Genomic DNA, 144,179 nt, shown 5'->3' on the forward strand with positions numbered 1-144,179 from the left:
TTTACTTGCTACACATGTTCACTGGCATGGCCTTATATTTTTGTCATTTCACGACACAAAATTCTGCACAAACCCTCTAACCCTGCTTCAAGAGTCAGAGCTTTTAGGATCCTGTGTGAGAAAGAAGGCATTAATGCTAATACAGATGGATTATTTAAGACCTGTCAGGTCACTTGGTGTCAGTGTTTCTAATATTTTTCTCCGTTTTCTTTCATAGCAAGGATGTACTGCTTAAAATAAAGGCATAACACTTCTTTGCATCTAAAATACACTGGAAATTAAGCATTTTCAGCCCTGATTAGTACTTGGATGGGAGACTACCAATGAATACCAGGTGCTTTAGGCTGTATTTCAAAGGCGAGGTTTGGCAAAATCACATCTACAAGGGCAAAGCAGTTCCTTGCTTAAGAAAACACTATGAATTTCAAGGGGTCACCATAAATTGACACACACACTGACACTATAAATATAACCCAGGACTCTCTTCTCTTTCCCCTCCAGGATATCAGATGCACCCATGATCTGTCAGACATCAATCTATCAGTAATTTTATTACGGAGCATACATGGACCAGCACAAAAGGGAACAGAAACAATTTTTACCCTGAGTTAAAATTTTGACAGTGGCATAAAATACAAAATGGCATAAAATACAATAAACATATACGGTAAAATTTAACAAAGTAGGATAAAAATCAGATTGACAAAAAACACAAAATTTACACCCAGTAGTACCAACTTCCAGAGCCTTCAGAACAGTCCAGCCAGAGAGAGGAGAAGGAGAGGAGCTGCTTGGCAGCCATTTTGAGACCGTGTGCTTGAGACCGTGTGCTCGTTGCTGAAGGGGAGGAGCTTCTGTGAGTCACATCTGTGAGTCACAAGGGGGCGGAGCTAGCAGACTAGCTTTATATACCAACTTCCAGAGCCGTGCGCCGAATTTTAGTTTTCTTTAACTCAACAACTCTGCTCAAGTGGCATCAGGTTAGAATCAGATATTGAAACAGAACCTTCGCTTTAAGTGTAAGATAGCAGCCAGTACATTCCTTTAAAGAAGTATTCCTACTAGATTGACTGTTATACTCATTACTAAAGACTTTGCAGTATGGACAACGAGGGATCTGCTGCAGTCACCTGCAACTCTTGTGGGATGTTTCTCTTCTTGCCTACAGAAGTGGAGAACTTCACATGCACCAAGTGCAAGTTGGTAGCACTCTTGGAGGAGAAAGTGCAGCAGCTGGAGTCCAGAGTAGCTACACTTCAGCATATTAGGGAACAAGAGGATTTCCTGGACACAATAGAACTAACCATCTTGGATGAGTACCACGCAGAGGAAGATGCTAGGGTGGAAGAGGTCACTTGCCAAACAGGAGGCAGACAGCCGGAGGAATGTCACAAAGAGAAGTAAGCCAAGAAGGAATTGTTCGGGGAGCTTGCAGCTAGAGAATCGATTCCAAGCTCTTTCCCTTATCAAGGAGGATGAAGAAGAGCAGCATGGACAGACTTCAGGGACGGAGCAGGGGAGCCCGAGAGTCCCACCCGAGGGAACAGTCGCTGCTAAGCCTCGGAGGAGGCGTGTGGTCGTAGTGGGGGACTCCTTGCTGAGGGGTACAGAAGCAGTGATTTGTAGGCCTGACAAGATGTCTCGAGAGGTGTGTTGTCTTCCAGGTGCAAAGATCCGTGATGTGACAGAGAGGCTGACAAGACTGGTCAAGCCTACTGACCAATACCCCTTCCTTTTGGTCCACGTGGGAACTAATGATACTGCAAGACACAGCATTCAGAACATCAAAAGGGATTACGAGGCGCTTGGTAGGAAGCTGAAAGGAATGGATGTACAGGTTGTCATCTCGTCTCTTCTGCCAGTTGAAGGGCATGGTCCAGGAAGGGAGAGGAAAATAGCAGATGTGAACAACTGGCTTCGCAGATGGTGCCGCCGAGAAGGATTTGGATTCTTCGATCATGGGCTGCGGATCCATGAGGAGGGACTTCTTGCAACAGACGGGTTGCATCTCACGCCAGTTGGAAGAAATGTTTTTGCCAACAGTCTCAAGAACTTGATCAGGAGAGCTTTAAACTGAGTTCCGAGGGGAAGGGAGACAATATTAAGGAAGGCGAAAGGGATGGCGAAAATAGTCAAACTGACATAGAGGAAACAAGGCAAACAGTGCAAGGACCCAGCAGTGGGAGGCAAAAAAACTTGCACAGGCAGCAAGTAAAAGGGAACCATGGTCTGCGATGTCTCTACACTAATGCACAGAGCATGGGAAATAAGCAAGATGAACTCGAACTCCTAGTACAGCAAAGCAAATATGATATAATAGGCATCACTGAAACCTGGTGGGATGAGTCTCATGATTGGAATGTGGAAATAGAGGGGTATAACCTTATTAAGAGAAATAGGCCAAACAGGAAAGGAATAGCACTATATGTCAGAGATATTTATACCAGTGAAGAGATCCAGGACATCAATCCTGGAAGCCAGGTGGAGAGCATCTGGATAAGAATTAAAGGGGAGGGAAACAACAAGGATGTTACGGTGGGAGTCTACTACAGACCCCCAAGTCAGACTGAGGAATTGGATGATATCTTTCTAGAACAGATGACCACACAGTCAGAAAAGAGAGATGTAGTAGTGATGGGCGACTTCAACTATCCTGATATTTGCTGGAAGTCAAACTCAGCAAAATCCTCAAGGCGTAGCAAATTCCTCACTTGCCTGGAAGACAATTTCATGGTCCAAAAGGTGGAAGAGGCAACAAGGGGGTCAGCTATTTTAGATCTGATCCTAACCAACAAGGATGACTTGGTTAATGGGGTGCAAGTAGTGGGATCATTAGGTGGAAGTGACCATGTTCTCCTGGAGTTTGTAATACAGTGGAAAGGAGAAGCCAGGCATAGTCAGACACGCATCCTAGACTTTAGGAGAGCGGATTTCAGTAAACTTAGAGAAGTATTGAGGGCGATTCCATGGTCAGAAATACTAAAAGATAAAGGAGTTCAGGATGGATGGGAGTTTCTCAAAAGAGAGATACTGAAGGCACAATTTCAAACAGTTCCAGTGAGAAAGAAAAACGGGAGGTGTCTCAAGAAACCAGGATGGATGACTAACGAACTTTCAACTGAGCTGAGTTTGAAACGGAACATGTATAAGAAATGGAAAAAGGGGGAAATCACAAAAAAGGAATTCAAAGAAATAGCAGGCATGTGTAGGGGTAAAGTCAGAAAAGCTAAAGCGCAGAATGAACTCAGGCTTGCTAGAGAGGTTAAGAACAATAAAAAGGGCTTTTTTGGATATGTCCGCAGCAAGAGGAAGAAGAAGGAAATGGTAGGGCCACTGCGTGGAGAAGATGGCAAAATGCTAACAGGAGATAGAGAAAAGGCAGAATTACTCAACACCTTCTTTGCCTCAGTCTTCTCAGAAAAGGCAAAGGGTGCTCAACCTGAGGATAATGGAGCAGAGGACAGAATAGGGGAATTTCAGCACAGAATAAGTAAAGAGATAGTAGAGGAACACCTTGTTAACCTAAATGAATTTAAGTCTCCGGGACCAGATGAACTCCATCCAAGGGTATTAAAAGAACTGGCAAAAGTAATATCGGAGCCATTGGCAATCATATTTGAAAACTCCTGGAGAACAGGAGAGATCCCAACAGACTTGAGGAGGGCAAACGTTGTCCCCATCTTCAAAAAGGGGAAAAAAGAGGATCCCAACAATTATCGTCCAGTTAGTCTGACATCAGTTCTAGGAAAGATTCTGGAGCAGATCATTAAACAGAGAGTTTGTGAACATCTAGAAGGCAATGCCATAATCACAAAAAGTCAACATGGGTTTCAGAGAAACAAGTCATGCCAGACAAACCTAATCTCTTTCTTTGATAAAATTACCAGCTTGGTAGATGAAGGGAATGCTGTGGATATAGTATATCTTGATTTCACTAAGGCCTTTGACAAGGTTTCCCATGACATTCTTGCAAACAAGCTTGTAAAATGTGGGCTAGACAAAGGAACTGTTAAATGGATCTGTAATTGGTTGACCGGCCGAACCCAAAGGGTGCTCAACAATGGCTCCTTTTCCTCCTGGAGAGAAGTGACCAGTGGGGTCCCACAGGGCTCTGTCCTGGGCCCAGTGTTATTCAACATCTTTATCAATGACCTGGATGACAGAATTGGGAGCATACTTATCAAATTTGCAGATGACACCAAATTAGGGGGAATAGCTAATACCCCAGAGGACAGGATCAAGATTCAAAATGACCTGAATAGACTAGAAAGCTGGGCCAAAGCTAACAAAATGAAATTCAACACAGAGAAATGTAAGGTATTGCACTTAGGGCGGAAAAATAAAATGCACAGATATAGGATGGGTGACACCTGGCTGAATGAAACTACATGTGAAAGGGATCTAGGAGTCCAAGTAGACCACAAGTTGAACATGAGTGAACAGTGCAATGCGGCAGCTAAAACGGTTGATGTGATATTAGGCTGCATCAATAGAAGTATAGTGTCTAGATCAAGAGAAGTAATAGTGCCACTGTATTCTGCTCTGGTCAGGCCCCACCTAGAATATTGTGTCCAGTTCTGGGCACCACAATTCAGAAAGGACATTGAGAAACTGGAGCGTGTCCAAAGGAGGGCGACAAAAATGGTGAAGGGTCTGGAAACCATGCCCTATGAGGAACGACTTAGGGAGCTGGGGATGTTTAGCCTGGAGAAAAGAAGGTTAAGAGGTGATATGATAGCCCTGTTTAAATATTTGAAAGGATGTCATATTGAGGAGGGAGCAAGCTTGTTTTCTGCTGCTCCAGAGAACGGGACCCGGAACAATGGATGCAAGCTCCAGGAAAAGAGATTCCACCTCAACATTAGGAGGAACTTCCTGACAGTAAGGGCTGTTCGACAGTGGAATGCACTCCCTCGGAGGGTGATAGAGTCTCCTTCCTTGGAGGTCTTTAAACAGAGGCTGGATGGCCATCTGTCAGGGATGCTTTGAATTGGATTTCCTGCATGGCAGGGGGTTGGACTGGATGGCCCTAGTGGTCTCTTCCAACTCTACGATTCTATGATTCTATGATTCTAATAATAAAAAATTAGAAGAGTAAGTCAGAATTCCAGCAACTGACAGCAATGCTATTTGCCTGGCTGTTTTTGTCAATTGACCTCACCTATTCACATAGAAGCACACAGTTTGTCATATTCTCAACCTTTTGCTCCTCCACTTTCTTGCCAGCTATGAGTTGGATATGTGCAGGTTTGGACTTTCCACCATCTGCTAGTGCCCATGAAATTACTTCAAGATATGCTTTGTAGTCTCCATAATATCTGAATAAGGACACTTATATATCAAAAACTGATTTTACTGGAAAATGGAAGAAACGTGTGTCCCTTTTTCCTCCAGACCTTAGTATGTCTTAATGGTGAGAAGCTCCATAAAGACAGTGTTGCTATAGCAAACACAAAACTAAACAAGAATATAAAAAAATGTAGGAAAATGGTCAACTTGTTTAAAAACAGGGTCACCAAAAGTGAATGTGTGGGTCTATATCTGATTCATAGACTGAGCTACAGATGAGAAAGTCTCTAGTTCAAATCTCGCCTTTGCCAAAGTGGTGTAAGAATCACAGGGTGTTCAGCCCTGATTCGAAAGAGTAATTTATCTGAACCAACATTTCCTAGAAAAGGGGTAGAACTATGGCAGTTGGACCATACAAGAAACGTATGTACAGATGCGTCAGTAGACGTTATCATTAGAACAGCCGCAGGGCTGGGCCAGCAATAGGAAAGCAGATCACAAACAAGTCTCAGATCACTGTTATCTGCCAGGAAAAGAGCCAGACAGAGCAAAATGGCCGATCTGCACATATGCTGCCCAGGAAGGAAAGTGCTGGACAGGTTTGTATTTTTCTTTTGTTTTAAAAGCAGCACTACTAAGAGTGGTGGTCCATGGACTGGTGGTGCTCTGCAAGCTGCCAGTTCCTGTAGAGCTTCCAGGAGGAAAAGTATCGTAGGCAATGGGTACAAATATGGTACCAATCCTTTGCACATTGGGTGGGGGGGGGGGGAATCAGTCTCCTACATCAGATCTTGTAACAAAAATCCAAGAGCTAAAGCACACCCCATCAAATTTGTAGATGGGCATGCCAGCTGCATTTTGTATGCTCCATATAGTTTTGCAAGTACAAAAGCTATATGAAAGACTGAGGCCCCATTCACACGACAGAAATAACCCAGTGTGAAACTGGGTTATTTCAGCGAGATGCACACTGGCCCCAAATGCACCTGGCACTGTTTGGGGGTGGTGGTGGAGAAACTCACTCAATGCAGTATATTCAACACCAGGTCCCTTACCACGTCTTTTGTAAAGATCCGGAGCCATCCAGATATTTGCTAGTGTGAGTACACTACCAAATTGATCTGGATCACAATAGGATCGTTTCCAGAAATGGAAGCGCCTTCATTTTTAATTGACCCAGTGTATGCATGAATGTCGATCAGAGTTTAAATGCCACCGAGGGAGGACCAGAGTTTGGGAAACACTGCTCTAGGTACTCCAGTGTGACTCTATAGCCAAATTTCCAGCAGACATCACCCTGGAAGACCTAGAGAGGACATATTAACTAAATCCGCGAATAATCAAACCCTTAACTGTATATGTGTTTATTAAAGGGAGCTAAGAAAATGTTGCTCATCTCTGTCCATTTTTAAACAATGAACACATTTCCCCTCTATAGAAAATTCCATTTTCAGATGATACGGGAAGCCAAAGGCAGCAGGAGTGCCAGCTTTACATTTCAGCATGTTCTGTGTTTACGGATACATTTTATGTACAGAAAAAGAGAGATGGTTGAGATCCCCACCTAATTTTAAGCCCTGCTAGGGCTCATGAGAAGACCCCTGGCTGCTAGGCCTGGACTACCTCTATATAGCCTCTGGACATTAGAGGCCCAGGCCAAGAATCAGCTGTTAGGTGAACTTCAGCTGTTCTGCAAAGCTTTTCAGAGGAGATTGTCAAATGGAGGATATGGATGGGAACGAAGCAGATTGCTCCCATCCTTATGCCATCCTTATAACACGAAAGATTATCACACGTCGCGTTTGTGCCGTCATCCTGTCAATGAAGTAGTTAACAGAAACATCCGTTATTGAAAAATGACAGGCTATTTCCACTTCATTGACAGGATAATGATGGATAAGCATGACGTTATTTAATAATCTGCAAAATCGTGCAATAAGGATGGCATAAGGATGGGATAACGACAGAATAAGTGCGACATCATCTGATAATCTGCACAATTGTGTGATAAGGATCCCATTGGGATAATGACAGAATAAGCGTGATGTCGTCTGATAATCTGCACGATCATGCAATAAGGACACCATAAGGATGGTATAATGACAGAATAAATGTGATGTCTGATAATCTTTGCACGATCGTACATTAAAGACAGGTGCAATCCGCTCCACTCCCATCCTTTTCCCCATGTGATAATCTCCAGAGTCTGGACTCTTGAATTTCCCCCTCATGGAAAGAACAAAGGGGTGTCCTCCTTTTCCAGGACAATTGAACTTTTTGTCTAGGATGAATTTCAAACCATCCTCCATTTTGAGCATGGCTCAGAAGAATGAACTGATATTTTTATGAGTGTTTTAGCTCTTATTTGGTAGTGTCTCCATTCTTCTTGAATGTTGTACAGATTAAGGTGCCTTGTTGTCCTCGGTGGATAATATATGGTCAGTCTGATGTTGACCATTTTTCTAGCACTTTATGGAGGTGCCATGCCCTTGGTCACCAAAAAGGGACCCAAGGCGACTCATAAGATAAAAACATTACTTAAACATCACAATGTTTTTTTTAAAAAAAATTAAAGCCATCTAGTTAAAATAGTGTAAAATCTTGCTAAGAAAATCCCATGATAGGCCTGGTTACGGTTGAGATAAGTCAGCAACAACCTGAAGGCACACAACAACAGTGTGATGCGGCAGCTGAAAAGGCCAATGCAATTTTAGCCTGCATGAATACTGTATAGTATCTAGATCAGGGAAATAATAGTGCCTCAGGGAAAGTAATCTCTTCTCTATGCTAAACATACCCAGCTCCCAAAGTCTCTCCTCATAGCGTTTTATGGTTTCCAGACCCTTCACCATTTTGCCTACCCTCCTCTGGACACTTTCTAGTTTCTCCATATCCTTTTTGAATTGTGGTGCCCAGAACTGGACACAGTATTATTCCAGGCGAGGCTTGACCAATGCAGAATAGAGTGGCACTATTACTTCCCTTGATCTAGACACTATACTTCTATTGATGCAGCCTAGAATTGCATTGGCTTTTTTAGCTGCTGCATCACACTGTTGGCTCATGTTCCACTTGTGGTCTACTAGGACTCTTAAATCCCTTTCACATGTAGTCTCGTTTAGTCAGATGTCCCCCATCCTATATTTATGCATTTCATTTGTTATGCCTAAGTGCAGTACATTACATTTCTCCCTGTTGAAATTCATTGGGGGTTTTTTTTTTGGCCCAGTTTTGTAATCTGTTAAGGTCATTTTGAACTTTGATCCTCTCTTCTGGAGTGTTGACTGCCCCTCCTAATTTGGCGTCATCTGCAAATTTCATAAGCATGCCCTCTATAGATAGCTCAAAAGCCTTCACATTTTCTGGTGCTTTGATTGATTCTAATAAATATATTGCTGTGGATTAGCAAGGCTTTCCTTGTTTTTAGATGTTGTGAGAATATTTATATAGCACCGCTGTCTATTTCATTTCAGCAGCCTAAAATTTTCAGTGGAAAGGAACAGTTGGACCAAATTAAAGAATGACTAAATTTGCTGGACTGTACCTTTTGTTTTTGAGTTCCTAGTCCCTCTTGGCTTTGTCTTCTACTTGTATTTTGTATCTTTCAACATAAGTACAGATTCCTGAGGTCAGTCTTTCTCCAAAGGAAAAAGAAAATCACCTTCTGAGTGTGTGAGGCTGACATTAGGGCAGTAACCATTTATAGGGCAAACATATTGTATGCATGAAAAAATCAGCAATAGGGCTACAGCTGATGCAGCTGACAAGTATTGATCTAATAGGACCTGCTGCAATGAAGAAACAGTACTATTTGGCCTTGGTTCATGACATTGTTCCTGTCACAATGAATTAATAGAAACAAATGCTAAGCTTTTTTGTTTCCAAGCCTCCTCCTCCTCCTCTTGGCCATTGTGACCATTAAACAAAGATAAAACCGCTCAGATCCGGAAAATATTCAGGTCAAGCGTATCTTTTTTGCATTTCTATTTATGTAAGCTAATGTAGACTCTCTGGGAGGAGGCATTAAATGCAAAATCAAAAATGTTAAAGGCAGCTACTGTAGGCTACCTTTCCAAGGGCGACGTCTTTGCTACCCACTCAAGAACTACAGTTGTCCCTCCATATTCGCTAGGGTTAGGGGAACAAGACCCCCGTGAATATGGAAAAACCGCAAATAACTAAAACACTGTTTTTAACTGAGAGGACACTTCTCTAGTAATCTCTAGGTCCTCCAGTGCAACTCTGTGGTCAACGTCCGACAGACACTGACCATAGAATGGGACTGGAGTAGCTACAAATGGTCTTTCAGTGCAACTTTTAGTTAAAGTTGACCACAGAGTTGCACTGGAGGACCTAGACCAGTGATGGCGAACCTATGGCACAGGTGCCAGAGGTGGCACTCAGAGCCCTCTCTGTGGGCACACATGCTGTCGCCCTAGCACAGAGTTTGCCAGAGTTTCTTACTAGAAAGGAAGAGGGACATGGCACTTTGCCATAAATAAGTGGGGTCTGGGTTGCAGTTTGGGCATTTGGTTTGTAAAAGGTTCACCATCACTGACCTAGACAGTCCTAGAGAGAACATATTAATGAAATCCGTGAATAATCAAATCCGCAAACATCAAAGCCGCAAATATGGAGGGATGACTGTGTTTCTTTTTTTCTAAGGGAACAAGCCCACATTGAAGGGACTACACAATGTGATACGTGCTGAAGAACTTCAGTAACTAATTCCAATGAAAGCTGGGAACAGAGTGCTGAACCTATGTAAATAAGGTGACTCATTGGCTCAGTATTTAACAACTAATAATTCAGTGGAGTCTAAAGTTGTATGGTTATAAAGTAAAACACTGGAGATGGGGTGGCACTGAGTGTTTAAGGAGATTGCATGGAGTAACTTTTTAAAGTATTCTGCTTTCATGAGGACATCTCAGTCTCCTTGTTAAAAAGAGAAAAATGGGGACAGAATAGATAGATAGAAATCAGGTACTCTCCCACATGACAGGAGACAAGTATAAACATACATGTGACAGACAGCTTGAATAAAAGATCACCTCCTAACATTTAGAACCAACGTAGACCTGAGTGGTGTGTATAAATAAATAGAATCTATTTTTATTTAAAGTTGTCAGTAGGAGCAAGAACCATTATGTTTTGCCCATTGGGACACATAACAATTAGGGAAGAGCATTTTAAGCAGCAGAAAAAACTACCCCCAAACATGCAGCCTGTCCCTAGCAGTGCTGAGATTCTGTTTAAATTCATGTATCACTAAAGGGTTTATTCTGGGGGGGAGGGGGGGAGGAAGACACAATGGCCCACAGACTGGAGATGCTCAATATATATTCAAATCCCAAAGAAAGGAGACAACAAATGTACAGGACTGTAGCATTAATTCCCCATGTGAAAATAAAGTGATCCTCAAAATTCTACAAAAAGACTTTTACAGTATATGGAATGAATAATGCCATATGTCCAAGCTGGGTTCAGAAAAAGAAGAGGCACTAGGGATCATATTGCAAACATAATAGAGTGTATCAAAGAATTAAAAAAAAAATCAGCCTGTGCTTTATAGACTAGAGTAAAGCCTTTAATTATATAAATCATAAAAGCTATGAATCACTCTTAAAGAAATGACATCACATTTGATTGTCCTGATACATAACCTTTACTCACAATACGGAGAAGTGGAATGGTTTCCAATTGGCAAGGGGGTCAGGCAAGGCTGCATTTTATCACCCTGTTTGTTTAACTTGTATGATGAACATATTATATGTAAACCATGATTAGATTTGGTGCAAGGAGGCATGAAAATTGGAGGAAGGAACATCAACAATCAAAGATACGCAGATGACACCATATTATTAGCAGAAAATAGCAAAGACTTGCAATGATTACTGAAGAAAGTGCAAAGGCAGATTTAAAGTTGGGCATTAAGAAAGCAAACATGATGATCACAGATGATTTACATAACTGTAAAGTAGGCAATGAAGACAGTGAAATCATTCAAGATTTTCCATACCTTGGCTCAGTCATTAATCAGAATGGAGACTGCAGTCAAGAAATCAGAAGAAGACTATTACTTGGAAGGGCAGCTATGAGAAACTAGACAAGATCCTAAAGTGTAAAGATATATCGCTGAATACTAAATTTAGGATAGTTCATGCCATCATATTTCCACTATCTATATAAGGGTTGTAAAAGCTGGACTGTGAAGAAAGCTGATAGGAAGAAAATCAATTCATTTCAGATATAGTGCTGGAGAGGAGTGCTGAGTATACTGCTAAAAAGACAAAGAAATGGGTTCTACACCAAATCACACCTCAATTCTTCTTAGAAGCAAAGATGACTCAATTGGGTCTGCCATACTTAGAGCATATCATGAAAAGACATGACTCACTAGAATAGACAATAATGCTTACTATGGTGGAAGGCCGTAAGAAAAGAGAAAGACTGCATTCCAGATGCACAGACTCAAGCAAGGAAGCCAAAGCCCTGAATTTGCAAGATCTGAGCAGGGCTGTTGAGAATCAGGTGACCTGGAAATTATTCATAGGGTTGCCATAAATTGAAGCCAACTTGAAGGTAGCTAACAACAACAACAAGAGCTGTCATAATTTTTTTGTATACCAACTTAAACTTTTTTACTTGCAGAATTTAGTCCAATTTCATACAAGTGTGATTGGTCACAGAATTGTTGGTCTCATCAAAATACTATTAATACACAATTACAAAGATGGAAAGATAACAGTACTTACTTTAATTTTCTATTTCTTTTTCCCTTTCTCATCTGTTTGTTTTAAGAAATAATTCTTTTTTTGATTAAAGCCCCTATTAAAGCCGCCTTGGTTCCCTTTTTGGGATAAAAATAAAACAAAATATTGCTAACTACACAAAATCCTACTTTCTCCTGCACTTTTATTTTCTTACTGTACTAAATGAGTCCAGCTGCAAATTAAAATAATGCCTGCACAACCTACTGCTATGCAGGCTTTTCAACATTGCAGAGGAGTATCTTTAGCTGTCATTACACCTGGAGTGACCTTAAGGGTAACTTTTAATAGATCAGGAAATGGAGTTGAATTTATGATCTTGGATTTAATCAGCACTCCTTGCACTTTTACCCAGTTCACTTTTTTTTTGCATGCATTTTTCATAGAATTGCAAGAGAATGCTTAATACTAGCTCAGTCTGCTAGTCAATGTAATTTGGTATTGTCTAAAAAACAATGTATACAACAACTGTAGGTTTGAATTTCAAATGAAGGCCTAATGCAAACTGACTAGGTCTTCCAGATATCTCAGTTTTTGGAAGCTGGTATTAGGACAGAAGGGACTGTGTACAGCTATAGTTTTCCCTGCATTGTAAGTATCATGTCAGCAGGAAGATTTTGGATAATGGCACAAGGGAAAACTTAGATTTCCTCTCCCACAGTGCGCCAGCCCATTTCAAACTAGAAGCCCCTGCATCTGCTTTGAACAAAAAGAAAAAGACACTGAGAAATCCACTCTTGCACTTAGCACTTCATGTTTAGTATGGCCCTTATAGTATGCTGAGCAGGGCAGGTACAACAATAACAGTTCATTAATCAAGAGCCGATGGTGATACTATGACCTCGATTTCATTCTGAACGTTTGCCAGCTCTCCACTTGTTTACCTTTGCAACCGTCTCTAGGCCTTCATCAGCCAACATAATTGAACAAATGACCTCCCAAGTTACCTCTGCCTTCTGCCACCCAAAAGAGTTGGCAGGTTTTCTCTTTCACTCCGCAACACGTTTATATAATTTAGGCAGGCAAGCGGGCACTGGGGGCAATGCATGTCAGCAGAGAGAAATATAAAGTACTGCACTGCACTTAGGCAGAAAAAAATTGAAATGCATAGATATAGGATGGCTTAACACCTGGCCTAACAAGACCAGTTGTGAAAGGGGTCTAGGAGTCTTAGTAGACCACAAGTTGAACATGAGTCAACTGTGTGGTGCAGCAGCTAAAAAGGCCAATGCAATTCAGTTTAAATATTTGAAAGGATGTCATGCTAAAGATGGAGCAAGGTTGTTTTCTGCTGTTCCAGAGAATAGGACTCATAGCAATGGGTTGAAACTACAGAAAAAGAGAGTCCACCTCAACATTAGGAAGAACCTCCTGACAGTTAGAGCTGTTTGACAGTGGAACACACTTAAGGTTGCCATATCCCGGGTTCTGCCAGGACATTCACGGTTTTTAGCCATTTGTGGATGTCCCGGTCTGGGTTTGGAGTCAGTCCCAGCTCCAGCTCCACCAGTGCCTCCTAAGTCTTGCTACACTTTTAGTGCAGCAGCGGCAGCATGTGGGGCCTATCTGCCTTGCTAGGCCTCGCTGGGCTCAAGACTGGGCCTACACTGCCACCTGCTGGCCCGCATGGGGCCTCAACTGGTTGGCTGGGTTCCTGGACGGAGGCCACAGTGGCAAGGCCTCTCCTCCACTGTCTCTCGGGGCTCAGCTGTCGGGCTGAGGCCTTACCCCCGCGGCCTTCATCCTTGGGGTCCAGCCGGCCAGCTGAGGCCCCATGCGGCAAAGGCTGGGCTATGGGAGGGAGGCCGCCACGGCAAGGCCTCTCATCAGCCACCGCCTCTGCCTCCCAGGGCCTCAGCTAACCAGCTGGACCCCCGGAGGGAGGCTGCCACAGCAAGGCCTCTCCTTATTACCTTCCTCATTTTATAACTTCATTTTACTTGCTATCATTAGATATAGCGGACAGATTGCTTCGATCACTGCTTCTCTCAAGCTATAAGGTGTGAGAGACAGGCAATATTTTCCCCCCAACGTGCCAATAACTTGCACTAAATTTCGGTCCATTGGATACAGTTACAGCCAGCCCTCCTTATCCACAGATTCAACCATCTGCAGCTTGAAAATGTTCAATATATATAAATTCCCAAAAAAATTTCCATCTTATATAAGGGACACCATTATACTATGTCCTTGTACAGTGCGCCCGCATCATATGCTGCCACCGCCGCTGCCACCATGAACACGAGCCCCATTACAAGTACAAAAAGAGCATATGCACTTTTTGTTTTACGTGGGGGGGGGGGGGTGTTCCGGAATGGATCCCCTGCATAAAACAAGGGCACATTGTATGTAATAGGACTTGAGCATCCACTAATTTTGCTATCCATAGTGGCATCTTGGAACCAAACTCCAGCACATGCCAAGGACCCAATATATTTCTTTCTTTGTTGGAAACTTGCTAGGGACCAGTAGCTGAGGTGCTGTCAGAAGACCATCCCTTTGAGGAACGTTGTTCTAGATCAATGCTATTGAAAGTGATGGGCTGTGAATCTGAGGTGGTCCTCAAGCCATTGGCTCCACATCCCTGGCACTTTGGGGGAAAACATACTTGCTGATCTCCCGCTTGAGAAAGATCCCAGAGGACAATTCTAGACCTAGAGCAGATAAATAAGGAGGGCATGATCTGTGAAAAGTCAACTCACCCATCAACAGGAAAGCAAAATGTAGCAATGGCAGAAGGATTCTTCCTTGACAGAAGCACATGCTCTCTTGCACCTGGTATCTTTCCATCCGATGGCTACTAATTCTTGGATTCCCTTGGTCCACAATCCCTGGCTGTTTGGCACAGATGATAGTTTGCTGTCAGCCAGATCTCAAGGAACTTGCACTTGTGAAGGACCTGAAGAAACTTGTGGAGAGCTCCAAACAATGATGATGTGGGGATTTTTTTAAAAAAACCTTTATTTCTGACTCACTCTTCCCATCCTCTGCCCTTGCTTCCTCTTTTTAAAAAAGACATTATTTTCATTTTTTAAACCTCCTTGTCCTTTAAGCAGGAGGGTGCTTTTGCTGGACACATTAACCTCCTTGTGGTTTTTCCTATAGCCAACTACCTGACTCTTCTATGAACAGTTGTTTCCTCTTGTTTGTTTCCCCGGCTAGAATCTATCACCTTTTAAACTGTGCAGTCTGTTCAGTTTGTTGGTATCTGAAATCCCAAAACTGATAGGGAGAGTATGTTATAGGAAAAGGTGAATTGTACTGGGATATTTTTCAAGCATGTGTCCTGCTTTATATAGTCCACTATTTTGAATGTGGGCGAAGATATATTGCACACCAATAGCAGTTTGATATCAGTGTGTCTGTTGTGGCTATGCCCTATGAAATCCTGGGATTTTTAGTTTAGTGATGGACTTAAAATTCCTTACAACAGAGTTCTAGTTTAGAATGTATGTGAAATCCCAAACTTCCCCCTGAGATGCATCTACACTGCAAAATTAATGCAGTTTGACACTGCTTTAACTACCATGGATCAATGCTAAGGAATTTTGGGATTTGTAGTTTTGTGAGCTGTTTAGCCTTCTCTGTCAGAGAGTGCCGGTGCCGCAACAAATCCCAGGATTTCATAGGATGGAGCAATGTTGTTCTCTCTGAACTGAACTCAAGAGCAGTACCACAACTGTATTTTTAAAGACAAAAATGAAGAAACAAAAGAGAAAGAAACAGAACTATTTTCAAGGTTCTGATTTTTATTAATTTTGCATTATGGTTGTTATATCTATTTGTCAGATTCAGTTTGGCAAGTTTTAAAATTATAAGTTTATTTTGATGCCTATGAATCTCCCAAACAGCCTAACAGGTGACCCCTGCCGGATGCCCAGAGGAAGGCGAAAAACCTCCAGGATCTCCAGCCAATCTGCCCTGGAGGAAAATTCCTTCCCGACCCCAAAAGTGGCGGTCAGTGCTACCCTGGGCATGTCGACAAGAGCCTTCCTTATACAAGCAAATGGCGAAGCTCCCTCCATCCATCTCTCCGCGTAGAAGACTTGCTGGCATCTTCCAGGCTCCATCATCATCATCAAGGAAAAGCCATCCTGTTTGGACAGAGTGATGTTTCTTCTAAATTTTATTTTAAATTCAGTCTAGAAAATGATGACATTGGAAAAGGCAAAGACTTCTCATATTCTGGATCCATCAACAATCAGAATGGAGATTGCATTTAAGGAATCAGAAGAAGACTAGGACTGGGAAAAGCAGCTATGAAAGAACCAGATAAGATCATAAAATGCAAAGCCATAACACTGAACACTAAAGAAAGCATCATCCATACTGTTGTATTTCCCATCACCATCTATAGATGTGTGAGATGGACAGTGAAGAGAGCTGACAGAAAGAAAATCAGCTCATTTGAGATGTTGTTCTGGAGAGGAGTGCTGAGGACACCGTGGATGGTCAGGAAGACATGGATATAGGAATAGATCAAGTCTGAATTCTCCCTAGAAGCCAGAACAGACAAAGTAAGGCTGTCGTATTTTGGTCACATTGTGAAAAGGCACAGCTCACTAGAGAAGGCAATAATGCTTGGAATGGTAGAAGATAAGAGGAAAAGAGGTGGACCACATACCAGATAGATAAACTCAGTTAAGGAGGCTACAGCTCAAAGCCTGAAAAAGGATGCAGAATGGTTGAGGATGGAGGCGCTTGTAGATTGTTTCACCCATGGTTACCCTGAGTCAATAACAATATACATTAATTTTTCAAACATCCTAACAGGTGGACGCTGCTGGATGCCCAGAGGAAGGTGAAAAACCTCCAGGATCTCTGGCCAATCTGCCCTGGAGGAAAATTCCTTCCCGACCCCTAAAGTGGCGGCCAGTGCTACCCTGGGCATGTCAGCAAGGACCACAGACCACCTACCTGCCAACTCTTGCTCAAGCCAAACGCATTCCTTCTTACCTTAAGGCTCAACGAATAAGCCTTTTTCTGCATCCACATGGTTCATTTCTGGAGATCACTTACCTTGTGACAGTCTCCTTGAAGTTAAATTCTGTTGAGTTATGTTCTCAGTTATTCTTAAATGTTCTGGAGTCACAGGTTTCATTCTTGTATATCACTTACCTTCTGATAGTTTCTTTGAAGTTAACGTCTCCTGAGATGTTTGTATGAATTAATGAGCTTTCTCGATGGCCTCTCCTCATTGATCTGCAGAAACCTTTTAAACAGCAATGAAAACAATTTGTTACATGGCGTCTATAGTGTATGAAAAGGAAAGGGTGAGATTGCAAATGGTTTCCAGAAATTTTAAAACCAAAACTTTTGCTTCACCTTTTTGTACATGATGGGATGCTGTGTTCACATATTCTCAGCTTTCTTGTATAGCGGAGCTTCAGTCCTTCTGTTGTCATCCAAGTCTGCAAGACGGAGGAGAAGGAGCATCAATGCACAGCTGTTGGGTTGCAGGGGGGAAAAATGGAGGAAGGGAGTGGGACCAGAAATGAAGTGCAGAATACTCACCTGGAGAACTGAATCCCCCTGGAAAGCTGTCGTCTTTGGGATTAAGGAAAACTCATGTTTTTGGGAGCTAAATTCCCTCCCTGGACACAAAGCCAAACCAACTGGTGCATCTGAGGGAGCATAGCTTCAGCCGTTTGTATCTACCAGCCATAAAGAGGGAAGGGTCTCTGCAGCTTTCACTTGGAGTCATCTCTTGTGTTATGCAGACAAGCAAGCAAACCAAGCTTCATTGCTGGTTTGGAAGAAGTGAGTCCAAAGGAAAGGAGATGTGATGTGGAGGTCACAATGGCATTAAGTAAGAAGGAAAACAGTTTGGAGGAAAGTTGGAAATGTGTGCTTACTGGCATGCAGTTCAGTCAAGGCTAGGCTGGTGGTTTCTGTTCCAAATCATTATGATGTATTTTCCTTTATGAAATTTTCATAAATCTGGGGGGGGGGGGATTCTAGTCATTTTCTGCTAGGTTTGTGGAGTCCCATCTCCAACATATCAGCAGCTATGAAATGTTTCGTGTCCTAGAACATCTTTTCAAGTGCTATTAACACTGGAAAGAGGAGAAACTCTAAAAACGAAACAACACCACCCACCAAATGGTTTGAGCTCATGTGAATTCGCATATTTCAGTGTTTGGGAAAACGCAGCACTGTTGTCTGCTTGACTTTGCCATCTTGATGTCATCTTCCTTGTTTGCTAGATGGGGCATAGTGACAAATCCTGCATGGCTTTTGCATGGGATCAGTCCAAAGAAAGAGGCTTTAGGTGTGAGGGAGGAATACTCACCTGTGTCTTAATGGAATTTCCCTTCAGCTACTTTGTTTCACTGAATGGAGCAGAGCTCTTGAACCTTTCCTGTTGGAAGGTGATTGCATGGAGGAGAACACTGAGTAAGAGATGCTGCCAAAGGCTTCCTTTTCTTTCTCCCTTCTTCTTTCTTCATCAGCACAATGTGGACTATGGATGTGAACCTCATGCCAGATGGAAACTTAGGAGGCCTGGGTTGAGGAGGAGGTTATTTTTTCTGAGTCTTTCTTCTTTAGCTACAACTTTGCTTAGCAATGTATTCATCCTTTGCATTCTTTTGAAGATTGCACTGGATGCTGCAAAGCAAAGAAAGCATAGACGATGAAGTTTATTTCAGTCTTACAAGCAAAAGTGACTACAAGGGAAAGAGGTGGAGAAACAGGAAGGAGGAGGTGTAAGAATACTTCAGTGGGTTTTTTAAAGGCTCTTCGATGCCTTTTAGGACTTGGCTGCTTCTCTCTTCCCCTAGACTTGCTGATGCATTTCATCCATGAACATAAGCTGTCACCATATTCCTCAAGGTGTTGGTCCATGAGTTTTTGCTTTCCTCTGAGACGTTGTCATTCATTCTTTAATGTTTTGCATCCACAGCATGCATTTCTGGAAATCACTCATCTTGTGACTGTTTCTTTGAAGTTAACTTCTGTTAAGATGTTGCCCATCGTTCTCAAATGTTCTGCATTCACAGGGTTCATTTCTGCACATGACTTCCATTGTGATCGTGTCCTTTGAAGATGATGTCTGCCAAGGTGTTTGCATGAATTCACAGATTTTCACGATGACCTTGTGAATGACAAAACATTAATGGCTGTTGAATGGGATTGACCCAATAAAGGGGACTTTAGGAGGGGGGGAGGAATACTCACCTGGACTTTCCCTTTGGCTACTTTGTCTCATTGGAAGGAGCAGGACTCTTGAACATTTCTTGTTGTTGGGCAATTGCATGGAGAAGAGATGAGAGGAAGAGATCCTGCCGGCTATTTCCTTCAAGTCTTCCTTCCACAGCTACAACTTTACTTAGGATTGTCTTCATCCTTTCAATTCTTGTGAAGATCTAACTGAATGCTACAAAGTGAAGAAAGGAAAGATGACTGAGTTTACCTCAGGCTTACAAGCAAAAGTGACTACAAGAGAAAGAGAAGAAGTCAAGGAGGAGGAGGTGTAAGAATACCTCAGTGGGTTTTTTAAAGGCTCTTTGTTGTCTTTCAGGCTCGGTTGGTCCTGTCTTCTCCTAGACATCTTGCTGATGAATTTTGTCAGTGAAAACTGCAATATAGGTTTCTACTGTTTTCCTTCAGGCGTAGATCCAAAGGCTTCCTCTGAAACATATTAGAAGCTCCTCGATGTTCTTGCTTCAAAAAGCATCATTCCTCCACAGGTCATATCTGGCTGAAGGCATTGTAGTGTTGTTTATGTGTCCATAATGAGGATTCATCCTGGATTATTTTCATAGTGTGAATGGGGCCTCAGACTTGACAGAAGTACTTAGCCCCTTCCTGTTTCTTCGGTGGCAATCTAAGTTCATCACAGAAGTGGTCCATTTTGAAGGACACGTAGAAGGCTATGGTTGAATATTGGCTGAGCACTACCTTCACATTTCCCATCATTCTGAAGATCAAACAACTACAAAAAATTTCTGCAAAGGAAGGAAATGAACTTCACCAAAAGCTTGTACTCTAAACCATCAGAATTGGAAGGGAGTGAAGTGGAAAGAGAGACAGGCCAGAATACCTCAAAGAATTTTATCCAGTTGAGGCTGAGCCGCTCAGGTCTTCTGCTGGCTGTCTTGTTGATGTCTCCTCACTGCTAAAAATGCAATGCAAGCTGTTACTCATAGTCCTCCAGGTATAGATCCAAAGGTTTTTGGCCTTCCTCTGAAATATATCAGCAGCTTTTAAATGCTGAGTGGTCAGGAAGCTCATTCCTGCAAATCTCTTACCTGGGGACAATCCCTTTGATGGGATTCTGGATCGATTTAACCCACACCCTTCTCCTTCTTCTCAATAATAAATTCATTAGAAAAAAATTCATGTCCACTACTTACAATTCACAAAAAGAGAATGTTTGGGCTGGAAACGGTTTCATTCAGATGCTCCCAGCTTTCTCTGATATTGGACTGACTCGCCTATTGACATCACCAACCTTTGGCAAATATGGTGGAGCATCATTCTCAAGATGGCAAAGAAAAATGGCAAAGAAACTGGAGCAAGGCATGTCAGACAGTGAAATTGAGGAATAAATACTCACCTGGTGAATGATTCCTTTGAGTACCAAAAGCCTTTGAATATTAAGGATTCACTCTTAAAACCATTGAGCACTAGAACTTTGGGGACCAAGAAGCCTTGGTTCCATTCCAATCCTCCCAGTTGACCAGCATTCAGAGTTGAAACAGTCACTGGATAAGAAGCTTCCAGCCATTGGCTTCCCCGTCTCTTTAAATCTATGAGCAGCTTCACCACGATCTGCCTTTTCTTCTCAGGTCTTTTTCTACCAACATGGCCTTGTCAGTTACTGCCATCTTCTCCAGTTGCCCTTTTTCTTTCCTTTTACCTATTCTGATTTTATTCTTTGCCCCCTTCATTCTGATTAGCTTATTGTTCTTATTTCTGGTCCTTCCCTTCCTTCCTTCCTTCCTTCCTTCCTTCCTTCCTTCCTTCCTTCCCTTTTCAGTCTTCTTCTCGTTCTTTCCTTCTTCTTTATTCATCTTCTCACTATTCTAAATTGGCATGATGAGGCCTCTTTGCATTTCAATCTCTTTCCACCTGATACTATCATACTATGGGGCCATTCAGACTACCTTTTAACCTGGTTCAGGATTCGAAATTTGCACATGAAGTTCATATTGGGCCCGATTCTGTCACAATCCATGTCAAGGCTTGCACAAGGAAATGCCCCTTACCACGGGTTATCGGGAATCAGGCTAAAATCCGTCTTTTCCCAAAAGACCCGGTTCTGCGAAATATGAACTTGCCCTCGATCACGATCGGGGCAAATTCAGGGAGGGATTAGGGTCGGAGGGCAGGAAGAGGTCAGAGCATTCCCTCCCCTCATCCAAGGGGAGGGGGAGGAGGAGGAGGAAAGAGCCGAAGGACTGGAGGCTGAGAGGAGGCAAAAGGGGAAATCAGGGTGACTTTTGGGCTGCAAAGGGCTGTAAGAGGGAGGGGGAGTGGAGAAAGTGATGGAGGAGGAGGAGGAGGAGGAGGAGGAGGAGGAGGAGGAGGAGGAGGAGGAGGAGGAAGCCCTGGGAAGAAGGGAGCCATGGAGGGCATTCTCTAATGGAGCAGGAGGAGGATGATGAAGGAGCCAGGGCAGCTTGGGAGGGGAGAGTCGGAAGGAAAGAGGAGGAGGAGGATTGCCCAGGGAAATAGGGCTGTGGGGCTAAGCCGGCGGATGTAGGGAAATCCAGCTGCAGCAGAAGGAGCCTCTTTTATTTCTGACAATTTATGTGCATGGTTTTTTGGGTGACATGTCGGTGTGCTTGCTTGTGATACTGTGCTACTTTCATTTCCTCTTGCTCCTGGATTATTATTATTATTATTAGTGTTATATGCGGATGCTACAGTCAGAATGCCTGCACTGCATTTCCCTTTTATTCCCAATTGATTCCATGGGTCAGTTGGAACTGACAGGTCACTCTCTCTCAGCCTCAGTGGAAGGCAATGGCAAAGCTCCTCTGAAGAGAATGTAGCAGGAGGAAAAGGGTCAGTTCAGTTCAGGTCAAAGGCTGGCCACGAACGGAGCTCCCATCAGGCACCTTCCCCCCGTTTTTTTATTTTTTTAAATTATTTTTGACAAAATATGTGCATGTGGTTTTTTTTTTCTTGAGGCAAATATAGATAGATAGAACATGGCTAGCTGCTTGTTCACTTTCCCTTCTATTTGCTGGCTTCCAGCAAAGGGGAAATGTTGCAAAGGGCTAGACTGTTTTTCCTTTGCAAATCAATGCTGTAATTCGAATGTTACATTTGTTGCTCTTGTCAATTAGGCAATTGGCAAAATGATACATGCTTTTGCAAGGAATTCAGGGGGTAGCCCTGAATTGCTTTTAATAGCAAAAAAGAATGCAAGGCAATCACATCCTTTTCTGGCATTTCCGAGGTGAGGGATTTATTATTATTATTATTACATGTGTATGAGGCATTCTGGGGTGGCAAGGAGTGGGGGATACAGGATGCATTAACTTGCATTTGGGGGTTGAAAATGGGGCCAGGGGCAGATCATAACCTGCACTGACCCAAATGCCCCCCCCCCCACACACACACACACAAAGAGATTTTAAATTTTGACAAAATGTACGCACTTTGGGGCATTTTGTGCATGGCTCTTTAAAAAAAAGGAGGGAGGGAATCACACTTCCGATGCCCCTGCAAACGTCACCTATGACGATTGCTTGATTGACAGCAGGTGCCTTCAAGTTAAACCCGATAAGGCATTTGGGTTAAAATGCCCCTCAAATCTAGTGGGCACTCACTAACGGAGAGATTCAGGGGAGGGGCATCCGGATCTACCCAGTTCCACCCATGTTAACTGGGCCAGTGGAAATGGGGCCTCTGTCCCAGGCTTCATCTACACTGAAGAATTAATGTACTTTAAGTGCTATGAAGCAATGGTAAAGGATTCTGGGGTTTCTAGTTTGTTGTGACAGCAGGCTACAAATACCAGGTGCCACAGCAAGCTGCAAATCTCAGAATTCCATAGCAGTGAGCCATGGCATTTAAAGAGATGTTAAACTGTATTAATTCTGCCGTGCAGATGCAGCTCCTGAGAGGCGTCTGAAACAGCAGCTTTTTTGAAGGGCAGGGACGACAATTGTTGAGGTCTCCAATAATAATAATAATAATAATAATAAACTGTTTATTTCTATACCGCTTTTCCTTGAGATCAAAGCGGTTCACATCTGGTAAAAATATGACATATGTCATAATACAATATAAAAGCAGTTATAACATTCAATAGCAATTACAACAATTCAATAAAATTATCTAAAAATGACAAATTAAAATAGTCAAAACTATAAACTATCAAAGTATCTTAATCTAATTGGGGAATACGTTCTCTAAAGAGAGTCGGGAGGGTATGCTTACTGGAAGAGATAGGTTTTCAGTGCCTTCTTAAAGGCTTCCAGTGTACCGCTAAGACGAATCTCTTCCGGGAGTGCGTTCCAAAGAGTAGGCGCTATCGCTGTGTAAGCTCTTTGATGGGTTGTTGCCAGTCTCACCTTAGGGTGTTTGAGTAGCAATTTTCCCGTTGTTCTAAGAGTGCGGGGCAGATTGTGTAGGGAGAGGCGTTCCCTCAAGTAACTCAGGCCCAAACCATGTAGGGCTTTAAAGGTAATAACCAACACTTTGTATTGGGCCCAGAAGCAGATTGGCAGCCAGTGAAGAGATTTTAACACGGGGGTTATATGATCCGACCTAGATGTACCCGTGACCAGTCTGGCTGCAGCATTTTGAACCAACTGAAGCTTCCGAACCTCGTACAAAGGTAGCCCCATGTAGAGCGCATTACAGAAGTCCAAACGAGAGGTTACCAGTGCATGTACTACAGTTTATAGGTCTTTTCCAACTTGTGGTACAGTCAACCCTTCTTATACACGGATTTTTTATACATGGATTCAAGCATACACGGTTTGAAAATGTTCCAAAAAAGTATAAATTTCAAATATCAAACCTTGATTTTCCTTTTTTTTAAAATAAGGGACACCATTTTGCTATGTCATTATATTTAATGGGACTTGAGCATACACGGATTTTGTTATACACGGGGGATCTTGGAACCAAACCCCAGCATATAACAAGGATCCACTGTATACCAAATATACATATATATTTCCATCGAGCTCATTCTTCAACTAATAAAACCCCATTAGGGAGGATCTCAGAAGCAGTGCTAGATTTGGAATCCTCTTTGGGTTTTCTGTTTGGACTTCTCCCGCTGTTTTCCACAACCCCCTGTTTTACTTTCATCTTCCTTTCTAGGATTTGGCCTACTCTTGGATGCGTCAGATGCTCTTGACCCTGCCAGGGCTGACCGAAGAGATGTTGTTGCCTGAAGCAAAACACCAAATGCCACCCTCCACACCTGGAAGTGAAGGTGGCCAGCTAGTGATGGCATTTGGGCACCCGAGTCAGAAAATCTCACCAAAAAACCACCACCCCTCTTCTTTCCTAGAAGGAAAACTGGAAAAATCGATCCAGTACAAAGACATGAAATACTCAACCATTGGCAGCCCCATTCGTGGTCCTTCTTGCTCAGCTGCTAACTGCCGCTCCCTGCTGGAACCTTAACTGCCACAGAACAAGATGTGCATCATAATGGAAGTTGTGGTGCATCATCCATACCTTGTTTAGGCCACACTGGGATTGGCTATGAGCATCCTTCAAGTGTCCCTTGGGATGGTGGGCATATGTTGGCATATCTTGAAAAGAGATAGACAAATAATAATAATAATAATAATAATAATAATAATAATTTATTTGTTTATTTATTTATTTATTTATATTTCCTGCCTCTCCCTGCAGATCGAGGTGTGATTACATCCAATAAAATAAATACAAAATACAAATACAAAGATACAATCAATAAAATACTGACAAATCTTCTGTCTAGTACATAACCTTAAAACATAGCCAGGCTATCGGTGTTAGCCATGTAGCAAAGTATAGCAACATCCAAAATCCACAAAACAATGTACAGTGGGGCCCTTGTTATCCAATGGGGATTGGTTCCAGGACCCCCTGTGGATACTAAAATCTATGGATGTTCAAGTCCCATTCGATACAATAGCCGAGCAAAATGGTGTCCCTTGCATAAAATGGCAAAATCAAGATCTGTTTTGGGGAATTTATACTTTTCTGGAATGTTTTCAAACGGTGCATGCTTGAATCCCTGGATAAGGATGACTTTGTGATCAGAGCCCTTCCCAGCATGTGTCAGGTTCTCTCAAGCAAAGACATACCTGTACTTTACATATCACAAATATTGTAGCAATAAAATTAAAAGAGGAAAAGGGATCCCACTGACCTGCTATTTGTTGATAAGAGAGACCCAGAAGGAAAGCAATCAGATGGACCTTCTTCAGGTCAACCATGGCTGGTGTCTTTTTGAAGCTGGGACCTTCTATTTCTCTCTCTTTCTTCTCTCTTTTCTTCTAGGTTGAAGCTGGTAAGTGTGGCTCTCAGGCAAAATTCTGCTTTAATATACTGTCTGGTGTTTCCTTCCCCCTGCCATCTGAAATTCCTGAGAATATCCCACAGATATCCCACCCACTGGTGGAATATTTCAGGGGGAAATGGCAAAATGTCACCAAATGTCACTTTCAACGAAACAAGAAGATATGTCCCACTTCAAACCACCTTTAATTTTAATGTTCTTCTTATTTTACTGTAATCTTTTAATTTTCTATGGTCACTGTATCTTTTATTCGCTATATTATGATGTGGGGGGTTGGAGGAGGAGGGGATTTATTTTTTAAATGAGAATCTTATTTATCTGTTGAGGGTACTTTGGTTTTGTGTTCCTACATGGCAGGAGGTTAGACTGAATGACCTTTGTGGTCTCTTCCAGCTCTATAAAATCTGGTGCCTGAAGCAGCTGCTTGGTTGTCTCTCTGGCCTGGCAGACCTCTCTGGCCATAGGCATCTAAATGCTGCCAGTCCTTACATCACTCACTTCTGAAAAGGAAAGGTAAAAAGGAAGGAGAATGTCATGTATGGTGTCCTATCATATGCCCTATCCAGTTCTCATTCTACCCCAGATACACAACTATTCAGATGCAAGATGTTGATAGATTCTCTGAGCCCTCAGGGGCAGAGGGGAGGGAGATCAAAGACTGGAAAGCATGGGGAGAGATTGCAGGTGTGAACTGTTTTGGCAATATCATAACAGTTTAAATCTGAGGTGATATTTGAGGTGATCGTTTTCTGGACAAGTAAAATATAGGCAGATTTAGATGGGTGGCCATCAGTGGCAAAGAGACCACAGAGAGATTAGAAACTGCACAAGCAGGGATTAGCACTATACAGGATGACCAAACACGCCCTCCTTTTCCAGGACACGTCCTCCATTTCAACCTCCTGTTCAGGGGGAATTCCAAAATGTCCTCCATTTTGAGCATGACGAAGAAGCATGAATTTACATTTATATCAGTGTTGTTGGCTTTTATCTTGTAATACCCTAGATTTTTTATGTCCTACATTTTGCAATGCCTCGTCCTGCTTGACATCTGGTCACCCTGGCATTAAAGACTGCAAGGAAAGAGGGAACAATTGGCTAATTATTGTTGTTAACCCCCCTCTCTGTTGATCTCGACCCATGGAGACATCTCCAAGACTCCCTATCCTCAACTGCTCTGCTTAAGTCCTGTAAACCCGCACCTGTGACCCGCTTAATAGAGTCCATCCATCTAGCATGTGGCCTTCATCTCTTTCTAGTTCACTCCACCTTTCCTAGCATTATTGTCTTTTCCAATAAGTTGTGCCTTCTCATGATGCCAAAGTACTACAGCCTCAACTTTATCATCTTTGCTTCCAGGGAGAGATCAGGCTTGATCTGTTCTAGGACCCATTTGTTTGTCTTCTTGGCCATCTATGGTATCTCATGCCACATCTCATAAATTGGGGACAACACGGGCTTTCCATCCACAGATACTTAAATCTGTGGGCTGCAAGTTCGTGAATGCTGAGGTCCCATTGTACTATGATTTGGATGATTCTAACTTTAGTGCTCATTTGTATATCTTTACTTTTTAAGGATCTTTTCTAGTTCTTTCATAGTTGCCCTTCCTAGTTTTAGTCTTCTTTTGATTTCTTGACTCAGTCTCCATTCTGATAAGTGTTTGATCCAAATTACAGAAACTCTTTTACTATTTCAATTTCCTTGTTGTCTAGGTAGAAAGTATGTAGGTCATAAGTGGTCATTATTTCGGCAATATCATGAGCATCTGTTAAAATCTGAAGTGATATTTGAAGTGATCATTTTCTGGACAAGTAAAATATGGACAGATTTAGATGGGCAGCCATCTAAAAGAGACCACTGAGAGATCAGAAACAGCACAAGCAGGGATTCTTGTTATAGCCTGCAAGGAAGGAGGAAACAACTGGCTAATCTTTAGCCCTAAAGCAAAGCCTCAAAGATACTAGGGCCCAAAATATGCACCTTGCAAGGCACAAAACACTGCTTTTGAACAGTGAACATTTTTGGGATGACTCACTCCTGCCCAGATTGGGGGATAGAAGCAATGAAACCAGCATGCCCAAGACCAATTGCCTTTAGCTACACACTTTTCGGCAGAACAGCAAGCCCTGCTGCCAGTGTTTTTTGTGGGTTTTTCAGGCTGTGTGCCCATGTTCTAGAAGAGTTTATTCCTGACGTTTCGCCTGCATCTGTGGCTGGCATCTTCAGAGAATGCTGCCAGTCTCTTGTGACATCGCAACAGCGAGTAGAGAAAATACGGCCAATATGGAACACGCTGCAAAGCCGAGCCCAGCTGTTTGCTTGTTTGTTTTGAAGTGGCCTTGTGTAGCTTGGAATATACTGTCTATGCCCCTGTCATTGTGATGCAACCTTTCGCAAAGAGCCACCCGCTCTTGTTCGATTGATAAAGGGCCCGATCAATTCTTTCCACTTTCAGGATAATTTGTGTTGTGTATGTGTGCTTATTTGGCCAGCTGGTAGCTAACAAGAGGCAGCTTAGTGTGTGTTTACAGTCAAGAAAGCCTAGCAAACGGCAAGCAAAGCCCAAGTGGTGTGGCATTTACTGTCAACATAGTAGGAGACAGAAAGGAGAGATAAGGAGCAGAGATCGTGGACTGCAACCCCAAAAACGTGTAAAAATAGCCGCACACTTGCAGAGAGGAGGACTGGGAGGAAGTGGAATACTTTGCTAACTATCTGGGCTGAACAAACAATATTTATGGCAGTCGGGGAATTCTGAACCTTTAAATACAGCTGGGGAAATGCTCTGATTTAAAACAAAGATTATAGCTTTCTAAATGTCTCTATTAATTTACGTTAGGGTTCAAATTTAGGAAGCAGTAGAGAAATACAACCCGTCCAAGAAAATGTGGGAAGGAAATTGGGAATGGATTTAGATAAGTGGGGTCAAAAGTTAAAATGCAGGACCAAAGGAAGAATTCCATTCATTCTTCTCCTTTTGCAGGGAAAGCAACTATTTTTGAGGGAGAGGTGAAAATACTGGGATTGTTGTCCCTGCAGCAACATCAGGAGGCTTTCCTTGGAGAAGTGCAGAAGACAGTTCCTACTATGAAGCAACTCACAGAAGAAGCTATAGAGCAGTACATCCACAATAAGGTAAGGACATCGCTTTACTGTTGTATGTAAATCCAGAATCTGGAACTGGATTTTGTTTTCAAACTTTCAAGATGGGAATCTTCAGATTATTGCCTCACTTGTTCTAGGGATGGGCAAAGTGAAGCCTTGGAGCCACAAGTGTCCTCAAGGCATTTTTGTGGCTCTTGACTAGGCTGACCATACGTACCATTTTAAACGGGACAGTACTGGGGTTTTCCCCCCCCATATTTCCAGACCATCTTGTTGTTTTAATATAAATGTCCATTTTGTCCCATTTTTCAAGAAAAATGCCCTGTTATGTTTCAAAAAAGGTTGGAAGGCCCCTGTTTGAAACTGTGATTGTCAAAACACCAAACTAACAAAAATCCCACAAAATTATATCAAGGAGTGTGAGTCATTTTTATGATAACATGTTGAAAGACCAACATTTGCGGCATGAAACGACTTCATCGGAGAAGTTGTTGTTGCTGTTATTATCATTATATTTATTTGTATCCAGTTCTTTTCCCAGAACTGGGACCTAGAGCAGTTGACAATATTAAAAAAATATAGTTTAAAGCATAGAAAATTGGTACTTTAAAGTAGAATTAAATTTTTACAGTATTATTCATGGGATGATCGTAGTGAAATATAGCCCCCCTCAAGGTCTACCTAAATTTTTGTGTGAGTTTTGTTACTGAAGAATAATGGTTAGCTCAGTATGTTCATGTAATTAAACTTTTGTTTTCGTCTTACTTTTTAATGAATACCAAACTTTTCATAACCCCTTTCCGTTTTTGCCATCCCAGTGTCCTGTTTTTGTCTCAAGGAAATATGGTGGTCAGCCCACCCTTGACTTCTCCAAGCACCCAAACCTGCTAATTTTCTGGGACCCAAAAAAAGTCAGTTCTCTCTCCTAAAAAGACTTCAGAAGCAGCAACCTATGTTTAAACAGGGTAGAGCAATGGTACTCATACTTTTTGCCCTTGCGACCCCCTTTGCATCTGCATGTGGACATCACACCCTCTACTCCATGTAGTAATGTTGGCGCATGGTATCTGTTGGGGTTTGGTTCCAGGTCCCCTGTGGGTACCAGAATCTGTGGATGCTCAAGCCCCATTTGATAAAATTGAGGTAAAACTGTGTCCCTTTATATAAAACAGCAAAATCAAGGTTTGCTTTATGGAATTTATATATTTTTTAAAATATTTGCAAGCTGTGGATGGAAGAATCTGTGGATAAGGAGGTCCCAACTAAATATGAACAAAAATATTTTGTTCATTTAGTGTAAGTATTTTGCACATTCATGTACAGTCAGCCCCCGCCCCCCCAAAAAACGGAAACTCGACGATATTCAAGTGCCATTGTGGGTCCGCACCGCAAGCACACAGCAAGCACACACCTCATTTAGTCCCCCTCCGTTTGCCCCCTGCAGATACGCGAGGGGCACAGATTTCAAATCCATTTTAACATAAGGAAACAATAATGTTCAAATCAGATTTAAGTTAATTCAATATTTAACTCCTTGCATGTGTCAATTTTACATATAAAAAGTTTGTGAATGGGGGGGAGGAGGGACCAGGGCCTCTGATTCTCATGCCCTCCCTCAACAATTCTTGTGCATACACCCCAAGGGTCCCACCTCACAGTCTGAGAAACATTGGGCTAGAGGAAGTCCTTGCTCTGTTCAAGGTGGCGGGGGGGATAATTCCTATTCCTCAAAAACAGAAGGGGACCTTTGGCCATTTCATTGCTTATGTCGTGAGGGTTGGTTGTCCATGTGCACCTGGAGAGTGCCAAACCAGAAAACTGGCCCCGGGACCTTGTGAAATTGCCCACCCCACTATATGGAGACCTTTTACATACAATAAAGAGTCTTGTGTCATCTTAGAGACAACGGCTGCATCCATACTGCAGGGATAATCCAGTTTGACACCATTTTAACTGTCATGTCGCAGTGCTATTTAATTATGGGAACTGTGGAATTATGGTACCAGAGCGCTCTGACATAGGCTGCATCCACACTGCAGAAATAATCCAGTTTGACACTGCTTTTACTGCCATGGCTCAATGCTATGGAATCCTAGGATTTGTAGTTTTTTGGGGGACCAGAGCTCTGACAGAGAAGGCTAAATATCTCACAAAACTATAATCTCCAGTATTTCGTTGCATGGAGCCCTGGTGATGTGAAACTGGATTATTTCTGCAGTGTGGATGCAGCCTGATCCATTTTCTTTGGTCTGTGCTTTTGGGATTTGTAGCATGATTCCTCAGACGGAGTCTGTGTGCGTTGTATACACAAGAATGTGAAATGTAATAGAAACTCAAGACATATTGCATGGTGATGATCTTAATAGTTGTTTACAGTCATCTAATAATCATTAGTAGGTGACCAGTGCATTCAAGCACAGATAAACAGATTTAACACACATATGATGAAGAAAATTCCATGCACTAATAAAGTATATGAGGAGCAACATTAAAAACGATTAAAAAGAAATGCAACAGGTACAAGTAGGGACTATATCCTAAGCATGTGTCATATTCTTGCTCAGTGTTTTCCTTTGGATCCTTTCTTTTTTAATCTGTTTTGTTCAAGGAAGAACACCTTTAAGTCAATATTGTCCCTCTTGGACTTTTGGAATATTGCCATTCCAGATATCAGATTTCATTGTTGGAGTTGGTTTTGGTGGTGTTACATGCCTTCAAGTCATTTCTGACTTATGACAACCCTAAGGCGAACCTGTCATGGGGTTTTCTTGGCATGTTTCTTCAGAGGGGGTTTGCCTTTGCTCTCTGAGGCTGAGAGAATGTGACTTGACCAAGGTCACCCAGTGGGTTTCATGGCTGAGCCGCAATTCAAAATCAAGTCTCCAGAGTCCTAGTCCAGTGCTCAAACCATTACACCACACTGGCATTCATTACAGAATAACATTTAGAGCTTCCTAAGGTTTTCTATACTGGGCCCAGTTGTAAAAAGTTTCACACGCTAGGTCACATATTGAATGGCTTAAGTTTTTGGAAAGGTCAGTAAAATCTAATTCATGAGCTGCAGAAGTCTCGCTCTTAAGTTAGATCTCTACCAAAACTATAAGGAACAAATGCAAGGAATGGTGACTTTGGGCTTCCTTTAACCAAATTTCAATGTAGATGCTTTTATGGTATTGTCATTAGGAAAATCTTTCCATGTTGGTTTGTATTTTGAGTATATTGTAGAGAGTCTGCTGTATCTTGTAGCATGCAAGCTTGATTCATTGTGTTCGTGGAAATACCAGTAAAGGACAGTATATCTTTCAGGTAACCTACATCCACACTGCAGAAGTAATCAAGTTTGACACCACTTTAACTGACATGGTTCGATGCTATGGAATTCTGCAAATTGAAATTCCCAGAATTCTACAGCATTGAGTGGTATCAAACTGTTATTTCTGCTGTGCAAATGCAGCCTTAAATGATCTAACTAGAGTAAACTGAACACAGGCTAAAATAATAGAGATTATCATTTAGTTAACAGAAGCAAGAAGAAATAGTTCTGATAAGCTGAATAACCAAAGGTTTTAATGTAGTAGTAGCTTTTGAGAACTACAGACCAGAGTAGTTTGAGAGGGTAAGGTACATAACCTGAAAGGTAGAGAAAAACAGATGCAGAAGCAGACGATTTAGTTATTGGTTTTCACAAATGTTCAAACATTGCAAGAAAGCCATAAGCCTGTCCCGATATGAAGCAGAAGATAAATGAAAACAAAATCCAGTCAATGATGGCAAGATCAATATGAGTGTGGCCTACTTCTAGCTTGCATCCTCTTGTAATGAACAGGCATGAAACGTTCAGCAATGAAATCACAATGTAAATAACCGCTAAAAGCGACAATTATTTTATCCAGCATGCTTCTCTATTATATGTTGAGGAAACTAGGGCTCTAACTGCATTGACAAGGACCATTTTGTTTACTTTTTGGTTTGACAACTCTCTCTCCCTTGACTTGGTTTTTGGACATGAGACAAAATTATTTTGAAGGCAAAAGTTTGGCAACAGTTGGCACTTTGATTTTTCCAAGAAGACCTATTCTGAATGCTTGAATAGGGGAAAATTCAAAATGTCTGCCACCACTTTTAAATATGCCTGCTTCTTTGGCATCTCAGTTGAGGCTGCTGGGACACTGGGCAGCAAATGAATATCTACAGCAATGATTCCCAAACTTTAGTCTGTCTTCCAGATAATTTGGACTTCAGCTTCCAGAATCCCTGATTTTTGGCCAAGTAGGCCGGGGCTTTCGGAAGTTGGATCCCAAAACACCTAGAAGACTAAAGTTTGGAAATCACTGGTTTACAAATTGAATCTTCTTTATCCAAAATGCTTGGAATTCAGTAGTGTATTGAATTTTGGATTTTTATTTTATTTTTTAAAATATTTGCTTATATATAATGAGATACCTTGGAGATGGGACCCAAATCTAAACGTGAAATTCATTTATTTTTGTATACACCTTATACACTTAGCCAGGATGTAATTTTATACATAATATTTTAAATAATTTTGTGCATGAAACAAAGTTTGGATACACTGAACCAGGGGTAGGCAACCTTTTTGAGCCAGGGGCCGGGTTGCTGTCCCTCAGACAACTGGGGGGCCGAAGCCGGGGGGTGAAGCTTCCACCCTCCGGGGGTGGAGCCTCCACCCTCTGGGGCAGAGCTGCATGCCAGGGCGGAGCTTCCACTATCCAGGGGTGGAGCCACATGTCAGGGGCGGAGTTTCCACCCTCCGGGGGCGGAGCCGCATAATAATAATAATAATATTTGCAAGAAGCTACTAGGCAATGCCATAACACAGGAAAAATGCATGCACACTGTCTCAACCCAGAAAAGAGCAAGCAAGTCCATGTGGGGGGATTTTGCAAAGAGAATACCAAAGGATAACAACAACAATAATAATAGCAATATCTGCAAGAATGGAAGCGACTAGGCAAGGCCACAAAACAGCAAAAAATGCATGCCACTGGCTCAACCCACAAAAGAGCAAGCAAGTCCATGTGGGGGGATTTTGCAAAGAGAATACCAAAGGATAACAACAACAACAATAATAGCAATATTTGCAACATGGAAGCGACTAGGCAAGGCCACAAAACAGCAAAAAATGCATGCCACTGTCTCAAACCACTTTCTTTCTCTCCCTTCCTCCCTCCCTCTCACTCCCACCCTCCCTCTCTCTCTCTCTCTTCTCCCCTCCCTCCCTCTCTCTCCTCTCCCTCCCACCCTTTCTCTCTCTCTCTCTCCTCCTCTCCCACCCTTTCTCTCTCTCCTTCCCTCCCTCCCTCCCTCCCTCCCTCCCTCCCTCCCTCCCTCCCTCCCACTCTCCCACCCTTTCTCTCTCTCTCTCTCTCTCTCCCTCCTTCCCTCCCTCCCTCTCTCTTCTCTCCCTCCCACCCTCTCTCTCTCTCCTCCTCCCCTCCCTCCCTCCCTCCCTCCTCCTCCTTCCCCCCCGCCCCTCCATTTATAGGAGGGAGGAGGGAGGGCGGAGCCAGGAAGGAGGTGGGCAGCACCAGGAGGGAGGTGGGCGGCGTCCATTGGAAGGCCCGGTGCGGCTGCTGGAGCCCCGATTCAGGGCTCCAGAGGCCGCATTGGGCCTCCCAGAGGCCCGGTGCGGCTCCTGGAGCCCTGTTTTAGGGCTCCGGAGGCCACATCGGGCCTCCTAATGTGCTCCGCCATTTTGCCCTTCAAAATGGCGGCGAAGTCTCACGCGACCTTTATGGTCGCGCGAGACTTCGCTGCCATTTTGAAGGGCAAAATGGCAGCCGGAGCAGCCAAAATCGGCGCCGATTTCGGCGGCAGGAGGGACTGGGGGCCGGCGGAAAGGCGCCCGCGGGCCGCATCCGGCCCAGAGGCCGGAGGTTGCCAACCCCTGCACTGAACCATCAGAAAGAAGAGGTGCCACTAACTCAGCCACCTATGTGGACAATTTTGGATTTTGGAATATTCCAGATTTGGGAATTTCAGACAAGGAGTATTCAGCCTGTACAGGAAAACATATATACCGCCAGAGTGGACACACTGTTCCACTGAATTTAAATTAATTTAAATTGTGCAGTATGACCTCTAGAAAAGGTATGTGATGAAAGGGGGATTGCCACAGTGTCCATAGAAAACTACTTTTGAAGCTGAGCTAAGAGGGAAAGTGTGTGTGGAGAGGTATATTTGGATTTCTTTTTTAAAAAATTAAATTTAAAAACCAACAGATATATACTTTCTCCAAAAGCAGATCTAACATTTGAAAGCACATCTCATGCTGGTCATGTTTGTGAGCTGATATAATAGATTAACAATACAGTTGTATTAGCATCTGTTAATATCTAACCAGACATAAACCCATTCATTTCATTTGGATTTATTTCTTAGTAAACATGCTGAGGGATCATCAAAATGATTCAGTGAAAAAATTAAATTTAAAAAACAACTAGAAGCTGCAAATAGGCCATTTTGCCCAAACCACTATTGGATTAATTTCACCTTTTTAATTTATTCTATTTGTTTATTATATTTCATTCATTTCTTGGCTGCCTTTCAAGATCATCTTTGAATCGCTCTTTTCTTCCCAGCCTTAAATCAAGTAGCACAGTAGTACATCTGTGAGTTTCAGTTCAGAAATATGGTGTTTATGACACTGAGGTTTTTGCAGCTCAGATCCAGGGTGACTCCTGGTTCAGCTATGTGAATTCACATTATAATGTGAATGTTTTATCACACCTGGTTGCCCTTCTGTTGCCCTTCTGAATTGAGGGGGAATCGAATCCAAGGCAAGTCACGTGATGCGGATTCAAGCAAAGCGGAATGAGTGCAAATTGTATTACCGCACCGGTGGGATTCAATGATTTGAATCGACACCCTTGTGCAAGCTTACTGGGGGTCTGAACGCATCGTGACCTCGTATGTTTCCGGGGTGAAAAGGGGCGCAAGTTCTTGTTCCCTGTATTGCATAATTGCGTGATTGCGTGAATATTTGCCTTGTGAATATTTCTGTGTCTTCTTCATTCCCCTTGTTTATTTTCCCTTCCATTTCAGCAATTTCAACACACACAGATAGATAGATAGATAGATAGATAGATAGATAGATAGATAGCAGACAAACAGTCAGACAGACATAACTATATATTCACATTCATGCACATACACACATATATACATTCCCAAAAAATGAATTGCCTTGAAAGTTGTTCTGAAAGTGAAAGGACCACTGAAAGGAAATGGGGGGAAGTTGCAGCGACGCATCATGGGAAATTTGCAACCTAGGGGGTTTGCGATGGTGTACCAGAGCAGAAGCAAAGTTGCATTCCACACCAGACCAATTCGGAGTGAAATCGAAGTGAGCTTGAAAGCAAATTCTGTGAATTCACTTTTTTCCGAATTCATCAAAATGAGGAGTCACTTTGGATTCACTGCGGAAGCCCCACGGAAGGAGCTCCCATAGAAAGGAATCACGGCTGATAAAACATTCACATTATAACATGAATTCGCATCGTTGGACCCGCAGTCACGTCGGATCTGAGCTGCAAAAAGCTGCAAAAACCTCCGTGTGATAAGGCGCTATGTCACATTTAAAGTGTTTATATTCTAACTGGATTTACAACAGCACTTAGTCTTTTGGTAGGAGATTAAGATGAAGTCAAGAGATAAAGGCTTGTTGCACAGAAACTGAGAAGGTATGCCCTGAGTAGAACTGGGCTGGATCCACACCAGCAAAATATTTTATCTCTAGTTGGCATTAGAGTACAGTTAGCCCTCCACATTTGCAGCTTTGACTTTTGCTGAATTGATTATTCACAGATTTAATGAATACATTATCTCTAGGAATCTCTAGGTCCTCCAGTGCAATTCTGTTGTTAACGTCTTTTAGAAGTTGACAGTAGAGTCACACTGGAGGACCTAGAGGTTCTTAGTAAGAACATTTTCCTAGGCATTTTTATTTCCTCCAGTGCGGTTGTATGGTCAATTTCCATAGACCATAGACTAAAGTTGACCATAGAGTTGCGCTGAAGGACCTAGAGATTACTAGAGAGGTGTTCTCTGAGGTTAAAAAACAGTATTTTATTTTATTTGTCGGTTTTCCAATTTCACAGGGGTCCTATGCCTATGGATTTTCCCGTGACTGAAAAGCAGCACTAGAATTCCTCTTTATTCATGGGATAATGGTGGGATAATCACAATGTCATGTGACATCTTGTGATAATAATCGCATTATTATGTGATATTGATGGTAGGATCCTGGTATGCTCCTTTCTTTTTTGCTGGTGTCCCCAAGCAAATGTTGAGGGCCCACTGTATTTTGCCGAGATTTCACCCCATTGATGCTGCACTGATTCATAATAATCTGGGCTCCACTTACATTGATAGCCATACATTTTCCCTTCCTGAATTCATATCAGTACAAAGGCATTCCTATCATTCACTGAATCGGATTATTTTGGGTTCACATCCTGGCATGCATCTCCATTATAAACCAAAAGCCTTTCTTGTTTTCATGTCATTGCCCACCTGCACTCTGATCACGTGGCCCAAATCTGCACTTTCATTAGATCAGGGGTAGGCAACCTTTTTGAGCTGGGGGCCGGGTTGCTGTCCCTCAGACAACTGGGGGGCCGAACTCAAAATGGCGCCCGGAGCGGCGCGGAAGCTGCGGCAGGGGTGGCAATCGGCAGCAGGCCCGGGCTGGGGCCGGTCCCAAGACCTCGCCGGGCCGGATCTCGCCTGTGGGCCGTAGGTTGCCGACCCCTGCATTAGATGGTTTCCTTACCCAGAAAAATTAAATGCCATTCCATTCAGTTTGTGCCATGACATTTAAAGTTCCCCATATAATCTTTCCTTAAGACTAACAGTATTTTTAAAAAGAAAACTATCTACTGTTGCTTTTTATGGGCAGTCTGGATTTTAACACCTTGAGACACCCATTTTCGATAGAGACTTCCACCTCAACCCTCCTCTCCCATGCTTGCAGGACTGGAAGCAAGCAAAGGAGGTAACCTTCTGTGGTGGGAATGGTCAAGGGACCACCTAGCCAGATAACCTCCCATGAACATAGAAATAGCATGTACATTTTTATTCCACTTATCAGTGAACTCAGCACTTTCTAAGCAATTTACAGGTCAAAGGCTTCACAATAGATCAGCACAGAGATTAACATGTAAATCATTTCCTCTCAACCATGGGTCACACAGTTGATCCCACTCATTCCCATGCCAGCATTCGCTGAAGATGCCAGCCACAGATGCTGGCGAAACATCAGGAATAAACTCTTCCAGAACATGCCCACGTAGCCCAAGCCCCCTACAAAAACTATGGTTTACAGCCTGTAAGCCGATTGCCGCCAACAACCTGGGTACTCATTTTACTGACGTACGAAAGGATGGAAGGCTGAGTCAATCTTGGAGCCTTGGGATCGAACTCACAATGTTGTGGCTGTAGTATTGGCATGTAACCACTGCACCACCATCGTGCCCTGTTCTGCCCTCCAACCACTGCATCTCCATCCTTCCCCAATCCCTATTCGGAACAGAGGGTACATGTCCAAAAAACCCTGTTTTTTCCAAGAAAATCTGGAGTAAACAGGACTTTTTAAAATAGCAACAACAACACCAAGATGCAGATTCACTTTGAAAGCAGTCGTATGTCATGTGTTCCAACAGCACTTGAACCAAGGTGGGTTGGCTAGTGTGGATCCAGCTTTAGTCACAGAATTTGTAACTGCTAAACTACATAGTTCTCTCATAACCAAATCACAGTGAAATTCATTTGGGCCCTGTGAAAACATTATTTTGCATGCTAGTTTTGAACTTGAGCCATCAGTGTTTTGTGTACAAAGGGACGGGTAATTATGTCTTGTTTTCTTTCTTCAAGAAATGTGATATTTTGCATTTTGGGAGTAGTCTGCTCCTTCCTACTCCTATTTTTAATCCTCTTGGAGATTCTGCATATGATCTTGAAAATTTACAGTTTACTGTTGATTTCCATATGTTTGGGAAAGCAAGTAAAAGATTTTTTATTGGGGAAGATAAATGTCTATAGCTCCCCCTTCCCATTAAGTGATAAATTTCTCCAACGTTGTACCCCATCAAAATCATGGCAGATTCTAGAGATAATTGACAAGTTTAAGATTTTGCCAAATGAATAGCAGTTGTCTCTTTCTTCATCCTTTTTATGCCCCTTGGTTAAGCGAACAAAAGTAATAGAAAGAACCTTCAAAAGATATAGACATCTTAATTTCTTGGCATTGCATCGTAACATCCTGCAACTATTTGAATGTGAACATTGGGGACTAGGGGAGGAATTTACTGTGCTCACTGGTAAACTGCATTGTTTACTGGCACCACTCAAAGGACATATGTAGACTTTACACAGATTATCAGAGAACATAGTAAGTCAATTCTTTTAATGGAGACTTCATGCTCAGAAAGCTTGTGATGTGTTTAAGCATTGCCACCAGGAATTTCTGTCCCTTTCCTAGGCTCCACTATATTATTTTTTGTTGTTTGTGCAGCTTTTTACGTTAATTATCAGTTAATATTGTCATCAGCGGGCATATTTGGCAGCTAGCCAGATAATTCTTCTTGCCATTGATATTTTTAGCCATGTAGGCACATGCATGCACATGCCACAATTCACATACATTCCAGGAGGTCTCTGGTTTAGTACCTGCACGTCTCTCACCTATGGCATGAAGACTGGAGCTGTTGCAAGAGAGTAATAGGACTGTTGGATTATGTCTGCAGGTGGATGTCAGGCACCGAGTGGTATCCAAAACCGTGGATGAAGTGCAGAAAATTATACACCGGCTAACCACAGATATTAGCAACAAGGACTCCCGTTTTCAGGGGATCTCCAACTCCGGCATTCATAATGAGAACATGAAGGTAAGGGCATAGGTTCTTTGCCATGGCATGTGTTCAGTGCGTGACTGAGTCAGCTATTTTACAGTATCATAATAACTTTTGTTATCATTATTATTAGCAACTTTGTTTTATATCCTGTTTTTCCACTAAAGCCAAGCCTCAAGGTGATGGACAGGTTGCTCACCTGTAACGGTATTTCTTCGAGTGGTCATCTGCGAATACATACAAATGGGTTGTACTGCGCCTGCGCAGTGCCTTCGGAAACTTCTGGAATCACTAGGCAAAGTACTCTTTGCAACATATAGAAACTTTTTGGCGGTAACTCCGCCCATCCCTTATAAAGCCCCTGGTTTCCCGCTCTTTCCCCAGTTCCGCAATTTTCCGCCAAGTAGGCGATAAGGGTGAGCCAATATAGAGCAGGACACTGAGGGGAGGATGGGCGGGATTTGTATGTATTCGCAGATGACCACTCGAAGAAATACCGTTACAGGTGAGCAACCTGTCCTTCTTCTTCGTGGTCTCTGCGAATCATACAAATGGGTTGAGACTAGCAAGCTAAGGTTTGTGGAGGAGGGAGTGTCATGTCACCTGCGGCTCCATACACTGTTATTACATCTCAATAAAGTGAAAGAAAGAAACCAACACAAGGCGGTGGTCCAAGTGGTGTTCTTATTATTATGACCATAATTAGAGGTTAAGAACCAAACCAGAGCTCCATGAACTCAAACCAATAGGTCCAAGGGCTCAGACACCTTGCAGTTAGAGAAAAACTTAACTTGGTATGAAGTGATGCAATAAAATAGAACATAATGCACCCCATTCCCTAGTCAGTGTAAGCCAGACAATAAGACAGCCCTCCCAAAGGCTGCATCCCTTCTGGCCCTGGTATCCAACCTGTAGTGCTTGATAAAGGTAAGAGGTTGAGACCATACTGCAGCCTTGCAGATGTCCTCCAGGGACACACCTGACAGAAAGGCAGAGGATGCTGCAACTGCCCTTGTGGAGTGAGAACGAACCCTAATTGGTAAAGGTTTACCTAAAAGCTCATAGGATAAACAAATGGTGCTAGACACCCACTTAGAGAGTCTCTGAGCCGACACAGGTAGTCCCTTCTTGGACCCCGAATAGCACTGGAACAGTCTTTCGGAGCGGCTAGACTCTCTAGTCCTGTCAAGGTAAAAAGCCAGGGCTCTACGAACGTCCAGGGTGTGTAGGGTCCGTTCGGCATCGGTAGTCGGGTTCGGGGCCAGGGTCGGGAGAATAATGTCCTGGCACATGTGGAACATAGAAACAACCTTGGGTAGGAAGGTAATGTCTGTTCTGAGGACTACCTTGTCCCGGTGAAACCTCAGGTATGGTTGGTCTCGTCGGAGGGCACAAAGCTCGCCCGCACGGCGGGCAGAGGTGATGGCCACCAGGAAAGCCGTTTTCCAGGTCAGAAGTCTGATGTCCGTGGTGGCTAAAGGTTCAAAGGGTCTAGATTGCAAAGTTCCCAGTACCGCATCCAGGCTCCAGGCCGGGGGTGGTGGAGAAGCCTGCGGATGGAGGTTGTTGCATCCCTTAAGAAAACTCTTTACCAAGGGGTCCTTGAAAAAGGAGGGCCTCCCATCGAATTGGAAAAAAGAACAGATGGCCGACAAGTAGCACTTGACAGAGGTGAGGCAGAGGCCTGAATCGATCAGAGACATCAAAAAGTCCAAGACCACCGGTGTCGTGACTTGGGTTGGAGACAGTTGTCTGTCGGCCAGGAACCGAAGGAACTTGCTCCATTTTAGGGCATAGGACTTCCGAGTAGCTGGCTTGTGAGCAGCTAGGATGACTCTGCGTATGGGAGCCGGTAGTTGAGTTAGGGATGGATCCTCCATGCCACCAGGGGAAGGGTGTCGATGTCTGGGTGCCGAACCCGACCCTCTTGAACTGTGAGAAGATCCGGTCTGTGTTCGATCCGGAGAAAATTGGACCGAGAGAGGTGGAGGAGGCAAGGGAACCAAGGTTGTCCCGGCCACCATGGGGTGATCAGGATGGCGTTGGTACCATCCGATGTCATCTTGGAGACTGTCCTGGTGATCAGCGGGAAGGGGGGAAAGGCGTAAATCATAACCCCCGACCACTGGAACCCGAACGCGTCCCCGAGGGAGTGTTCGTTCGGCGTCCGGGAGCAGAACTGGGGACAATGGGTGTTGTGGACAGTCGCGAACAAGTCTATTTGTGGAGTTCCCCATCGACTGAAGAGGTCGAGCACCGTGTCGGGATGCAGTCTCCATTCGTGGCATTGAGACGGAGATCTGCTGAGAAGATCCGCCAGGTCGTTCTGGATGCCCGGCAGGTGCACTGCCTGGAGGAGAATGTTCCGATCTATGCACCAGTCCCAAACCTCGAGAGTGATGTCGAGGAGGGTGCGCGATCTGGTTCCTCCCTGTTTGTTCAGGTAATACATAACGGTGGTGTTGTCTGTCCTGAGCTGAACAACCTTGTTGGACAGGGAGGACTCGAACACCCTGAGAGCCTTTTGTACTGCCACTAGCTCTAGGGCATTGATGTGAAGCATCTTCTCGTCCCGGGACCACTGGCCCTTGGCCCACAGGTCCAAGGTATGGGCTCCCCATCCGTCTTCCGAAGCATCGGTGGTCAACACCACCTCCGGTTGGGGTTGCAAAAAAGGCATGCCGGCGCAAACGTTCCGGGAGTCGAGCCACCAATGGAGGGAGCGGACGACCGGCCTCGGGATCGTGAGGCGACGAGATGGATGGTCTGTCTCCGGATCGAAGACGGACAGGAACCAGGACTGAAGGGGCCGGGACCGAAGTCTTGCCCACGGCGTGACAAAGGTTGTCGATGCCATATGTCCTAGGGCTACCTGGACGTCCCTGGCGACGACCCTTCTTCGGCCGACACACCTGCCTATAGCCCGGGCGAGAGTTTGGAAGCGGTCGGAGGGCAAGGATGCTACACAAGTGTTTGAGTCGAGGGTCGAGCCGATGAACCTTATGCGCTTGGTGGGCAGTAGTTGGGACTTCTCGAGGTTTACGACCAGTCCTAGGTTGTGTAGGAGCTCTAGAGTTTCGGCAATGTGACGACTGAGCTCTTGGTTTGAAGGTGCTACAATTAGCCAATCGTCCAGGTATGGAAAAACTCTGATGCCGCGGCGATGCAGGTGGGATATTACAGGCGCCATGCATTTGGTGAAAACTCGAGGAGCTGTGGACAGGCCGAACGGGAGGACGTTGTATTTGTAAGCGTCGGTTCCGACGGCGAAGGCTAGGAACCTGCGGTGGCTCTCGCGGATGCTCACGTGGAAGTAGGCGTCCTTCAAGTCGATCGTCGCAAACCACAAGCCCTGGTATAACAAAGGCAAGATAGAGGCAAGTGTTACCATACGGAAACGTCTGTAAGACATGTAAGCATTCAGGGCTCTCAAGTCTAGAATGGGTCTGATACCACCATCAGTTTTCGGGACCGTAAAATAACGGGAGAAAAAACATCTAGGAATGTCTCTGGCGTCGACCGGAGAGATGGCGCCTTTGGCTAGAAGGGTGCGTACTTCGTCGAGAAGGGTGTCCGAGGGTAGGGTGGAAAGGAAAACTCCAGTTGGAGGGAGTTCTTCGAATTCAAGGGCGTAACCCCTACGGACGATGGTGAGTGCCCAAGAATCGGTGGAGATTGAAGCCCAGACGGTGGAAAATGGCCTCAGTCTATCCAGAAAGGCAGGGAAGGAGGGAGCGACGGAGTACGCGGCGTCCCCTCAGTTTCTCTTCTTAGTTTGTTCGGGGTCCTGTCTTCTGTAGTTCTTTTTGTATTTAGAACCAGAGCGACGGCCCGAGGAAGAAGAGGATTGCGAGGGGTAGCGCTGCCTGGGCTGGTCCTGGCGTTGGAATGGACGGTCCTGCTGATAGGGCCTCTGGCCCTGGCCATACCACTGACGGACGCCCGTAAAGCGTTTACGGGAAGTTTGAGGGGAGGCCGACATACCGTGTTTCTTGGCTGCGGTTCTCATCCTGTACTTGAAGTTTAACTTCTCATCCGTCTCACGGTGGAAGAGGCCGTCTTCGTCGAAGGACATGTCCTCGATGGTGGAGCGGGCGTTTTGGTTCAAGTTGGAGGACCTCAACCATGCATGTCTCCGAAGGGCGATAGCTGCCGCCATGGATCTTGCAGCGCAATCAGTGGAATGTCTGGCCGATGTAATAATCCAGCTTCCAATTGAATGTGCCTCGTCTCGGACCTCAGAGAGGATCCCCTGGGAGTCGTCCGGAAGGTCCGGGATGAGGGGGGAGATCTTCTCCATAAGCCATTGTATGTATGCGCCCATACACGCGTTGTAATTGGCTACCCTCATCCCCAGAGCCGAAGAGAAGTAGGCCTTCTTGGCGAGGGCATCAATCTTTTTGGCCTCTCTGTCCGAAGGCATCAGGGAAGCTTTCGGCGTGGAGGTACGCTGGGAACCCTCCACGATGGCCGAGTTCTGGCGCGGATGTTCCAACAGCCATGTCGGGTGTGGAGCCACTCTATACAGGGATTCAATCTTCCTGTTACTAGCAGCTGTCGATGCGGGGGCTGCCCACGAGCGTCTGGCTAGCTTCTCCAAGGAGGGGAGGAGAGGGATGGCGGGCGGTGTGGGAAGCTTGCCGTGGATTCTCCTCTCAATGGGATCTGAGGCCTCATCCTCCGCCTGGGAAAATTGGATGTCCAGAGCATTCCCCATCTTGATCACATGCTCGGCAAACGTGCGTACGTCGTCCGAAGGGGACACTGCACCCGGCTGGGCAAATTCTTGATTAGACGGCCGATAGTCGTCGTCTGACGAGGCCTCCGAGTCGTCCCTGGGATGGTAGCGAGCCTGGGAGGATGTCTCCTGTCTCAAGTCAAGATCAACGACCTCGAGGTCGGTGGCTGCAGAGATGTGGCTAGGCGGAGCTGTAGTGGCGCGAGAAGGCCTGGAGGATGCACGTGGTCTGGATCTCTCGACAGGTGCACCGAAACGGGACTTGATGGAATCATGGGAGACTGCCATGTAGTAAGTGTTAGTCTCCTCGTCATAAAAATAGTCGGGCTCCGAGGGACGTGGAGGAGATGGTGAGGCGACCCGGTGTACCAAGGCACGGTGGACCACCGACGTGGGCATCGGGGTGGGAGAGCGCCTGACGTCTCTCGGGCTGGCAGGTGAGGCTGGCTCGGAGATGTCCATAATGATGTCCTCCGGGGCATGGCGGAATGTCGAAAGAGGCCGTGACCCAGATGGGGAAGAACTCCGACGCCCGGGATGGGTGTCGATGGCCTCGGGAGCCGAGAGGGTTCTTGCCGCGGAGCGGGGGTCAGAAGGCCTCCGGTCGACCTCCGATGTCTCTCGGGGGGCCTCCTTGCGTCTCGACCCATCCGAATCCCGTTTTTCGGAGCGGTGGCGCTTGGCGGCCGAGTGTCCTCCCTCCGGGGACCTCGTACGGGATTTCTTGGAGGCCGAAGGCGCCTGTGGCACGGTGGCCTGGGCCTTGGCAGGGCCTGGAGACTTCACAGCCTTGGCGGCAGAGGCTTGAGAGACAGAGGACTTCGAGGCAGAACCCTTATGGGAGCTCGAATCCTTGTCTGAAGCGCGGCTCTCCTTCGAGCCCTTCTTGCGCTTCTCCTGCTTGTCCTTCTTCGAGGATCGAGGGGCGCCTTCCACCGGGGCCTCAGTCTCCGGAGCATCCAGGGAGGCTCGGGGCGCAGCTGAAGAAGAGGCACCGACCTCCCCAGGCATCCCAGCTTCGGCGGGCACAAGCTGGGCCGGAGTCTCAGGCAGGGTCGGCAGTGGGTTGGCAGCCGTGGACGAAGAAGGCAGGGACATAGTGCCCGCGGTGAAGACCTTCGTATAGATAGCGGCCTTCAGCCTAGTCTCCCTATTTTTCCTGGCCTGAGGTGTTAGGGATTTACACAAGGCACAGGATGAGGGAATATGTGCCTCGCCCAGACAAAGAAGACAAGCGGAGTGGGGGTCTTGACCGGGAATCTTACCCCCGCAAACAGAACATTTCTTGAAGGGGACCGATGGCATGGTCCGCATAAAACTCGTGGTCAGACAGTCCGATGGTCAAAGCCGGTCCGGGAAGATTGCCAAATCAGAAGGAACGGGCAGAAGCGGAGTCCAAGTCAAAGCCAAATGGTCAGTTGAGGTCAAGCAAAGAGTGGTCAATAACAGTCCGAGGTCAGGTCCGTGATTCCTACACTGAGATTTTCAAGAGCGAAGTTCCCTAAGCAGCTAACGCGGCGGAAAAAAGGAACTGGGGAAAGAGCGGGAAACCAGGGGCTTTATAAGGGATGGGCGGAGTTACCGCCAAAAAGTTTCTATATGTTGCAAAGAGTACTTTGCCTAGTGATTCCAGAAGTTTCCGAAGGCACTGCGCAGGCGCAGTACAACCCATTTGTATGATTCGCAGAGACCACGAAGAAGAATTATAGATTCTTTAAAATACAGTATAGTTAAAAACATACACCAGATCAACACTAAAAGAGAAGCTATTGAGAGCATTGTTGTTGATACTGTTGTATGCCTTCAAGTTGTTTATGACTTATGACAACCCGAAAGTGACCTATCACATGGTTTTCTTATCAAGATTAATTCAGAGATGGTTTGCCTCTGTCTTCATCTGAGGCTGAGAGAGTGTGACTTGCCTAAGGCAACCCAGTGGGTTTTCATGGTCAAGTGCCACCCTGGTCTCCAGAGTCATAGTCCAACACTCATACCCCACTGGCTCTGTATTAGCAACATTGAAATAGTTTAATACATTTAAGGCACATGTCACTGGGCCAGATCAACTGTCTATAGAAATGGGTGCAGCAGGAACATTAGAACTTGCCCAATTTGTGAAAGGCACAAATCAGGTCACAAGCCAGAAATCAGGGCAATCCAAAGACAGAGGAACAGTTCTGTATCACACAAAGTAGATAAAAACTCATGAATGTCCACCCATTGAAGCACTAGAAGTGGACCTAGGGGCAGTACAGATCACCCCTTTCAGGGTGGTCTGTAGGTGTCCGTTTTTGGCCCGCAGCATTGACGTAGCAACTAAACCACCCGGCAATGCTGTGGACCAAAAAAGGAGCCACCTACAACAGCTCCTTTTTGGGATGTCGTAAGGGATGCATCACAGCCTTTGTGATGTCTCTTCCTTTGCATGATGTGAGGGCATATCCTGGTCCACTGCATCACCCACACACATCATGCACGTCATGCACATGTCCCTCGTGTGGGCGGGGCGGTGCTGTAATCGTGCTGCCCGCACGTAGTAAGGCTTGGGACCATGCGGTTGGTGTGCGGTCCTAAGCCCTACTATTGCCGCCAGGACGTCATGTCCTGGTGGTCTGTACTGGGCCTAAGATTTCATATTTAAAAGCCCATCCCCAGCCATGCAGAAATACATAATCAAAGCATTCCCAACAGATGGACATCTAGCCATCCATCTTAATCGAGCAGCTAAAGAATCTTTCCTTTGTTTGTTTATGTGGAATGGTATTTTTATAGCCTGCCATTTTTCTGCAAAGAGTTCGAGGTGGTGTCATGATTATTACCTTTAATAACATTACTATTAACCCCAGTTGGGAAGAGTTCAGCATAGAGAGATGGAGCCATGGATGTCTTGATATCATCTTTATCACATGCACCAGTATTCAAAGGGACAGTCATATTCCTGTCTGGGTCAGTAGACAAAGGGATCTTGTAGCACTTCTTCAGATCCATGTTGGATCTGATGAAGTAGGCCGTGAGACTGGGAATGGTATAAACAGAAGAAGAGATCACTTAAATCAGATCAGAAGAACCAGTCAGTTCCCTATTGGAAGCCTATAGGCAGGATATGAGTGCAACAGCCTTCTCCTGCTCATGCTTGCCACCATACTGTCCCTGGGACCAGAGATAATGCAGTATCCATCAGAACTAGTAGATGTTCTGAATTTGCGCTGTCTCCTTTCAAAGCCATCTAAAATAGCAGATCACTGTATGTAGTGGCAGTAGATTCTACAGTTTAACTCTGGACTTTCCTTTTAACTATCCTGAATGACCATATAGTATTAGTGTGTGGGTGGGGGAAGGTTCCTTTTTCTACCTATCAACTTTTGCTATGCTTTGAGTAAATATAGAGGCCAGGGTTTACATATAGATAAGAGGGTTTTGCTGAGGATCAGGTAAGCAGCACACTACACAAGAAGAGTGCTGACAGTCATGTCAATGGAATTGCCCTTCTCTATTCTTACATATTTGAAGGGATGTCATACTGAGGATGGAGCAAGTTTGTTTTCTGTTGCTCCAGACAATAAGAACTGGAACAATGGATTCAAACTATAGAAAAAGAGATTCCACCTTAATATTAGGACGAACTTCCTGATAGTGAGAGCTGTTCGACTGTTGAACATACTCCCTCGGAGGGTTTTGGAATCTCCTTCTTTAGTGGTTTTTAAATAGAGGCTGGATGGCCATCTGTCAGGGGTGCTTGGATTATGTGTTCCTGCATGGCAGGAGGTTGGACTGGATGGCCCTTGTGGTCTTTTCCAACTGTATGATTCTATGATTTTCTATTCGTCAATATGAGTAGCAAAAGAACCTAGGTCGGTATGGGTAGCAGGATCTGGGTAGCAGAAGAACCTAAATATAAGGGCTGTATTTTGAAGTCCACCGTTGCACTCCACATCCCCGGTTTGAACTTTAATTAGTTTGGCACTGACCAGTTGCATTGAAAGCCCTTGTTGCAATGCCACTTGAGATGTCATGTATCTTGTTGCATTTTACCTGGGGGCTGCTGTCTGTGGGAGTGGGGAAGTCTAAATGAAGTCCCTCAGCATCTCAAGAACATCCCCTCCAAACTTACAGGATGAGTAAGGATTATTGACTATTGACTAGTGGACTATTGGAGACTAAAGAATACTGGTGTATCGCTGTCTCTACTTCCCAGCTATTAAATGGTTTTCACTTCAATTCCAAACTGCCATTTCCAGAATGAAACCTTGCAGGAGCTATCTTACAATAACATTTTAGCAAATAGAAGAGGATTGTGAGATGTCAGGGTATGAAGTATGAATTGCTTTTTAGCCACAGCCATGTGTAGGATGCAGAGGTAACGGTATTGTGTCTGTTCTCCATCTCCACTGACCTTTTTCTTGTTCACCTGGCCAGCAGACAGATGGAGCAGGGAGAAGAGGCGGGAAAGACTGGCTTGGGAGGTATAGTTCACACTTAAGCAGCAAGTACCTTGATTCAGTGTTCTCCTTGTTTCCAGAATTTGGCTTGGACAGGATTGTTCAGTGTATGCTTCTCTATTCTTTAGGATGGTTTGAAGAAGTCTTATCTTCAGGTTATAAGGCTCGCATCTTCTTGGCTCTCCCTCTGATTAGAAATTTGCATTAACACTAACTGCTTATTTAACCTGCCAACTAACCACTTTTCTGTCTCTGTTGTGTCTCTTGTATTGGTTTTTACCTCTCTCAGGATCAGCCAGCCTTACTGGCCAAGTGGTCAGCTCTGCTTCAGGGGAAGCGCCCCTTCCATTCATCCATCCAGGTACAAACACCTCGCATGGATTCTGTCCCAGTTCCCTCACATCTGTTTCTACCCCATGATTTCCAACATCCATTAGATGTCCTTACTGACATGTCATTCACCTAAGCATTCTTGAAATGTATTTTGAGAGCAGAAATTTGAGTTACTGTAAACTGCATACTATGTCTAATTCATAACGTGCAGCTCAAAACTACTTTCTTTATTTACTCATAAGTAACTGCACAGACAAGGTAATTTTATTACAGTATCTGTCTTTTATTGTCTTTTGTCCTCTGGTCTATTGTCTTTTGTTTCTAGTTCTCCAGAATGGCCTCTGCCTGCATTGGAATCGCTTAAAACCATCTTAACTGATGACATCTCAGACAAAATGTCACTTTAACATCCTCACCTATATGATTTTTAAGATCTTGGCATGATTAAGAAGCCATTTAAGCTTCGAAAACTTGCATAATGCATTTTATGTTTTGGATTTGGCCCCCCAAAAATATCACTGCTTGTGCATTATGGGTTTTCTTGCATGTGCCTGAGATGTGGGGGACTTTAAAAGGAGAGAAGAATTCCACTGGTGCCAGTGGAGGAAAGATTTAGAAGAAACCAAGAGATGAAGCTTTAAATGTGTTCTACCTATGCTCAGTGAACCTTATCCATTGATACTTCTGATTTGCTTACTCCCCTGAGGTTTACACAGTTGTAATACTGCTGTGCAACATGATCACTATCATGGGAGTCATCTCTGTACTTCTGCATGGAACGGTTTTCTGAGTTTCCCGCCAGCAAACAATGACTTGAAAATAGGGCTCACAGGCTTTATTGGTAATATTTTTAAAATGTAGATTAGAATCAAACTGTTCCAGCTCTTTGATGCATTCCTGAAAGATACTGCTGAAGGGCCAGCTATGAACAGGCCCTGAGTTTTTTGTTTTTGTTTTGTGCCTTCAGGTTGCATGGAAATCCTAAGGCAAGCCTGTCTTGGGATTTCCTTGGCAAGATTTGGTCGGAGGGGGTTTGCTTTTGCCTTCCTCTGATACACAGAGTGTGACTTGCCCATGATCACCAGGCAGGTTTTCATGGCTCAGAAAGGATTCAAACTCTGGCCTCTGTGAGAGTCCTAGACTGAATCCACACTAGCAAAAAGCAAAACAAAACACATACTCACCTCGATTCTGGTGCTGTTGGAACAAATGAGATAAGACTGCTTTCACACTGAAAACACTTCATTTAGGCTTTAACGTTATTTAGAAAATCTCACTTTTTACTGTGCAGGTTCCAGGAAAATAAATATTTTTCCTGTTTCCTGTTTTTGTTTTTGCAATGTGTGCCCTACCAGATTGGTTTAACATTTGGGGGGGGGGGGGGTAGCTGGGGATAGAACAGATGGGTGGGCAACAGCCTCCATCCAGCAATTGTTTTGCCATTTTTTGCTCTTTTGCAGTGAATCCACATGTATACATACACATGAGTGAATAAATCAAGCCTACAGAAAGCAGAGAAAGAAAGAAAGAAAGAAAGAAAGAACCCGAACAGACAGGCCAAAATAAAGCTGCTTTGGGTCATTTTGGAGGTATGCTGTTTAAATGACACACACGTCTTAAGAGGCCAGAAGCTGCATCAAAGCTGTGCTCCAGTCTTTAGGACTGGAGCATGAGTTTGGCACAGCTTCCGGCCTCTTAGGATGCATGCAGCATTTAAACAGCATACCTCCAAAGTGATCCAAAGCAGCTTTATTTTGGCCTGTCTGTTTGGGCCCAAAGAAAGAAAGAGCTTGCTTTCCCTGCTTCTGAAAGTCCTGGTTACTGGAAGCTCTTTGAAAGGTGACAGGAGGCGGGGGGACAGAAAGCAGAGGAAGGTAGGAGAAGCAGCACAAGCCGAACATCATACCAAGGAGAAGGAGTTTGTTCTGTTGACATCAATTTTAATTCAGTTAAAGATTTGGAATGCAAAGGGAAGCGAGAGAAGAAACTTTTTCTTTCTTTCTCCTTCTCTTAGGGGCCGTCTGTGTTGGGAGAAATTTAAGGTTCCTTCACTTACTCACTGGGGCACAAAGGGAGGAAGGGGCTTGGGTTGGGAAGCCATCCAAAGAGAGTGGAAGGCGAATGGTAAGCTTGACAGAAAAATAGGAAAGGCTGTTGGTTGATAGGTTTATGCATGCTCGGAAGGGGGAAAAGTGCATGGGAAGAAACACTCTTTTGATTTGAATTCAGTCAGGGGAAATGTGTGGCTAGTAACAGAATTTGAGTCTGGGTTTTTAAGAGTCATTTTGGCATAAATGGGATGAAGACTGGGCAAAAGACTGCACACTGGATTATTCTGCTAGAATGGATTCACCCCTAGTCCAACATTGAAGGCACCACATGAAGGCTCTGGTAACAGCTATGGGTTACTTGTCAGAAATGGGAGCTGGGGGTGCTACAAAAGTGTTTCTTTGAACTACCTCTCTTTCTTCTCCCATGGTCATCATCTCTCCTAATGTTTTCTTTTAATGGTGTCACTTATTAAATACCAAGACCTGGTTTGCATTTTGATCCACACCTTAGAAGCAGCAACATTAATCTAATGATGTGCAAGGAATTCAGTTTTGACGACTTATGATGGAATATGCTGCTAAATTTATGTTTGACAATGTCACTCATCTGTGTGGAACTTCTTCAGTGTTCATCCTACTTCTGAACATCTTGACAAGTGGAAAAAGAAGAGAATAAACCTTTAATCCCAAAGGCCATGTTGTATTTAAAATGCAACAAAATTCAACAACTGTTTACCTTTTGAGGTGGATCAAGACCATGTATTGGACTTTAAAAAGAAGTCCTAGAGTCAAGGGTATAGTATGGATGGATAGTGTTATCTTTTTATGGAATACTAAATACAGTTCCTGTGCTACAGTCTTTTCCCTTTTGGTGAAATTCAATGTCCTTCTAATTTATCATCTATTTCTGGGAGTGCTACGGAAAGTTAAGGTGTGTTTGCATAAATTAAATAATGGTTATTATGATTGGGATACAGCTCTGTTAGGGAAATTACATAGATTCTTGAGGATGGAATGGAAAGCATTAGTTTAAGATATTTCTACCTTGGGTTTTAGGTCTGACCTTCACATAGCAGCTTGCAATAAATTCTTTTTTAAAACAAAAGAAGTATAATAAAAACATAGGTGGGAGCAGCAATATGATCAATGATTCACGTGTTTTGGAAAGGGAGGACTCTTTAGAAGAGACAAGTTTTTCTGGGAGGCAGTGGCATCACTGGGGTGCGGGGGTGTGGAGCACACCGGTTGACACATTAAGCAGTGAGACCACTGCCTCTCAAACATCTGCCTTTGGGCAGAAACGTGCTGTAGCATTCACCTATGTCCCTGTAAAACACTGAAGAGTCAATGTGGGGTGAGCCTTAGTGGTAGGAGAAAGGAGAGGCCCCAGTTTTTAAATTTAATTTTTTTTTAATTTTTATTAAAATAAATAAAATTTTAAAAATCTTTTAAAAAATCACATTTCACCAAATTTTCACTTCAGCCACACGAAACTATGTCAGCCACATGAAATACATGTAAACGCATTTAGGCTCTGCACATGGTATTGCAATAAAAGTATAGTTTTAATTTTGCTAGCTGTTTATGTCACAACTATTACTATTACATTCAGTAATATATAAGAATTATTATATGGTGTGGTAAGGGAGGTCAGTGGAGGGGAGGAATGACACCATGACTTACTGAACTGGGTGACGCCAAACCTAGTGATGCCACTGGTGAGACGAGAGGCTTAGTATGTAGGCAGCACTAAAGAGTTCCTGTCCCTAGCACCTACCAGTCTGTTTGATCTTAGCAGTTAGAAATGTTAGCAAGACTGCTAAGTTCCTACCAGGTTCACATGTACCTCCAGATGTTTTAGAATACATCACATACAGGCAAGCTCCAGTCAGCATGGCCAACAGTCATAGATAGTGGAAGTTTATATTCCAAAATACAATATGCAGAAGATAGGACAAAGCTGGTGCAAGCAGTCCTTCAAATAGCCGGATCCTAGACCATTCAGGGTTTTCAGTGTTCGGTTAATACAAGCACTTCAAATTCATTCTGAAAATGAATGGGCAACTAATGCAAAATTGTTGCGATAGGACCAAATCATCTAGACCCCACAAGCATTTTGGAAGCTATATTTTACACCTGTTGAAATTTCCAGACTATTGTTAAAGGCAGTGTTAAATAAAGAGCATGTGTGCAAATAGTCTGGGATAAAATGAGTATGTGTGTAACTGGATCAGACTGCAGGCAGTTAATCAGCCTGAGCTGCTAAAAGGCATTCATAGTAGCCCCATTTTGTCCGCATAGATAATCCAGGGCCCATAAGTACCTCTCAACTGCATGTCTGTTTTTTAGGGAAATCGCCACATCTTGAGGTTTTTTCCAGCCAGACTTCTCTGGATTTAGTTTCAGTTTATTTGCCCTCATTGGTTTCATGTCAATGCATCTCTAAAGATGCCAGCCACAGATGCTGGCAAATCGTCAGGAATAAACTCTTATAGAACATGGCCACATAGCCCCGAAAACCCCACAAAAAACTATGGATGCCAGCCATGAAAGCCTTCGACTATACTCAAGTCACTGTAAAACGAAATTCCAAAGCCAAACTGTGTGATCAGTTTGTCTGTTAAGCCTATTTAAATGTGTATGTAGCTGTTATATTATTCTGCTTGACTAAACCCTGCCTTTGTCTGTGGCTAAAGGAAGTGGTTCAGTGTTGGTGTCATGCCACTACATGCCTGGGATTGCACTGAACTGTGAGCCAGGAGATCCCTAGCTCAAATTTCAGTTCTGAGCTCTCTTGGGTGGCCTTGTTTTCTCACTTTAACTTGCATGGTCAGGCCACACACAGACAATAATACTGGTTTACTTGCAGGGTGGCTGTGTGGAATTATGTATGTAAAGTACATTCAGTCATGGCATGTATTATATTGGGGTGGACAAGCTGAGTAGATCTGCAGGCCAATTTTCTGCCTCTAGGACCCTTTGGAGCACTGAGTGCCAAAAATGTCAAAACCTAGATGTGGCTGGAAGTACCCTTCTGGTTTTGAAAAGTTTGAAATAGTGCACAGTGTGCTGCATCCTATTAAAAATAGTTTCCGGGAGAGGTAAGTTACTCTTTTTTGCTAGTCCAGGTAGTTGGGAGCCACACACAGGCTAAGGCAACATTTTGTCTACCTTTAACCTACTATATATATTCAACTATGAGTCAACCTCACGTATAAGCTGAGGTCAGGTTTTGGGGCCAAAATTATGGATTTTGCCATGACCCATGGATAGGTTGAGGGTAAAACTTGGAGGCTCCTTCAGTGTATGTATGTGTGCGTATGGCAAAAGAGACTCTCATTGAGCCTTTTCTTCATTGTTTTAGCCAGACAGGCAGGTGGCAGAGGGACACTTAAACAGCAATATCAGTCAGTCACTCAGGACTCTTTTTGCTTGGCTTCTTCTTGCTAAACTCCTCTCTGCATTGCATGGAGAAATCTGAAAGAGCTGCTATCCCGTTTACATCGTAACCTGTAAATAAGTCAATCTGGGATTGTGGGGTCAACTTTTCTGCTTAAATTTTTAGACTTACAGACGAATATATATGTTATGTGTACTCCATGTTGTGGGAAACTGACATTTTTGAGCCAAATCTTCCAAGGGCCCTTCTTGTAAACAATCTAAACAAACCAGAAGCATGCCTAAGTTGGGCTCTTGTTATTAATTTCTCTCCAAGTGGATTGCTTTGCACAATTGCTGTCATCTCCTGTTTTAAGTTTTCTGTTCCAATCTTTCTGAATCTGTCTAGGTATTAGCACCCAACCAGTTCCTCATCACCGTCCCCTTGCTTGGCCTGTCTGGATACAAAGAGCGCCAGATACGTCACTGGCGTTACTACACAGCACATGGAGCCAGGCTCCTGTCTCCTGTCAGGGACCCAGAAGACCTGCAGCAGTGGCTGGAAGTTGAGCAGTTCTCCAAGAGCCTCCAACAATGGCATGAGAAAGATGTGAACATTGAAGGTGACCTTGTGCCGGCTAAAGTCCTCACTGTCTTCCGAGAACTTGTGGAGAAATCCATTGTATCTTGCAATCTAATGGGTGAGTTTACTGGAGAACGGTTCAGGTTTTTTCTTCTTCTTAGCAGCTCTTTCTTTCTCAAAACCAATTGCAGGCACTCATTGCCTCACCGCACTTTTGCAAGCCTTTCAACCAGTTCGTCACAGCAGCATGCTCTGAGCCCTACTCATAGGCCTCGACACTATTGCCCTTCTATCCATAGATGGTGACTGGAATTTGAATCCTTAGCAAGGATTCAAATGAACTGCCACAAGATTATCTAGGCATGTGGCATGTCTCCTTGAGAGAATACAAGGAGATTGCTAATTCTCATGCACTTGGCACTTTATCCCCCAAGGCACATAACAGTTGGCAAAGAAGAAACAGATAGCAAGAGGAGATTTTCACTTTGAAAGTAAAGAATGGTGCCAAGCCCATGCAGGGAGCAGGGGAAATGTTTCCTGGCTAGCACTCTTTCTTCTTTGCCACTTACTTAGTAGATTTAACAGTATCACAAACCAAAAAGGTGTAACAGTAATTGCTAAAATTGCTAGGAAAGAGAACAACAGAGCAAATGGCTAAGGGCCAGATTAAATTGCATGGATGTACAGGATATGCAACAGAATTCCTATGGCCTATCACTGTGAGCAAGACCTTTGCATTTTATCTCCTCAACATCTAGGTCCTTTTTGTATCCTGTCCAGACTTCCTTCAATTCTTGGGTAATACAAAGGACTCTCCCAAAAATCTCTTTTAGTGACTGCTACATAGGAAATTATCAGGCAGGGGACAGGAGCAAATCCCTTTTTTATCCCGTCCTTGACAGCAATTGTGCAAAAGACATTCACACATTCGTGCTGATCCTGTCACTAAATTGTCAGTGAAGTTGAATTGCATTAATGCGTTCTTCCATTAATACAAAATGAAGGGCAAGGACGGGACAATTCCACTTCATTGATGAGTCAGTGACCGGATAAGTGTGACAGCATAAAGTCTTTCACATGATCTCAGTCAATCGCAGTTTAATGATGGAACACTGACGGGATAGGCGTGACATATGAAAATCTTTTCTCAATTGCGCTATAAGGACAGGAAAAGTACGGGACAAGGACAGGATATGGCCCACCTGATAATCTCCATACAGTGGACTTTGTTGTGTCATAAGTGAAGGAAATCATAGTATCTTATAGTTGGAAGGAGCCACAAGGGCCATGTAGACTTAACTTTTCTGAACCTGGGATCTTCCAATTGTGCTGTGCTTCAGTTTCAATAATTCCCAGACAACATAGCCATTGGCCTATATTAATTATTTTGAGAAGGGAAGCACAGCGAGCAGTTAGTACTTTCCCTAACTGCTTGTAGCCCTATAGTGGAATTCTAAATAACCACCCTGAGCCTTTCCTACATCTTTGGAAGAAAACCTGAGGCCCACGTAGTTGTCTCAGCAGGGAAGATATGAAAATTCATGTTACTTCCTGTGTTGTGCCTCCTCTCTCTGGTGAAGAGGAATGCTGAGGCTGGTTGTGTTCAACTCACTTTGTGTCAACCCAGTAGCTATACTGCATGGCTTGCCTTTCCCTGAGACTCCATCAAAGCTAGGTTAGGAGCCCGGGTAGAACAGTGGTTAAATGCCAGTACTGCACCAACTCACAACCACAAGGTTATGGGTTTGATCTTGCAGGGCTCCAGGGTCCACTCAGCCTTTCCTAGGTCGCTTACTGGGGGCAATTGGCTTACACACTGCAAACAGGAATGCTTGAGCAACAGACTATTCACATGGAAATTCCATGAATGATTTGTTGTTGCAGCATTCCTGTTTCTTCCCGGGACAAATCCTCTCTAACCGAGATGTCATCTGAAAATCTTTGCCATGATCTCTCAACTTTGCCAGGAAAATGGCTTTTTAATATAGGCTTTTCCTGGCTTTTCCCCAGTGTGATAAAGTCCAAACAACAAAAAGACAATTCAGAACATCAACTTCTTCATAATAATCATGGTTTCCCTAGCTATGTGTATTTTAACTAATTCTATTCCATATACCTCATACAGCTAAAGGTGTTATATGTGATTTCCCCCCCCTACTCACACCCCCATTTTTATCCTAACAATAATGGGAAATTAGTTAGGCTGTGGTAATCTCAGAGTGATCACATGAACTTTAGGGGAAAATCTGGAATTTGAATCTGATAACTAATGTGTGTTGAGTACATGGAGAGGGTGTGAAGAAAACAGAGATCGTATACTGATCATAACTCTGTGAGAAAACAATCTGGTTTGTAGCTTCTGTCTAATCTTACAGGGACAAAGCTGGGTTTAAATGGATTTGTAAAGTATGGACCACATCCTTGATCACAATCCTTTGATACACTGTGCAAGAGTATTTGAAAAAATGCAACACTCATGAAATAAAGAGGAGCCAGCTATGGTTTTATCACATATACCTCTGATCATACGAAGAGATCCATAAACTCCATCTATTCCATATCTCTCTACAGCACCCTGACTGTCCATTTGGCTATCAAATGTTTGCTTCTCCACCACTACTTCTTGTGTTTTGATCCAACACTTTTTGGAAGAGAGGCCATGAGTTTTCAAGGACTGGGCTTATAGGAGTCTATCTAATCTGTCCCCATTATTCCAGTATGTTGAAACTAGAAGTAATAATAATAATAATATGTTTTATTTATAGACCGCTATTCCGCAATGATCATAGCGGTGTACAGTAAAAATCTTAATGCAATACAAAATACAACGTGACAAAGGAGGGAGAAGTCTCGTCCTTCAGGCAGTCCCTGATGTTGCTGGGTCTGCCTGATGACTCCCTCTGAGGCCGAGATGACAGTTGAGGAGGGAGGGGCCTCTTCCTTCAGGCAGTCCAAGATGTTGCTGGGTCTGCCTGATGGCTCCCTCTGAGGCCGAGATGACAGTTGAGGAGGGAGGGGCCTCTTCCTTCAGGCAGTCCAAGATGTTGCTGGTCTGCCTGATGGCTCCCTCTGAGGCCGAGATGACAGTTGAGGAGGGAGGGGCCTCTTCCTTCAGGCAGTCCCTGATGTTGCTGGGTCTGCCTGATGGCTCCCTCTGAGGCCGAGATGACAGTTGAGGAGGGAGGGGCCTCTTCCTTCAGGCAGTCCAAGATGTTGCTGGTCTGCCTGATGGCTCCCTCTGAGGCCGAGATGACAGTTGAGGAGGGAGGGGCCTCTTCCTTCAGGCAGTCCAAGATGTTGCTGGGTCTGCCTGATGGCTCCCTCTGAGGCCAAGATGACAGTTGAGGAGGGAGGGGCCTCTTCCATCAGGCAGTCCCCGATGTTGCTGGGTCTGCCTGATGGCTCCCTCTGAGGCCGAGATGACAGTTGAGGAGGGAGGGGCCTCTTCCTTCAGGCAGTCCCTGATGTTGCTGGGTCTGCCTGATGACCCTCTGAGGCCGAGATGACAGTTGAGGAGGGAGGGGCCTCTTCCTTCAGACAGTCCCTGATGTTGCTGGGTCTGCCTGATGGCTCCCTCCGAGGCCGAGATGACAGTTGAGGAGGGAGGGGCCTCTTCCTTCAGGCAGTCCAAGATGTTGCTGGTCTGCCTGATGGCTCCCTCTGAGGCCGAGATGACAGTTCAGGAGGGAGGGGCCTCTTCCTTCAGGCAGTCCCTGATGTTGCTGGGTCTGCCTGATGGCTCCCTCTGAGGCCGAGATGACAGTCGAGGAGGGAGGGGCCTCCTCCCCCAGGCAGTCCCCGACGCTGCTGGGTCTGCCCGATGGCTCCCTCTGAGGCCGAGACGACAGCCGAGGAGGGAGGGGCCTCCTCCCCCAGGCAGTCCAAGATGTCGCTGGTCTGCCTGATGGCTCCCTCTGAGGCCGAGATGACAGTTGAGGAGGGAGGGGCCTCTTCCTTCAGACAGTCCCTGATGTTGCTGGGTCTGCCTGATGACTCCCTCTGAGGCCGAGATGACAGTTGAGGAGGGAGGGGCCTCTTCCTTCAGACAGTCCCTGATGTTGCTGGGTCTGCCTGATGACTCCCTCTGAGGCCGAGATGACAGTTGAGGAGGGAGGGGCCTCTTCCTTCAGACAGTCCCTGATGTTGCTGGGTCTGCCCGATGACTCCCCCCGAGGCCGAGATGACAGCCGAGGAGGGAGGGGCCTCCTCCTTCAGGCAGTCCCTGATGCCGCTGGGTCTGCCCGATGGCTCCCTCCGAGGCCAAGATGACAGTTGAGGAGGGAGGGGCCCCCTCCTCCAGGCAGTCCCCGATGTTGCTGGGTCTGCCCGATGGCCCCCCCCCCCGAGGCCGAGATGACAGTAGCTGCAGGTGACAGCTGTCTATTGACTTGGATGTAGTGCAGCAGCAGCATCAAACGATCAGCACTGCTTCATGTAAAAGAGGACTTGAGGTGCATCTGCAATGGAGAAATAATGCAGTTTACACCACTTTAAAGTGCTGTAACTCCAGCCTATGAAATCCTGGGATTTGTAGTTTTACAGGGTCTTCTCTGCCAAAAAGTGCTGATGCCTCACAAATCTATAAATCTCATAATTCTGTAGAATAGAGCCAGGGCAATTAAAGTGGTGTCAAACTGCATTATGTCCACAGTGCAGAAGCACTCTTAGGCTGAAGATCACATACCTGACATTATGGGCTCTTGAATACTCCGCCCTTTCATGTGTCAATTAAGGGCCTCCAGTTTGTAAGGCATGTAATCAGAGGTGGCCCTCTTATGTTGCAATGCTGTTCTAGGCTGCATAACTCTTGAGATGATTATCCTGACTTGTCTTTTGGTCTGCAGATCCCCCAGAATGTCTTCATACAGAGCCATGATTCCCATTCCCTTTGAAGTCATTACTAGAGATGGGAGGAAAGCATCACGAAAGTAGGACCAAACCATGCCCTATGACAGTGATGGCAAACCTTTTTAAGGTCGCGTGCTGGGGCGGGGCTTCTACCCCCAGGATGGGGCTGGGTGCTGGGGCAGGGCTCCCGCCCTCCAGGGGGTGGGGCTCCCACCCCCTTTTCAGAGGGAGGGGCTTCTGGCTCCTCCCCTGGCGTTTGCCGGCCCCTGAGGGTCCCTCCTGGGGCCGTCAGAGGCTGGCAAAAGGGCCGTGGAGAATGGCGCGCTGTCCTCCAGAGGGTCCCTCCTGGTGCCGTCAGAGGCCGGCAAAAGGGCCCTCGCCCTTCCTTCATTCGCCAGGAAAGGGCTCCATGGAGCCCTTTCCTGGTGAGCGAAGGCAAGCCGGGAGGAGGAGGAGGCGGCTGGGACAAAAGGGCTTTCTGTAGGGACGCGTGCCCAGCCGCCTCCTCCTTGGCCTTCGCTCACCGGGAAAGGGCCCCGCGGAGCCCTTTCCCGGCGAGCCAAGGCAAGCCGGGAGGAGGAGGAGGTGGCTGGGCACGTGTCCCAGCCGCCTCCTCCTCAGCCTTGGCTCACCAGGAGGAGGAGGAGGCAGCTGGGCACGCGTCCCAGCCGCCTCCTCCTCAGCCTTCGCTCCGCGCGAAAAGGCTCCATGGAGCCCTTTTGTGCGGAGCGAAGGGAAGCCAGGAGGGAAGAGGGCTGGGAGGAGGAGGCAGACATGCACGCGCCTCTGTCTCCTCCTCCCAGGCGCCATTTTCTGGCTTCCCGCTGTCTCAGAGACAGCAGGAGGCCCAAAAATGGCAGGGAGGAAGTGGAACCGGCACATGCCCGTTCTGCCTTCTCCCTCACCCCCCGTGCCTGGCAAAATCACGCCGCGTGCCACACATGGCACGCGTGCCACGGGTTCGCCATCACGGCCCTATGAGGAACGACTTAGGGAGCTGGGGATGTTTAGCCTGGAAAAGAGAAGGTGAAGAGGTGATATGATAGCCCTGCTTAAATATTTGAAAGGATGTCATATTGAGAAGGGAGCAAGCTTATTTTCTGCTGCTCCAGAGAACAGGACCAGGAACAATGGATGCAAGCTACAGGAAAAGAGATTTCCACCTCAACATTAGGAGGAGCTTCCTGACAGTAAGGGCTGTTCAACAGTGGAACAAACTCCCTCGGAGTGTAGTGGAGTCTCCTTCCTTAAATGTCTTTAAACAGGGGCTGGATGGCCATCTGTCAGAGGGGATGCTTTGATTGAGAGTTCTTGCATGGCAGGGAGTTGGACTGGATGGACCTTGTGGTCTCTTCTAATTCTATGATTTTTTTAATTCAACCCATTAAGATCCAGTTAGTTCTTTAATTTGCTTTGTTTGTGTCCTAGGCCAGCCACCACTGACAATATTCTCTTACTTTGTCTCTCTTCCAGACAAAATTAGCATTTTAGAAGGCTTCAGCTCGGTGGTTCGTGTTGCTGTCGAGACATCTGATTACCAGGTGGAGGTTGAACTGGCTCCAACTATTGAGATCCCAACCTGTTGGCCTCGAAAAATCAAGTGGCCCCGATGCTTCAGGCGCTGGCCTTGCCAGGAAAAAGTGCAGTGTGTTAAGGTATCAGGAAGGGTACTCAGATCCTTTAAACTTAATTCACAGCCTAATATTGCCAGAAGGGGCATGTAGGGGGACTCAGCTAGGAAGTTTAAGCCATAAGGGGACACTGAATTTGGGCATAAGGGGTCATACATGAATAACTTCCATGTTAGGTATTTTAAGGTTAGCTATGTTAATCTATTGGGAGAGGGTGAGGAGTCTTGTGGAAGTTGTTAGTAAAGGCTCAATAAGACATGCATCACCACCTTTTCTACTCTCTGTGCTGTATCTTTCTCACTAATTTCTTCCATGCACAGAAGAAGAAAGATGGGAGGGTGCGGAACCAAGCACATTAGTAATGGAGATTTGCAAAACATCTCTTGAAGTACAAACCCTTATATTTAGGTAGACATGGCAGATGGCAACTTCTTAAAAATGCGGAAGGGAACCATTCTCATAAGCTGCTCTTAGGTTTTGAAGATAGTCAATCTCTTATTCCATATAACCTATAGGTGTTGAGGCAGAACCATCTTGCATATTTTCCTTTGCAGCTGCTAAAATCTGTCCTCTATTCCAGTATATTCCTGATGTAGTTGTTTGAGCATTGGACTATGACTCTGGAAACCAGGGTTCAAATCCCAGCTCAGTCATGTAAACCCACTGGGCAACCTTGGGCAAGTCACATTCTCTCAACCTCAGAGGACAGCAAAGGCAAACCTCCTCTGAACAAATCTTACCAAGAAAACCCCATAATAGGTTTACCTTAGGGTCGCCATAAGTCAGAAATGACTTGAAGGCACACAACAACAACATCCCCGTATTCACCAGTATATACACTGGTGAACACAATGTATGTATATGTGTATGTGTGTGTATAGACATACACCCACACACCACCTCTCTTCTAATATAGGACCCAAGTCAGTTGTGTGTGTGTCTTCAAGTCGCCTGTCAACTCCATGAGTTTCATAGAGTTTTGGTAAATCCATGAGTTTCATAGGGTTTTATTAATGAATGGATATTCAGAGGTAGTTTTGTCAGCTCCTTCCTCTAAAATATAGCCTACAGCACCTGGTATTCATTGGCAGTCTTCCATCCAGGTACTAACCAGAACTGACTCTGCTTAGCTTCCAAGATTGATGGGATCTGGTGCCTTTATGGTATTTAGGACTCATCAAGGTAGCCTACAACAAACTAAAACAAAGTAAAGCTTTAAAACCCTGCTACTTAAAAAAATTAAACATACAATTTTATTAAAACATAAAGTTAAAACAGATGAAAATACAATTAAAAAGATAAAAGAACAGCACATTGCATTTAAAAGCCTCTTGTGTCACATAAATTAAGAGTCAAAGGCCTGCCCAAATACAAAGGTCTTTGCCTTCCAATGGAAGGAAAACAAGAAGGAGCCAACTGTACATCCCATGGCAAAGAATTCCACAACCTGGGAGCAGTCACTGAGAAAGCTCTCTTCTGTGTCCTCACTGTTCCTGTGAACCAAGAGAAAGCCTCAAAGATCTTAAAATTCTAGCAGGTTCATATAGGGAGATATAGTTTTCCAGAGATGTGTGGAGCTTGCTTCCATGGAAGGCTCACCAAAGTCCAGCCATGAACATATTCTGTAGCGGTCCTGTAATGTGGATGAGTGAAACATGTAGAAATTACTTATAATGTAGCATAACTAAACCTGGCATTGTGGTTTGAGTGTAGGACTAGAACTTTGGAGATTGAGGTTGGATTCCCCGCCTACCCATAGAAACGCACTGACTGACCATGGGCAACTCACATCCTTTCAATCCCAGAGAACTCCAGATAGGTTCACTTTAGGGTCACCATAAGTCAGAAACTATTTGAAGGCACACAACAACAACAATAACAATTAAGCATATTTTAATTGCACTTTTTGGGTATTAAAATAATTTTCAGTGTTTTAGCATCCAACCCTGACCACTGGAGTGGAATGAATTTAAATTAGTGGATTAAAAGAATAAACACAAAGGTAGTACTACTGAGAGGCTGGTCAAATGTCCAAGCACTGGTGCCATACTCTGGTACCATACTCTTCCTCCTCTCCCCATCCTTCCCTGCCCAACCTTTTACATTTTTTCTGCAGTCGTTTGGCTTTGATCTCTTGGCCTCTTCCAATTACCACTGGGATCTGAGTTTTTCACGCGCTCAGCGCATACTGATGGAGGGAATTGATGAGGATGGTGGTTGCCGTATGATGTGCTTCCGAGTCATGAGGCAGATGAAGGAAGATTATTGGTGTTCGGGAAACAAGCCAGTCCTCACGTCCTTTCACCTACAGGTGCGTGTAAGAAATAACAGCCTATCTGCTTTTCATGTGTTCATCTCCCCACCCCCATGGTGCTTAAAGCAGCAAGAAAACAAGTTGCACACCCTATAATACTTTTAAAAAGTAACCCTTTTGACCCTTTGTTCTTGGCCCTAAGTAAGTGGTTTGCATCATAAGAAGTTATAAGTGAGAGAGGGCAATGCAGGTTAGAGCTTCTGTCCTCACAAACCCTGGACAGGAAGGCTGCTTGAGGATACCCAGGTTAACTGCTTTGTATGTCTTTTGGTTTTTTTTGGTTTCTGCATCAAGGTTTCTGCATCAAGGTGGATTCTTGATGTGAAATCCATCGTAGAGTGGAACCAGGGCTGAAGATCAGCAAGTTTAGGGGGTCCAAAGCAAAGGCCCATGTTTTTTTATTTATTTATTTATTTATTTTGAACATGTCCCACAGCAGCTCAGTACAAAAACTGTCTAGTCACAAAAGTTGTGTTGTTGTTTGATGTGGCATGAGGAGGAAATCAACAAGTCAACAGTAGCATCAGCAGGAGGAAACAACAGCTTGTAATATGGTTTACTTTTCAGTACTATATACCTTCTATATAACTTCATCCCATCAGAAAGCAACAATGTGTGCCACAAAAAGTGTTTTTGCACAGTGTAACTCCATAGGAAAGCTTCATTAAGAGAAAACATTTTACCACATGGTTGGGACTGATAATAAATAATAATAATAAATTTATTTATATACCGCCCTTCGAAGCATCAGGGCGGTTTACAACAGTGCAAATACAATACATAAAATACATGAGATAATAAAACAAAAACCACAAACAACAGTGCAATTAAAATAAAACTCCTGCCAGGTCTTCAATGCTGCTAGTAGGAGGACAAAAGGGGGGGGGAGAAGGGCATTCAAAAGGGAGGAGTCAGGGGTATGCCTGCTTGAAGAGGAATGTTTTTATCCCCTTCTTAAAATGGGCCAAGGAGGTGGCCAAGCGGAGCTCAGTGGGCAGTGAGTTCCAGAGGGTGGGGGCCATGATGGAAAAGGCCCTTTTAGAGGTGTTAGCTAATCTGACCTCTGGAACTACTAATAGATGCTGCCCTGTTGATCTGAGTGTGCGGGGCGGATTGTACGGAGAGAGGCGGTCCTCTAAGTACCCTGGGCCCAAGCCATTTAGGGCTTTATAGGTTATAACCAACACCTTGTATTGCGCCCGGAAGCGAATGGGCAGCCAGTGAAGGTCTTTTAAGACCGGTGTTATATGGCTGGCCCTAGATGTGTTAGTGACCAGCCTCGCCGCCATATTCTGCACCAGTTGCAGCTTCCGGGTATGGTACAAGGGTTGCCCCATGTAGAGCGCATTGCAGAAATCCAGTCGAGAGGTTACCAGAGCATGTACTACCGTTTCAAGGTCCCCCCGGCTCAGGTAGGGACGCAGCTGGCGTATCAGCCGAAGCTGATAGCAGGTGCTCCTGACCGTCGCATCCACCTGAGATGTAAGGTGGAGCGACGAGTCAAGGAGCACCCCCAGACTGCGTACTGAGTCCTTCACGGGAAGCGTGACCCTGTTCAGGACAGGTGGAACCACCGCCATCCCTGGGCCAGGAGAACCTATCACGAGCACTTCCGTTTTCTCTGGATTCAAGCTGAGTCTGTTTTCCCTCATCCAGCCCATTACCGACTCCAGACAGGCCACGAGAGGAGAGATGCCATCCCCAGTCACTGCATCAGTCGGAGACATAGAGAAGACTATTTGGGTGTCATCAGCGTACTGATAACCCCGCGCCCCATGTCTCCAGATGATCTCTCCCAGCGGTTTCATGTAAATGTTAAATAGCATGGGAGACAGAATGGCTCCTTGAGGGACCCCAGATATAAGGGCCCTCTTATCGGAGCACACGTCTCCCAGCTGCACCATCTGGAACCTCCCGGAGAGGTAGGAACGGAACCACTGGAGCGCAGTGCCCCCGATTCCCACCTCTGCCAGGCGCTCCAGAAGGATACCATGGTCTATGGTATCGAAAGCCGCTGATGGCTTAAAAGACTTCCTGTGCTGTTGAAACAAAACCACTGTGCCTCAGTTGTGACTTCTTTGCATGCTTTTTGCAGATGGTGCTTTTTTGGACCTGTGAGAAGTACCCTCACTCCAAAGACTGGTGCTGTTTCCGCACAGGCTTCCTACGGATGGTCCAGAAGTTACACAAATGTGTGAGCCAGCATTTCCTGAAGCATTACTTCATCAAGGACACAAATCTGCTCAAGTACGCCAATACAAATGACCTGGATACGGTGGCTGGCAAGCTGTCTGTCTTCTTGGAGAACCCTGTGCTTCCCTTAGACTGAGAAGGGTGGAGAACAGGCTTCTGAGCCAGACTTGGTCCTATTCTTTCATTCCCGTGTGGTTATCCTTCTTCAGGTGATAAGTAGTGAGCATAGAGGCAAATGTGGAAGCAAGGCGGTTTTGAGTTCCAACTTCTCACTATTAGTCTGCTTAAGGCACATCTTTTTACTTTGGAGCCAGGCTTTTCCAAATGCCAAAGGAGAGAAAGAGGACATGCTGGTTAATGGAGAGTGGGTAGTGTACTGCCCGCTGTGATTTCCGTTTTACAAGTTTTATGGATTGCAGACTCAAAAGCAGTGTTGTTATAGTTGGAGCAAACAAGAGCAACTGTAGTGTTCTGGTGGCTTAGCTTGCTTCTCCCCACCTGCTACATGGAGTTTGGGGGGGATTAATACACACGTTTCATTGTGTTAAAACTTTGGAAGTATCTGAAGAGAACCATCTAACATTAGGCACATGTGGAGACCATTTAAAAGTTTGTACCTTTACGTACCAAATATTCCAGACTCTCATTGCTAAGATTGTATTTTTTCTTCATTTCTGTTTTCTATTTGCTCCTCTTAGTGTGTAGTTTGGCAGGATTTCTTTTCCCCCTCCCACAGTTACTTCTCACACACATTTTTCAGAAACAAGACAACATGTTGGATTGTATGCCCAAGGAACAGTACAGGAAAGCAGTGCTCTAAGAAATGCATTGGGGAATGCATTCTCCTGGTTCCATGTCAATCCTGATGGTTTTCCAAACTCCTGCAATTTATGAGCCTGTCAGGGAGTCAGTGGCATGTATTATTTGGCTTTGTGTCTTCAGGAAGAGCATTGTTCAAGAGGTTCAATCCATTTCTGAAAAGTGCATGAAACTCTCAGGATTTCAGCCTAAATTGGAAAGTGTATGTATGGACCAAGCTTCCCATATTTACTGTTGCTCCTTTCTGCTACCACACATACTTTTGCAATGGAGTTCAAAAAAGGTCTTTGCTGACAAGGACTCAGGGCAGGCTGCTTATTTTTCTGTACCATATTGAATTTTCAGACCTTAATATCCAGTTGTTATTTGTCAGATACCTGAAGAACTTTCTTCCGCTGGTGCACAGCACAAATAAATGAATCTTTATTCTAATTTTAAAGATATATTTGGGAAGAAGTGAATAAAATAATACAACTCATACTAGAATAAAGTGGGGTTTTTTTATTCCAGTTAGCTGCACTATTAAATAATGGCTTTCCCCCTCTTTTTCCCTTTCCTGTTTCCCCCTTTTCTCATAGCCATTTTGCCAGTACTCATTCATCTCACAATACACAACAAAATACAAAATCCACAGCAGTGATGCCTTTATTGGGCCAGCTCCAAAGCATAAAATGCATTAAGCAAGCTTTCAAAGTTTCACTAGCTTCTTCATCAGGCAAAGATGTTAAAAATCATACATAAGAAAAATGGCAATGACGTTAGAGTCACAAGTTAAGAAATATCTTGATTTCAAGACAAATTACTTTTCTTTTGCTAATGAAGTTGAAATCTAATTACCTGTTTTTTATTGCTCTTTGTCTCTAGTCCTCACATGGGCGATAAGGAGAATGGTCTCTGCCTGCACTGAAATCCCTCAGTACCATCTTAAATGATGGCATCCCAGACAGAATGTACTCCTGTGACTCTAGTTACCTCTTTCCTTATCGATGTTGAGTGACAACTGGTTGGAGTGAGGATGATGGCACTGAATGGCCGAGGGATGGAAGGAGGCAAAGGGTGTCAAAGGCCGCTCTGTGCCAATTAGATATCCAATTAAGATGGGATGAAATTTGGCAACCCTATGTATGCTTCTGCTGAGTTCTTGCAGTTTTGCCTCTGCTCTGGATAGTGTGCCTGAGTGACAATGGAAAGGGAAGCCACAGAGAGCCCCACTTTCCCCATTCTGAGGAAGTGAAGATGTCATGAAGAGACAGCCATGATCAGGACTGTCCTGGCACTTGATGCCCACTCGTCTGCACCTGAACTTGTCTTGCTCATGGTGGTGCCCAACAGTGGCGTTCCTCCATTTCTAACAAGCAACAGAAATCAGAGGACTTTATCACACAGGGAAAATTGGAAGGTTAACAAAAGGTTAATCCGGGGTCATCCAAGGTATTTCACATAATTTCGTAAAAGAATTTCAAACGATGCCACATGCAAACGAAAAGCAATCCAAACGTAATCGTGAGACAACCCAGGAATACTAAATTTGGAAAACTATTGGATATATAAATCCTGTTCCACTGCAAATTTGTAGTCAATTCACATTTGTGTTAGTATGAAATGCTATTCCAGTTTGGCCATGGGATTCCCCCTGTTAGAAACAAACTACAATTCTCATGATCCTTTGTTGTGATTTTCCTTCCTGTACTGTATACTTATTTGCCAGGATGGCTAATGTCAGAAATGTTATTAAGTCTTCTAGGGACTCATTCTGGCTTCTAACTTCAGCTGTTTCTGAAGAAGTTAGAAGCAGAAACTTTTCGCTTTAATATTTCAACTACTTTAGTCAGAGAAAGAAATGTAGTCTTTGTGATTATTTGCAACCTTCCAGGTTCTAGAATACACTGACATGAAAGACCATAGATGCTTAAAAGTAATATCTTTTCCTTGTTTTTGGTTTCTCCAACATCTCAGTATCAGTATCACTAATATTGTATCAGTAATACATAAAAACCCTAAAAGGCACCAGATCCTGTCTGATCTTGGAAGCTAAGGAGGGTCAACCTTGACTTGGATGGGAGACAACCAAGGAATTCTATGTCCTATAGGCTATGTTTCATAGGAAGGAACTGGCAAAACCACCTCTGAGTATTCCTTCTCTAAGAAAACACTTTGAAATTCATGGGGTTGTCATAGGTTGGCAGGCGACTTGAATACATACATATATAGACACATAGGCCTGTTACAGACTTCCAAAATAAAGCTGCTTCGGGTCTCTTTGGAGGTATGCTGTTTAAATAATGCATGCACCCTAAGAATCCAGAAGCTGCACCAAAGCTGCACTCCAGTGCTTAGGAATGGAGTGTAGCTTTGGCACGACCTCCGGACTCTTAGGACCCATGCATCATTTAAATAGCATATCTCCAAAGAGACACGAAGCAGGTTTATTTTGGCAGTCTGTAACAGGCCATAAAGAGTTGTCTTGAAATCCTAGATAAAAGGCTGCAAAAATGAACAGGAATTCTTCCAGTTTTTGAGCCTCCATGAACTGGAGAAGGAAACGTTCTGGGTACCACAATTCAAGAAGGCAATGGATAAGCTGGAACATGTTCGGAAGAGGATGACCAAAACAGTGATGGGTCTGGAAACCATAAAGCCCTTTGAGGAGACTTAGGGAGCTGGGTATGTTTACCCTGGAGAAGAGAATGTTACGAGAGGGGGCATGATAGCCATGTTTAAATATGGGAAAGAATGTCATGTGAAAGATGGAGCAAGCTTGTTTTCTGCTTCCACCTTAACATTAAGAAGAACTTCCTGACAGTAACAGCTGTTTGGCAGTGGAAGATGCTGCTTTTTTCAGAGAGTGGTGGCATCTCCTCCTTGGGAGGTTTTCAAACAGAGGCTCGATGGATATCTGTCAGGGGTGCTCTGATTGTGTATTCCCGCATGGCAGAAAGCTGTTGGACTGGATGGCCCTTGGAGTCCCTTCAAATTCCAGGAGTCTACGATTTACAAAGGTGCTGCAAGATCCCTTTGCATACTGATATTCCAGACTAACATGGCTTCATCTCTTAATTCTACCACAAGTGATTGTCATTTTTCAGACCTGGCAATTCCAAAGTGACTCATTTCCAAATTTTTGTTCTGGCATTCCTCCTGTAGATTTTTACTGGAACATATACTTTACCAAGAGAACAGTTCAGCAAGAGCCTGGCACCCTGCTGACCGGTAGAGCGTTGTTATGCCTCCCTCCCACCAGTTGATGGTAGCCTTGCCACATTTTTGGTGCTTTGGTTCACTTTTTAAACTTGAACAACACTGAAATGTCAGTTTTACTGCTTCAGACCTAAAACAATAGAATCACAGCTCCACAGCTGAAAAAGACATTGCAAAAACCATGACTGGTAACAGATTTAAGGGATGCAGTTCTTTGTTCAAGTCATTCCTGCAGACTGCAACATGTTTGTTCGACAGTGGGGCCAGGGTTGCAATCCTAATCATGGCTGTCTCTCCATGACATCTTCTCAGTCCTGGACTAGGGAAAGTGGGGCTCTCTGTAGGTTCCCTTTCCATTGTCACTCAGGCACACTGTCCAGAGCAGAGGCAAAACTGCAAGAACTCAGCATAGGGAAGCATATATAGGGTTGCCAAATTCCAGCTTGTCTTAATCAGACATCTCATTGGCATATCATGTAAATTATTATAATTATGCATGTTATTACCATAATTTACATTCTGATTATGCAAATTCATGACATTAATCACTGCCCTTTTTCTACCATTACATTTCAACCTCAGTATGTTTTGGCTGGCTGAATCAAAGTATCACTGTTTTATAGATTTTAGATGTTATTGTACAGTGGGGCCTCACTTGCCATCAAGGTACAGGCTTTGATGACAGTGGTATGGAGAAGATGGGGTTGGCAGAAGCAGAGGCAAGTTGGAAGAGTTTTTAAAAATCTCCAACAATGCATCATACAGAAGCAAACTGAGGCACATGAACTGCTAAAAATCATAACTATAAAGTGGAGTGAGGATTCTGAATTTACATGGAAAGAAATTCTTTCCTGTGGACCCACACTCTCCAATTCTACTACTGTTTCATGACAGCTACTCCTGTTCTACAGAGAATCAAGTGGTTTTAAGATCATGAATGCAATGTGACAGTGAGTAGTGGTAAATCCACGTGGCCTCTTCCTTTTATTTCATGGTTCAATGGATAAGAACTTTTTGTAATTTTAAGAGTGTGTTTTTATGTTGGCCATTGGGTGCTCAGAGTCATACATTGCCTTCCCCTGAGGCTGAGAGAGTGTGGCTTGCTCAAGGTCACCCAGTGGGTTTCATGGCTGCCATAAATCTAATCATAATGACAATAACAACCACACCACTAACACATCCATTGCTCAAAAATGTGCAAGGCATTCAGCCATTACTTTTCCTTTCACTAACTGCCAGCAGGGCATAGTGGTTTGAATGACTCTGGAGAGCAGGGTTCGATTCCCAGCTCGGTCATGAAATCCACTGGGTGACCTTGGGCAAGCCATACACTCTCAGCCTCAGAGGAAGGCAATGGAACACCTCCTCTGAACAAAACCTGCCAAGAAAATCCCATGATAGATTTGTCTTGTTGTTGCTGTTGTGTGCCTTCAGGTCATTTCTAACTTATAGCGACCTTAAGGTGAACTTATCATGGGTTTTTCTTTGGCAAGATTTGTGCAGAGGAGATATACCATTGCTACTCAAGGCTGAGAGAGTGTGACTTGCCCAAGGTCACCCGGTGGGTTTTATGGCTGAGCTGGGAATCGAACCCTGGTCTCCAGAGTTGGTGTCCAACCCTCAAACCACTATGCCATGCTAGGGTTGCCATATGTAGGAAATGACTTGAAGGCACACATTTTCCATGCAAAATTTTGCCTTCAAGGACAAGAAAAACTCTCAGCTAGTCTATCAAAAACAGAGATGCTTGTTCAGTAATTTTCCTGAATGAGTTTCAAAGTTCCAGTGCTCTGGCAATTCTTTGGCAGGGATCTGTTCTTCAGCAACTAAGGCATAGATGACAAGAGTGGGTGACCTCTTGTCAAAGCCTGGTTTCTCCATTTACTCTTAGCTATAGTGGCAACAGACAGCAGTCTCGTGCCGGAACATCTTGTCCACACCTGTTTGCCTTTGTAGATCACTAATGTCTTTGACTGGCACATTCTTCAGTTTGGCAATCTCAGATACTCTCTTCTTAAGCAAACATGTCAGAGCATTTATTGTTCTAGATAAGTTAAGTCAAAAAATTTCCGTAATAAATAAACCACATCTAACAAAGAGACTGGTATATATTTCTGGGAATGAATCCTTCCTCTCTTTTTTTTGCTACTGTTCTTTCTACTTATAGGTATGATCTGGAGATGCCGTCTACTGTTCAATAGTCACGTTTTTATTTATTATTAAATTGAAATACTACTTCTACTATGCCTTTCAATATAAAATTACCAAGGTGACTTTTCCTTTGTATCAACTTTTATACTTAAAGCAACTTTTTCAACCAGTCTTTTTCAAATGTCCCCTCTATTTAAATAAAGATATCTTGTTGTAGTGTTTTGCCTAGTTGTATTGTTGAAGCCTGTTGGTAGGCTTCAAATCTTAAAAATAAAGGCCTGAACAGGGTGGCCAGATGTCATGCCCACAAAGGAGGACAAGGCGCCACAAAATGTAGGACATTCAAGGAAAATGAAGGTCATTACAAAATAAAAGCTTACAACACTAATATAAATTCATTTCATATCATTTATTTACAGCTACGTCACATATACCGTATTTATTAAGTACTCAACCATGTTTTTCTGATGAACTTATCTTTATTAAAATGCCTTGTTGGCTTGCAGTATACTTGCAGAACTCTGAGCAAGACAAAGACTTAAAACGGTAATAGTGGCCTGTTACAGACTGCCAAAATAAAGCTGCTTCGGGTCTCTTTGGAGGTATGCTGTTTAAATGATGCATGCATCCGAAGAATCCAGAAGCTGCACCAAAGCTGCACTCAGTGCTTAGGAATGGAGTGTGGCTTTGGTGCGACCTCCGGACTCTTAGGACCCATGCATCATTTAAATAGCATACCTCCAAAGAGACCCCAAGCAGCTTTATTTTGGCAGTCTGTAACAGGCCTAACTATCAACAAACCCTTGACTGAATCATCATTTAAAATTTTCCTTTCATTTGTAGATAATGATGAAATTAAGGGGAAAACCCACTTTCAATATTTACATTGTGTCCTCCAGAGCCCATTGCCTAACATGTTTGCTGTCCTTTTCCCCTCCAAGAAACAAACGTGCCCTGAGCTCTGGGTGCGAGTCTTCTCTGCTGCTGCTCCCAGGACAAAAGAACTTTTGAAGGCACCTCCAAAATATCCGCACCCCCCTCTTCACATCAAGGACAGTTTGCTGAGTAGACACATCTTGAAGGGAAATAGCAAATGTGGTGTTACTCAATGTGCTTCTTAGTCATGCTCAAAACAGAGGACATCTTGGAATTCTTTCTGGTTGAAATGTAGGATGTGTCCTGGAAAAGGAGAATCTCTGGTCACCCCGGGCTTGAGTCACATTAAAGAACTGGCAAGGGAAGATGTATCTTGTTTGACTGAAGCCAGAGTAATGTCATTGAAGCCAGAGTAATGTCCGATGCCCAGTCTTCTTTAAAGATAAGAAGCTAGCAGAGTGAATAGTGATCAGTACCATCCTTATTCTTCTTTCTCTCTCATGGTCAAGTGTTGCTGTTGTTATTAATTGATATTATTTATTTTATTTGACATATTCAAGAACCAGCCTTTGGTCTTCCAGACAGTCAAAGTCATAGGCAATTCACACACACACATTGAAATTAATATCTTTAAGCTTCACTTTATATAAGGAAATACTTGATAGCATATCACATAAATATAGAGCTTTATCACATGGGGCTTAAACCGTTCCCCAGCGCGTTCTAACAGGGGCGAGCGGGGGCGTGCACGGAACGCGATGGGCATGGATGGGGCCCAAAACGCGACTTTATCGCATGGGGGGATGCCGACGCTGCGCATTCCCATCGCGTCCCAATTCGGTTCCAGAGGGACTGTTTCATAGCGTCCCCAGAAATGGCGTCCTCTGGAACCGAATTGGGATGCGATGAGGACGCGCAGCGGCGGCGGCGGCGGTGGCCCCCCATGCGATAAAGTCGCGTTTTGGGCCCCATCCAGTGCCCATCGCGTTCCGTGCACGCCCCCGCTTGCCCCCGTTAGAACGCGCTGGGGAACAGTTTAACCCCCATGCGATAAAGCTCTTAGTTATGGTGCAGTTAGAGTTAGCAATGGCAAGAGTAAACTATGGTGCCACTCCTACCAAGGCACTATTTTTTCCATGATGTTGGGACTGCATAATCCTGTGAGGTAAGAGGCTATGGTGTTTATCACACTGAGGTTTTTGCAGCTCAGATCCGGGGTGACTCCTGGTTCAGCTATGCGAATTCACGTTATAACGTGAATGTTTTATCACACCTGGTTGCCCTTCCGTTGCCCTTCCGAACTGAGGGGGAATCAAATCCAAGGCAAGTCACGTGATGCGGATTCAAGCAAAGCGGAGTGAGTGCACATTGTATTACCACACTGGTGCATACCATGCGGATTCAAAGATTCCAATTGGCAACCTTGTGCATGCTCACTGGGGTTCTGAATGCATCGTGACTTGTATGTTTCCGAGGTGAAAAGGGACTCAAGTTCTTGTTCCCTGTTTCGAGTAATTGCGTAATTGTGTGTCTTCTTCATCCCCCTTTTTTATTTTCCCTTCCATTTCAGCAATTTCAACAGACACATAGATAGATAGATAGATAGACAGATAGATAGATAGATAGACAGACAGACAGACAGACAGACAGATCTATATATTCACATTCATGCACACACACACATATATATATATTCCCAAAAAATGAGTTGCCCTGAAAGTTGCCCTGAAAGTGAAAGGACCACCAAAAGGAAATGGGAGAAAGTTGCAGCACCACATCATGGGAAATTTGCAACCCGGGGTGGGGGTGGTTGCGGTGGTGTACCAGAGCAGAAGCAAAGTTTCATTCCACACCAGGCCAATTCAGAGTGAAATCGAAGTGAGCTTGAAAGCGAATTTTGTGAATTCACTTTTTTCCAAATTCATCAAAATGGATTCACTGTGGAAGCACCACGGAAGGAACCCCATAGAAAGGAATCACATGTGATAACACATCACGTTATCGCGTGAATTTGCATTGTTGGACCCGCAGTCATCCCGGAACTGAGCTGCAAAAAGCTGCAAAATCCTGCGTGTGATAAGGCTCATAGTCTCTGGTAGCACTGTTATGCTGAGAAGCCAGACTACAGCTACTGGGCACCAGGAACAAATGACATACCAACAGAGCTGCTTTAAACTGTACAGAGACAGAATCTACTCTAGTTCTAACCAAACTCTGTCAACAGAATAATGGTCCGCAGATTGGAAACACTCAATATACACTGTAATCCTCAAGAAAGGGGACACCAGGGATTGCAGAACCACAGGACCAACACATTAATTTTCTGTGCAAGCAAACTGCTGCTTAAAATTCTACAATAAAGACTTCATCATACATGTAGCAAGCAATGCCACATGTCCAAGCTGGGTTCAGGAAAGGAGGAGGCATTTAGGGTCATATTGCCTATATACATTGGATAATGACACCATCAAAGAATTTCTAAAGAAAATGTGCTTTATAGATTATGGCAAAGGCCTTGATTGTATCAGTCATGAAAAACTATGGTTCACATGAAAGAAATTGGTAAGCAACAGCATCAAAAGAAGACTAGGACTTGGAAGGGCAGCTATGAAGGAGCTAGACAAGATCCTGAAATATAAAGTTATATCCTAGGATCAACTCATTTGAAATATGATGCTACAGAAGAGCATACACACACACACACACACACACACACACACACAGGACTGCTAAAAAGACCAATACAAGGGTCATAAAGCAAATCAAGCCTGAACTCTCTCTAGAAGCCAAGATGACTAAACTGAGATTTTCGTACTCTAGTAACATCATGAAAAGACATGTCTCACTAGAAAAGACAATAATGCTTGGAAAGGCAGAAGGCAGTAAGAAAAGAGAAAGACTGCATTCCAGATGGTAGAATTCAAAGACATAGCCGTGTCTGTAGAATCAGTATGTAGACTCTACTTACTGATTCTACAGACATGGCTATGTCTTTGAATCTTGTAGCACTTTTGAGACTAACTGAAATAAAGAAGTTGGCAGCATGATTTTATAATCCACTCTGCTATAAGTATCTGAGGAAGTAGACTGTGAAAGCTCATGCTGCCAACTTCTTTATTTCAGTTAGTCTCCGTGCTACAAAATCTCTGTACATACTGCATTTCAGATGGAAAAACTCAGTCAAGGAAGCCACAGTGAGTCTGCAAGACCTGAGCAGGGCGTAGATGACTGGGGGACTTGGAGGTCTCTCTTTTATGAGGTTGCCATAAATAAAAGTCAACTTGATGGCAATTAACAACAACCATAGTTTCCAATCACTTTTAAGAGTATAGTGCATACTCAATAATATAGGTTAGAGGTAATTGAAGGTAATTGGCTGGTCTCTCTTCTCTAAGATGGGAAAGCTAGCACAGAATAGCCAAAGCGAGCAAAGGACTCCTCCATTAGCATTCAGCTTTCCAGAACCAGCACAGGACTCAAGAACCCTCCTCTCGCCCCCGTTGCATATCCTGTGTATTATCTAATAAGACTTCCCTTGTATCTGGATTGAACCCCAATTTGTGCATCCTTATCTTGATTCTCTCTGCATCTAGACCATGGATGAGGATATGCACAACTTTATTGGCATCAGTTGAAGAGAGAAAATTTTAAGTATTAACTACCAGTCTTCAAACTCCAGATGACCTGCTTGAGCAGCTTCATGTAGATATTTGAAAAAATAAAAGATAAGAAAGAGTCAAAGCCTCATGATAGGTCCACCTTAGGGTCACCATAAGTCAGAAACAACTTGAAGGCACACAACAACAAGAGTCCTGAGGAATGTCATAGGCTCGTGGCCAAGGAGGAGTCCCTGTACGCCTCCTTCTGGGAATGCTCAACCACATAGGGCTGGAAACAAGGGTCCCGGACTTACCTGGAACCCCCTTTCCCATCTGCGGGGGAGGCGCGGAGCGGGAGGGGATTGTTGTCTTCAGCCATGTGTCTTCTTCCCAGGGAGCTATGCAGGCATTGCAGGTTACCTGTATGGTTCCTGTATGGTTCCTTTTCTAGCAAGAAAGAGCCAGGAGTCAGACTGACTGTTGGGCAGAATCTGGAAATAAATATCTTTTCCTGATCCATTTAGAGAACTCAAAAGTGTTTTCTTCTGAGTAGATGCACTTTCTGGAAGCAGTCTTTCTATTAAGGGAGGTCACAGCCTGGGGTGCTGCTCTATTGTCTAACATTGATATAGTCTCTGCCTGGCAAGATCTTTGGGATGCGGGCTTAGCCTCGGGGTCCAATCTGAGCAGCATTTTTGTGCTCGGCACCATCACTGCCTTGACTGGGATTTGACACATCTTGGGAACGTTCCTAGCTTTCTCTCTCTCACACTCACTCTTGTGATGCTGATCATCTGGCAGGTTCTATTCTGGGCCAGGAAGGTGTGTTTTTGGTGTAGCAATGAGGCTGTGCTCTGGGCCAGTAATGAGCAAAGTTCATGCTCACAGCAGGATCATGTTCCAGTTGCTGAAGTTTGTTTTGGCTCTCTCCTCTCCCAGATTAATGTTCTCAGCTTGGCAACTCACAGGTGTCAATCTTATAACAAGGTGACTGCCCTGTCTCTTATTCTGAAGGATAGATTCTATGCCTTGGCTCCTCTATCCAGATCTCTTCTCAGAGGAACACTGAGTACATGGGAAAGCTGAGTGATATAGAGAGCATTTAATTGCATGTTACATGAGTATTTGTGGTCTGTAAGGCCCTAACTCTCTCCCTCTCCCACATTTGGGATGGTGATCATTTGACAGGCTCTGTTCAGGGTCAGGAAAGTGTGCTTTTGGTGTAGCGACAAGGCTGTGCTATAGGCCAGCAATGAGCAAAGTTGATGAACAGTGGGAGAGAGAAAGCTAGGAAGGAGATGTGGTGGCTTAGTATTTAAGACACTAGTTCTGACAACTGGAAGATCGGAAGGTTGGCAGTTCGAGGCCCAAATGCTGTATGACAAAGCAAGCTCCTCTCACTAGTCCCAGCTTCTGCCAACCTAGCAGTTTGGAAGCATGCAAATGTAAGTAGATAAATAGGTAGCACTTCGGTGGGAAGGTAACAGAGTTCTGTGCAATAATGCTGGCCACATGACCACCAGAGCAGTCCTCGGACAACGCTGGCTCTTCAGCTTAGTAATGGAGATGAGCACCGTCCCCTACAGTCAGTTATGACTAGACGTTCATGTCAAGAGACTACTTTTACCTTTACATTTAAGGCCCTAGTAGGATGAAGGCCTTCCCCACCCTATCATGATGTGCATGAGCAGTAGCCATCTGAGCTGGTTTGTCCAAAAGCTCTGCCATGAATTCATTCAAGGCGTTTGTGTACAATGTTGTCTTTTCCTTCTCCCTTCCCACCCTCCTTCTCACTGCTAGTCCTGCAATCTCCACTACAGGATGTACAGTTGGCCATCCACATTAGCAAGTTTGACCTTTGCGAATTTGTTTATTTGTGGATTTGATTAATACGTTCTCTCTAAGGCCCAGAGATTCTTAAGGAAAACACTTCTTTAGGCATTTTTAGGTCCTTCAGTTCAATTCTATAGTCAACTTCTGCTGGATGTTGGCCATAGAGTTGTGCTGGAGGACCTAGAGATTCCTAGAGAGGTGTTCTCTAAGGTTAAAAAAAGTAATTTTTTTATTTGTAGAGTTTTCTTTCACTTTCGCAGGGGGGCATGTACCCCTAACCCTAGCAAAACTGAGGGCCCACTGTAGTCCCAGACTAAGTGCATACAGGTTCAAGGCCACAGGGAATGTTATGGTTGAATGTTACTAACATCACTAACAGGCATGTGCTCACCTTGTCTAGTTTCTGAAATAGGCCCACCAGAAACCAAAGCTATCACCATCCCCAAAACAGGCTTGAATCCTGATAGAAAATATCCAAATAAGCAGATTTGTCCAGGACTGTCCAACTTGTGAAACCACCAGCCACTGCAAGACTTCATGCAATATTAGAATCTAACCAGAATTGGTCCAAAAACATGGAGGTCAATGAAGATTATTTAATAAACCTCCTTTGGAGGAACTGGAACATAACTGTAATTCAGGGAAGCATTTACAACTTCCATCACCAGACCAACTGGTCTCCTGGCAGCAGTTGCAAGCCAGAAGGAACAGGAGCCAAAGTACATGGGATAGGCCTTATCCTTGCAAAGAAAGAGGAGTTAGACTGCTCCAGGATGACTTCTTTCTTAGATGATGGCCTAGGACAATACTACTCAAAGTGATGTTCTGCAGACTGGTGTCATCCCACAAGCCATTGCTGCCAATCCACTGTGAGGAAGCTATGGAAGTATGATAATATGGAACAAATGTGCTACAAGTCTTTTGCTTGTGTAGGAGAGGGGGTGGACTGCTGGTCCACAAGGCTGGACACCTTGGGAAGTACTGGCCTAGAATGCTATAGACATGTTGCAGCTACAGTAGACCATTTGGCTGCTTTCCCTACAGTTGACCAAAGAAGGGCATTCAGTTTGTTTGCAATAAGAGAAAGTCAAGATCATGGACATAGTAAGTCTTGGTAAGTTTTTCCTTTGCTGGGGGCATGATGAGGGTTGAACCTGAATGCTGCTGGGTGTTCTTTGGCAGGAATGTTTGAAATGCAACAACACTCAGTGTTGAAATATGTAAATGTGTTTTAGAAAGAGCAGCAGTGATAGGGCTAAGGAGATTTTCAGTGACCTAAAATCTCCAAATGTCTTGTCCTCTGATCGTAACCTCTCTTAGACTTACTATCAGCCCTCCATATCCATGGATTGTTTTTATCCACAGATTCAAGCATCCACATTCTGAAAATATTTTTTAAATATAAATTCCAAAAAGCAAACTTTGCTTTTGCCATTGTATATAAGGGACACCATGGTATTTAATTTGACCTGAGCAAATTAATTGAATCCCAGCTGAACCACATAATCCCACTGGATGATGTTGGGCAAATCACACTCTCTCAGCTGCAGGGGAAGGCAATAGCAAACCCCTTTTCAAGAAACCTGCCAAGAAAACTCCATATGTTTGCCTTAGGGTTGCCGCAAGTTGGAAACAACTTGTAGGCACACAACAGTAGCAACAATCTGCATCCCAGCAAACAACACTTGCTTTAAACTAGTATCTTTACATGTTATTTTAATTGATTCTGCCACATCAGTTTTATAAAGCAAGCAGCTGGCTGGCTGGCCACAGACACAATAGCTCCTACATCTGGCCAAATGTTTTAACTTCTCTTTGCACACCTTGGGTTTAGTTTTGCTGAAGAGGTTTAGAAAACTACCAAGGTCACTGTGGTTTATTTTTTAAGTAATTTGTCAAAGTTTTGCCCAAGGTACAAAAAAGCAACTGGTAATGTGCACTTTCTTCACACACACACACACACACCAGAACAAATTTTTCATTGATGACCTAGAGGGAAGTTGAGGTTACCTGAACAAAAATTGTATGGCCAGAGCCCCCAGAATTGTTTTTTTTTCCTTCAAAGGTTACAGAAGTGCTCAACATTGGCACACATATTATTAATTTTGCCTGCTTACAGGTAGTTGCAAGGGAAAATCAAATTACTTTCCCCATCCATTTTCATTCAAAATATGAAGACTCTTACAAACATAATGTGTATGCAGCAGTTCTCCTCCATGGGTTCAGTATCACTCCCAAGGAAGAGTACAGGAGACAGATTTCAGGCTGGTCCATAAAGGTGAGACCATGAGTTATTGCACACTCACCCTAATGACACCACTGAGTACCTTTACAGAGCTTTCCTATCTCTAATGGAGTTCCTATAATAAAAGTTTGGTTTATTTCCTTTAGTTGTTAACTATAGGAAATATCTCCAAACATACCAGTAGTCACTGGTGTCAAAACTCCTTAATTGTAGTACTAGTTGCTGCACACATGCAGGAAAGATGTGAAGAAGGTCTCAGATATCTTACAGAGTGATGCTCCATAAGAGGCAGTGCACATCACCACGAAAGAAGGAATGGTTTTGACCCATAAACTCCCTTACAGTGATGTACCCCAAACAGCTTCCTGAATTACCTGAATTTTACCAACCTTTTGTTTAAAAAAGGAAGGAGAATAATGTTTACATATTAGAAGCAGAGCATCTATGTATAGGGTTGGCATTTGTCCTGGAATACCTGGAAAATCTGGGTTTGAAGTGAGTAAAAAATGTCCCAGCCGGCTAGGCCAGTTGAAGCAGTAAATCCCGGATTTCTCTTTCGTTGCAGGATGATGAGTAGGTTAAGATATGGCAGTGGGGATGAAGCAGGAAAGTGTGAAAGAAGACTGTCATCCTTCCCTGTAGGCTCCAATTGCTACTGCACAGACATAGCATTGCCGTTTTATTCTTCCATTCCCTCTCCCCTTTCCCAACAGGCCCCAAAGGTGGGAGAGGAAAGGAGGAAAACAGAGGTGGCCTTGTGTTGTGTGGTGATTGTGTCGGGGGCTTGAGCCTAATTATATTAATTTGCACAATATGCAGATTAGATGCCCGGATATGAAGGACTGGAATATGGCAACCCTATCTCTGAATGTTTTAAACCTTTATGTTTTGTTTTACACTGCCCCGGCCTTACATAACATTAGCCAAAATCTCCGAGGAATGCAGCATGGCGGAATCCTTTAACTTTCTGGGGCTGCTTGAAAGTCTCCCTCTCTTCACACCAGCTAAAAGGGGGAAGAAGAAAAAAGCTCTCTTAGCTTGGTACTGGTACTATGGTTGAGAAACAATGGTCGAAAAAATGCAATGATTAATGTGTTGAATTTGCATAAGCAGAATGCAAATTAATAACATTCATCATTATAATAATTTGCACAATATGCAATTTGGATGCCCAGGTATGAGGGACTGGAATATGGCAACCCTATGTATGAATCTTAAATCTTTGTGTTTTGATCTTGTTTTACACTGCCCCAGCCTTACATAACATTAGCCAAAATCTCAGAGGAATGCTGATATTTGGAGGAAGCAAAAAAGACAACTCAAGAGGCAGCTCGGCTGGCGTTGTCTCTCTGGATACGGCTTCCCCTCCACAGGGAATGCAGATCCATTCCTTCTGTTTGCCAAGCCAGTGGCACTGTGCTAATGTCAAGGCACCAGCTTGCCATGAGCAGCTTCATGTTCTGGCCCATAGGCAGAAAGCAGCTTTACCCGCGGCACGTTCTGTTCCCGGGCAGCACTTCAAAATGACGGCTGTGGGGTGGGCCGGACAGGCTTGTTACGCAAATACCCTCCTGTGTGGCTCACGTTCCACTGCCTTCCTGCCAAGTTTGGAAACAAGAGAAAGAGAGAGAGGGAGGGAGAGAAGGAGTCAGCCATACAGAAAGCAGCATCACAAGCTCTTGGGGAAAAACACAGCCAGGTGTTGCTGTATCACAGCACAGCCACGCGTTCCTCCAGCCCTGAAATGTGATTCCCTGTGTAGCTCTCATAGCTGGGGCCTGGTGTAGCTCTCATAGCTTTTAACAATATCAGCTCCAGCACAGGTCCAGCATCCCTTTGCATACTGTCAGGGAAGTCTTGCTGCAAAGGCAAGTGAAGTGCTGCAAGGGAGTGCAGGAGGTGCGGACCACACCAGGTGACGCCACTGCTCCCCAAACATCTGCCTTTGGGCAGAAATGGAGTGTGGTGAGACCCTTTAAAATGCTGAAGAGATAGAATGAATGGGGTGAGGCTCAGTGGGAAGAGAGAGGAGAGGCTCCAGGTTTTTTAAACATTTAAATTAAAAAATTAATTAATTAATTTTTAATTAAAATTTTAAAAATATGTTTTATTTTTTGAACATTTTAAAAAATTTAAACATTTAAATTTAAAAATTTTAAATTCATTTTTAAGTTAAAAATTAAAAAATATGTTTTATTCTTTTTAAAATTTTCTCGAAATAATAATAATAATAATAATAATAATTTATATCCCGCCTCTTCCGCTTTGAGGATCGAGGCGGGTAACAGCAAAGTTAATACAGTATACAACAATAAAAACAACAAGCTCCTCATTTTACATTTTACATATCACATTTTAACAAACGTTCACTTTAACCACATGAAATTACATACATGTAAATACACTTAGGCTGTTCACATGACTGTAATTTAAAGGTATAATTTTAATTTTGCTAGCTTTTTATGTCACAACTATTGCCGTTACATGGAGTGATATATGAGAATTACAATTTATGAGTAACATTAATATTAAAAGCCTGACTAAGGATTCTGTATGGTGAGTTAAAATAATTTTAAAAAGCTAAAAAAATTAAACAATTAACAAATTAAAAGACAGGTTAAAAGAATTAAAAGAGTTTTTTTAAAGCTTTAAATGGATTAAGCTTTAAATGAATTAGAACTATGGGCATGGGAAGGTTTTGATAAAACCAATGTACATATAAAACCAATGTACACACCTCAAAATCTTTCACAACCAACCATGTTTTTACTTGCCACTGAAACAGCAATGATGTTGGCAACAGTTGGACTTCCAAGGGGATGAAAACGAAGGCGTATATAATTTTAAAATATACCTATGCCCAATTTATAATTGAGCTGTGGAAATGTACAAACTGAGCTCCTCCTGTACCAAAGTCCTGAGCTTTATGTTTCTGAAAAGCTTTCTCAAAGTCACAGAGTGCATTGAGCAATCCTGCCCTGTTTTGTCTGGCAAGCATCAGGCTTTCATAGTGGAGAATTACAGCAGTACTCCAGTCTTCATTGGGACAGATCACGTAATAACTTTTAAATGGGCTCCCCAGACATTCACTGGAGAAAATGTGTAGACCGGATGATTGTGGCTGCAATGTGCTATAATTCATGATGACTTTTTTTTTCACTTGGTCAGTTGGTTAGAAGAACTTTTACCACATTTTGCCCGGTTGAGACTCTTGGGGCTGTTTGGGTGTCCAGCAGAAGTACAGTTATCCCTCCATATCCATGGAGTCCTTATGCATGGATTCAACAATCCACATGTTGAAAATATTTTTAAAATATATATATATAAATGCCAAAAAGCTTGCTTTAGTCATGTTATATAAGTGACATCATTTTGCTATCCCATTGGAGAGAATGGGACTTGAGCATCAATTTTGGTACCTACAGAGGATCCTGGAACCAAACTTCAGTGGCTACCAAGAGTCCACTGTATGTATGAAATGCCCCTTGCACAAGACTCCCTATGGAAGTTCACTCACAATAAAGTAAGAACAGCTGTCTTTCATGGCCTGTGTCTTTAGCACATAGACTGAGGCCTTTCAGCCTTTGCCAATGTTCTCCTCTGGAATTTGCCACTAGATTGACAGGGCTTGTTACACACATACAGGGTGGCAAGGGCAATGAGTTGAACAATTGTACCTTTTTCTGATGGGAAAAATCCCAGTCTGCAAGTCTCCAAGAAACCAGGGTTTGGATTCCCACTCAGTCTTGGAAACCCACTGGATAACATTGGGCAAGTCAACCTCTCTCAACCTCAGTAGGGGGCAATGACAAACCTCCTTTGAAGAAATCTTGCCAAGAAAACCCTATGCTAAATCTTGCCAATAAAACTCTTTGTTTTAGCAGCCTTGTGATGTGGACTATGAAACAGCACCCAACCAATGAGTATCCAGGGTTTGAGCCCAGGATTAATCTGTTCACATCTGACCTTCATAATGCCGACTCTGATGATGGACCCATAAGTCAGCAATTTTAACCATAAGTTTAAAACTTTAACTGACTTTAACCTTAAGTCAGAAATTACTTGAAGGCACAACAACAACAACAACAACAACCAGTGTGGGAAGCAAGCAGCTCACCCACCTGGAAACATCAATTTTTCCTACTACCTGCCTCCCATTTTATTCTGATGTCACCATGAGCATCTACCTTTACTCTGCCTTGCCCAAAATGCTTAGCCTTTTATTTCTTATCTTCCACTTTAAGAAAATTCTGATTTGCTGAGGAAAAGGGAAGGCAGTTGTCATTGTTGTTATGTGTTGTCAAGCTGGCTCCCGCTTACGGAGACCCAAAGAATGAAAGACCTCTAAGAGGTCCCATCAACTTCTCTGCTCAAGTCCTTCGAATTCAAGGGTTGACATCCTTGATTGAGTCCTATCTACAGAGTTAATCCCATGGGGTTTTAATTTGTTTTACCTTTATCCAGATTAAATCTTAATTCAAGTGGCATCCTGATCTTCTCAGATGCCACCAGAATACACTTCGGATCCATCCCCCTTCCACAGCTGCTTCTCCTGGCTCTTTTCACATCCGGGAGTTTTTCAGCTTGAGAAAATTGAGAGTGCAGGTATGTCACCCTTCAGTCTTTTCTTTACCACACTGAACATGCTCAGCACCTTCAACTTTTCATCGTATTTTTGCTCTCCATACCTCTTATTATCCTTGTTGCCCATTTCTGAACCCACTCCAACTTGTCTGTTTGTTGTTGTGTGTCTTCAAGTTGTTTCTGACTTATGGCAATTCAAAGGTTTGCCATATGATTGGGTTCTCTTGGTGGGGTACAGACCGCGCAAAAAGGGCGGTCTGCCGGAGCCTTCTTTTGCTACGCGAGGGAGCTGCAGCGGACAAACTGCGTGGCTCCCTCGGGCAGCAAAAAGAACCCGCAAAAAGCGGGTTCTTTTTCCGGCGCACTTGTGATGCCCAAGTGCACCAATGTATAGGGCACCACCATTTTGATGTATGAGTTCCTGCATGGCAGAATGGGCTCGGACTGGATGGCCCTTGGGGTGCCTTCCAACTCTAGGATTCTATGATTCTACAACCCGACAGGTGTTTTTGGAGCTCACAATGACCCAAGGAAGTTAAAAGCCACCAAGTGTTGGTGTTGCTTAACCTAGGGCAATATGGTTAAGAGAAAACAAAAGGACAAGCATCATGGATAATGCACCATATGACATGCTTCCCCTGCCAGCTTATATTCCATTTACCTTATGGGAAAGGAAAGAGGACAAGAAAGGAACACATTTGTCAAAAGAGACAGAAGCCAGAAACAATCTAACCCTTTGACATTTACCTGTCATTTCACCCCTGCCTATCCCCAAAGCAAAGGAGGTGTTTCTGACTGTATCACTAACACCTCGCTGTGATAACTCTTTTAGTTTGCCAGACTAGCTGGTCAGTTCCAAGGAAAACATCAAAAAGCTCTTTTCACATCTCTAGTGACATGCTTTGGGGCAAGATTTCTAAGTATAAAGATCTTCCAAATCAGAGCCTCTTTGGCCACTTCATTTTTGCGTACTCCCTCAGCAATTGCTGAGTACCCAGCATTTTTCTAGGTTCAGTTCATTTTAGAGTGTTCCCTCAGCTACAAACTGAGCCTCCAGCTTTTTATCTTCTTTTTGTATTTTTCAAGATTCGTTTCTTACAGTATGTTTTTGGCTGCTAGTTAAAGGTTTTTTCCCCTTCCTTTTTCAAAACATTTTTATTGATGCTCCCTTGATTGAATTAGCATTCAGTGTTTTTCAAGACATCTCTCAGCTGAATTGGTGATCATTGCCCATTTAACCCTTAATTGTCTCTATCCAAACTGTTCAAACCTCATTTTCTGTAACCTTGGATGAATCTTGTATGTGTGGTTTTGTTTCTTGTGTGTGTGGTTTTGTTGGGGGGGGGGCATTTTGGCACACTTCTAAATAAAAACCTCTTAGTTATGTATTAAATTGGAGTTCTTTGTAATTTTTCCCAGTAATAAATTAGTTTAAACCTCAAATGTTGCCCCCCTTTTGCATGCACCCATTTCATTTCATTAATTCCCCAACATTGAAAAGAGTCAATAGCATTGCCAATGGGGGCTCTCCAAGCCCTACACCTTTTTGGGTAACACTGCTTCAGAGGCACCTGTACGGGAACCACTTTGTTTTGGTTCTTGTCTTTAAAATAGATGTTGAATGTAGCTAATTCCATTACTCTTGCTTCCAAATTCTGAACTACTTAGCTCCAGGAACCCCCATGGATACCAAAATCCATGGATGCTCAAGTCCCATTGCATACAGTGGCAAAGTAAAACAGTGTCCCTTATATAAAATGGCAAAATCAAAGCTTGCTTTTGGGAATTTATATAATTTGGAACATCTTCAATCTGTGAATGCTCAAATCCATGGATATGGAGGGGTGTCTGTATATTAAAGCAAAACAGCTAAGATTATATGTCAGTTTTTTTAAAAAAAAATGATCAAAAAGTTAAAAAGCATTAAACAATCAACCCATTTATTAATTTTTAAAATATTACCATATTACTTTTTTAAAAAACAAAAGCAAAATGTAATCCCTTGCACATTCTTCTATCCCAATCAGTTAAAAAGCTGAAGGCCTGATTAAGACTGCACAAATAATCCGGTTTGGCACCACTTTAACTGCCATGGCTCAATGCTATGGAATTCTGGGAATGGTAGTTTAGTGTGCCAACAGAGCAGACTTCTACAATTCCCAGAATTCCATAGCACTGAGCCATGGCAGTTAAAGTGGAGTCAAATATTTCTGCAGTGTGGATGCAACCTAAATAAGGGCATCTTTGCTCCTCCGCCAAAGAACTGCTTCCTCCTCCATCCTCACTAGAGGATGGTGGACAGGAGACAAAAAGCCCTCCCATGAAGATTGTTAGGCAGGTTTATAGGGAGATATGGACTTCTTTGAAATAATCTCAGAATAATCTGGAAGTAAATGCTTTATATGTGGAATTTTCCACATTTGGTTCCTGACATCTCGGGGGAAGGCCTGAAGAGTCAGTGGAAACTATTTGCAGACACATGGGCTTGTTTTTGAGGCTTCCCAACCCTATGCAGCTTTTTCCCAAAAGAAAAGGGAAAGTGAGCAAGTTATGTTCTGTTAACTACTAGTACATTTCTGAAAAACCTGCTTTTGCAGAAGGATGTATAGCAGTTTATGGCCCCATAGATGTGCCTTTTGTCTGAAATTCTGGGGATTCTATCCCTTTTGACAGGAAGCTGGAAGTTTTAGGGGGGACTGAGGGTGCAAGGGCCATACATAGTCTATTGGCCACATTATTCCAACTCCTTGTATAGATAATTCTCACTAAAAGCCAAAATGAGACTATTGTACTTTGAGAACATCACGAGATGATATCACTCCTTGGAGAAAGATTATATTTTGGGGGGAAATGGAGGCCAAAATAGAAAAATAAGGAAAAACACATTGCCGATGGCTCGATTCAATCAAGGACGCCACAGTTTTGCGAGACCTGAGCAGTTGACGACTGGGATTCATGGAGGTCTGTCATCCAGACAGTCTCCATAAATCAAAGCCAACCTGGTGTCAAATAACAAGTGTAGAGCCAGTGTAGTTAGGGTTGCCATATCCCGCCGGGGGGCGGGACATTCCCAGTTTGGGCGGTGCCATCCCGGTCCCGGTCTGGTTTGGTGCCCAAACCGGGACGGCCCCGCCCACCGCGGCCACCTCAGCCCCCACGGCGGCTCCAAGGCCTTGCTGAGGCCTGGGAGGGCTCTCCGCGATTGGAGCTCCAGCCGCGGAGACGCTCCCTCCCGGGCCCCAGCGAGGCCTTGGAGGCGGCTCTGCGGTTGGAGCTCTGGCCGCGGGGTCCTCCAAGGCCTCCGCGAGGCCAGGGAGGAGGAGGAGGCCGCTTCCCACTGCAGTGATCGCCGCGATGAGGGGCGGCCCCCGCCTCTTTCCCGGCCTGGGAGCCGGCCGAGGCTTCCTCCCAGACCAGGAGGAGGAGGAGGCCGCTTCCCACCGCGGCGATTGCCGCGATGAGGGGCGGCCCCGCCTCTTTCTCGGCCTGGGAGGAAGCCTGGGCCGGCGATCGCGGAGCCCTGGAAGGCCTCGCCAGGGCTTGGGAGACACTGTCTCCCAGGCCCTGGCGAAGCCTTGGAAGCAGGCTCCGCGATCGCGGAGTCCTCCAAGGCCTCGCTGGGACCTGCAAGACGCTGTCTCTCAGGCCCCAGCGAGGCCTTGGACAATGTTTTGAAATGTAGGACCTTTTTTTTTTAATTTCCTGGCCAGGATTTTTTTAAAAAAAAAAAGGTCCTACATTTTAAAACATTGTCCTACATTTGTCCCGGTTTGGAGGTCCTCGGGGATGGCAACCCTAAGTGTAGTGAAGTGGTTTGAGTGTTGGATTGCAACTTTGGAGACCAGGGATTGATTCCCAGCTCTGCCATGAAACCCACTGGGTGACCTTGGGCAAATCACACTTTTTCAGCCTCAGGGGAAGGCCTTGGCAAACCCCCATGAACAAATCTTGCCAAGGTTCATCTTAGAGTTGCCATTAGTCAGAAATTACTTGAAGGCACACAACAACAAACAACAATGTTTTAGAGAGTGAGTGTGGTGGAGTATTGAGCATTGGACTTGGACTTTGGAGAGCAGGGTTTTATTCCCTGCTCAGCCATGAAGCCCACTGGATGACCTTGGGCAAGTCACACTCTCTTAGCATTACAGAAAGGCAATGTCAAGCCTTCTCTGAACAAGTCTTGCCAAGAAAAACCCACCTTAGGGTTGCCATATCTCAGAAACAACATGAAGGCAAACAACAAAATCAACAACAGACAATAATGAACTCCATGGACTGATGGTTTGATTCAATATAAGGCAGTTTCATGTCTTCACCAGTATGCACAACTCTGCCCTGGAGCAGGAAAGTCATATGCTTAGGAGGCAGAACTGCACAGTGTCATGTTCCTCCTCCCCTCCATGAGTCATTATGATGCCGTTGGACCCATGCCACCTATCACTCCAGCGAGATTCATATTCTTGACATCATGGCTGTCCCTCTCCATGAAGATCTTTTCCCTGAGGGAAGATGGCTTTCTTCTTCAGTCTCTGTGCAATGTCCACGCCCAAAGGCCTTAGCTTTGCATGAACATGGAGCATTCAGGGCAAGGGTAACCAGGCATCCTCCTTTCCCAGGACATGTTCTCCATTCAGCCTTCCGTCCAGGAGGAATTCCAAAATGTCTTCACTTTTGAGCATGACTAAGAAACATACATTTATATTTATTTATGGCATTTATACCCCGCCCTTCAGCCCTAAAGGCTATCAGAGCGGTATATGAGTGTTTTGAGTTCTTATTTTGTACTGCCCTACATTTTTCTTTGAATGTCATACATTTTGTGGTTATGACATCTGGTCACCCTATTCAGAGAGAGAAAGGTAGGGTGCATAGGATTGCAGGGGCATGATGCATGATCAACAGAGCATTCCCAGAGGGAGGAAGAGACTGTGCCAAATAATTGTGCCTCCTATCTATCTATCTATCTATCTATCTATCTATCTATCTATCTCCCACCTCTCCTCAAGGCCCAAGGTGAGGTACAACATGTTAAAATACAAAACACAATTTAAAAATAAAATGCATAGAACCAATAAAATAAAATACTATAAAACCATTAAAATACATTCATATAATACGTTCTTTCAAATATATCAATTAAAAAGTCATGTTTTAAAATTGACTGGGTAGGCCTGCCAGAAAAAATAGGTCTTTAACGTTATTTTAAATGCCATCAGCATTTTTAGCTGTCATATCTCTTCTGGCAGGTCGTTCCACAGTCTGGGGGCATCAGACGAAAAAGTCCTCTGGGAAATTCTCTGAAGATGCCAGCCACAGATGCTGGCAAAACATCAGGAGTAAATTCTTCTAGAACATGGCCACATAGCCTGAAAACCCCACAAAAAACTATCCTCTGGGAAACATGCATGGGAAAAGCATGGATCAAAAGGTGGTTTGGAACTGAATAAACATGAGAAGGTAATAGGTAATACTGAAGGTCATTTGAAGGGCCTTTGCTTGGACCAGAGCCTGCTTGAGAATAACTGAAGTGACTGCCAGTTATTGTGAACAAAACATCTCTTTGACAGTTTAAGCCTACATTGGCAATCAAAATGTGCAAATGTCACCTATAGTTTAAATTGCAAACAAAACCCCATTTGCCCTTTTTCTGCATAAACAAAGGCTGAAAGAATTGTTTAACTGTTGCTTACACGGTTACATGGAAATAATCATGTATTGTGCACAACGGAGATGATCCCACAACAAAACATGTCTGTTTTGTGACAAAGGACGTCTTCCACAGCATAGCCTGCTATGTGTGAAACACTTAGAAGAACTCAAAAACCATAGACAGAATATGTGTATCACCTTGAATCCAGTCTTTCCTAGTTGAGACAGGTGATGGGCAGAGAGAATATAAATCAATCACCAGGGTATCATGTGGTGAGTATGGGGAATTCCACTTTATGTCTTGGTGTGACCAGTGTTACCTAAATTATTCCAATTAATTTTGATAGGAGAATTAATTAATCAACTGAAGAGAGCAGCAAGAAGGCTTTTTGGTAACCCTGGCAGGGTACAGACGGCGGAAAAGGGGCAGTCCACAGCCGCCTCTTTTCTTGCCAGGTTGGAGGCAGGGCAGCCTCACCGGCAGCCCCTGCGACTCCAACCCTGCGCTTTTCCAGGCCACGGAGAAGTGGCAAAATGCCGATAGTCACTGCCAGAGGAGAAAGGGGCCAGGCCCTGGTGCTGTTCCTGCAGCTGTTTCGTGGCTGTGGAAATGAGGCACGCGCGAAAAGGAGTTCCGGCGGCATGTTAGGGAGCGTGTACATGGTGCATGCTCCCTAATCCTAATACCGGCGCTGATACACTGCTTTTTGGCAGTCTGTACCGCACCCTTAAAAAGCAGAGGTCTTTTGCCTCTGTCTACTCTGGTTCTGAGAAACTAGATTCCAGAATGCAAGATTAAAATGCAGTTTTATTAATACAGTAAGAAGGTTGCAACAGCCACACAAAGAACACACTCACACACTAATACTAGAGCTAACGAATTAAAGGTAGGTTAAAAGGGATACAGATTAGAAGGATGGGGACTATACATTACCACTGCAGAGGCCATAAGTCCAGATCAGAGGGAAAATTGCAGAGAAAGTGGACTCCAAATGCTAGCAATTCTGAGGAGTTTAGGTGAAATCATGGCTTCTGACTTCACCCAAGACTGAAAACGAACAGCTTCACCATCTTGACCATGCATGAGAACAGAATTATATCACTTTTTCGTTAATATAGAGAACCCAGCTTAACCACTTGGCAGGTTGGTCGTTGTTACTGTGCCAGAGCAGTCCCACAAGACTGAAATTTTATCAATGGTCATATAAAGTGATCTGTAAGAAAACAACATTGCTGGGTGGGAGGTGAATAAAGCACAAGCAAGAAACGTAATCCTCCCGCTAAACTTGTTCCATCAAAAAAAACCATAGTGGGACTATCAGGTCTAGAACATAGTCTGCATGTATGCATAGGAATACATTTATACTTAGGCAAGCATATACAGTGACATCCTCATGCCGTGTGTCACCTGGTGTGTGTGTGTGTGGGGTGGCATTCAGGAACAACAGAGATTCAACCTGGGGGTCATTCCCACTGCAGTTTGCTCCAAAGCAGGATTCGAGGCAAACAGCCTTCATTCCCATTTGAACCCGCTTCTGATCCTCCTTGGATCAATTCCCGGAGGAAAGAAATGGGGCAAACAGAAATAACCCGGGGTTTTCTGACAGTAGTTCAAAAGTGTTTTGTTTTTGCTTTTTTGAGAAAAATTGATTCTGATGCGTACCCAGTAAGTGGGAACGCCAGATCGGAATTGGGTGGGGTTTTTTTTACAATAGAATTGATCGCAAAATCAATCTATTGCTAAAGCAACTACTTGCTTTAGCAATAGATTGATTTTGCTATCACTTCTATTGCAAAAAAAAAAAAAAAATCCTCCTGGGTTCCCCATTGCTGGGGAAAGCCGCTGCTGGATTATTTTCACCATCTGAATAACCTCCAGGACTAATTGCATGCTTTGAACGTGTTTTGAATACATCCGCATCATCGACACCATCTTTATTCGAGTGCTGACTCGTGTGAGTAATAGAACTTGCATGTTTTATTGTTTTTATTGCCATGTTGCTTTTAAAGAAATTGACAAAGCCCTTGGTTTGGTATCAGTCTCCTGCTTTTTCTGATTGCCTTTTCATTGCCTTTCACTGATATACTGTAGGACAAAGCAGAATATAAGCAAACATCCAGGGCCTCTCAAACTAGAGAGATGGTGACCCTGAAGTGAACCTGTCAGAGTTTTCTTGGCAAGAGGTTTGCCTTTGCCTTCCTCTCAGGCTGAGAAAGTGTGACTTGCCCACGGTCACCCAGTGGTTTTCCATGGCTGAGCCAGGATTCCCAAGAATCCTAGTTTAACATGCAAATCATTCCATCTTTCTGGCTGTTACACTCATCTCTCATCTTGTCAGGCAGTCTGCCTGCCTCTAAGTGTCAGCATCACTCTATTTATTGTCATCTGCACTGTTTAGGATTACTTGTTTCCATAGTAAATTTCCATACAGGGAAGAAAGCCAACCTAAGTATTTTCCATGGATGGAGGAAGCCACTGTTACATACTGCAGGATCCAGTTGCCGTCTCTCTATTTTGCAAATGGGTGTCTGTCTCCTCAACTGAACACAATGTGTGTTAAATTTCTCAAATCTGTGTAAATGTCTATGCTTCCTGGTGTCCTTCAGAACCATCTCCTCCTCCCTATGTTGGCACCAACTCTTTGTACAAATCTGTTACTGGGTTCCTCCCAAATAACACTTCAATATCTTAGTGTTACATACATATATATGCATCCATGTATTTCCAAAACCTTAACCAACAATTCCATCATCACTGCCTACTGGAGACAGGACTTCCTTGTTCACTTTGATGCCAGGGGAGGAGCACTTTATCTGTGGGTGTTTACAATTGCTAGCAAAAAACAGAACAAAATCCCTTGAGGCAAAGCATGTTGCTTTGCATGTTGCTGCAAAGGTCAGTCTCATTACCCCTTCACTTAGCTTCCCTTCTAAATTACTGAGCATTCAGCTGCGTTCAAAAGCTTTGTGTACCTCTGACTTCCATGCAGAGGTGTTGTGCATTTGCCCTTAGCAAACTGTCCAGTGGACAAACTAGAAGCTAGGGAGTGTTTGCAGGTTACTTGAACATTTATAAGCCTATGAGCACATCCTGAATCCACTCCTCTGCTAGGAATTCTTGGCAAAAATCACATTATTGCGTGTCAGATACTGTAACTTGTCTGGAATTGCTTAGAAATTACTTTTGGTTAAACTCCAGATCTTCTTCCTCCTACATGGAATTTGCCTACAGGAGGCAGGAAATGCTGCTGTTCTCTGCCCAGAACTTGCCTCCCCTTTCATGTCTACACTCTGGCTTATGGGTACATGAATACACAGGCCATTTATCTCAGCAAACACATTTTATTGCCAGGAACTTTTCCATGAATGACTGAAGTGCACTGTTGCCATTTGCAGTCTCCCCTCCAGAGCCAACTGCTTCCACAGTGAAGGCCTTTTGCCTTGGCTTTGCCTGCTTCAGCCTCAGATAGCTGGCTCGGTGCATTCTTTATAATTTGCCTAGGGGTTATCTACACATCTTGTTTTGCAACGTTATGGTGTGAATAATCTCATTCACGCATTCCCAATTTGCTGTTCAAACTGCTTTTTTTATTGGAACCACATCTTTGCGCATCTCTGTTGCTCCCACGTGTCGGCACTGCGAATAAAGATGGAGTCGATGATGCAGATGTATTTGAAACACGTTCAAGACATGCAGAATTTTATCCCGGTTTATCCCAGGTCTATCTGCATTGGTTATTCACACAGATGACAATACGAATCTTTCAGAAAAACAAAACAGAGAGCAGTTATCCTGGGTTAAGTGGGTTTTTGGCAGCCTCCCCAAAAATTAATCAGATGTATTCAAAATTCATGTGAACAACAAAGATCCAACCCACATTTTACTGGGATTATTTTTACTGTCTGAATAACCCAGTGGCTTCACAAGTATTTCAGCAGGAGAGCAAACAGAACTGCAACATGGGCACATCAAAAGGACCTGCGTATGCAGGCTGTAGCCCAGCTGCAGGAGTCAGAGAGCCAACAACATCCTTGTGCAGCTGGGGAAAGCTGCAGGCACTGAAAAATTGGCTCCTGGGTTCAGTTACAGAACTCAGCTGTGTTTTCACCCCACTGACCCACACACTGTTGGAGCGGCAGCCCTTGTTTGTGCAGCCAGCATGAAAGCACCAGGCAACAGAAGAGAAAAAGGGCAAAGAGGCAGGGAAGGTGGGAGGGAAGATACTGTTCTCGGTCCCTTCACCTGCAAATGAAAGTCTCTTCCTTACTGTAAAGGTGAAAAGTTGTACCAAGAGCTGCAAGGAAATGTAACTATGCCAAGTTCCTCCTCCCCAGCTGAGAGGGCGATGAGAAGATTTCTCCTTGGGAGTGACTTGTGTTGCCTGATCTGTTTGTCTAGGGCAGTGGTTTCCAAACTTTGGTTCCCAGGTGTTTTGGACTTCAGCTCCCAGAAGCCCCAGCCAGCTTAATCAATTAATCAATAGCTTAATCAATTCTAGGAGCAGAAGCTTGACTAGTGGTGTGTAAAGTGATGTCATGCCCTTCACCACTTTGGAGGATGGCAATGATAAGCCCCTATGAAGAAATCTTGCTGAGAAAACCCCATGAGAAGTTTGCCTTGGGGGGAGTCACATTCTCTCAGCCTCAAAGAATGGCAATGGGATGCCACCTCTGAAGAGACCTTGTCAAGAAAACTCAATGATGAGGTTGCTCTATAGGGTCACCATAAGTCAGAAACGAAGACAAACAACACACAAAGCAGTGGCAAACCCCTCAAACTCCCAGTGGCAACCATGCTGAGCAATGACACTTCAGTGACAGGACAATGACAGGATCTGCACGACATTGTTTGAAACTCTTTTGCACAATTGCAGTCAATCCCACTTTATGAATGGGATAATGTCCAGATAAGCATGATGTCATATGAAAATCTTCTTGCAATCTCACTATGAGAATGGGAAAAGGATGGGACAAGGACATTTTGTCCCCCATCTGATAAACTCTTGAGTGTGTATAATTTACTTCCTACCCTGATGCTCACTTCAAATGTGGCTGATGCCTAAAATGCAGAAAAAAACAGAACTGGCCCTTGACATTGGGGTACCCTTGCTATGGAAAAAGTCTGGTCCCTAGCCTTCCCCAAGATCTCTGCCTGTTTTCCTATCTGTCACCCTAATGTTAAAACCTCCTCCCTTCTCTGTCTTCAGCCATTGCTCTCTTCTCCCTTGCACACACACAAAATCACCAAACTCAAATGAGCTATTTGGCTTTATTCTTCTCAGTAGCTAAGAGCAGGTAGGAAAACTGTATTTTAAAAAAATTGCTTATTTTGTACAGAAGGATGCCTCACATTTACAGTATTTTAATCTGGTACAACTCAGTTCAACTCAAGAAATACAGAGCCAGCCCTCCATGTCCACAGATTCTTTATCCATGGATTCAAGCTTGAAAAAAATTCATATATATATATATATATATATATATATATACACTTTCCAAAAAGCAAACCTTGATTTTGCCATTTTATATAAGGGTCACCATTTTACTATCCGTTGTATTTAATGGGACTTGAGCATTCATGGATTCTGGTATCACAAGAGGTCCTGGAACCAAACCCCAGCAGATATCAAGGGCTCACTGTATTTTCAGTTTGGCATTTGTGGTTTTGACTTCTGTGGATTTGATTATTCACAGGTTTGATTACAATATTGTGTCTGGGAATCTCTAGGTCCCCCCAGCATGACATCCACCAGACATTGTGCTGGAAAACCTAGAGATTTCTCAAGAAAACCCTTCTCTAAGGTCCTTTTGTAGGTCCACCAGTACATTTTATTGCAAACAGGACCACCAGCACATTTTATATGGTCAGCCTCTGGCAGATGTTGACCACAGAGTTGCACTGGAGGGCCTAGAGATTCTTAGAAAGGTGCTCTCAGGTAAATAAATAGTATTTTTAATTGGCATTTTTTCCACTTTCATGGGAGTTCTGTGCCCCTAACGCCAGCGAATGTGGAGGGCCCACTGTATGTAATTTATATTCTTTTCTTTTTTTTCATTAAAAAGTCAATTTGGATTCAAACCAACAAACATGTTCACCATTTTGAAATTCTCTCTGCCTGTTATTCATGAAGAGCTAGCCTGTCAAAAATATTTCATTTTCTTCTTAGCAAACAGTCAGACAGACTCTCCAGGGAGAAGATGCTGTGAGAGCCTCAGCTGCAGAGCAGCCTCAAATGCATCCCTTTGTTTTCTCCTGATAATGGACTTGGCACGAAGGACCCTGGTGCTTAGCTGACCTCAAAGGTGACAGCAGGACCAAGGAGAGAAGCTGGCCTTAGGGAGACCAAACAGCTGTGATAAAGACTGTACCTTTGGTCCTGACATACGAAATTTAAAAAATGGCAAATCACATCAACTGGTGGGAATAGCATTAATGGGGACAAAGCTAGCATGGAGGGAGAAGGGAATTTAGGCCTCTCTTCCCATGCTGCAGTACATTTGGTCCTCTGATTCCATGGATTCCTTATCCGCTGTTTCAAGCATCCATGGCTTGAAAATATTCAAAAAGAGTATAAATTCCAAATAGCAAACCTTAATTTTGCCAGAAAGAACATCATTTTACTATGTCACTGTATATAATGGAACTTGAGCATCTACTGGTTTTGGTATCCGGGAGGGAGTCCTAGAACCAAACTGCAGCAGATACCAAGGGCCACTGTATTTAAGTAAACTCCTCCTCTGCAGGTGCTATTTGCATCGGGAAGAAATATGTATTTAGTATTATTTTATTTATTTATATCCCACTTTTCTCCCAATGCAGGGACTCAAGGCAGTCAACAAAAAATGTAAATAATGATACAAATTATAAACAATGCAAAATCATTAAAAAGCATAAAGTTTTAAAAAACAATTGAATAGTTTATAAAAACATTAAACATGTAAAATATTAAAATATATTAAATTCTATAGAAACCTTCACAAGTTTGAAAAAGCCTGATGACACAAAATATTTTCACCTGCCACCAAAAGGAGAGTAGGGATGGTACCATCCTGGCCTTTCTAGGGAAGTACAGAATTGTCATGCCACAAAATGAGAAAATGAGATCTTTTGAAAGTTCTCAAAAAAAAATTGCAGAAAACTAAAGCCATGATTATCTAAGATTCAGAGCAGCAGTGGTCAAGGTGTACTTCAGGGGCCACATTTGATGCCCCAAAGCTGTTTTCTGCAACCAACATGGTATAGTAGCTTGAATATTTTCCCTTGCAGCTGCTAAAATATGCCATCTGTTTTTCTGAATACAGTGGACCCTTGTTATATGCTGGGGTTTGGTTCCAAGATCCCCCCGTGTATAACAAAATCCGTGTATGCTCAAGTCCCATTAAATATAATGACACAGCAAAATGGTGTCCCTTATAAAAATGGAAAATCAAGGTTTGATATTTGAAATTTATACGTTTTTTGAACATTTTCAAACCGTCTATGCTTGAATCCATGTATAAAAAAATCTGTGTATAAGAAGGGCCGACTGTATATTCCTGGTGTGGTGGTATGACTCTGGGGACCAGGGTTTGGATTCCAGCTTGATCATGAAACCCACTGAGTGATTTTGGGCAAGTCCCATGTTCTTAGTCTCAGAGGATGGTAATGGCAACCCCCCTCTGAAGAAACTAGCCAAGAAAACCTTGTGATAGGTTCACCTTAGGGTTGCCGTAAATCAAAAATGATGAAGGAATACAACAGCAGCAGCAACAACAACAAACCATTTTCCCTTTTCTGACAGGAAGGGAGGGTGAATTGCTTCTCCTGAAGGCATCCAGGAGCAGCAATCCACCTTTTAAACTGGTGACTTACAGAGCTTCCATGCTCTGTTTAACACTTTAAAACCCATTTTCAAAACCAGAGGTAGATATTGAGCCATTTCTGGTTTGCATGTTTTGGTGGTTGATATTTTCCACTGTCTGTGTATATGCTGATGTGTGAAAGAGAAACTTAGGGCCGTACAGACAGGCCAGAATAAAGCTGCTTCGGGTCACTTTGGAGATATGCCGTTAAAATGACACACACATCTCAAGAGGTCAGAAGCTGCGTCAAAGCAGCGCTCCACTCCTTAGGACTGGAGCATGGCTTTGGCATCAAAGCTGCACTCCTGGCCTCTTGGGATGCATGTATATCTCCAAAGTGACCCAAAGCAGCTTGATTTTGGCCTGTCTGTATAGGTTCATAGTTACTTGTTACAATCAACAAATCAATATGTGATCCAAAGGGTAGCTGTTTTTATGCCAAAGGCTACCAGGTGTCGAGAAAAGTTCTTGGAGACCATCTTAACTGACATAGAAACCTGAGGATATGAGTGTATAAAATGTTTGGGTTTTGTTATAACACCAATGGTTAATAAGCTCTCTTTCTCTGTTATTACAATGTGATTTGTTTTATAATGCAAGATATGTATCTTAAGCTTAGATATGTATTTTATTTGATTAGTTAATTTTAATGATGAATTTGTAATCGTAATTGTATGAAAGCATGGATGTTTTGTTTGCAATGGTCTTTGAACTAAGCAATAAACTATCTCTCTATCGCTGTCTATGTATATTTCATTTGCACCCACTCCTGCCGGATCCTAAGGAGAGAAAATTGAGGCCCAGACCACCAAGTCGCCTGAATTGGAAAGAGCAAGATGGTAGCCAGACATGTTTAACTTCATTCCTGCATTTCTCTCACCAAGTCTTATATTTGTTTTAACTTTCCCTCTCTCTTCCTTCATGTGACTTTCCTCTTCCAGACTGGAGGAAGGATACAGAAAATGTGCTGGAAACAACATAATTTAAATCAAGCAAGAAATCAAGAACGTATTGTTTCTTGAATGTAATCTTTTTTCCAACTCCTTGCTGCTTTATCTGCTGTATAATCTCTTTTGTTTGTGTTATGGGGGGAGCACTAAAATGTATTCTAGAGAATAAATAGGAAATGGCCCTTATAAACTGGCAAAAGAAGCAGCCTGAATGAATCATTTGTGGCTCTAAGAGGGAGCTGAGAGTCTGACTGCTCAGTTTGTGTGAGAAAGAAGTTTATATATTTGCACACAGTTCTCCCATCCCGCCTCTTTGGCGAAGAAGGCTTTTGTTTATTGATGTGATGCGTGTTCCCAGAGATGGTGGGAGGTTATTACGGAAGGTCAAACGTGTGATTTAGTAGGAACTGTTTGTCACAGAGATTGTACACATTGGGGCAATATGTTGTTCTCTTTGGAAGTACAGTCACAACTTCAGCTGGGGCTGCTGATACAAACGCCTGGTTATGTCTGTCCTTCTGTGCCCTTTTGGCGTCACAGCAACGAAAGACAAACCACCACTCTTATTATCTGCTGAAACTCAGCCATGGTCAGTGGGCATTCCCTGAAACAATGGCTCTTTATTAAATTGCTGAAAGATTTTCTTGGCAAGAGAAACCGGGAGGCCAATACTAACATCAGCTTCCCTGCAAATGACAGTGGCGCCAGCCTGTTATCAATGTGAACTGGCCGAATTGTTCAGTACCGGTTTAGCAGCTACGGACCCACTGTGCAGAACTTGAACCTATGACTACAGAAGCCAGTCTCCATTGTGCATCAAGGAAGGGATGGTGCTACTGGAAAGTAAAGTCTGCCATGTCCAGGGGACCTTACCTCACAGGGCACAGAAGTAGGGTCCGTTCGCATTGGTCGATGCGTATTCACATTATATCGCATCGTTCATTCACACTCGCGCTCTCTGAATACGCTTTGCCGATTCGTATTCGCGTCATATCGTATTGTTGTTTCACACCTGGGCGGCCTTCCGAATCTAGGTTTTGCAAATCGGCCAATGCGTATTCAGGCAAAGTGAGGCAAGTGCAGATTGGATTACCACACCAGCCCAATACAATGTGTATTGGCCGATTCGCATCGGCAGCCTTGCGCATGCTCTGTGGGGCTCTGAATGGGGCGCAGCATTTTTAACTTCCGGGGTGAAGAATGAGGTCACTGTTTAGCGCGTAATATCACGAGAATTGCTGCCTTTAGCCACTTACGAAAGGGGTATGCACCATCTGTGTGTGTGTGTGTATATATATATGCACACACATACATACTTCTATATATATACATAGTGGTACAGCCAAAAGTGAGATGCCTTTTTTTATGTGTACACACACATTTGTCTGTATGAGTGTTTATATACACACACACACACACACACACACACACACACACATATATAGATATACACACATATACACATAGTGGTACAGCCAAACGTGTGATGCCTTTTTTATGTGTACACACACATATATACACACACACACAAACACACACATATATATACAAAAAAACACTGTGCCACAGCCAAAAGTGTGATGCCGTATTTATATGTGTACACACACAGCTGTCTCTGTGTGTGTGTGTGTGTATATATATATATATATATATACATACACACACACACACACACACACACACACACACACAAACTGTGGAGCAGCCAAAAGTGTAATGCTGCAAGTATATGCACATCTTTGTGTGTGTGTGTATATATATATACACACACACACACACATACACACACACACACACATACACACACACACACACACAAACTGTGGAGCAGCCGAAATTGTAATGCTGCATGTATATGGTTACACACACCTTTGTGTGTGTGTGTGTGTGTGTGTGTGTGTGTGTATATATATATATATATACACACATACATATACATATATACACACATATACATATACATCCCCCCCCCCCGACACAAAAGGTTTCCGCTTTATCTCGTTCAGTGGAAAAATCGCTCCCCAGCCCTGGCAGTTGTCCTGAAAGGGGAAAGGGCCAACGGAAGGAGATGGGGGAAATTCCAGCGCAGCATCATGGGAAATTTGTAACCTGTTGGTCTTCAGGAGAACCAGCGGATTGGATGTACACACCAGCCAAAGCAGCAGAGGTTTCGCACTGGCCATCAATACGGATCCCGTGAATCCACTAATTTTGCGCACTCGCAAAACGGAGGAGCCAGCTGCCTTCAGTTCGGAACCCCACCGTGAAAACACATTGGCCAAAGCGTATTCACGTTATATCGCATTGGTCAATACATATTCTAAGCTCACAGGTGTGAAACACCAATGCGATATAACACAAATACGCATCGGCCAATGCGAACTGACCCTACTTCTGTGCCCTGTGTGGAAAGGTCCCAGGGTGAGCAGATTTCAGAATTGCAAAGGAGGACAAGGCACTGCAAAATGTAGGGCGTTCAAGAAAAATGTAAGACATTAACACATCAAAGTTCAAAACATTCATATAAATTCACTACCACATCCTAACAACCAGGGAAAGCAGGAGCATCTATGGATATGCAATTCCATCAGTCTTCTTATAGAAACAAAAAAGGCCACTCTATTCTGCTTTGGCCAGGCCTCACCTGGAATACTACAGCCAGTTCTGGGCACAATTCAAAAAGGATCTTGAGAAGAGTGTGTCCTAAGGAGGGCAACTAAAATGGTGAAGGGTCTGGAAACCATAAAGCCCTATGAGAAGAGAATTAGGGAGATGGGTATGTTTAGCCTGGAGAAGAGATGGTTAAGAGTTGATCTGATAGCCCCGTTTCAATGTTTGAAGGGGTGTCATATTGAGAATGGAGGAAGCTTGTTTTCTGCTGCTCCGGAGAATAGGATGCAAGCTACAGCAAAAGAGATTCCAGTTTAACTTCCTGACAACAAGAACTGTTCAATAGTGGAAGATATTCCCTCAGAGAGTGGTGAGGTGTCCTTCTTTGGAGGTCTTTAAACATAGGTTGGATGGTCATCTGTCAGGGGTGCTTTGATTGTGAGTTCCTGCATGACAGGGAGTTGGATTGGATGGCCTTTGAGGATTCTTCCAACTCTATGATTCTATGATTGTATGAAACAGAAATTCATGATTCCTTGCCATACTCAAAACATTTTGAAATTCCTCCTGGACAGAAGATTAAAATGTCCTGGAAATGGAGGGTGTCTGGTCATCCTTGTCATGTCCCAATGGTGGCCTAGGTCCACCAAGAATGCCCCAAGGAAAGGAGAACTAGCTGCCACCGCCTGCACCCATCAGTTTTAGAGTGGTGCACCTGTGCACATGTGTACAAAGGACCACCACACAGCCTCTTTGAGCATCTCTCCTCACAATGTAATACCTGGATTACGAGGTGGGGAGTTCTGGACTCCCTTCTCAGTGCCAGGAGCCACTGTTATGTTCAGAGGCTCTTGAAAATAAAGATTCCAGATTCCTAAGAACTTTCAAGAAATGGAGCACTGGTTTTAAAGACTGCCTTTCCCAATCTAAAATGAAACCTGGGATGGACAGCCTGGGTTTAACCCAGGATTTTCTTTAAAAAAACCAAAAAACTGGCAGGGCTTAAGGAATGGATATACCAGGATTTCATCCCAGATAAACAGTCGGCACTCCACATTTGTAGCTTTGACTTTTGCAGATTTGATTATTCATTGATTTGTTTAAAAGTTCTGGCTAGGAATCTCTACGTCATCCAGAATGGTGTTGTCAAAAGTTAACCACGGAGCCACACTGGAGCACTTAGAGATTTCTAAAGAAAACACTTCTCTAGGGATTTGTAGGTCCTCAAGGGCAATTCTATGGTCAATGTCTGCCAGATGTTGGTCATGGAGTTGCAATGGAGGTCCTACAGATTCTCAGAGAGGTGTTCTCTCAGGTAAAAAAAAAAGAGTAGTTTTTAATTTGCATTTTCCCCACTTTCACAGGGGCCCTGTGCTCCTAACCCACTGTAGATAGTCTGAATGAAGACAAGACTTCTGGCTTGTTTCAGAAACCTGACAATGCACTTTGGTAGTCTTTTCCTGAGGCCTCAATAGTAGATGGGAAAGTGGGCATAGTGGAGAGGGAGTAAGGAATGTTAGGATGAGAAGAGAGTAAGCATTGCAGAACTTCTCCATCTTCCATGCACCTTCATCACTCCTCCTAAGCCCTCCATGTAGTGAGTTCAGTTGGACCTCAGTAGCCCAGTGCTCAAGACCAGGCAAGACAGTTTGTGATTAAATATTACTCAGGTCAACAAATAAGTGAGAACACTATCCTTTCTGTGCTCTGAAGCACTTCCAACATCAAATAGAATGCTTGTTTAAAAAAACGATGCTGTAAGACAGTGGTTCCCAAACGTTGGTCCTCCAGGCGTTTTGAACTTAAACTCTAGCCAGGTTGGCCAAATGTGAGGAATTCTAGGAGCTGAAGTCCAAAACATCTGGCAGACCAAAGTTTGGGAATCATTGCTGTAAGGTATGGTTCGGCTGGGAGGAGTGAGAGTATATCATAGAATCATAGACTTGGGAGAGACCACAAGGGCCATCCAGTCCAACCCCCTGCCATGCAGGAAATCACATCCCCGGCAGATGGCCATCCAGCCTCTGTTTAAATATCTCTAAGGAAGGAGACTCCATTACACTCTGAGGGAGTGTGTTCCTCTGTTGAACAGCCCTTACTGTCAGGAAGTTCTTCCTAATGTTGAGGTGGAATCTCTTTTCTTGGCACTTGCATCCATTGTTCTGGGTCCTGTTCTCTGGAGCAGCAGAAAACAAGCTTGCTCCCTCCTCAATATGACATCTAGGAGTGACTGGCAATTGATTGAATGTAGGGATGTTCAAAAGGCTGAGTGTCTAATAGTCTCAGGGGAGACAGGGATTTAATTAGACTTTAGTTAGGGATAGCTAGGATTATGAAGAGACAGAAAGAAATAGTGAGATGTGCTAGCGTGAATTAGGATTTAGATGTGGTCAATAAGTTACAGAAATAGTTAAGCCTTGACGTTCTGTAATCATAAGCTTCTGTAGACCAAGTAATCTTTAACCATATGTTGAACCTTTGCTTAATAAATTGAGTTTGTATTATATGCTTCTGCCTCTGGGAATGAAACAACACTGCTGTTGGAATGGCTGAGCCCAGACATACAGTATCTGTAGTGTCAGCAGTGGTTCAAGGGTGATGGTGTCCACTGGAGGAATTAAAGAAATAAAGGCCCCATTCCCACTGGGCAAAAAAGCAGCTTATTTCGCTGCGATTCTGACTCGGATTCTGACTTGAATCTGACCCATCGTTCCCATTTAAAATGGGTGCAAAGAGACCCGGGGTTTTTTACCCCTGTTTTCGTTCTCATTGGTATTTTCCCTGTGGTAATTTGAAGAGGGTTATTTTGCTCCCCATTCCCATTGCCCTTCCGGAACCTCTGATTTTTTAAAGCAGCTGTCAGTCAAACGCCTAAGTGCTTGACATCACAGCAATCAATCACTTAGGCGCTTTTCCCCTCTGGGAAAGGGGAAAAGGAGACTCTATTCTCCTTAAATCTATTCTCTGGAAGAGAGAAGGAGCCTCTATTTGCCCTAAACCCCTTTGCATCTGAGGCTCTTCTGTGTCTTCCCATAGTTACTCTGGGAAAGAGAGAAGAGGAGCCTCTATTTGCCCCAAATCCCTTTGCATCCAAGGCTCTTCTGTGTCTTCCCATAGTTCCTTTGGAAGAGAGAAGGCGCCTCTATTTACCCCAAATCCCTTTGCCTCCCGCATTGCTCCCTGGGCTGTCTGGGGGGCGATCAAGCAGGCATGTACTGCAAAGCCCAGCTGCTGCTCAGGCAAAGGCAAAAAAAGAAAAAATAATAAGTTTAAAATGGTGTTCAATGGCTCTCCACACACATCGGTCTATGAATGTGGAGCAGAGGGGAGGTTGCAGGGGGAGTAATGTGTTTGGAGCTCAGTGTAGCGTGATCGCCTTACCCTGCTTCCTGCTCCACCAGGGGAAAGGCTATGCAAATGGAAGAAATGGCGCCGGTAATGCAGGAAAGAGAACAAGCGGGTGACACCCCCAAGCCAGCCCCTTGAGCACTACTCCTCCCATCCCCAAGTTCCCGAATCAGACACTCTTGTCGTTCCCATTCGTATGCCGCGAATCAGACTCGGGAGGCACAGGAAAACTCGCTGAAAATGCGCTGTTAAATTAAACCGGTTTATCAGCCACTGATTTGGGTTTTTCAGGATAAATTGATCACATGGGAGTCAGATTCGAATCCCAGTGGGACCGATATTGGAGCAATGCGGATCGAATGTGAGCTCAAATGGGAACGATGCACCCATGATTCGCGTCCTGATCCACGTTATAAGCCAGTGGGAATGGGGCCTAAGTCTCAGACAGAGTAACCACAAGGACATCAAGAACTTCTCCACATGCTTCAAACATATTTTCATGTAACCTTGTCATTTGCAAACAAGTAATTTTAAAAGTAAGAATTGAACCGTAGTCTCCAGAGTCATAGTCCAACAGTGAAACCATTACACCATGCTGATACAGTTTAATGGTCCCCAAATTGCAGCTAAGGTATGATATATGACATGATATGCCATTGCCCTACTCTGAGGTAGAGATGGTGCAGCTTGGCCAAGATCACCCAGTGGGTCTCCATCTCTCCATGGCAAGGATCTGAACCAGAACCAGAGCAGCAATCTAAAATCCATTAAAGGGATCTATACTGACAGAGAAGGAGTGAGGGAAAGCACCTGGGGCACTCTTCTGGGGGTCTTACTAAAGAAGATCCTTTTAAGGAAAATCTCACTTAGGTCAAAAACACACTACAGAAATAATCCAGTATGAGATTGCTTTAACTGCCCTTGCTCAGTGCTAGGGAATCCTGGGAATTGTAGTTTATTGTAGCACCAGAGCTCTCTGTCAGAGAAGACTAAGGCCTGGTACATACTGCCAAGGAGTGGTGTCCAAGCGGCGAGTCTAGGGTTAGGGACCATGCACCAACTGCAGCATAATGGTGGCCTCCCGTCCATACAGGGACCGCCATCGTGACGTAAGCGATGCACAGCCTATTGACGTCGCTGTGCATCGCTTACATCACGTCCGCATGGCATCCCAAGAAGATCCCGGTTTTTCCGGGTTCTTTTTGGGGCGGAGGGACGCCACACAGTTTGGCTGCTGTGGCATCTCTCAACAGGAAAACTGGCCGTCTCCAGCCTGCCCTTTCGGGGCAGTATGTACCAGGCCTAAATGTCTCACAAAACTACAGTTTCCAGAACATTAAGCCAGGGCAGTAAATGCAGTCCCAAACCAGATTATTTCTGTAGTGTGTTTTAGATCTTAGTTGGCAGATCTCTCCACTTCACCTCTGTGTGTGATTTGTTTATTCTTTATTTTAAATCCTTACTAAAAGAAACAACTGGGGCTCTACGTGATGTTGAAGCAGGGCACTCTTGAGTAGTTGCAGCAGCTCCTCTTTTTAGAACCTTATCCCACAAGGCAGGTAACTTGTATTTGCATCCAGGTAATATTGCCTTCAGTTGGTGCTTATCACATGACATTGTCCCTCTTGTGTTGTTCTTCTGTGGGAAACTTCTTTATATTAACAGGACTAAAATCCATTAATAACTACATTTGTCACTTCTGTAGTGCAATGATTTGCTGGTGAAACATTTATGCCAATTTTGGGTGGTCAGTGGGAGTGCTTTGGGTGGAGAAATACAATGATCAGGTGAGAAAGAGAATCCCCTCCGCTCCAACCCACTTCCTTTTCCAGCCCTGTTCATTCACTACGAAACCTATTGCATTAAAAACAAACCCAGCAGGCAAACGAAGAGAAGTTCATTTATCTTTCCATCTCTGCATGACGCTGAAGTCTTTTTGCCTCTTCCAGTTGTAAAGGTGTGGGAGAGGGAGGTAAAAAATGTCCCTTTTGCCAAACAGATTTTTCCAGCTTGGCAAAAAAGGACACTTTTGCAACACAGGACTGTATGTAGTGAGAGAAACTTGCACTCACCATTTGAAAAGGAGACTGAAAACCTAGTAATAATTTCTGTAAAAATGGTCTGCTTGTGTATATTGACAGTATTGGATAAGAAACAGATAAAGAGGCATTTTTAGTGAAAAGTACCTTGCCATAAGCACCTCCTTGAGTGAAACAGTCTTCCACCATCTTGGCTATTCCAGGTCATATTTTCTCTTTTGCCTCTGGCAGAAGGTACTGCTGAGAACAGCTGGCAGCTTACATTGTCTCTGTGGAAGGCAAAAGAGAGGCCTTGCAACTCCAAAAATAGAATAGAAAGGGGAATGTTTATGAACTCAATTCTTGTTATTTGGATGAATGAAGGCAGCAGAACTTCAACTAATGATGATGACTCCTGGGAGTCTTTCTCCAGGGAGGATTTCTCTTTATTCATATTTTTTTCAACACAAAAATAAACTAAGGCACTGGATAGATGGGCGTTTGAGGCACCCCCGTCACGTGCGAGGGCTGCCAGGTGGGCGGAGCGCCCACACGCCCAGCAGCCCTCACATGTGATGAGAGGGCCCCAGCTGTAGCACGCCTGCCAGACATGGCGCGTTACGGTTATGTCACAGTGTGCAGCCTCCAAACAGGGCTGCGCAGCTGCAACGCAACTGCCCTATCTCTGGCGCTTTTGCGTGCTGCAAAAAGGAGCCGTCTTTTCGGGCTCCTTTTTTCCTGCGCAGCTGCGCCGTGCAATTTGTATGCTGCGGTGCTCCTGCGCAGGAAAGAGAGGCACCGAGGAGGCGCTTCTTTTTGGCAGTATGTATCCCGCCAAAATGTATTTTTTAGACACCACTGGGACAGCAGTATCATCAACTAGCATGCAACATTAAGGCAGCAAGCAAAAACATGTAGCTTTGCTCCACAGTCAGGATGTGTTGGATCTAGTTTAGCAAATTAGAAAGCACCAGGCTTTTTTGAAAGAGGGTTGATTGTTAATCCGTAAAGTGCCATGCACATTTCGGCTGTTAGGTAAAGATATTATTATTATTTATCTTAGGGGTATCTTCAGAAAAGATAAAAAGGGGTCCACAGTAAATCCTTGGCATCTTTACATAGGATTGCTGGAAAGTAGTATGTGTGGGGTCTGGGTCTGGAATGAGCCACAGATCACAACCAGAGTAGGAGAGTCAGATTAGAACAACCTTTTCATCCAACAACCTGGCATCTTTCGTAGTTTCAGACTACAAGTCTCATTTGCCCCATTCAGTTTGTTCAGTGGTCAAGGATGATAGGTGCTTTACTCCAAGGACACTGGGGGCAGGGTTCGAACTGATTTTTAGAGAACAGAATTAGATAATACAAATTTTCTAACTTCATAAAGGACATATTCTGCTGAGAAAAGAGTACAGCTGCAAAGGGGATAACTTGTTCCCTCCAGTTTAGTGTTCTCTCTACATTTAAAGTTAAAAGTCCAACTTCTTCTTAAAGCATCCCATAACACAGCCAGTCCCATAACACACTCCTCATTTCTCCATGTGGTGATACCTTCCCGCATCTGAAGAAGGGTACAGTTTCTTCTGATTGGAAAAAAAAATATCATGCATGTATGTTATCTTTGTAACACTAAGTTTAATTCAAGCATAGAGAGTATTTCATTGGATGTATTTTAAGCACAGTCAAAACAAATTAGCACTCTGCCAGCAAGCAGGCGATCTCTAACTCTGTACACAATTCACAGAGAGAATCTTTGCGTCCCAAGGTGCAAGGCAACAAATTGGTCCAGACATTTCCCTCTGAGTCTGTCTGGTCTCCATGTTCAGTTAAAACAGTACAACAGGCACAAAACTATTTATGTGCTCCCTCTGTATATAATGAGAAAATGTGATTCACTAGAAAAGACGATAATGCTTGGCAAGGTAGAAAGCAGTAGGAAAAGAGGAAGACGGCATTGCAAATGGGTAGACTCAGTCAAGGAAGCCACAGCCTTGAGTTTGCAAGACCTGTTGATGACAGAGTGATTTAGAGGTCTCTAATTTATAACATTATAATGGCTCTATTTTGACATCAACTTGATGGCAGTTAACAACAAACAATAAAATTCTTGGTGAGCATTAAATGCAAGGTCTGGAGAGAGATTCATAGTACAGACTCAGCCTCCCTTAATCTGGAATTTCAAAATCCAAAGTACACTGGGCCCTTGGTATCTGCTGGGGTTTGGTTCCAGGACCTCTCCCGTAGATACCAAAATCTCATCAAATACAATGTCATAGTAAAATGACATCCCTTATATAAAATGGCAAAATCAAGGTTGAATTTTTTGAATTTCTATATTTTTGGAATATTTTCAAGACATGGATGATCAAATCCATGGGTATATCAAATCCATGGATATAGAAGGCTGACTGTATTCCAAACACCAAAACTTTTTACGTGGGTGGCTGAGATAGTGACACCTTTGCTTTCTCATGGTTCAACGTACATATACACAAACTTTGTTTCATACCCAAAATTATTGAAAATATCGTATAAAACTACCTTCAGACTAGGTATATAAGCTGATATCTCATTTTGTATGTACAGTATATGCAAATACAGGTATTCCAAAATCCCCCCAAAAAATCCAAAATTCAAAATACCTCTGGTCCCAAACATTTTGGGAAAGAGAAACTCAACCTGTATCTCTCTTCTTCAAGGGCCTGTCATAGTCTTTTGTAAAATCTTCTGGATGCCCATCTGTTGCCTATTTGTAATGAACAAGACCATCGTGGCTGTACATTTGAGAGACTGACAGCATGGAAGTGGCAAGAGCATATCTGATGTTTTACAAAGGCAGTTGTATGATTCTGCCCTCATAGTGCCATATGGTAGGCCAGGGAACAGGGCGTGTGGGGATCACATTCCTTCCTTCCTTTTAGAACATGTTGCCATTTGCCTGTGAAACTGGAGCTTCCTCTCTATATTGTTTTACAGGTGCAGCTCCTTCCCAAAAGGGCATTGCTTCCTGAATATGGTGCAATAACTTGTGAGATCCAGGTTGAATTCACATGCTCAGGTTACTATGCAAGAGAATAATTTACACTGCAAAAAAAGGAGCAGTGTCCTCAGAGCCCTGGTCCCCTTGCTAATTCACTTTTAGCTAAAAATAGTTTCTGTTTAATTTTCTTTTACCTAATTGTGTTTTCTGCTTTGCTTCAGTTAAATGTTTCTGGAGCAGCCATAGCTGGCAAGTGAATAACATGGCTGCTTAAAAGTGAAGCTGCCAAACCTGCCCATCTTTTTAAAAAATCATAGAAGCCAGAGTTCTGAATAATTTATCATGAATGAATCTCTCCCTGTCCCAGGATGCTGCTTCATAGAATCATAGAACTACAGTATAGAGTTGGAAGAGACCACAAGGGCCATCCAGTCCAACTCCCTGCCAAGCAGGAACTCACAATCAAAGCACCCCTGAAAGATGGCTATCCAACCTGTGTTTAAAAACCTCTAAAGAAGGAGACGTCACTACACTCCGAGGGAGCGTCTCCCACTGTCGACCTGATCTTACTGTCAGAAAGTTCCTCCTAATGTTTAGGTGGAATCTCTTTTCCCATAGCTTGCATCCATTGTACCAGGTCCTATTTTCTGGAGCAACAGAAAACAAGCTTGCTCCATTTTCAATATGACACCCCCTCAAATATTTAAACAGGGATATCATATCACCTCTTAACCGTCTCTTCTCAAGGCTAAACAAACCCAGCTCCCTAAGTCTCTCCTCATAGGGCTTCATGGTTTCCAAACCCTTCACCATTTTAGTTGCCCTCCTCTGGATATGGTCCAGCTTCTCAACATCCTTTTTGAATCGTTGTGCCCAGAACTGGACACAGAATTCCAAGTGAGGTCTGACTAAACAAAATAGAATAGTAGTATTACCTCCCTCACTCACCACCTGCCTACTTTTATCTTGTTTGAGTGATAAGAGAGATAGTACATCGTAAGACAGCACTTCATGTTCCTGAAGACTACATCTACTAGCTTCTCTGCCTCTGTCAGTTTTCCCGATAACTTGAGGGCTATGCAGACTGGCCATTAAAGCCAGCCTGGGGGCAGAGTTTGGGTGTCGCATCCATACGACGCATGCCCTGACTCCACCCCCATGGTGGTGTGATGCTGTGCACTGTTCCACATGGCGCATGGCATCACAGTGCTCCTCTGGCGCTGTGTTGACACAATACAGCACCAAAGGAGCATCTTAAAGCTGCAACGCTGCAGCTATTGTGCCCTGGAACAGTCAGATCGGGGCCACAACATGCAATTGCCTTTAGGGAAGGTATGTGCTCTTTGAGGACATGACTTCATTGTACTGATTGCATCCACAAAACAGTGGTATAATTGTGCAGTGTGAAAGGGCCCTTAAACTTGACAATACCGTTTTCTAGAAGTTCTTTGCCTACTGTTCACATGGTCTCCAAATGGCTCTGCACACAGTTGGTTGTCCTCCATCCCTCACAGGTTTAGCCTACAATGACATTTTGCTGAGATATCAGCAAATAAAAGTATAGTGTCTAGATCAAGAGAAGTAATAGTGCCACTGTACTCTGCTTTGGTCAGGCCCCACCTGGAATATTGTGTCCAGTTCTGGGCACCACAATTCAAAAAGGACATTGAGAAACTGGAGCGTGTCCAAAGGAGGGCGACTAAAATGGTGAAGGGTCTGGAAACCATGTCCTATGAGGAACAACTTAGGGAGCTGGGGATGTTTAGCATGGAGAAGAGAAGGTTAAGAGCTGATATGATAGCCCTGTTTAAATATTTAAAGGGATGTCATATTGAGGAGGGAGCAAGCTTGTTTTCTGCTGCTCCAGAGAACAGGACCCAGAACAATGGATGCAAGCTGCAGGAAAAGAGATTACGCCTCAACATTAGGAGGAACTTCCTGACAGTAAGGGCTTGTCGACAGTGGAACACACTCCTTCCTCGGAGTGTAGTGGAGTCTCCTTCTTTGGAGGTCTTTAAGCAGAGGCTGGATGGCCATCTGTCGGGTATGCTTTGATTGAGATTTCCTGCACGGCAGGGGGTTGGACTGGATGACCCTTGTGGTCTCTTCCAACTCTACGATTCTATGATTCTATTAATCGTAAAAGAGGAGAGGAAAGAGATCGAAACCATTTTCCTGTCTATTTCCCACGAGCCTTTGTAGCTGAGTCGCCTCCTGTCGGCCTAGAATTTGGCTGGGATGAACAGTTCCTTCTCCCAGATGCATGGGGTTTACTTTCTTCTTCCCAGCTCCAGCTAGTGAATGTGATCTGCCTGGAGAAAGAGACGGCAGAGGTTTCCTGCCAGAGCAGGTGGCACACGTGATTGATAACTAATGTGCTGCCTGTCTCTCTTGTTACACAAACAAAGATAAAAGCAGGCAGATGGTGAGTGAGGGAAAAGGCCCCAGTGGGGCTTATTGGAGGAGAAAACTGTCCTATATCTATGTCAAGAGAAATGTTGAAGGCGATCTTAGATAGCTGCAGAGTTTCCACAGACCAGCAGCAGTCTCTTTGGTCCAAGAAAGGGTGAGCATCTGCTGCATGGCACTTCAAAACGCCAGATGGATGGAGTTGTTTTCTCCCTGTCCCTCCCAGATTTGAAAGATGAGACGGATGACTCATTCATTTACCTTGTTACCGCTATCACTGCCGCCTTTGTTTATATGCCCCTTCCCCCCTGCAAAAAACAAAACAAAACTGGGATTCAAGGCATCTTACACATTAAAACAAATCCAATATAACCTAAAAAGTTAAATGCAATTAAACTATCAATAATACTAAAAGCAATTTAAAAGATACAATTAAAAATAGGTAAAGCCAGCTTAAAACATAAAATAAAAGCAATACATCACTCTAGAATGAGGTGAGCTGAGGTGCAAGACATCTGAAGGGTGCCAGGTTGGGGAAGGCTGCAGGGCAGCTTCACCTGAAAGAGCACCTGCATCTCACTGAAGACAGGGATGGATGGGCACATACTGAGGGGCTCTTTTCAGCTCCTGTTACCCCAAATGCCAGGGACCCAAGAGGGCGACCACAATCAATATTTAATAGGGGAATTTTATTAGCTCAATCACAGCAGCCGAGAGGGCTTGGGCAAAGCAGGGATCATGCCTGTGTATACCAGTTCAGAGAAACAGATCTCCATAGTGCAAATCCAAAAAGTCCATCATTATTCACAGTGCTGACGCATGTGAGCAGCACAGCTCGCAGCGATGCACAGAGATGTGGTTCTGATAAAAAATATATAGGAGTTTATCAAACGGGAGGGATTTCTCTTAAATACGAATAAAAAGAAAGTGGGGCCAGAACACATTCACTTAAAGTCGCTAGTTTCGTGCAATTACGTGAATATGCACTGCATTTGAACTGGCTCCCCATTGTCCAAAAATAGCATGCCATTGCCTGAATTTGCATGTGGCAGTCTATCACGCAATGTGAAACCACATGATTGCGTTCGGACTGACTTCCCATTGCCTGAATTTGTGTGTAGTGAGTTATCACGCAATAACGTTAAACCCCATGACTGCGTTCAGATTGCCATTGGATTATACTTCCACTTCCCCTTGTCTGATAAACTCCACAGTGTGAACAACAAAACAGGAATGCATGAGCGAGATTATTCACACTAAAAACAACAATGTCTGAAAAAAATCCTCTCAGGGGTTGTTCTCACCATGGTTCCCACTTAATTTGAATCCCTGAAGTGATTCGGAAAAGGTGGCCATGGTTTTTACCCATTTAACCCGCGTCAAAAAGATGCTGGTAAAATGGGATGTTTTGGGGGCTGAATCGATTTATTTGGAAATAAATCGATTCAGCCCAAGTGGGAACCAGGCGTAATCAAATCAGATTTGAATCCTCCTTGTTTCCCACTGGCAGCGGCTTTCCCGACCATACCTCCATGCTCCGTCATCAGTCTTCCATCCTCCCGGCCTGCCTCTCTCCTTCTGCCCCGGCCTCTCCTCTGCCCCTGGTATGGCCAGGAGGATGGAGGGAGACATGGCTGTCGCTTCCTGCACCAATTCTTGAAACCGGCACAAACATAGTGGGAACCACACTGTTTGCTGAATCGGTTTCAGCAATTGGTGCAGGAAGCGAATCAAGAGGTAAGTGGTAATGAGACCAAAGAACTCCTTGCTGACAAATGGGAACAAGATTGTCGCTGAGCAATGCGGAAGCTCTGGATTGGGACTATTCTAATTTTTTTGATTCACACATTTTTTGCCTACATTGGAAGGCATTTGAACTAGGCCTAGGTGGATGCCTCTGGTAACAGGACAGGCTCTGTTAGCAGTTCCAGGAAGAGGAGCCACTGTCTCCCATGACAGAATCTGCTTTTTCCCTCCCTCCGCACTACTCCAAACTCTTCATTTCTCCAAGTACTGAGGGCACTTGGGGATGCTGTGAAAGATGGACAACGTCTTCTTAGTTCTGGTAACAGAACTTCTTCCATCAGCAAAAGTGCCCAGTTGGATTCATCTTTTGAAGCCATATTTCTGTCATTCTTCAACTGGGCAAAGATTTGACTAATTCTTTGCTGAAATATTAACAGTAATTATAGCTAAGAGGCTTCAGGGCATTATACCAATTCACTTGGATCAAGAAGATATTATCCATTAGCAACTGGGAACAGACAGTATAGGTCTGCTGTCAAAATAATGATGGAATTGATCTGCCTGCAATCATCTAATTAATGCAGAAAAGGCATTTGACAAAGTACACTGGAAATTTATTCTACAGTCGGCACTTCAGATCCACAGATTCTGCATCCATGGATTTAACCAACCACAGTTCAAAAATATTTACACACAGACACAAATTCCAAAAAAACAACCCTTTTTTTTAAATAAAGGGCTTGAGCATCCATGGATATCCACAGGGGATCCTGAAACCAAACCCCAATGGATACAAAGGGCCCACTGTAGTTATTTTGACAAAATTTGCCTTTGGCTCTGAATTTTTTAAATTGATTTGAACTAACTTTCTTTCTTTCTTTCTTTCTTTCTTTTCTTTTCATTTCTTTTCTTTTCTTTCCATTTCTTTCTGAAGTCACAAATATTTACAGACTGTTTCAGTTTTTTAAAATTACTATTTTTTCAGTGAGTAACACAAAACAGTTGCAATCTTTCCCTGTTAATGCATGATTTATGCCCAGGCAGTCTAATGTGCGGCACCAAAGAGAGCACCATGATTCTCTGTTTGGCTTATGAACAACTTGAATGGAAAGCAGCCTTGCACTGAGGCTAATTAGTAAAACTGGATTTTCCATTCTGGGGTTAATGAAAGCAAGTCATATTCTGAAAGCACTTCCTGAATACTGTATTAGCTGGTCCAAATCCAACGTTCTGTCTGTTGGTCAAGTCATCTGGTATATTTAGTTACTGGCAATTTTGCTGCTGCCCAGAAGTTATTGCATAACTCCTTATCTTGGTCTCCAACATTTTTTCTCAAATGATCAAGCAGAACTTAAACAGAATGTTGGCAGAAATATCTCTGCATTTGGAGACTAAGTGACTAAGTTAAATGTTTGGAATAAAGTTAATGTCACCAAAATCAACCTTTTAATATGGATACTTGATGTTTTCTGTGGTACTTCAAAACATACTCAAATGTTCAAACAAACATTAATTTTTGCATGTGTATTGTTGGTACTGTGTGCCTTCAAGCTATTTCTGACTTATGGTGGCCCTAACGGAAATGTATCATGGGATTTGTTTGGCTAAACTTGTTCAGAAGAGGTTTGCTATTGCCTTCAACTGAGGCTGAGAGAGTGGGTTTCATGGCTGAGCTGGAAATCAGATCCTAGAGTTGTACTCCAATGCTCAAATTGGGGATATATGAAAATAAAATAAATGAAATTTTGTAACATAATTCATACCTCAGTTAAGAAAGCCTCTGACACCAGACCTACTTTATCATATGTGGGAAATCAGGCAAAATTGGGGGTTTAAACAGAGAGTCTCCCATGCAAAATGTGATATCGCAGTTAAGATTTTCACATGACGTTGCTATTAAACAGGCAATAAGCAGCAACAAATCTTTCATGGGGAAATCCCAAAAATGATTTGTTGCTGTTTACGGACTGCTTGTTGCCTATATAATAGCGATGTGTGTGAAAATCTTAATTGCAATATTGAGTTTTGCACAGGATAATCGATGTTTAAACCCCCGATTTTCCCCATGTGATAAGGTCCAGTCTTGTTATATCTGCCCAGATCCCTTTTCTTCCTTGCCCTCTGTCTAGAATAGATGGAAGAGTGTTTTGTTTTTAGCATAATCAACCTTGGGAAAAATATGAGGGAAGGCTAGAAGAACCCGTATAGTTCAGGTGTTGGGTTGCAGTGGTATGCCTGCTATAAGCAATGCAGGGAAAGAGTGGGATTTTATTCTAGCCAATCCTACTGTAGCCATTGGTGGCTGCCTACAATAAGCATGGGAAACAGCACCTGCCTCCAGAATCCCTTACTGATCATTCATGAACAATCAAACAGAGAGGAAACAGAATCCGTTACTGATCATGAGTGAACAATAAAACAGAGAGCAGATAAACATTTCTCTGCAGCTTCCTGCAACAAGTTGATTGCCAGGGGCCCCAGTGGCTGCAAAAGTAAGATTTGGAGGCCTCACAAAGCTTGTGGGACTCACTTCCCCCATGTCAGGGGAGAACACCAAAGAGAGAAAGTAATGGACCAATCCCATTGCTGTTTACCTGTCCATTGCTGTTTGTTTGTTTTTGTTTTTATTGTTACTGATCTTTTTTTTACATGTTTTAATTGTAAAGTGTTTAATTCTATTTTAAGGGAGGGAAGGTTAGGGGATATGATTCTGTATAATTTTTAATGCTGTAAGCCGCCCTGATTGCCTGAGTTCAGATGGGGCGGGATATAAATAAATGTTGTTATTATTATTGTTGTTGTTGTTGTTGTTATTAACATGGATATAACTGACATATTGTCTTATGTCTAGAGACAGAGAGCAGTTCCAGAGTTCCAGGCAAAAACACAATAAACGTGGTCCAGGTTTGTGTATGCGTATGCATGTATGAATTATGAACAGCAAAGTCAGAGGGGAATAAAATACCAAGGTATTGAGAAGTGAAAATCATACTACAGTCGGCCCTTCTTATACACGGATTTTTTATACACGGATTCAAGCATACACGGTTTGAAAATGTTCCAAAAAAGTATAAATTTACCTTGATGTTCCATTTTTTATTAGGGACACCATTTTGCTATGTCATTATACTTAATGGGACTTGAGCATACACGGATTTTGTTATACACGGGGGATCTTGGAACCAAACCCCAGCGTATAACAAGGGTCCACTGTATTAACAGTGACCATTTGCAAAACAGTTGTCCCTTGTAACATCTGACAAACACCCTAGCCTTAGATAACCCAAATAACATGTATATATTGGGTCCATGGTATCTGCTGGGGTTTGGTTTTGGGATCCCCCCTGGATACCCAAACCCATAGATGCTCAAGTCACATTACATACAATGCCATAATAAAATATTATCTCTTATATTAAACGGCGAAATCAAGATTTGCTTACAAAATCAAGATTTGCTTATAGCCATTTCGGGGGGGGGGGGGGAGTATTTCAAGCTTTGGATGACTAAATCCATGAATATAGAATCTGTAGATATAGAGGGCCAACTGTACTATATATGGGCCTGAAGATCTGGACAACACTGCATGCACCTGGTGTAGCAGACCATTATCCACAGATGTTTATGCCAAAATGTTTTTATTTCTTTAAGCACCACAGTGTTCTTTGTTGTTTTCACTGTCTGTACACCTTCCCTGAACGGAAATATGATACTGAAATATGGAGGAAGGGGTAAAGTGAAGAAAGCTGTTCAAGCCACACACTAATTAGATGTTACAGGAGTGACGCTGACAGGGAATTATTGTAAACATCTTCATCACAGTGCTCCACATCTAATGAATGGTTTTGTGGCATATAATTTCATTGGGGGGGGGGGGAGAGAAAACATACACTTTTCTAATATTCTAGTACAGTAGTTCTAATAAAATGATTGCTTATCTCTAATTTTTGTTTTTACTTAGGAAGCACATTTGTGTTTAGCCTGAAGCTGTCCACACAAAACATTCACTTTTTGGATACCAGCGTACAGCAATACAATGCATATCTAAATACCACACTAGATCACAAGCCATGCAACCACTAATATACTTACATGCCTTCAGCTTCCACCCTGAAAACACTATCAAATCCATAGTTTTGTAGTGAACACAATACCAAATCCAAGTGATTAAAAAAAATCAACAGGGCAAAAATTTAACCCAGGACTAACCTGCTACAGAGAACAGACCAAAAACATAAAAATGCAGAGCCCCACTAGTGGCCACATACAACTTAGATGTATTATTATTGGGCTCCAGTTCTAGAGAATAATGTTACCCACTCAAGAGCTCTTAGCAAGCCTTTACATTGGCCCTTGGTATCTGCTGGGGTTTTGTTCCAGAACTCCCCATGGATTAGAATACCAAAATCTGTGGATGCTTGAGTCCCATTAAATACAATGGCAGAGTAAAATGGCGTCTCTTTTATAAAATGGCAAAATCAAAGTTTACTTTTGCAAATTTATATATTTTAAAAATATTTTCAAACCATGAATGTTTAAGTCTGTGGACTGAAAAATTAGTGGATACAGAGGGCTGGCTAGTTGCCTACAGACTCCATCTCAAACAGCTACTGACCTACACATAGCATGGATGGGGAGACAAGAATAACACCTTGCCACAAACCCAGCAGAACTCTGGTGCCACAACAAACTATACTTCACAATTCCATAGCATGAAACCATGGCAGTTAAAGTGGGGTCAAACTGGATTATTTCTGCAGTGTGGATGATGGGTTGATCATTCTCTAATGTCAACACTGCCCTTCATCACTCTACACCAGACAAACAGGCCAGTCTCTATTGTTGTTGCTAACTGCCCTCAAGTCAATCCCAACTCATGGTGACCCTGTGGATGAGACATCTCCAAGACTCCCTATCCTCTCTGCTCTGCTCAGATCCTGCAAATTCATACCCATGACCTCCCTTATTGAATCTAACCATCTAGTATGTGGTCCCTTCTTTTTCAACTGCCCTTACCTTTCCTAGCACTATTGTCTTTTTTAAGGAGTCATGCCTTCCCATGATGTGGCCAAAGTAAAGTGGGCCCTTCCCTTATGCGGGGGATCTATTCCCTTACGTAAGGGAAATATCACGCATGCTGGAGCCCCATTAGAAGCAATGGGACTCATGCCCTCAGTGCGCGCTACTTCCTTCAGGACGCACGAGGGCTTTTTCTGGCGTATGCTGGAAGCCATGTAAGGTGCACCCATGGATGACACGGGCACACTGTACAATATTTATGATGTGGCCAGTCTCTATGCTACATGATTAAAGGGTATAAACTGAACATTAAAAATGGGAATACTAAAAAACTGGTTGGAGAACATGTCAACTTTCCAAGACATTCTGAATGTGAGATTAGAAAGGAAAACGTCTGAATTAGGAAATATTCACAAACTCCAATTCATTGACACTGATTTGAACAGAGACGATTGTTTCTTGGCACTCTGGGCATATTAAAACATGAGTTGACATATCATCTACAAGTAGGTTCTCATGAGCACTTTATTACTTCTCTTTTCTGGTCCTGAGTCCATATCAACATAGCCAAATCAAGAACTTTCTCCACTATTCATATGTTAACTTCCTGGCTTTATGTAGCTCCTGTACCTCCCACTTTTGTCCCCTAAGCAATCTTTTACAGCTACTGCTGAAAGTGAACTTGTCACCCCATCACCATCTGCATGTTTTGCATTTCTATTACTATTCACACAGTCAAACACATCCCATCCATTGATATAAATATCTATGCGCAGGTGCTTCATTCCATGCATCTGATGAAATAGACTGAGTCAATAGAAGCTTATGCTACAAACTTCTTTCTCTCAGTCTCAAAGGTGCTATAAGATCTCTTTGTACACTGTTTTTGAGACAAACATGGCTATGTCTCTGAATGTGGGCTACTGTGAATGGAAAGAGGAAGGAAGGGAAGAGAAGGAGGAAGAGGAATATGAGCAGCAGCAACCTGCTTTCACCATTGGATTAGTCAAAACATTGAAATGAATCTGGCTCTTGGCAAGTAGCCTGGAAACATGAACTGGACTGACCAGTCTTGTGAGAACTGCATTTAAACAAGGCCCCCTATTTGCTTCTCATTTTAATGTGATTCAGACCTGGGGTCATACTGGGTCAGAAGGTGGGGACAATAGCTTGCCTCAGTTGCCTGATCCATTCTGGAAGCTCCTGTTAGCATTGTGTTGTTGTTGTTGTTGCATCTGTTGGGTATGCTTTGATTAAGAGTTCCTGCATGGCAGGGGGGTTGGACTGGATGGCCCTTGTGGTCTCTTCCAACTCTGTGATTCTATGATTATATGCCTTTCACTTGATTCTGACCTATGGCAAAGTCTCTATTGTGGGATTTTCTTGGCAAGATTTGTTCAGAGGGGTTTTGCCTTCTTCTGAGGTTGAAAGAGTGTGACTTGTCCAAGGGGGTTTCCATGGCTGAGCAAGGACTCAAACCTCATTCTCTGTCCAAACCTTGTTCTCCACAGTTGTAGACCAATGCTCGAATCACTACACCACACAGGCTCTCAGCATTTCAGCAATGATCATCCCCAAACTGGACATAAACCTGGGGGCTGTAAGCATGTGCAGAAATCTCACATAGGAAGGAGCTGAGCCTTTGTTTAAATGCATGCCTACCAAATCTCATCGGCTGTAAAAACATCTCCTGTTTGGCCAACTCTCCCACCCAATAGTCCCACCCCACCCCTGCAGGCTTTCCTATCCTATTGTTTTCATTTCATCTTCCCTTTCTCAGCACTGAGAACTGGGGGGAATCTCTCATCCTGAAAGCATCATACCTGTTTTTGAAGGTGGTCAAAGGCATTTTAGATAAGGATGAGTTTCTGATGCAGCCTGTGAAGTTACTCAGGCCCCAGCCATACATAGCTGGTGAAATGTGGAGATCTTGGTCTGCTTAGAACCTCTATTACCACCGGGTGTGTTCTGTATGGGTTGTGGTTGCCCAGCTATTGCCAGCAGCATTAGGAGCATCAAAACTGATGATTGACCATCTTTTCCTTATCAGTGCTTTTAATGTGAAACTATTCCTGTAATGTATGCTCTTGGGTGGTTCTCTTCTAGCCCTTTGCAAATTCATAGATAACACATGTAAAGTAGACCTCTCCCTATTTCCCTGGAAGTGCTATTAAAAGAGATTTCCTCTACAAGCATTTATTACGAGCACTACCGGAAAACCCTTTATTAACTAAAACAAAGAGAAGTGTTAATTTGGTAGATTGGGAGCCACTGGCAGTTCTGCAGCAGGTCAACTAGGAACCGAATTGTTTAATGACACCAGATTAGGCTCAAACACACAGACAAAACTGTAAGGAAACAAAGAGTAAATGTGTGTGTGAAAGCAGTGGGATCACTAGGGTTGGCGTCACCCAGTGTGGACACTCATGGTGTCATCCCCCCTTCATTGACCTCCCATCCCACACCATACAGAATCCTTAGTAATGCTTTTTATACTAATGTTACTCATAAATTGTAATTCCTATCACTGTACATAAAGCCAATTGTTGTTGTGTGCCTTCAAGTCATTTCCAACTTATGAGCTGAACATATCATTGGGTTTTCTTGGCAAGATTTGTTCAGAGGAAGATTGCCCTTGCCTTCCCCTGAGGCTGGGTTTCATGGCAGAGCTTGGACTGAAACCCTGGTCTCCAAAGTCTTAGTCCAACACTCAAAACTCTATGTCACACTAGCTCTTTTTATGGCAATAGCTGCAACTTTATCATACAGAGAAAATTGGGGGGTGGGGATCAGAGGTTTAATCAGCAATTATCCCATGCAAAATGCGATATTGCAATTAAGATTTTCACATACATTGCTATTAAACAGGCAATAAACAAGCAATCCCGAGGCAATTTGGGATTTCGCCATGAATGATTTGTTGCTGTTTCTTGCCTGTTGAATAGTGATGTTGTGTGAAAATCTTAATTGCGATATCACATTCTGCATGAGATAACTGCTGTTTCAACCCCCAACTTTGCTCAATTTCCCCCGTGTGATAAGGTCCATAAACAACTACCAAAATTAAAATTATACCTCTAAATTGCAATATGCACACAGCCTAAATGTATTTACATGTACTGTACATTGTTTCATGTGGTTAAAGTGAAAATTTGATAAGATGTGATGTCGGTACAGATAATCAAATATACTAAAGAGATAAAGCACTGATTCAAACATTCCAAAAGTTTTAGAAAGCAAAAAAAGTTTTCAATTTGAATTTAAAAACAGTAGGAACTTACAGGGCAGCGATTCCAGAAATAAGGGCCAGCAAGAGAAAAGGGACAAAGAAACGGCACAGACAGCACTTTCAAAGCTACTGCAAACCACTTTGTGAATTTTGTTAGACAAAAGACAACATATTAAAAACACTAAATGCTGTTATGTTTCCTATCCTTTGCTAAAACTCTGGAGTCTTGTAAAAAGAAAGTTTTACCATGCTCTCTTCTACACACTGATCCTTTAGAGCAGCTTTCAAAACTGGTTCTTGCTTCTCTTAAGGGTCATTCAGATGTCTTTTTTTTTTAGCACAACAATGAGGGTCATCTCATTCGCACATTCTGGGTTTGTTATTCACGCTATGGACTTTATCACAAGGGGGGGAATTGGGGGAAAAGCAGGGGTTTCAATGGACATTAGCCCATGAAAATCCCGCAATCACGGTGAAGATTTTCACATACATCGCAATTAAAGAGGATTTATCCCAGCAATAAACAGGTAATAATGAGCAACAAATCATTCATAGGATTTCCCATGACTGATTTATTGCTGGTTATTGCCTGTTTATTGCCAGGATAAGTCCTTTTTAATCGCCATGGCCTGTTACAGACTGCCAAAATAAAGCTGCTTCGGGTCTCTTTGGAGGTATGGAGGTTTAAATGATGCATGCATCCTAAGAATCCAGAAGCTGCGCCAAAGCTGCACTCCAGTGCTTAGGAATGGAGTGTGGCTTTGGCGCGACCTCCGGACTCTTAGGACCCATGCATCATTTAAATAGCATACCTCCAAAGAGACCCGAAGCAGCTTTATTTTGGCAGTCTGTAACAGGCCCATATCATGTGAAAATCTTCACCACAATTGTGCAATTTTCACTGGCTAATGTCCGTTTAAACCCCCACTTTTCCCCGTGTGATAAACTCCTATGGAACCACATCAGTCTGCATCTCTGTGAGTTCAGTTGCTCACATGTGTGAGCACTCGAATAAAAATGGAATCGACTATTGAAATGCATTCTGAACACATTCAAGGCATGCAGCATTTTATCCCAGGTCTATTTTAGTCTATTCTCATTGGTTATTCATCCCACTGATGATGCAGATCTTTTTTAAATTCAGGGAGAACCCTGATGTCAATTATCCTAGATAAAGGGGGGGGGGGGGTTGGCAGCATTCGGGATGTGTGTGAAGAATGGAGAGTTAACCTGGATTCATCCTGGATTATTTTCACAGTGTGAATAACTCATAAATCACCTGTATTACTGAAACTGGCTCCTTCACATCTCTTTACTCCATTTTCTCTGGCAACAGGCACTGTTGAAAATGGGTATTTTATGTATTAATCAGCCGACTTCTCTCAATTGTTTTATAAAATCTGGCTCTGCTGTGTCATTTTTACATCTGGGTTTGGATGTAGATTCTGCAAGATGTAGATTGCTGCTGTCTACTTAGTGTTTCTTAATGTATTGATTTTGGCATAAAATACCTAGTAGGAGACTCCTTGCCTGCATATTAAGCAGTTCAAATAAGAATTGGCAGCAAAGAAAAAGGCAAGTAGAGGAGAGAGGAAAACAAGAATACTAAGGCACACATTTTTAAAACTATAAACTACTTATAAAAAACCTTTCATATACAAATGGTTCAAGGAGAAGAGGATGAAATGAAACTCCTCTTTCAGAAGAGCTAGTAGAATGGACCTCCTTTCCTAGTTCTTTACATGCTTTTACTATATGTTTTCCTCAGTTGCACATCTGAAAAATATGGGAATGAATGATACCTTTAATTGGGGAAGTATACTGTCATGCAGAGTGAGGAACATGATGTATGGAACATGATGTATTCAGATTAACCGTAATTTTCAATTTCATGTTTCAACTGGTCAACATTCCTCATTAATAAGTAGAAAGATATCAGGCAGTTGCTGTCCATTCCTAGGTAGGATGAGCTGTCTCCTCCTGGCCTTTGTTTCAGAAAACCTAAGACAATGCCAGAACATCCATATTTATAATGCCTGCTAGGAGAAGCCTGAGCTTGCACTTTCATCAAGGCGAGTTTGTCTTTTAACTTTTCTATAGGAACAGAGGCTGAGGTTCTTTAGCATGGCAGGGGGTTGGACTGGATGGCCCTTGCGGTCTCTTCCAGCTCTAGGATTCTATGATTTTATGAAATCTGGGAAAGCTGTGCTCTTTGACTTATTGTAGTGCATAGAGATTCTTGGATTTCTAATGTCTGGAACTCCATCTGAAACCTTCAATATCTTCTCTAATCAAACTCTGAACATGCACCAGTACATATCAATCATTTCTGGCTAATAGTTCACATTAACGGGGATTCTGTAGTGGCATTTGGTTTGTGTAACAGTCCATCGCATGAGGAATGTTACTCTCTGTGTTTCTTTAAAGAGACAACAGGGAGTAACACTCCTCATCCAATGGACTGTTATGCCCTGTTATCCTGGATGCACACACCATTGCAAATAGCAGAGGTTGCCCCTCTGCACATATTCAAGGGCGCAGATCTCAGACTTAGGAGGGGTGACTGTATATTATTATTCAATGATGTACATTTGGGGAAACCCTTTATAATCTTTTAGTATGTTTGTTGTTGTTCACATAGTGCTGGATATGATATGTAACAAAGCAAATTTTAAAAACCGCCCATGCAGTGATTGCTTTTGGATGGTAAAAGAAATCTAATATGCTGAAGAAGGCAATAAAGAATCATGGAGAGATTAATGGGAAATTGCGATTAAGAAAGTAGATGATAAAATGGGGTATGAAGAAGTAAAACATATATTTAATGATATTGTCCATATTTCCAAAAATGAATGTTAATTTAAATGAAATGTATTTCCTCTGAGTGTCTGTCTTTTGGGAGGAGGAAGTATATTATGAATTATGGATCATATAATTTGTACTATGTACAGTTGGCCCTCTGTTTTTGCGGAGGATCCATTCTGGAACACACACACCCATGCGAAAACGGAGGCTCACACATATTCAAGCCTCATGTGCGTGGCCTGGCCGTGCATGCACCAATGTAAATAATGGAGGTTGCCCCTCCGCAGATATTCGAAGGTGTGAATCTCAGATCCACGAGTTAGGAGGGGTGACTGTACTATGTAAATAATAAAGACTTTAATTTTTTAAAAAACACACACAAAGTGCTGGATACCAGGGATGAGAAGAATATTCAAAGACTTGCACAAGGGACAAAATTCTCAAGTGTTAGGAAATCCTGACAAGGAGCATCTTCCTAAAGTTCCACCCCCCAAAAAATATTGAAATAGACCTCTATCATCCACATCAGTTCTGCCATCCACACCAGTACAGTCTTGTCCACAACACACCAAGGTGGAAGACTAGGGGCAGCCAAGGATGTTAATCATCTATGTTCTAATTTCTGGAGCACAATGACAATGAGCCCTGGTGGTGCAGTGGTTAAATGCCTGTACAGCAGCCACTCACTCAGAACCCATAAGGTTGCGAGTTCAATACCAGCCAAAGGCTCAAGCTTGATTCAGGCTTGCATCCTTCTGAGGTCTCTAAAATGAGTACCCAGATTGTTGGAGGAAATTAGCTTACACAGAAATGTACTTGCTACATTTTCAGTAGTGGATGTTTTCTCTGGAATTCTTAGAGGCTGGGGACTTCCATGCTAGTGGGATAGTTAATCTGCTCCAGGTTTTAATCCAAACTTCAAGGGAGGTAGCCAAGGTTTGGAATCCTATCCCTGAAACAGTTTCAGCACCTTGTCAAGTTTGATGCAAAATCCAGAATGGGTTCACCATGCCACTGACATATAACCTACCAGCTACCACTGCCTATGACAGTATAAATAATATAGATGTGAGTAGATGTGAAAGGAATCTAGGAATCCTAGGAGATCACAAGTTCAACATGAATCAATAGGGTGATGCAAGCAGCTTAAAAAGCCAATGTAATTCTAGGCTGCATCAACAGAAGTATAGTGTCTACTAGATCGAGGGAAGTAATAGGGCCACTCTATTCTGCTTTGGGCACCACAATTCAAAAAGGATGCTGAAAAGCTGGAGCATGTCCAGAGGAGGACAACCAAAATGGTGAAACCATAAAGCCTTATGAGAAGCAATTTAGGGAGCTGCTAGGTATGTTTCGTTTGGGGAAGGTGGATAGCCATGTTTAAATATTGGAAGGGATGTTATACTGAAAGTGGAACTACTTTGTTTACCGCTGCTCCAGTAAATAGGACCCGGAGCAATGGATTCAAACTATAGGAAAAGAGATTCAACTTTAGGAAGAACTTTGTGACAGCAAGAGCTGTTCCACAGTGGAACAAGCTCTCTCAGAGAGTGGTGGAGTCTCCTTTGGAGATGTTTCAATAGCGGCTGAATGGGCATCTTTTAGAGCAGGGGTAGGCAACCTTTTTGAGCCGGGGGCCGTGTTGCTGTCCCTCAGACAACTGGGGGGGCCGAAGCCAAAAAATAAATAAATAATTTTTAAAAAAAAAAATTAAATAAATAAATAAACTGGGACAAACATTTTCAAATGGTGGACACTTTTTTTAAAAAAGTGGAGGACATGCAAAAAAACTTGCTGATTTTTTAAAAAATTGTTAATATAAATGCATGTTTCTGAGGCATCTATAGACAATTGCCCCCCTTGCCCCTGCGCCCGAGTGGCCAAAGGCCCCGGCGGCAATCGGCGGCAGGACCGGGCTGGGGCCGGTCCCAAGGCCTCGCCGGGCCACATCCGGCCCACGGGCCGCAGGTTGCCTACCCCTGTTTTAGAGGGGCTTTGATTGTGTATTTCTGCCTGGCAGAATGGGGTTGGTCTGCATGGCCCTGGGGGGGTCTCTGTGATTCTATGATATAGCTATCCTGCCCATTGAAACAACTGGATAGTGAAACAGTGTTCCAATCTCTGGTATGTACTGGGTGGGTCAAAATGAATGGTGCAAATGTAAAGCTGTTCTTATTCAGTTTTACACCATTCTTTTTAAATCATCTGTTAAATAGATGGCGAGGGCAGAGAAAAAACACACTTGACTCCTGTTTTATATGTACCTCTAGGCTCAACTAAAAATCACATCCATGGCCTATTAAATGCCACACCCCGGGTGGTGCCATGCTAAAAGGAGAGGGAGAATTTGCTTCTTCAGCCATATGGACTGATATAAGGGATTTTGAAAGGAGGGAGAGAGCTCAAGCCAGAGTGTTCATAAATTCTCCAGTTGGCCACTCTCTTCTAATCCCATTTGTACAGGAACATTACTCAGAAAGACATTAAGGTCTTTTGGTTGCCATTCCTTTTCTGCTTTTTTGCAGCATTTCTTGCAGGACATTTCTCTGTGCAATAGCTATTTTAATTCTTGCTGACACATCCGGAAAGGCTGGAGAGTAATTAAATGAACTCTATGTGTACAAAAGAGAGAGGAGTTGAAGAGCTATGAGTGATAGTTGCAACCGATGGTAAGAAAAAGTTCTTTTTGAATCCAAAGCAAATACAGAAGAGCAGTAAAATGCCCCACAGCATGAGCAAAAAGAGGGCCAATTTCTTTGCCAGGACTGAAGGAGCCCTGGGCAAGTCCCCCTGTGGGAGTCCTTGAAAAATATGTCCATCCAAGATGCTTCACTTCTAAGGCTGCACAAGAAGAGGTCAGCAACTTCTTTTCTAGCAAGGCTCCTGTCCTCCCAGCAGTGTTATCCTTACAGCAAACCCATGATTTAGGGTGGAAGGAGACTATGACAACTCTAGATAAGAGAGATAGACTGACTCAAATGCCCTCTGCAGCTGAGAGAAGATTTGAACCCAGGACTCCTTGCTTCTAGTACAGTATTCTGAAATATACTTGATAACATGGCCCATGTTTGGTTCAGGGGCTCGCTAACAGCACTGCCATCTTTGTGGCAAAGGAGAGACTTGGGGTCACGTTAGGCCCTTTGCGCTGAAGCTTCTTTTTCTTCCTTTTTTTCTTTTACAATTTTTGTGTATTTATTTAAGGCATAAATACAACTTCTGTGTATTTATTTAAGGCATACTTAGGCTGCTCAAAGAAGGTCCCAGGTTAGCTCAGTTTAGGACAGTCTCTGCCCAACAGCTTATGATATAAAAGGAAAACAAGCAAACTCAGACACCATTTCTTAAGAGTGGCAAACTTCTTATAATGAATAGACTGAATGTTAGGTCGAAAGCTTTCATGGCCGGCAATCCATAGTTTTTTTGTGGGTTTTTCAGGCTATGTGGCCTTGTTCTAGAAGAGTTTATTCCTGATGGTTTGCCAACATCTGTGGCTGGCATATTCTGAAGACGCCAGCCACAGATGCTGTCGAAATCAGGAATAAACTCTTCTAGAACATGGCCACATAGCCCGAAAAACCCACAAAAAACAATAGATTGAATGGTAATAATCCAAAACAGTCCACACAGAATAAATCTTTAGAGGACCTCCATGCTATATGCTCCCAGCAAGGGATGACTGGAAGGAATAAATCATGCAGGGATGCAATGAACACCATCCAGTAAGGATGCTGGGAATACAGGTATTGTTGTTGTGTGACTTCAGGTCAATTCTGACTTACAGTGATACTAGGGTGATCCAATGACTGTGTTTTCTTGGCAGAATCTGGCCAGAAAGCATTTGCCCTTGCCCTATTCTGAGGCTGAGAGAGTGTGATTTGCCTAAGGTTACCCAGGGGGTTTCCATAGCTGAGCAAGGATTCAAACCTGACGTACTGCAGCACTTAAATCATAAACTACGCTGGCTCTCTAATACAAGTATACCTCACTTAACAAGTAGATGTGCTCCTGCACATTACTTCTTTAACGGAAATTTTGGTACCAGAGGCAGAAGTAGCATGGAAAGAATTAGGATAGGTTCTTACACCCCCAAAAAGAAGAGCAGTTCAACATATTTCAGCAAACTTTTTATCCAAAGCACACAATATGCACATGTAAAATGACACAATCTGGTCAGGTATATTTTCTATGCTTTTTTAACATGCTGGGTATAATTGGTAAGGCAGGGTTATCTACTCTCCCTGTAGATCTGAGTTCATGCATGTTCAGAAAGGGATTGCAGAGGCAGCTGTTGTTTACTACTGTAGCAGGCAGACTCACATAATTATAGCAAGGCTGTCAAACCAGAATCCCATTCTTTCCTGTTGCTGTTGTTGTTGTTGTTAAATGCCTTTGAGTCAACCTCAACGTATGACAACCCTGTGTATGAGACATCTCCAAGATCATCTATCCTCAACTATTCTGCTTAAGTCTTGTAGACTGAGTCCATCCATGTGGTCTACGGTCTTCTTCTCTTTCTACTACCCTCTACCTTTCCTTCCATCATTGTCTTTTCTAATGATTCATGCCTTCTCATGATGTGACCCAAGTACAACAGCCTCAGTTTCATCATCTTGGCTTCCAGGGAAAGTTCAGGCTTGATTTGTTCATAAAGTAAGGATTTAAATTTTGAGCATAAAATGAGGATTCATATTTTGAAGTAACTGATGATAACCATGCAGAGGGGGGAAAATGACAAGCAGTATGTCCAGAAAAATATGTCCAGCCAGCAGAAAGATGGGGAAAGGGGTTTAGAGGAGAAGGTGAGGAGGCCAAGGAGATAGAAGTTCACTTGTGAGCATCAGTTAAGTGCATCTGAAGATTAGTAATGTTCAAAAACAAACAGAATAACATAGTATTTTCAGTGTTGGACTACAACTCTAGAGACCAGGGTTCAATTCCCACCCTGCCATGAAACCCAGTGGGTGACACTGGGCAAGTCACACGCTCTCAGCTTCAGGGAAAGGCAATGGCAACCCTCCTGTGAACTGATCTTGCCAAGAAACCCCCATGATAGGTTTGCCTTGGGGTCACCATAAGTTGGAAATGGCTTGAAGGCGTACAACCACAACATAAGACATGAGTAAATGCCATTGGTTTTGGCTTGATCTAGTCCTTAGAGTGGTTCTTTAGAGTGTCAAACAGTGACAGGGACTACCTAATTAAAACCTGTAGTCAATTAAGGTGAAAGGCTTCTAAAAGGAAGGAATTAATTAATTACAAAAGAAAGTGCTAAGGAGCTGACAAATTTGCATTTCCCAGCTGGTTCTTCCCCCACCAGCTTAGCTTTCTTAGATTTTTGCCACATTGCTTCATGGTTTTTATTAGCCACTTGGAGAAAAGGAGTCTAGGGAAGGGGTTTTGGAAGGGTGAGTGACAAAACAATTTTTTCCTCCCCCAAAACTTGTGCATCTGTCTCCATCTCTCCAATACTCCAAGAGAACAGTCAGGATGGTCAAGAGTAAAATAATGGAAGGTATTTTTCAGCTTCATTCTGGTAAGATTTTTAGACATTTATTTCCCCCTTTTAATGCAAATACAAGCATATTAGATTTTTTTAGCTTATTAGTGATGATATGCATCAATCTTTTTCTACTAACTTTCTTTTTTTAAGAAGTCTTTATTAAAATTAAAATTGTATATTTACATTCAGAGAAAAGGAAAAAGACTATTCAGACTTATAGCTTAATGTATCTTACTATTCAACACACAATACACAAACCACAGTTCTGACTGTGCCTAACTTTACTCGTTGCTTATATTTAGTTGAACAGAGACTTCCATTTGTCTTCTTGTTCTTATTCTTATAGAGATAACAAAAACAACAACATAGCAATCCTTTTTACAAATCCTGATTGAAATCTATTTAGGTCCATTTATGATTTATTACCCACCACAGGCGAATGGCTAATTAATATAGAAATGGACAAGTTAACTGAACAAATAGAAGGAATACCATCAAATGCCTCTAACGCAGATTGGGAAAAACTATTGGAATTTTGCAAAAATAGATGGTTGCAAGAATAATGTCTTTATATTCTCCATCTTTATACAATTATATTATTTCGAAAACAGCATAGTCCGAGTGCAGTGCAAAGCAGCTGGGAAGAAAGATAAGAGCCTGAAGAAACTAAAACAAACGGACATAAATCTACTAACTTTCCTATCTCTGTGTTAAGCCAACAAACTGTTAGCAGCACATTGTGCTGGTTTGGAGAGAAGAATATGATTCTGGGTTATCTAAGGCAGACTTAAGGGCCTAAATACCCTAAAAGCATCGGATCCTGTCTGATCTTGGAAGACCACCAAGGAATACCAGGTGCTGTAGGGTATGTTTCAGAGGAAGAAACTGGCAAAACCACCTCTTAAGTTTTCCTTGCCTGAAGAAACCCTATGAAATCCATGGGGTCACCGTATGTTGACAAGCGACTTGAAGGCATACACAGACACACACCATGAGGGCTTCAGATATTTATAGACAGAAGCTCATCATGCTAGCAATTGGAAGATACTGTGAAGCTGCCGCTCTCCCCAGTTTATCTAAAATAAGGAAAATAACAGAAAAAGCAGTGAAAAATCAAGGGAGGACTGAAAGTGGAGAATGGGGTCTTATAAAGCCCCTGTAAAATTCCATGAATAAGGCTGGATGATGGTGTGATAAAAGCCTTGTCTTAAACTGTTCTGAAGTGTTGCTTGCTTTGAGAAAATCAGCAAATTTCTAGATTGCAAAAGGTTAAAAACCAGGTTGAAACTGCCCCAGACCGAATGAAGGCTGAAGTTGCCCAAACACGCCAAAGGCCTCCGAGGCATTACCTGGTAACAACTGGGAACATACATTTCAAATGTGTTGCCCCACCTGAGCTGAACAAGTCATCTGTCTCACAAGGAATTAACTTCTTATGGCTTGAGGCAAAGGTTTGGTTCTTCCACAGGTGGCATTCAGATTTCTGATAATGGGAAATTGGAAAGAAAAGAGGGAAGAAAAGCCGCTGAACAAATTTGGGAATGCTAAATCCCCTGTACCCCTTTATGTTCACAAATTTCTGGGGTGCAAAATGGAATTTCGGGTGCAACAAACATACTTGGCTGAATCTTGGTTCAGTTCTCTTTTGTCAGTCAAGACAAAATCTAGGAATTGCCTGAATGCACAGGCAGACCTCCAAATCGCAGTCAGCGAGAGTTCCAGGTTTCGACAAAACCATGAATGAGAAACAGGAGCAAAAAGGCATTGAATTTTATGTTCACAATTGGGACTCATTTTACTGTTGACATTTTTTTCCTGAATAAATTAGAATTTAATTGCTCAGTTTAAATTTGTATTTTGCGCACTGAGTTAAAAGCTTTATTTTTTTAAAGTTCATTTTGCTCACCTGCAGTATTGTATGTGGGTCAATATGTGGTTCAAAAATGAAATTAGACTACTTCATCTTCAAATGCGATATTAGTTTTGTAGGGGGTACAAACATTAATCAAACATTTCCTAGGGATGTGGGGCATAGAAAAGGTTGGGGACCACTACTCTAGCAGCTGTAATATTCTTATGTTGCGTATGGCCAGTCTCCTTCAAATCAAAATAGATTTGGGGTGGAGGCAAATTACTTTGGATATTTTGGGCCCGTATAGACAGGATAAAATAAAGCTGCTTTGGGTCACTTTGGAGATATGCTGTTTAAATGATGCGTGTGTCCTAAGAGCCTGGAAGCTGAGCTAAAGCCACGCTCCACTCCTTAGGACTGGAGCATGGCTTTGGTGCAGCTTCTGGACTCTTAGGGCGCATGCATCATTTAAACAGCATACCTCCAAGGTGACCTGAAGCAGCTTTATTTTGGCCTGTCTGTATGGTCCTTGGTGAACTCCCTGACATTACTATAAGATATTTTTCTCATTTTTTTAAAGTTAAATTAAAACAATGATGCATACCTGACACAGGGAGCTAGAACTGAAATCTACATACCATTTTTTATTCACAGCATGGAAGAAACTGAAATCCCAGCCAGGCTAGAAGACCGAGGAGCAATGGCTGCAAACTTGGGCTGCTCCCACAATAGATGTCCATCTTCAAAAGCTAGTAAGAACAACAACAAAGAGTCCACTGAAAAGATTAACAAATTTTATTTGGTGCATTTTATGGACTGCAGCCCATTTCGTTCAAGGAAGATCAATGAGAAAAGATAAAACAGAGACTTTGCTGTCTGTGAGGCTACAGACTGTCAGATAAGAGAAGGCTGAACACAGATTTTTTTTAAAAAGGAGTTGGCAGTCATTCCGAGTTTCCCTTATCTGGAGGGTTAACAAAGAATCAATAGGTCTTGTGAGCAGTCTCCACTCACCAGTGTTACTGGCTGTATCCGCACTGCAGAAATAATCCAGTTTGACACTGCTTTAAACTGTCATGGCTCGAGGGTATGGAATTCTGAGAAACGTAGTTCAGTGGGGCAAAGCATATTATCCAAAATTCCATGCCCTTGAACCATGGCAGTAAAAGCAGTGTCAAACTGGATTACTTCTGCTGTGCAGATGAAGCCATTGTTTCGTCCGGAAGAATACCCCTGAACAGTTGATTGAAAGTAATTGCAGCCTCCTTCTCATTCAGCGTAGTACTCATTATCATACAGAAAAATAATTTCTCAAGGGCTGTTTGTGCTTTCAAAAACTGTAGCAAATATTCAAAGCTTCTCAAATACACTCGTGTTCAGAAACCTCAAAACCTCTGGGTCTTCATCATCCCACCTGATAGACCAAAACACATTCCTATGGAAGGATTTACTTATGGCTGGTACCCACCATATTCCTGATGACAATACTGAACACTTAATATTATTTTTAGGTAATATACAGTTGGCCCTCCACTTTTGTGGCTTTGACTTTTGTGGATTTGATGTTTTGCGGGTTTTATTAATATGTTCTCTCTAGGAATCTCTAGGTCCTCCAGCACAACTCTGCCAGAAGTTGATCATAGACTTGCGCTGGAGAACCTAGATATTCTCGGGGCATTTGTATGTCCTCCAACGTGATTCTATGACCAGCTTCTGGCAGATTTGATGACAGAGTTGCACTGAAGGACCGGAAGATTCCTAGAGAAGTATTCTCTTAGGCACAAAGAATAGTGTGTTTTTTTATTTGCAGTTTTTACACATTCATAGTCCTTCACCCCAAAACCCAGCAAATGTGGAGGGACCATTGTAATTTGTGAATAAATATAGTGATTTTGAGTATTCAAAGTACTTTACATTTGTTGTTGTGTGCCTTCAAAAATTTTCTGAATTATAGTGGAGGTATGGTGTTTCAATGATGCATGCGTCCTAAGAGTTCAGAAGTCGTGCCAAAGCCATGCTCCAGCCCTAAGGACTGGAGCATGGCTTTGGTGTGGCTTCTGGACTCTTAGGACGCATGCATCATTGAAACACCATACCTCCACTGTGACTCAAAGCAGCTTTATTTTGGCTGTCTGTAACAGGCCATAGAGACTCTAAGGTGAATCTACGATGGGGTTTTCATGACAAGTTTCTTCAGAAGGGGCATGCCATTACTGTCCTCTGAGGGATCTTGTAGGGCCTTTGAGACTAACTGAAAGAAAGAAATTGGCAGCATGGGCTTTCGTAGACTTCAGTCTACTTACTCAGATGTAGAAACCTATGAAAGCTCGTACTGCCAATTTCTTTCTTTCAGGTAGTCTCAAAGGTGCCACAAGATCTATCTACTGATTCTACAGACTAACACGGCTATATCTTTGAATTCTGTCCTCGGAGGCTGAAAGAGTGTGACTTGCCCAAGGTCACCCAATGGGATTTGAACCCTGATCTCCAGAGTCATAGTCCAACATTGATTCCCTCAGAAAAAGACGGAATATAAATCTAATTATTAAATTATATTATTATTAACATTCAAACCACTACACAATACTGGCTCTCATGCCTTACCTCATTATAATTCTTACATTATAATCCTTATAGATCCCTCTATTATTATCATATTGTAGACTGAAGGGAAGGGGAGGAAAAACTTTAAAGCTGCAGCAAAGTCTGAACTGGGAATTTCCTGCGCTGAGGCTCATTCTCGTAGCCACTAAAATACATCAATTCACACGGATTCATGGAAATTAAATGAATTCTCTGCAATCTTCCAAGCGTGGGTCACTTTCCCCGCTTAGTGCACTGCAGCAGGCTTTGCTCAGATTATCTTCTGCAGGGGCATGGAATAAATGGTAGCATAACAATTGACCTTTGCTCATATTTCTTTGAGCATTTCTGTGCAGTGGGAACCAGCTGCATCCTTGCAGCTCATGGAAGGCAGCCCCAAGGCTGAAGGCATGTGACTTCACAAAGTTAAGACTGTACTGAACTATTAAAAAAGAGGGAGAGAAAAAAAGACTATACTTACCATAACTGCTCTCCCTGCAGTAGAATAATTGGAGCTTTCCCCCATTTGTTTAAGGAAAATAAACAATTGGATTTTCTGTGTGATTTTTTTTTTTAAATCCCTCTCCATGTGGGAAAATTTCTGCTGAAAAGTGTGTGTGTGTTTTGTAGCATTGTTTTAATCAAAGTAAAGCCCAGCTCAAGGCTATGATTGCAATGGCCCATTCATAACATGAAATCCTCCACATTGTTCCAGGAATTGTCTCACTTTATTCCCATGAGCTCTTGGTCTAAGCCAGTGATGGTGAACCTTTTAGAGGCCGAGTGCCCAAACTGCAACCCAAAACCCACTTATTTATTGCAAAGTGCCATTTCCCTCTGGCTTTCTAGTAACAAACTCTGACAAACTCTGTGCTGGGGCAATGGTGTGTGTGCCCACAGAGAGGGCTCTGAGTGCCACCTCTGGCACGCATGCCATAGGTTCGCCATCACTGGTCTAAGCTGTCTATCTAAGCTGATCTAAAATGGTCTAAGCCAAAAGACGGGAACCACGCACCCCTCTGAATGTTGTTGGACACAAGTCCATTGCCAGTGAAGAAAGCTGGGGGCTGCATTTCAGCAATATCTGGAAGGCTACATGATACCCATAGAATCACAGAATCATAGAGTTGGAAGAGACCACAAAGGCCATCCAGTCCAACCCCCTGCCATGCAGGAAATCACAGTCAAAGCATCCCCAACAGATGGCCATCTTTAATGGTTTTGAAAAACTAGCCAAACAATTTAAAATTGACTGGTAGACAAAACTGAGACAGGAAAGAGACTATGGTTCAGAACTTTATTGCACCTGTTTTTGTCTCCATTATGGGTACAGGAAGAGGACGCTTGTGTGCGCGCACAACCTGCAAAAAATGGATTTTATCGCACGCCAATGCATCCTCCAAAAGGCCCCGTCCCGTCCCCTGGCACCAAGCTGTCCTTGTTCAGTGCTGAGGGGTGTGAAATGTTCTGGTCGGAAGTTTTCCGACTGAGGAAAATGGCGCCCCTCAGCACTGAACAGGGACAACTATCGCCGGGGGATGGAATGGGGCCTTTTGGAGGATGCTTTGGCGTGCGATAAAATCCGTTCTTTGCAGGTCGCGCGCACACACAAGTGTCCTCTTCCCATACCCATAACGGTGAAAAAAATGGCTGCGATAAAGTTCTCAGTGTATGTGACCAGAAATAGGGAAGGGGCTTTGTGGGGTGGTTGTTTTACGTGCTAGATCCCTCAGAAATAATAGACATTAAGGTTTGAAGATTTTTAGTGCTTCCAGATTCCTATAGGCATTTAAGAGAAACTATCAGTCCAGCTGCAACTAGACAGGAGGATGGTCTGGCACAAATCGGTTTACAGTCAAGAGTTACAAGGAAAACTGATGAGGATCTATCATAAAGACAACGGGATGCAGACAAGAACCAGGTTTATTCTTAATGAGAAGGACATATTCACAATGGAATTGTACTATATTCTAAATGGCACTGCTTTCTTTTCTCCAGCATAAGCTGACAATTGTTGTATCCCCCTGTGAGAAGGACAAGTCAAGCATTACTTCAGGGGAAAATGTAAAGTAATGCACTTAGGCAGAAAAAATGAAATGTACAGATATAGGACGGAGGACACCTGACTTAACAAGACAACATGTAAAGGGGATCTAGGAGTCCTAGTAGACCACAAGTTGAACATGAGTCAACGGCATGACAGGGACGTAGCTAAGGGGGGGTTCTTGGGGTCTGGACCCCCCCTTCCATTAGAAAAATGAATGGTGTGTGCTGCTGCGCCACTGCGCCCAAGCCCCATTATAATGGTGGCACTTAGTTTGGAACCCCCCCCATTCCTAAAATCCTGGCTACATCCCTGAGCATGATGCGGCACCTAAAAAGGCCAATCCGATTTTAGGTGCATCAATAGACGTACAGCGTCTACTCTAGTTCAAGGGAAGTAATAGTGCCACTCTATTCTGCTTTGGTCAGGCCTCATCTGGAATACTGTGTCCAGTTCTGGGCACCACAATTCAAAAAGGATGTTGACAAGATGAAGTCTGTCCAGAGGACGGCAACCAAATTGGTAGAAGGTCTGGAAACCATGAAGCCCTGTGAGGAGAGATTTAGGGAGCTGGGTATGTTTAGCCTGGAGAAGAGAAGATTAAGAGGTGATATGTTAGACCTGATTAAGTAGTTGAAGGGGTATCATATTGAGGATAGAGCAAGTTTGCTTTCTGCTGCTCCAGAAACTAGGACCCAGAACAATGGGTGCAGGCTACAAGAAACACCTCAACATTAGAAAGACCTTCCTGACGGTAAGAGCTGTTCAACAGTGGAAGATTCTCCTTCGGAGAGTGGTGGAGTCTCTTTCTTTGGAGGTTTTGAAACAGTAGCTAGATGGCCATCTGTTGGGCGTGCTTTGATTGTTCATTCCTGCATGGCAGGGGGTTGGATGGGATGGCCCTTGAGGTCTCTTCCAACTCTATGATTCTATGATTGTATGGGGACCTTGATCCAACAGAAGCCTGACTAACCTATTGGTTAGTCCCATGTAGAATAGAGAGCCACTGAATCTGTTATTGAATGGTGAGTCAACACTTATAATCCGTTGAGTCTTCTCCATTTAAAATTACTATTAGGATTCAGTCCAATAGCTGCTCCCCATCCTGGAAATGGAGCTGGCCAGCTCACTCCCGCGGAGCCTACAGCAGGAGGCACAGATTCTCTACATGCCAACTAGGTAAAGACGCATGGCACCCCCTGTCCATTAGAGCTCTTGAAATACCCAAGTCCTTCCTTCCATACATATTCCACCCGTCATCTTGACAGATAGTTTAGCTAGTGATAAGTGGCTGCCATCTGTGAAAAGCATTTCTGCTGTGTTACTGCTCCTGTCACTGGCTGAAACGGAAAATGAATGTTGCCAGCCTCCGGAGTGTTTTGAATAGATGCCTGTGCTCTCAGTCCAGTGTGCCAGAGCAGCAGCTGTGCCTTTTCCTCTTGTAATCAATAGAACTGCTTTCTGCCATGTAGTTTTGAAAGAGCACAAGTTTCTGAGGACAAGAATCAGGTAAAGGGAAACGAGAAAACCAAAGTGACAAACAGAGAAGTTTAATGAACAGAAGGGGACTTGGCTAGGAGTGATGAGGAACAAACAGGTGTCTTTTGTTTTCTGCCAAGCTATCTTTTAGACCAGTGATTCCCAAAGTGGGCAGTATGCCCCCTTGGGGGGGGGGGCAGAGGAAAGTTGCAGGGAGGCGGTGAGGGAAAAATGTGGCAGCAGGGGTGGCTTCAGTCAAAGCATTGGTGCTCAGGAAAGACAAGGGGAACCAATGCTTTTAGGACCATGGTGGCGATAAAACTTCTTTTCAGGTCCCCTAAAAATTACCACTCAACCTCATTAATCATTTTGTGTGGTGCTCTCTCCCATTCTTTGCTTGCTCATGTGTTTTCATTCCCTTACCGTCATCTTTCACTAATAGTGGCAACTGGGAAATCCACACAAGGCTTGGGCATAGGGCATGGCTTCTGTGTCTTCGAGCGACACCATTTTGGAACAGACTGGAGCAAAGAGTTAGAGCACATGCTGGCAGGAGAAGTCGTGACAAAAAGGAGCTTTCAAATTTGGGACCTTGTGTAAGCTTTGTGAGCTTTGCTGGGACTTGGCTAGCAGGCTGGAGTTGCACTGCTGCTCCTGCTTTCTTTCATCAGACAGGCTGAGAGAAGAGGTAGCAAAAGAAATAATTTTTGGTGGGAGAGTGGACACTTGAAACTGTATGAGGAAAACATGTCTCTGGGGAAGGAGTATCTGTGCTCAATTCGTGGGAGAGAGTCCTTTGTTTTGGAATGGCTCCTGTAGTTAAAATCTCTCCCTTTCCCAGTCCACACCAGTCTCTAGTCCAGAGCATGTGGCCTCTGTAAACCCCCTATATACACACCGGCTGTGCCTTTTTCTGCCCTGATGAAGGATTGAGAGTCCCTGCTCTCTAGGGAGAAGCTTCTCCCTTGCACCTGGTCACCCTTCAAGCAGCAACTCAGCAGCTTCCTGAGCAGCAACCAAGAGGTCTCTTGTCCGCACTGGCCTTTGCTGCAAAGCTGGCATAGGTGAGAGACTTCCCGGTCACTGCTCAGCCATCTGCTCAGTTGCTGCTCTCAAGGGCACAAAGGGTGCAGCAACTGAGCAGCCAATCAAACAGCAACCAAGAATCCTCTTGCATGTGCCAGCCTTGCAGCTAAGGCTGGCACAAGCAAGAAGCTTCTTGGTCACTACTGCTTGGTTGTTGCTCCCAAGGTGACAGAGCGCAAAGGGAGCAGCAAGTGAAATTGATTGTTCTGAATTTGCAGTAGGACGGTAGACCTAATATCAAAAAATATGTGCTGGTCAGGGGTGCTAGGGTTGTCACCCAAGAGAAAAGGGGGCACTAGCCCAAAAAAGTTTGCGGAACACTGTTTTGGACTGTAACCTCCTTACAGGCAAGAATCAGGCTAGTTTCACCTACTTTTAAAGATACCATGTACTAATGGTGCCATAGAAATAATCTACACTGTAAAAATAATTGGTAGTGATAAAAATAATGAAAGCCCTTCCCTGCCCCTTTTAGGAATGTAATTGCACCATACAACTATTTGAACAGACAAGAAAGGGCAGTCCTGCTGCACCAAAGGATCATAAAATTCACCCAAAGGCTGAGATGCTGGCAAAGCGTCATCCTGCCTTGAGAGTAGCTGGGAAAGAAGGGATCATCATCATCATCATCATCACCATCCTTATCCTTAGACTCTCTGGCTTGCTAGATCATACTCCTCCTCTCTTTTTCAGAAAAAAATGTCAGCAATTTTATCATCTATCTTAATTTTTTTCTTATAAATGGAATGACCGTAACATGATTAAGCCATCAAAATGTCACATCAAAAGGGCTGTGTTCCCATCTGGCAATATACACATCTACAGTAAGAGTCCATTTCCTTCTAAGACATGAGTCTTCCTTCTTGCATTGTTGTAAAGCTTCAAATGCACTATTGTGCTGAAACTGGAATGCCAACATAGAGGAGATTCTCTTGCAAATGTACACTTTCAGAAGAATAGTAGTGAAAGTTTAAAAAGCCTTTTATGTAAGTAAAAAACACAATCATGCTGAAATTTCCCAGAATTTCTAGGCTCTTCAAAATATCAAAACAGTCCTACTGAGTTCAATGGTACTTCTTTCCCAGTAGGATCATACCAAAAAACAGAGAAAACCTGCAAGATACAAAATGCAACATACTCTTCTTGGCCAGGTTGCTTAGACACTCAGAATCACTTTTCCCTGAGTTCAGGGGGTGGCCCAAGTGCAGTACCCCAGGTCTTCCCCTTTTTTCTGGCATAAAAAGAGACTTCCAGGAGAGGCTAGTCACATTTTAGGTAGTTTACAGTGACTCTTTGCAGTGTTGAACCTATTTTTTTAAATCAAATGCAGTATATTTTTTTCTGTGCATTTTTGGCAATCCTGAAAATTTACCCCAGATCCAATGTAGTTGTCCAAGGAGGAAGTGAAAAGATAAAAAGAGCACGTGTAAAGACTGGAAGGAAGGATGAATCACAAAGGAAGAGTACAGATGTTTAGCCAAAGCTTGCAGGAATAGTGTAAGGAAAGTGTAACGTTCAGAACAAGCTGAGACTGGTCAAGGAAGATGGCAATGAGAAAAGATGATTAGTGGGGCCACGGCCAAGGATGGTAAAATGGTAACAGTTCATAATGAAAAGGCAAAACTGCTCGCCACCTATTTTGCTTCAGTTTTCTCCAGTAAAGCAAACTCTGTTTATCTTGGGAAGGAATCCAAACTGCAAAATAAGGAGATAGTGAAGAATCACCGAGGCAGCATCCATACTGCAGAAATAATCCAGGTTGACACCACTTTAACTGCCATGTCATAATACTATGGAATTTTGAGATTTATAGTTTGTATGGCACTAGAACTCTCTGACAGAGAAGACTAAATATCTCACAAAACTACAATTTACAGAATTGTATAGCACTGAGCCATGGCAGTTAAAGTTGCGTCAAACTGAATTATTTCTACCATATGGATGCAGCCTCAGTTAATAGAAATGAGATTAAATCTTCATGGCCAGAGAGACTGCATCCAAGAGAACTGAAAGAACTTGCTGATGCACTTTCTGAACCATTTGCCATTATTATTGAAAAATCTTGAGAAATGCATGAGGTGCCAGAGCATTGTAAAAACCAAACATTGTCCCTCTGTTCATAAAGGGGGGAAAAGAACTGTGAAACTACAGACTAGTCAGCAATGATCTCAATGCAAGGGAAAATATTAGAATGGAGTATAAAGAAGTCTGTTTGCATGCACCTGGATGACAATGCAGTGATAAGTAAGAGCCAGCATGAGTTTGTTAAAAACAAATCCTGCCAAACTGATCTTACATCTTTTTTTTAAAATAGAAGCTAAACCCTAAACAGTGTCAACCCTGGTCAGTACTTGGATGGGAGACTAACAATGAATACCAAGTGCTGGAGACTATATTTCAGAGTAAGGAGCTGGCAAAACCACCTCTGAGTCTTCCTCATCTAAGAAAACCCTATGAAATGCATGGCAGCATCATAAGGTGACAGGCTATTTGAAGGTATACACACACGTACAAGTTCAGTAGATGGTGGGAATTCTGTAGCTATCACTTATCTGGATTACAATAGATCCATGGACTTATATTTTTATTAGCAAATTGATTAAATGTGTAATAAATGGAAATACCAATAGATCAATTCATAACTGGTTCAAATACGATGTTCAAAGAATCTTCATCAGTGGCTTCAAACTGAAGGGATATCTCGAAAGGACTGCTGCAGGTTTCTGTCCCGTGGCTAGTGCTCTTCATGATTATTATCAGATACGGTCAAAACAGACTGGATAGAAATGCCAACATCAGGGTGGAATGGGGGCATGGCAACTGCACGCCGCATGCCCCGACTCTGCTCCGATGCTGGCATCACGCCGTGTGCCCAATTGCACAGTGGGGAGCATCACAGTGCTCCTTTGGCACAGCGTTTATACACACTGTGCCAAAGAAATGCCAAAAACCACCACCACCGCCACAGAAAGGGCAGCTTTTTGTCACCTCTAAAAGGAGAGGCATTTTGCCATTCTTTTTAAAATGCCTGATCAATAAGGCGTGCAGTTGTCACGGCCCTGATCCAACGCTGAAAGGGGCAGCGGAAAGCCACTCCTTTTGGGCCGTCTGTTGAGCCCCTTACTTATATGATGGGTTAGAGGGAATCTTTGTCAAGATTGAGAATGATACAAAACTGGGAGGAGTGGCCAGCACACTGCAAGATAGGAACAAAATTCAAGAAGACCTTGATAAAATAGAAATTTGGATTGAAACTAAAACAATGAAATTCAACAGAAACAAATGCAAAATTCTTTAAGAAGAATACCTCTGAACAAATCTTGCCTATCACAGGGTTTTCTTGGCAAGTTTCTTCAGAGGGAGTTTGCCATTGCCATCCTCTGAGGCTGAGGGAGTGTGACTTGCCCACGGTCCTCCAGTGGGCTTTCATGGCCAAGCAAGGATTCAAACCTTGCTCTCCCGAGTCATAGGTCAACCATTATACCACACAGCCTGAGAAATGCTGGGGAAATGATAATGATTATAACAGGGGAAACAGAGTTTGCAGCTTTAAAACACTTCTTTCTATATGATCTATGGAATACAATAATTTTGCAAATTAAAGTGCGGTTGGCACTTTGAAGCCATGATTCAGCAGAGGATAATAGTATTTTACTTAATTAGAGATGATCACACTAGAATACAATATTGCTT

The 144,179-nt window shown here is 43.4% G+C and overlaps 1 protein-coding gene and 1 long non-coding RNA gene across 6 annotated transcripts; one reads left to right on the forward strand and one right to left on the reverse strand.

Annotated features, from left to right (window-relative positions):
• Positions 1–15,999: 15,999 nt before the first annotated feature.
• LOC149323556 (uncharacterized) lies at positions 16,000–21,576 on the reverse strand. The gene is made up of 3 exons (XR_016277223.1): positions 20,104–21,576; positions 17,385–20,008; positions 16,000–17,271 (listed from the first exon to the last, which is right to left on the reverse strand). It is a non-coding gene; the product is annotated as an uncharacterized LOC149323556 (long non-coding RNA).
• A 4,279-nt stretch (positions 21,577–25,855) lies between these two features.
• On the forward strand, positions 25,856–69,055 carry MAB21L3 (mab-21 like 3). Of its 5 annotated transcripts, none has more exons than XM_089489243.1 (8): positions 25,856–26,058; positions 28,532–28,683; positions 39,420–39,560; positions 48,991–49,062; positions 54,873–55,164; positions 61,368–61,549; positions 63,642–63,836; positions 65,935–69,055. In XM_089489243.1, exons 2-8 carry the CDS (start codon positions 28,636–28,638, stop codon positions 66,166–66,168), a joined length of 1,164 nt encoding a protein of 387 aa, XP_089345369.1. In that variant the 5' UTR covers positions 25,856–26,058; positions 28,532–28,635; the 3' UTR covers positions 66,169–69,055. The 5 variants fall into 5 exon arrangements, with proteins under 5 accessions (XP_089345369.1, XP_089345361.1, XP_089345348.1 ...); XM_089489235.1 differs by lacking the exon at positions 25,856–26,058 and adding an exon at positions 28,080–28,199; XM_089489222.1 differs by lacking the exon at positions 25,856–26,058 and having other exon boundaries at positions 28,080–28,683.
• Positions 69,056–144,179: the final 75,124 nt, after the last annotated feature.

The sequence above is a fragment of the Sceloporus occidentalis genome, unplaced genomic scaffold (genome assembly GCF_023333645.1).
Source record: "Sceloporus occidentalis isolate IW3139 unplaced genomic scaffold, rSceOcc1.0.p SCAF_1, whole genome shotgun sequence".
In the NCBI taxonomy this organism is placed as follows: Eukaryota; Metazoa; Chordata; class Lepidosauria; order Squamata; family Phrynosomatidae; genus Sceloporus; species Sceloporus occidentalis.

Excerpts from the sequence above, each read along its gene's own strand:
- MAB21L3 (XM_089489222.1), top strand. The coding sequence starts at position 28,486 with ATGCAGGACCAAAGGAAGAATTCCATTCATTCTTCTCCTTTTGCAGGG. Across the intron at positions 28,684-39,419 it reads AGCAGTACATCCACAATAAG|GTGGATGTCAGGCACCGAGT; the intron begins GTAAGGACATCG and ends TTATGTCTGCAG. Across the intron at positions 49,063-54,872 it reads CCTTCCATTCATCCATCCAG|GTATTAGCACCCAACCAGTT; the intron begins GTACAAACACCT and ends GAATCTGTCTAG.